This window comes from Columba livia, chromosome 1, assembly GCF_036013475.1.
Source record: "Columba livia isolate bColLiv1 breed racing homer chromosome 1, bColLiv1.pat.W.v2, whole genome shotgun sequence".
Lineage (NCBI taxonomy): Eukaryota > Metazoa > Chordata > Aves > Columbiformes > Columbidae > Columba > Columba livia.
In genome coordinates, this window is record NC_088602.1 from 96042583 (window position 1) to 96186761 (window position 144179).

The 144179-nt window shown below is 42.0% G+C and overlaps 2 protein-coding genes across 10 annotated transcripts; one reads left to right on the forward strand and one right to left on the reverse strand.

Annotated features, from left to right (window-relative positions):
* Positions 1-2435: 2435 nt before the first annotated feature.
* On the reverse strand, positions 2436-24497 carry ZBTB21 (zinc finger and BTB domain containing 21). Of its 6 annotated transcripts, none has more exons than XR_010473661.1 (4): positions 24362-24497; positions 17345-17479; positions 10285-13628; positions 2436-3977 (listed from the first exon to the last, which is right to left on the reverse strand). XR_010473661.1 is itself a non-coding variant. In XM_065068615.1 (3 exons), exon 3 carries the CDS (start codon positions 13613-13615, stop codon positions 10439-10441), a length of 3177 nt encoding a protein of 1058 aa, XP_064924687.1. In that variant the 5' UTR covers positions 13616-13628; positions 17345-17479; positions 24362-24497; the 3' UTR covers positions 5231-10438. The 6 variants fall into 6 exon arrangements, 4 of the variants coding, with proteins under 4 accessions (XP_064924687.1, XP_005514941.2, XP_064924697.1 ...); XR_010473660.1 differs by lacking the exon at positions 2436-3977 and adding an exon at positions 5231-8746; XM_065068615.1 differs by lacking the exon at positions 2436-3977 and having other exon boundaries at positions 5231-13628.
* A 320-nt stretch (positions 24498-24817) lies between these two features.
* On the forward strand, positions 24818-100487 carry UMODL1 (uromodulin like 1). Of its 4 annotated transcripts, XM_065068538.1 has the most exons (24): positions 24818-25558; positions 27678-45350; positions 46239-46449; positions 51375-51617; positions 59198-59359; positions 59764-59870; positions 61824-62016; positions 62960-63100; positions 63917-64036; positions 65795-66049; positions 67461-67573; positions 69846-70065; positions 73619-73756; positions 74312-75037; positions 77938-78050; positions 84286-84496; positions 86015-86152; positions 87763-88217; positions 88873-89015; positions 90115-90351; positions 91189-91348; positions 94375-94459; positions 96734-96941; positions 98511-100487. In XM_065068538.1, the coding sequence occupies exons 3-23, from the start codon at positions 46374-46376 to the stop codon at positions 96919-96921; spliced, it is 4224 nt and encodes a 1407-aa protein (XP_064924610.1). In that variant the 5' UTR covers positions 24818-25558; positions 27678-45350; positions 46239-46373; the 3' UTR covers positions 96922-96941; positions 98511-100487. The 4 variants fall into 4 exon arrangements, with proteins under 4 accessions (XP_064924610.1, XP_064924607.1, XP_064924616.1 ...); XM_065068535.1 differs by having other exon boundaries at positions 24818-45350; XM_065068544.1 differs by lacking the exon at positions 46239-46449 and having other exon boundaries at positions 24818-45350.
* The last annotated feature ends 43692 nt before the right edge of the window (positions 100488-144179 follow it).

A 144179-nucleotide genomic window follows, 5' to 3' on the forward strand; every position in this document is an offset into this window, starting at 1 on the left:
GTGTGCAACAAGCTAGAACGAGGGCCAGGTGGGATGGCCCAAGAAGCCTCCTTGGAAGATGATCGGCATTCTGGCACTAAGGAGGTGCCACTAAGCAAGCTTTCAAAACTAGGAGCTAATGTGAGGACAAGGAGGCTAGCACCGGGCTGGCTCTTGATCTGGAATAACTGCCCCTGCCTCATATCTTCCAGACACCATCCTCTTCTTAGTGGAGTCTTACTCCATACATAAAAAGGCACTGAGATGATGATACCAGTAGACCTTTACTTAGACTAATTACTCTTATTTTTGGTACTTGTGCAAAATCAGGAGATATCTGATCTATCCAAGCACAAATCTCTATTGAAAAAAATATGTGTCCACCATGACCTCACAGTAGAGTATCTTCAATTCATTTATGCCACTTAGTTCTTCTTTGCCTGAATGCCTACATCTCCTAAGTGCTTAAGGAGGCATTCTGCCAGAAGCAGTTTTTCATTAGATTAGAAAACTGCTTTTGTGGCTTTGTTATTAGATATGTTATTAATATATAGGTATGGTCCTAAAAAAAAATCTTGAAAAAACAACCGTTCCCCATAAATATGTGTTCACAAATTGGCCAAGCTTCAAAGCAAATGGATCACAATGTTTTATTTTGACCCAACTTAATTTCAAATTATGTATTCAGATATAAAGCAAAACTGCATAGCCGTGCTTCAATCCTATTAGAACAACCACGGACACAACTTGGTACACCATGGATATTTGTAGTTTCTTTTGTAGCCATTCATGCACCAAAAATACAGCCTAGCAAAGAAAAAAACAAAACCACAAACCCCCTCCAACAAACAAACAAACACCATAATGAGAATGCACACAAATAACATCACCATGGCGTTTGTATTCATCATAGCGCATCAATATTTCACCCATTAATTTTAGAAGTGTCTTATAATTTTGTCATATTATAACTACTTTGCTTTTCTCTGTAGGATTACACTTTTCCAACTCTCCAATATGTGCATAAATAACCTATTTCTAAGTGGTCGCGACTTTGCAAAAGGATCAAAGGCTTAAACCAGACATTTTGTCTGGAATTGCTGATGTTTTATTTACTACTTGTATCTGGCATTGCAATGGAAGAAGGAAAAATATTTTTGAGAGTATCATTTTTTCTATTATGTTGAATCTTCAAAAATATATTTCCTACAGTAAAATACCGGGAGTTATTAGAAACTAAAACATGTCAATCAAGCTGCTTTTATTTTCTTCTTTATTTTCACCTGCTGGAGCCTGCATGTTCTGTCCACTAGAGAGCGCAAGTGTCACCAGAGGTCATGGTGCTGGGATGGAGCGACTGCTGTACTCTAAGCAGTATTGTGAGCGGCCTTCCTCGAGTATGGCACTCCAGACGTGATCGGAGATTTCAGCTACATGAAGGTTAATGCCTCTGGGTTAATTTAGGCTCAGAGCTGTGCCCAAATCATAGAATCATTTAGGCTGGAAGAGACTCTCAGGATCATCGAGTCCAACCATAGCCTAACTCTAGCACTAAACCATATCCTTGAGAACCTAATCTAAACGCCTTTTAGACTTTTAAATGGTTAAGGCTTCCCACATCCAAGACAGAGCTGAAGAATTTCCTGACAAGGAACCACTGGAGACATTCCTTTCCTTCCAAATCCTGGGCTCCAGCCCAGGAGATGCTGACTTCCCAGGGACGTGTGCTTCTCCCATACAGTACACTCATATGCTTCCCAGACACATGCGTGAGGACACTTAGACCAACTGGCTTTGGGACTGTCGGGCATCAGAAAGAAGAAAGGACTTAATAAGTAGTAAAAGAGATCTTCAAGTTTTACAGTGAGAGCAAAAGCATATCAAGCAATGTTGCAGGAAATTAATGGTAAGAGTATGAAAAAAAAAACAAAAGGCTTGTGAAAAATCTTAGCACTCATGCTTTCCTCTAGAAGTACAGTGAAAATGCTCCAACTCAGCTAGACAGCTAAGATCCAAGGGCATGTCCCAGTTTTGTGTTGCATGTCATCTCAGAGCACGCCCCCATGGGTACTGTGCTAATGCTAAAACACTTAAGAATCTGGAGCGTGTGGGTACAGGCTCACTCATGGTTATGCAAACCCTGCCAGATACTTGAAGGAGAACGCAACGTGTTATGGCACGGGCAGAAGGTAAAAAACTTTTGACTGCTCACTCACGAGTTCACATTATGTTCAAGTGTGCTGACTGTATGTAACCGTAATAGGTGTTAAGCTACAACGGATCCTCTTGCATTTCCTTAAACAACTCTCTGTGGTGCAGAAACAATTGGGATGGACTGGCCTCCTCCTTGGCAGTCTCAAGAGGGAGCCAAGGACTCAAGAGTCTGGAGATCTCTTCACTCCCAGCTATCAGTTAGGCAGAAACCATGCCGCTTAAAGAAATACTGGAGAGACAGCTTTTAGACAAAAGTATATTATAACATGCCTTTGACCTAACAGGGAATTTTCTCCAGACTCAGCAATTGCTGTGTAACAGAGCCATATTTAAACACACTCACATGCATTTTTATACACATACATATGTATGTATATATAGGGGTTCACCTTCCGTGTGGTGCTTTCCAGTGTGGCTCTTCAGACAGATGCGATGTTGCAGTCTTTTATTTCTGGCTTCTCCTAGTGCCTGTACACAGCGTTAGAAGCAGATAATAGATAGTAGGATCATCTCCATAAAATGAAGGTTCTACGTGGTTCTTCCCCTCTTGAGCTTTGTAGTAGTACTTGCTAAAGAACTACCCGATTTCAAATCTCATTTTAAATATCAGTGACTCTCCTCCAGACTTATTCAGAGTGACAGTTTGGTATTTTTACAGGTTTTTTTCTCATGCTCTTAAAGAATGCATTTACATGCATTTACATGCCTCAGTCAAATTTCTCCTGAAACAAGTAATCTGGATGCAAGCTAACAAAGCTGAATTTCCTCCTTGTGGCATTTGGCTGCTCAGCTGATTGATGAGTGAAGAAGAGGCAGCAGCCTTGTTAATCACAGCCCTGGGCTATCATGCAGTGAGGAAGTCTTTACCTTTCCCCCTATGGGGGGCAAAAACTGGGTCTTTTGTTACATTAACTGGGCTCCACACAAGGTGCCCTGCAGAGCAAGAGATGTGCATGAAGCCAAGGACTAACCAGCTGAGGAAGGAATAAGTAGGATGTTGGTCAACAGATCTATCTTTACTATTCTATAGGTTTTCCTCTGGTTTTATAGCCCCCTCTTTATAGGACCCAGAGGTGCAGGTGGTGAGGTGGAGAAACTGCAAATATATCTCCACAGGTATAGTTTCCACACCTGGCAAAGCCCTCAGGACATGCAGTTTTCCAAGCCTGTTCCACAAGGACCCAAACTTCTCCCAGTGCAATACTGTAGGGGAAATATTATTAAACAATCTTTTGGGAAGTTTTTCTTCCCTTAAACTCTTTTATAGCCTTTATAGCATAGAGGAATGGATGCAGTTTTTTTCAGCCAAAAAGGGTTAAAAGGTTTCAAACCCCGGGGACTCCTATCTGTTCATTAGGGAAGAAAAGAGAAAGTGGGAACCAAGGAGCTGTATTCTTCACAAATGACACTTTAAAACAGAAGCTGTTGGGGTTTTTTTTCCTTGTTTTTTGGCAGAGCCACAGTGCACTCTCCTCTATATCTTATGTTCTTCTACTGCTGTCGTCCTACTCCCACCTCTTCTTCTGGCTCGTTATCCTTTGTTCGTGCCTGCCGAGCCTGCTAATCTCAGTATGGTCTCTTCCTTCCAGCAGAAGCATCCCTGGATGCTCTGAATCCCAGCAGGTCATGCTGCTTCATCACCACCTCATTTTTAACACCAGTGCATTTCATTGGAGTTGCTGGATGAGAGCCTGAGCCCTAAAATATCAGCTTAAGCTAATGATTACAACCAGGGCTCTGTGACATCATGACATCAAAGAACGGTATCCATCCTGGGTCCTGGACTGACAAGACATGAAGAAATTGTTAAGGATTGTACCAAAAGTGCAGAGGAAATTTAAAACAAATTCTTTGTTAACATAAACTGGCTTCACATACTATGTTCTCTTTCAACTCACGTAAAATTAAATGGAAATAAAAGTTGTGTGTGTTGCTTCATTGCAGTCAAGACCTTGAAAATTTCTATTGCCAGAAGATTTCAGGACTGGAAACAGAAATATTATCCATGTAGGTCTCATGTAAAAATTACCCTGTTAGTGTTTGTGTATTTGAAAGAAGAGTGATAACTGAAAACAACATGTGAGTGGAAAAGTAAGGAACAGTTACTGGATTTGTTTGCTAAGCAACTGTCTTAGAAGTGGATAGCTGGAATAGAATAAAAATAACCATGACAACAGGCATGATGTTAACGGCATTATCACTAACTTTTTACCATTTTGTTTTGCTTTTTGACTTCTATGTCAAATATAGGTTGATATAGGTTGTATGGTCTCTAGAGCAGACATTTTCTGTGAAGCATTTAAGCAGATGTTCAACTGCTCTGAAACAGTAACAGAGAACTGTATGTAGATCTTAACTGGCTGTAGAGAGAGCTGTAGTCTTGCTGGAAATCTTACCCTTCGCACTAAGACCATTGTTTGCTACACAGTCAGTTATGAAACTTCTGGGAGATGATTAACTTGAGACTGTGTCTCCTCTATTAAATGTGAGTGAAACTGGTCAATGGGTTCAACTGAATGCACAGATTAAAAACGGCAAAGGACAGCAAATGTGAAGTCCAAAAAGCCGAGAATATTGGCCTAAGGGTTTTCAAAGACAGGTCTCATCTACTTTGAAGAGAGGAGCCTAGGAAACCCTGTTCTGAAAAGATAGAGAGATCACTTTCTGCGCCATGGGAATCCACACACTATATTCCCATGCAGGGGTTTTGAAGAGGGAAATACACGCAGCAAAACCGCTTTTGATGAGAGCACTGCAAAATACCATAAGCATTCCTGACCGTGTGTTTCCAAACATCTGGTTCAACCCAGTTTTACATGAAAGAGATACTCAGTTGAAGTAACCTTGCTTCCACAAAGTCCCATTTTAATCACTGATTGCACAGGAAGCAGAATTGGGCTCTGCACAGGTTTTTAAGAGATTGTCTAGAGCAGTTGGTTTTCTTGTATTTTACAGTAAAAGGTTCAGTAGGGCACTTACTAAGACAAACAAAAAGCCATTATGTTTGTAATGTAAAAACTCACATCCAACAAATAGATCAAAAGATGCTCTTTTATAAACAAAATTCCCATCCCACAGACACAATGGTATGTACAATAACATCACACTTTGCCAAAAGATTACAGTATAAAACACAATAATTCAAAAGAAACAAAGTGTAAGTTTATTGGACGCCAACATTTCTTAGTCAAGATCTAAGTAAAGAAAACACACAGTAGAAAAAGTTGTACAAAGAAGCAATGGATTTACATTACATTAAAGAAAAAGTTACCGTAAGCTATTAAGTCTCAGTCCTAAAAAAAGTAAAAACCCATCCTGGTGTATTGAACTGATACAGAACGACTATAAAGGTATACAGGATTATAAAACCAGTTTCTTTTATCTTACCTCTATAATCTTTTAAAATGACAAGTGATTTTGTGTAATTAATTGGAAAATTCTATAGCAAATATACTGGATAATTCCAGTTTTTAGGAACTGTAGGAAACTACCCCCTGTACCCAAGCACTAAAATGATCCCATTTTCCTGCTTTTTAAAAAGGGACACTATCAAGAATAAGTCTTAAAATGTGTACTTCATATATATTTTGCATGTCACATCACTAAAGATAGCTTGTTCTGGTTTTACATACATATTTTAATTAAAGATGCTGCTTCAGCAGTGGGAAGCTTGTGTCTTTAAAAGGTAATGTGTATCACTGAGAAACTGAAAAAGGAAAGATGGATTAAGTCCTTTACTCTGGAACAGCGAGAGAAAAAGCAACATGAAAAATAAGCTCAACCCACAGAATTCAGATACATTTTTCAGACATCCTTGCAACAACTAAGGATGTCCTTAATAGGCATTTTCATGCACAAGCAGCTCAAGTGTTACGACTCAATTCCTGTTTTTGAATTCTTTGATTTTATTAGTATAAATTATTCTTAATACAGAGAAGTACATTTACTGAATCCAGCTTTTCTCTTGATAGTGTCCCTTTACGTACAACAGCTATAGTACAGTTTTTCACAAGTCATTTTAAATAAGCAAGAATCAATGACATTAGAAAACACTATCAGGCTGTGTTCAACAACAACAAAAAGATTTTAACACTGATTCATTAACAGCAACTTTGAAAAAATAATAAAACCAAAAACACCTAAGCTTGCTTTGATTTTTATCTAAATCTTCTGGTAGGAAAATGTAAACAATTTTACTGAACAGTATAGGCACATGCCAGATTACAGGCTCATGCCAGATATTTGCACCCTCACTGTTAGTGCCAAGAATTTAGGCATAGTCTGTCCTTATCCCATGTGAGGAACTTCTAGTTTTATCACTGGAAGCTTGGAACAAAAACAGAGTATGTGTAGCTTCAGACCAAACCCACATGTCCTACTTGGGGAAAAAAACCCAAACATTAGACAAAAAAGTCTACTAGATGTCACTAGAAGGCCTGCCTAAATAGGAAATGCAGGAGTAAGTCTCTTACAGCTGTGTTTTGGTTCATGGATAAGGCTACATCTCCATTCCGAAATACACAAGAGAAAGTCTAGTGTCACCCACTGCTTCAGCAGGTTACCTGCTCAGTTAACTGTCACAGGGTGTTTCGCTCCCATTTGCCAAAAAAAGAAATAAAAAAAAAAGGTAGGTACATTATTATTACTGGTTCACATCCTCTGTTTTTGTAAAACTACAGAAATATACTTTAGCTGTATATGCAGTTTTTATGTAGAGGAAAAATAATTTTAACTTTTGGTTCTAGGGCTTAAAAAAAATCTGTATGTATTTTTCTGCCACTGCTCACTTTCAATGTTGATCATGGTCCCACTTTAGCAAAGAACTTAAGCATGTGTTTAAAAAAAATTAAGACTGATTTTAATGGAACTTAACCATAGGTTTAGAAGCTTTGCCAACAGAGTGCCTGAAAGGAAAAAAAGTCCCAAACCAAAATACATTTCATGGCTCAACCCTGCTCCTCTTAAATGCAGCACAAGTTTCCACTGTACTTCCACTGAAGCAGGATAGTTCTCTGAGATTTATCTGACTGATTATAAAAATAGCAAAAAAAAGGAATTAAAGATTCTAATCTATATATTAAAACATCTGCACGTTCCTGACACAAATTTGAAGAAAAAAAGCAAACCACTTTTTATATTTAACAAGACCTCTTAACTTTGTGTCACTTCAGTACACAGCTACAAAATTAAACAAAATATGATGAAGACAGGCTTTTGTATCAATAAATTTGTCTTTTATTTTGGCTGTGGCCAAACTAGACACTCCTCAAAAGACCTTTATTTATAAACAAGCAACTAACATTTTTTCCATAATTTAACTTTTAAAACATATATTAAAGTTATATTAGTGGAAGCATATTTACTCCATATCCTCCAAAATAAACACTTCTATCAAGGGCTTTTTAAGATACTGTATAAAAGCTAATAGAAAATCAGAACTGCTATACAAACATCTCATATTAAACTTCAGGGATCCTGAATTCCTTTACTAAACAAGAAGCAAATTTAAAAAAACAAAACAAAAACACGCAGAACACATTCAAAGTTAAAAACAAAATTTAAAGAAAAAACCCCAAACAAAACAAAACAACTAAAGAAAAACTTAGAAGGAGGCCATTTAGACCAAAAATATTTTATGGATTTTTTATAATACAGAGTATACTAGGAAAAAGATCAAGGTTTCTTCAAAGATGTTGCACAAGCTTTTGATTTAAAGTGTGTGAAATTTATCATCCTATCACATAGCAGAATCCCAGCTGGAAGTTAGATGACTATGATATAGCTGAACTAGTTGCCATCTTCCTTCAGAAAGCACACTGATTTTTAAAAGGCGACATATAAACTTTCAGATTGTTGTGTAGAGGAATCATTGATGAAAACTTAAGAACCATTTTACAAAAACATATTCATATTTTATAGGCACAGATTTTTAAAATGCATTTAAAGGATACTTAGCCAAGCTTTATGTTTTTCTGATTTTGTTAAACCAGATTAAGTGCAAGAATCATTTTATTTTGAAATTGTTTCTGGTAAGAAATAAATTTAGTCTTATTAGGTGGAATAAAAAAAGTCAATAATTAGAAATGTCACTATTAAACAAGTACCTTGTTTTAATTGCAATGTCACCAAAAGAGTTTAACTGATAGTCTAACAAATCAGCATAATCATATTCAGCTACAATTTGCCTGAAAAAGGACCAAAAAGAACAACACGTTACTATTAGAAGTGTTTTGTAAGTATTTTAGATTTTAATCAAAAATGAAACAGAAGAGACCTGAAACTAATACTGTGATTTTTTTGGTTGGTGAAAAAAAAAAGTCAAGGATCCATCCTGAGCCAATTATTTTAAATGTAGCTTATAAGAAAAATAACTTTTAAAAAAATCTGTTGGAAAATATAGTGGCACGCTTGGGCCTTCACTTAAAAAAAATCTACTCCTATGTGTGTCTAAGTAAGGATGCCCATCCTCAGATTCTTAGGAGTTACACTTGTGCTCAATTTTGCTAAATCTTGGTGTCAGCTTGCAATTCTTCTTACTTCTGCTTTTGGGATGCTGAAAAAAAATTCACGGTTACATACAGAATTGAAGCCTCGCTCCTGCTCCCCCAGAATCTGGTGACTAAACTCCTGTTGCTTTCAGCAAACACAGACTGGGCTCTGACTACGCGGTGCGGAATGCGATCCCCTGTCCCAACCCGCACGGGCTAACGTTGGTCAAGGTAAGAAATACTTCTTGCATCACTTAACATCCACTTGATTCCATCACCACTCCATTAAGTTTAAATTCTAGCAGAAGAGTTTTTCACTCTTTACCACCTGTTTCTGGGTAAATATTTCTTCTACTTACAGAATGATTTTGGACCCTTACTATAGCTGCTGGTAAATACCTATGATCCTACTTACACTAAATGCTCCAGTTGTGACTTGAGGTAAAATAATGGAACAACACAGAATATCTGCAGCCCATTATTACCACGATTTTCAACAAATGAGAAAATTTCAACACAGTATCACATATGATAGAAAGCAGCAGAAAGAAATATTCTATACATTGTATTCATAAAATGCAGTGATTGTAGTGTGATGTTTTTTTCCTCTGCTTTGATCTGGATATGTATGCTTAATACAAATTTCAAATACATACTTCTTCATTTATACAGTTGTCTATATAAATATTTACATTTTTAGTTTTTGTTAAAACATATTTCTGTACTTATGGCCAAACTTATTACTGTGTGTAGGAACACACCTCATCTTCTGTCCCTCAATGAGCTCTCTTTTTTTGATTTAGTAGTTATACATTCCTTTGTAGTTAGAATTACAAACAGTTGTACAAATAGTGGAAACAAAATTATGAAACCTGTCTGACATCCATTCAGTCTTAGTTCCTATTATAAACAGTACCATTTCCATCATGATGGCTGTTAATACAACAACTTCAGCTACCAAAGTATCTACAGTAAATTAGTCTTTGGGACATTATATAAAGCAAAGTACCCCCTTCCCCAGTTTTCATTAGAAACTTATAATTAAATGGCTGAAAGCAGGCTTGCTGCTCCTTTTTATATAAAATCTTAGTAACAATATTGCTGACTTTAAATTCAATTCTAATTTGCACAAGTTCCATATAACAACAAAACAATTCTATATTCCCTTAAAATATCAAACATTCTTATCCAATAACATCATGATTACTCAAACTTGAGGTTTATTTGTTATTGCTAAAGGCTTCTAAGACCTAAGTCAATACAGCAAGACACTCCATCCACCTCCTTCCTAACTGCAAGTGCATGGCAAGTATTTATATGGAGCTTGTGTGTTGGTTTATTTAAAAAAAAAATTAAGTTGGTTACAGTATTTCACTACTACAAACACACAATTAGAATCCAAATTGTTGTTGCTCTTTAATATATAACTTTATATATAACACACACGCACACACCAACATCACAGGATGAAGATCCATGCATACAATCCAGATGTGATCATATTTCAGTGTTAAATGAAATAAAAATTACTCTGTTACTTTTAGATCCCAGACCACAGTATTTTAAATTACTCCGCTACTACCTACTAACCAAGTTAGTTTACCTTAATCTTCAAATCCAAGCAGCATCACAAATTCCAAATTTGACGTTGTTGCCGTCACCATTTTGATCCTCTTAGATTTCTAGCTTGTATGGCATAACTCTGAGATCCTCAAAACAGCCTCCACTGAACCAGCTTTTTAAGGTATCTGTTAAAGCTAATTGTGTGTCTGTTCATGGCTCCATAGACTAAAAGCCGTCTTGAAAGTCCTATGACAGAGTTTACACATGTATTGTCTTTTGAACGTGATTGCCGAGAGTGGTGGAGCATGATAGAAGAGTGTATCTGACTCCTGCGGTACAAATAATTTTTCAGTAGTAGTGGAGCTTTCAGATAAGCCTGTCGGACTATCAGGCTCCAAAGGCTGGATTTTGGGGAGGGGCGGGGGTGGAGGTAAGGGTGGTGGTGATGGGGAATTAGCTGCTGGACATATCTCAGGCTCCTTATTTGCAGACTCCTCTGCCGCCTGCGACATATGAGACTGGAAGTGACTCCACAGTCGGAAATTGGTTCGGAAGGCCTTGTTACACACATGACAAATAAAAGGCTTCACAGAGCACAAGAGCTCTTGGTGACGCTCCAGCTGTTTACGTACAGTGAAAATCTTCCCACACTTTTCGCAAGGCCACAAACCAGCATCTTTGTTGGAGACGACTTCCTTAGGTTCTCTGCTAGCTTCAGTGACCTCATCCTCTATATCATCTGCAGGCTCTTCTTTGATCTTAATTTTAAACTGCTTCGACACACTTAAGTCTTCAGGTAGGCAAGAGGAATCTTCCGAATCAAAATTTATTTGTTCTGACGAATCACTGAATACACCATCTTCCTTTGCAGCAACAAAATTATTCATTTTATTGGATTCTGATGGAGGAGGCAATCTTGATGAACTAGTCACTTCTCCATTGTGATCCAGGATAGGTAAAGAAAAGTTCTCTGATGGAGCCATTGTGTTTTGATTGTGAACTTCAACTTGATGACGCCAAATACTAAAGGATGATTTAAAGGTACGCATACACTCAAGACAAGTAAGCTTCTTGTATTCACACTTGCTTTCATGCTCATGCCTCAACTCTGGGGAAGTAAATCTAAGGCTGCAGTAAGGACAGAGAGTAGCGTTTCTACAGAGTTGCTCATGATTTCCCTGTTCAATAAGTGAAGAGAGCTTTGCATTGCAGAGACGGCACTGATAAACCTCTTTGTTTTCTATCGGACTTTCCATATGAATATGATCTTTCTGCTTAGGACCCTTATTTCCTCCAACTGGTTTCTCCCCTGGGTGCATTTTTATGTGTTGTTTAAATTGTGAGAGGAAACGATAAGCCTTCCCGCAGTAGGTACAAATGTAGGCTCCTTTGGTTCTAGATCTTAAATTCCTTTTGATGACCTGTTGTGCTTGTGAAGCCGTCTGTCCCTGAAAACCTTGTTTACCACGTCTTAGTTTAACGATTAGAGCTTTTTTAATTTCTCTCTCTCTCACTATATCGATCAGTTTTCTTTGAAATTTTTCATCCAAAACAGCGTGCGAACTGGAAGCTGGTGAGGGATTCTTCACAATTCCATGTTGTGTCTGGCAGTGTGTCCACACTTTGAAATTTGTGTGAAATCTCTTGTGGCATATGTCACAAGCATAGGGCTTCTCTGGATTATGATACATGTTAACATGACGATGAAGACCTGCTGTTGATCTGAAAATTTTAAGGCAGTGTTTACATTTAAATTTTTTATTTGGTCTTGCTTCTTCCATCTCACTGTATTCATCCTTACTGACATCAGAATCAGGAAAATCAGCATCAAGGTGCGTAGGGCTTGAGCCTTCCTCAAAATTGTCTTCTGACCCAGGAGAACCTTGCTCGTCCACCTTCAGTTTCTTAAACGGTAGTCTTCTATCAGCTTGAAATCTCCTTTTTGCTGGAAGTCTACTTGATTCCTTAGGATCATCCTCAGTTTTAAAAGGAAAGTCTTTATTTGTCGATGCTGAAGCATCACCCACTGTAACTCTTATTATTTCAGCAGGATCTGAAAGTGGACTGCTGGGTTCAGTTTTTATTCGCACCTCTGTGAGAGGGGAAGCAACCTCTCTGTCAGTTGACTGAGAGGCACTGAAAGACCTAAGGCGATGTGGGTGTATTAGCTGTGGTTTTTCATCTAAGACTAACTTCTCTGTTGACTCTTTCAAGGATGACTTTTGAGATACAACATTGAATGGCTTCTGGGAATCATTAGTTCCCGGTGAGGAGGACGATGATACCTGTGATGGTTTTAGGTCAACAGAAGTTGAGTAAATAGGAACCTGGCTGTCCATAGACAGCGACCTTCGAAGGAGACTTTTTACAAGTGGCCCACTTCTGTCAATACTTTGGTTTTCTGGACCAGATCCACTAGATGGGATTACTAGCCCTAACTTGGAGTAGTATAGCAAATTCCTGTCTTCACCTTGACCAGTTGCTTTTCCTGCCTCTCGCAACAAAAATGTAGATTCTGATGCACCACGGAGAGACAAGACTGGTGGACGCAGTCTTTTTAGCGACATCTCGGCAGCCTTTCCTCGTAGAAGTTGACCACTGCTTCCTGGTTCATCATTTGCAAGTTCTTTCTCTGCTAAAGGCATTTGGGGCAGTACTGTGTTCCTTTTCACTAAACCACCTCTGCTGTGATCCTCCACAGTTCCAGAAGTTTCATGAACCTTGGTATAGCTCACAGGGCTTTCTTTCAGCCACCTCCTTTCAGTCAGTGATAAACTGTGAAGGGTTTCAGTTGGTTTTGCTACTTGTGGTCTACTGCTAGTTTTGACAGCAACAGAGGGGGAAGGTTTAGAACTATGGCTTAAATCATGTTGCGTCTGATTTATACTTTTCGCTTGTGCTTCAACTCTGTTCTGACAGACAATGACGCTTCTCTTCTGAGAACTACTTTCATCTTCATCTTGATATAGTATTTTCTTAATAGGGCAAGCTGGAAAAGGAGCTTGAGGACTCTTAGAAACAATGTTTGTAAGAAAGGATATTCCAAGACTGTAACCCAGTTCTTGCACAGCTGCAAGACTGCCTTTCTCAATGAACAAGGATGAAGAATAAATGTAGTTTAACACATTATCAAAAGCATCTGGCTCACAAAAGTCAAGTTGAAACACCGACTGAGACTCATTCTCCTTATTCGTGAACAGAGTCTGGAAGTATTCACTGCTGGCAGCCAGAATGTTTTTATGAGCTCGAAATTTCTGATCTCCTACTATAAGAACAACATCACACAGCTGTCCCTTTAGACGCTCCTCATTCAGTGCACTTAGAAGTGAAATGGCGTGTGCTGGATTTATGTAATGCAAGAGCCCCTCCATGATTCTGGTGTTTCTGAAAAAGAACAACAACAACAAGTTGCAGGTTGTGTTACATGAACTATTGTTAGAGATAAAGTAAACACACCTAATCCCTCTGTACTTCATGGACTGGCTAAACTACCATCAACAGTGCTGAAGAAAACAGCTTGTTTGAAGGAAAAGTATGGGAACTAAAACAACACTGTCAGCTCCAACAGGTGCACAGGCTCAAGAAGAACCAGCTCCAGTCTCCACTTTCAAACACACTGTTAATTGCTGATCTTACACCAAGAATATTACACCTAACTAACTGGGAGTGAGGGCTGTGTTCTCTTCCTGCAATATACCTGCCCATGTGAAGGAACTGCTCAGTTATTTCACTCTTGATCATCTTTTTCTCATCTTTAGCTTTATGAAGATCTATCTTGACAACTACATTGATAAACTCTTGAATCAGGTATCTAAAACCTAGTTATGCCAAGTCACCTTTCTGAGGCTAAGCAATCCTGACAGTCTCCTGCACACTAAACAAATTAACAGAGGTTTGTTGTCATTTTACATAGAATGATGGAATGGGCATTAATACTGGGAACAGAGAAGGAAGCAGAATTATTGTCTGTAATCTAGATTAATTCACCATGTTTGTTTATGCTTAATAACTGTTGTTAATATATACTCTAGCTATCAAATATGTGTCACTTATAACTGCGCTGATAGGGTCTGTTTTCTTGGAAATGTCACAATTATAATTGAAGTATCTCCCCCATTCTTTTGTTCTAGATTTAAAGCAACCAGAGAACCAAATTCTCAGTTTTATTCAGTAGCACAAGAGCACTTTATGCCCACAATGTATATACTTCAGGAACAGTTACTCTCAGATGCATCCAAGAGTACAACAGGCACAAATTAAACTGTAGTGCAGAAACCTCCATGTTCCATATGCTCCAAAACACAGCCCACTCTATATGGTGGTGTGAACTGAAATTTATGTATCTGTGCACGCACACACAGAGAGAAACCAGAAATGTCCGATTTTTTTTCTTTTTTTTTTTTTTTTTTTTTTTTTTTCCCCCGTTCCAGAAACACTCTTATGATTCTGTTCAAGTTAACCTGTAATAATTTGACACTACCTTCTTCCATAGTGGTAGTAAAACAAGTCAATGACATGTCCATTAAGAGCAATTATCTTTTTTACAGATGATTTGGGAAACTATTCTTTAGTTTATAATTTATAAATGATGTATGCTACTACAACAAAAAGGTTTCACTATTTATCAGCTTATGAGTAAAACAAAAATGTTATCAAAGTAAAAAACAATATTAAGATGCCATAACTTCATGATTAATAAATGAAGTGGTAAATCTTACAACTAATGGATATAAATAAGTGATCAAAGTCTAAATTGGTATTATTGAGAAATGACTTAAAGGGTCCCGCATACAGCATCTAAAGGCACTGATCGTATGTTAGGACTGAGCTACCACTCCTGCATCTAAAACTACCAAATGAGTTAATAGTGTCACAGCAATAGCAAAAGCAGAATTCCACTTCCTCACCAGATCTGTCTTTACAGAGTGTTTCAGTGTCGTTTCACAAACACCAAGTTATCCTTAATTCACCTCATAGTTATAATGTACAATCCCCCCCACACCTCCATCTAAAAAGAGCAGAGCAGTCAAGCTTCTATGAATTTGAGAAACCAATCTGGTTTGGTTTGCTTTCTATGCTTTGCTTAAAAGTACTGTCTGGGGCAGGGGGTTGCACTACCTGTCTCCTTTGTGGATGCCACTGCAATTTAAAGTGGTGGAGTCTGGCCCTAATCCAGTCTCGTGGTCTGAGCACCCATTAACACTTGGAGTGCTATCAGAACAAGTGTTGCAGGAATGCATCTTTTCCTTCAGCTTCATCTGAAAGACACTGGGTTTGCAAACTCAAGTGATTCATCTGGAATGCAAGCTGCAGCATGATATATGGAGGTAACAGATCAACAGTGTTCTTATAAAGGAAACTTGAACTCAAACAGTATTGTAGAGACACTCAATAGTAGCTGCTGCAGAAGCCATACTTCATAGACACAGTGGGACAGGAGTATATTTGTCAAGTGTTATGAAATATTTTCAAATCTTTCATTTTAATCTGCTTTACCCAGGTCTTGCGTTTTGTGTAAGACACTCACAGAATAAACACCACATAATTACTACGTGTCCCTTTGTTCACTGTAACAAAATAATGCTACTGATAGAGATAGGTGTAAAATCTACGTGCTTAAAGCAGAATCCAATAGTCACCCATCCTTCTTTCCACATTCTCCTTTTTTTATTGATGGAATGCCTTCAATTTATTACGCTAAACAAGTCAGAGCTAAGCATCTCACTACAATCCCCCCTTTCATTCTCAGAGTACAGTCTCCTCTATGCAGTGAAGGAGGCAGAGCAATTTGGTGCAATATGTAACTGTCACTTTAACAGTAACCAAAGCTGTGACATACACAAATGGCAAGGGACCAAATTAATCCTGAAAAGGCAGCTTTAATCCCGGTATTTCCTAATTCCAGTGCCTGACTTCTATCTTAATAGTCTTTAAACACAACAGTCAGAAATAAAATAAGCTATGATACTTTAAGAAACAAAACCAGAACTGGTCTGCAGAACTATTTAAAGACATTTACACAGATCATTTGAAAGCCTGAAATACTTAAATGTTAAAAAACCCCAAAGATAACCAAAGTAAATGTACAATGTATTAAATTTCACTACATTAATACTTTTTAGTAACAAAGTTGATCAAAGACATTTCTGCTCTCTTTTGTTCATCTTCCTGCAGGTCATTCCTCCTTCAGCTTGTGCCAGTACAAATATTTTCAGGCCTGTATTACACAGCAGATCAGATAATAAATAAAAACCAAATAATACTTCTTTTGAAATGCTGGTTGATTTTTATATTAAGCCGTAATCTCAATCTCAATCTATTCCATTGGCATAACTGAAGAGGCGGCAAACAGTGGCAGCAGAGTAGCTCTAAGAAGGCAAGAACTCCTTACAGCATTTTTTTATCAAAGCCAATGCTTGGCTGACTGCGCTCAGCCCTGACAAAAAAGGTGTGCCTAGCTACTGCATAGATAACAAAGCTATGGCAGTCTCTTGCAGCACTAGATTTGATTCCAGGTGTCTGAGGACTCATACTGCTTCAGCTGAAGAATATTTTGCCATTAACTACCTAAACTCTTTCCTCCAGATAGCCTGCTTCTACTCTCTCCAATTATTTTTTCCAGCTGTCTTCATGAGTGACTGGAAAAAAAGCTCTTTTTTCTTCCATGATGTTCAGGTTATATCAAGAAAACAGTAGGAGCATAAAGAAAATCTCCCATTGGCTGTGTTCAGGTGTCACATGCTACTGCACCTGCTGGACCTCAGGTGGAACGGTGACAACAAGACTCCAGACCCAGGAAGGGCAAGTGCAGCAGGAACACCTACAGCCTTCCTTCAGGAGGCCAAGAAGAGATTTTAGTGTCAATCTTCAACAGCCCTCTATTAATCTCAGCAAACTAGATTTCAGAAACTTAAGTACCATATTTGGTACAAGATTTATTTTTTGAACAAGGATAGAAAAAGACACATCTACTATTTCAAAATTACTTTCTGCAATAATTTATTTTAAAAAATTTCTACTCAGGAAAGCTCTTTGCAAGGAAAGGATGAAAAAGCTTAATCTTTGGCCCAGCAGTTTACTGATCCTCAACAGCTACCTACCTTTGAAGTGGTAGTTTCCCTTCCTTTCCTCTGTCTGTTACTCTCACATCTTCTCCTCCCAGCCCAGTGGGACCCTCCTCTTCTTTTCACCAGCTCTGCTGCTCATTTGACCTCCCAATAAGTTGATTCAGGTCCCTAAAATGAAGCAGGGAACAAACAAAATTATTCCAGCTTTTTATATCTGCTTGCTATTTTACAGGTTGGGAGCTTAAGCAGCTCACTGAGAGGTCATATGAGCATCAAAATTTCAGCAAGAGAAGCCATGAAACTACCCATTCTTTGTCAGCAAGTTGTTCAGTTAGCTTTGTCCATCTGAAACTTCACCTTCAGAAACAACGAAGTCACCAACGCTGAAACTTTACAAAGACACAGCTGTCAGCTAAAGCTATGTTAATAGCACGTTGGGGGTGGCAGTGGGAAAGACCATGTTCTTGAAACACTTAATGAGATGCAGTGTTGCAGCAAGGAGGCGCCAGGGCTGTGAGAAACTGCAGTTAGATGCAGAAAATACAAGGAAGTATGAAGCAACACACACACACAGAGCAGGCAACAAGAGAGACTGAATAGCGATTTCAACAGGGAAAAAACATCCATAAGAAGTGTGGTGGTAGCAAACCCACTGGAAAAAAACAAACAAACAAACAAAAACAGAGAAACATGTATTATAATACTCAGCCAAGAAATACAAGTGACCTCCTGGGGCATCCCCAGGTAAATGCAGGAATGTTGCACTCAGTTGTGAGTCCTTTGCAGAGGATTTGATGGCTCTGATAATTCATGTGATGTTTCAGACACACCGGGGAAAAAAGTCCCATTATTCATCAAGAGTTCAGATGCAAAACAAACCTATGCTGCTTAAGCTTCTATTCAATGATCCTACATTGGATTTTAGTATTTGAGTTAGATAACAGCTTATCAAATGCCTCTTCTCCCATCAATAGCCTTTGCAACATACTCTCCTACAGTCCATATATATTTACACACACACATCCCTACGCAACCCCAAAAGCTATACGTCAAAGTTCCAAAACTGCAGAGCAAAATTGTTTGCACTTATGTAATCTTTTTCTAATCAAATATTTAAGTAATCTTTTGCTGCAAGTTCAGGGATTCTGTCTTCCTGGATTTAACAAAACACAATTTCAAACGCTATTGCTGTTTTCTATTGCAGACAATATTGTGAACTTTCTCCACAAAGACAAATGTTTTTCATTTCCAGTAGAAAAGCAGCAAGGAGTCACTGGTATGAGGGCAGGCATAAAATTAAATAATGTATTTGCTAGTGTGTGACGGATGTATTAATTTCCAACTATTTATCCTCCACACATACAGATGCAGAAATTTAGGAAGAGGAAAATAAGTAATTCTATAATATTGCTCAATCTCTCTATTTTGCTCTCCACAAGAGACAAATAATTAGCAGTTATCCTGATACAGACTAGAAATTCTCTATGAAATTAGCAGCTACTTTTCACATTCAGATCATGTCCATAGTTTTACGAATTGACATTCAAAATACCTCCTTCTCAACTTGCAGCAAACTACAAAATGTCAGAGTAATACCACAAAGCTCCACTTGTCCTTCTCATTCTTGTTTACAAACAAGCAGCAGCTAAGGGTGCAATCTCATCTTCCCCTCAGTCCAATCTAACCAGGGATTGCCCCTGCAAGGAGAAGCCCATGTCTCCCCCCCAGCAGACAAGCTTGCTACCAGATCACTACAAGTGAACCAGCTGACCATGGGACTGCAGAACTACTGGGCTAAGGGAGAGGGCAGGAACGTGCACTGGCTGAGAGCTTTTCTAATTCTTCTTGAAAGAGTTTGTGAAGATTAGAGCAAATCAAGCACAATTTCAGAAAATATCTGTCCTGACCTCAATGGCTCAATTGAAAGGTGTGTAACTCATCATCCATATTGCTGTAAACTAAATCAAGAGACTAAAATTTTTAAAAATCCCTTTCCCTAAGGAGTTCTTCAGTTTTCACTCTCTTGAGTTTTCTAACATTGCCATTAAACTCTCTGATCAGACAGGAGCCAAAGGCTCAATGGCCATACAACTTAAACACCTAAAAAACGCTCATCCCCAGAAATATTCTTATGATTTTTTGAAAGAGATGCATGTAATTGAGAACTTGAAGAAGTAGAGACACACATCAAATGTGTATACTTGTATTCTTTCAACAGGTTTCCTTCATTACTCTATTGGTAATGCTGAGATATACTTAGCAAATTGAATAATATTCAGTCATGCTTTACTACATGAGCCACTCTTTCTTCGTTTAACTGGCCCAATTCACAATAAAATCTTGTCTACCTACTGCTTTTAATTTTGCTGGTATAGTGAAAATGACAAACCCTTCTTGTGGGTATATTTCTGTCAATATAAAGATGCTTTTGACAGGCATATTTTGGACAGGAAGAGAAGCCAATTATACCCAAATAAGGTACTTTTTTCAACTTTTTACTTCATCAACAGAACTGTGTGTACACTAAGGTTTCTATTAAAAAACAAGTGTTGGGGGAAAAAGTAATGCACTTAATTTGAAACATGCAGAACTAACATAAAAGCAGAGCCTAAAAAACTGCTAAGTGAGAAACTTATGATTCAGGGAACACAGACATCTCCCACCCCCTGAAAGTATCCAAAGAAAACTCCATTCCGCCATCATTAACTATGGGCAGGACACTGGGAAGGTAACAGGATACTGTAAAAGGGAAAAGACAATAGCAATATTACATGAGTTTTACGTAAGAGATCTACAAGGTCACGAATAGCACATGGAAGATTTTCAGTTTACTCAAACTCTATGTGCATTTGTAAGTAGACGGTATCTCATATACTTAAAAAAAAAATCCTCCTCTACAAAGAAGAACAGTATGTATTTTGTCATTATTACTCAAAAGTATGTATGAGAAAGGTGCTGATCCTATTCTTACTGAACTTCTGGGGAATCTGGCCTCAACAGCAGCAGGATTGTACCCAGAGTTATCTCCTGGCACAAATCAAATTACTCTTGGTTGTGACAAGTAGGTTAAGTTGTGGTAGTGATCAGAAATCATGGTAATTCTGCTGATTTTCCATCCATGTTTATTAATTTCCTTGAAAAGAATTTTTGTGAGGCATATTTCCTGTACCAAGTAGACTATTTTTGAAAAATTCCATGAAGATACTCACAAATGTATTCAGACCAGAATGCCAAACAGTTCACCCCAAAGCAGCACTAGTTTTTTAGCTCGTGGGCCCCACCAGGACTACTGGTACCCTCCTAGTTCCAGTGCATTGTGGTGTCAGGCTTGGTGCTGCCCTATGCACAGCTACACAGTGCTGGAGGGAAACCAGTGAGTCAGAGGGAATGGGGGGGCAAGGAGGTGGCAGGGACACTCGCCATCCCCAGTATGAGAACTGCCCTTAAGCTAACCGCAACTTATCAAAGAGATTACTGAGAATGAATTGCAACCTAAAGATTACTCACACTGTTAAGGGCTGATGTAGGATAAACCATGGATAAGGAAATTAATGCTCTAATACAAAAAAGGAAAAAAAAATTTCTTCCTTTCCTAGAGAATGCAATTTAATCACATACGAATTACTACAAAAGGACAGGTTTCATAACATTTTTTTTTAAATTATTTGGCCAAAGGACTTTTCATGCCTTTTCATCACAGATTGTATAGAAAGATTTTATTTTGCTCAACAAAGTTGTCGTGTTTCACTAAATCTCAGAAACAAACTCCCTCCGACAATCAGGACTAGGTGATTTTAAAACTTTCTGATTTTTAATGGGCTGTAAGATTGCCAAGCTGATGGTGGTAGTGGTGGAGGTAGATTGAGTTTAGGAAGGTAGAGGAGTTGCTCAACACTTTTTTTTTTGGTTCATAAAATATACCTGAACTATTCTAGAAAAACATAATACATAAATTAGCCAATAAGCAAAGACAGATTTTTTTTTTTTTTTAATTTCACTGCTAATTGAAAGAAAATATAAGGGAATTGATATCTTAAGTATTGTCATTAAGGGAAAAATGGGAAAATAGATTACAGTGCAGAGACTAATATTAAATCTACACCATAAAAATTTGGAGAAAGCAACTCCCTCTACACAGAATACCTATTTTAGAGCAGGGCATCTTGCAGTCTTTCCACTTGCAACAAATTATTTTGCTGCCTCTAAAGATTTTTTTTTTTTCCCTTCCAAGGATCTCAGATCATCAAATGTAGCAGAGATCATTATGAAACAGCTCCCTTGCTCAAAAGTTGAGAATTTGTTTTAACAAGAGCTGGAAACAGCTGCAACTGTAGTGTGTGACTCACAGCATAGTACCTCCTGGTGCAGTACAAACCATATGGTGGTAACAGCCAAACTTCCTCTCTCCAGCTCCTCCTTCCTCTACACTCTAAGTATATACTTGTTTATAAACCATAGTTTTCACTATTTTGCAGATAAAACAACTTTCAAAACCTTGAAAACTGTAACTGGAAATTACTTGGGTTTTTTTATGGTAACTGCTTCACAGCTCCTGAAGTTCAAAAATTCAACAACTTCAATACACTAGGAAAGCTCACAGCATTCTGTAAAGTTGTCCTTTCAAACCCAAATGCTGGCATGCCTCTAATTTTAAGGAAAGCATAGTCAGCCATTACTATGAAGATGATCAATGGAATCATACACAATTCCCGGTGTATCAGTATTCTCTAGCATCGCACACACAAAAAGCATGAGCTCACAAAACCCAGTCTCTTAGTGATATCAAGCTTCCAGTGATCTGGAGAATTCTCAGCCTGAGAAGCGTGTTGTATTTGAGTCAGCTGACAGAGGATCATCCTGTCAGCTGGAACCTACACAGTAGGAAAAGGAACCACAAATGTTCACATTTATCATACTTGTGACTTGAGTATCACTAAACGTACAGCTCAAAGAGGACTTTGCAGACTTCTCACAAGCTATTTCCTCTTTTTATATTAAGAGTGCTAATACATACTAAAGGCTAAATTACCTTAAGCGTTAAAGAAATGCTCAGCTCATTATGACTTTAACCCTGTTTTGGATCACAAGGCAATGTTGAAGTTGGTGGAGGAGCAAGAGTACCAGTGAGAGCAAGAGATGTGGTCACCCGCTCTCAGTTCCGATCCCCAGGGGTGATCTTGGCTCCAGCAGGCTCAGGGGAGCTCACGTCTGGAGAAATCCCTGATAAATCCTGGTCTAGCACACATCACTGTAGCTGAAAACTCCACAGGTTGCAATCTGTGACATCTCCCTGCTGACAATGTGCAAATGACAGTTCTTTAGATGGTCGCAATCCAATCAGGTTGTATGGATTTTCTACAGGCAAAACAAATGTTCTTATGAGATTACAGCTGTATAGCATGAGGCTAACAAAATTTCTGAGAGAAAGGGATGTCAGATGCCCTTCCACCCAAGAGATGGCCACATAATTTGTTTTTTGCAAACAAAGTTTAGAAAAACAGTTGCTCAAGTTAGCTCAAAACTTCCCCTCAAGAACATCAGCATAACCCTGGTGGAAAATTTTAGTCAAAGCAGTTGGTTTGTCAGTCTGAGCAAAGTCAGAACAGAACACTATAATTGGCAGTGTTCAAGCAATACAAACATAAAGCAGTACTAGATTTACCTGTAATACATACTTGCTACTCCCGATTTAATATCAAAATCCTTGTTGCACAAAAATACATTTAGAAACCATATTTTCGTTTAAGCATTTATCTAAGGATAAAAATATTAACTACAGGATCTTCACTGTATTCACAGAAAGTTTTGTAATTATATAATTCACCACAATCTCTTCTTATACCTACAGCCTACTTCTTACTTCCACTTTGAGTCCAACGACAAAAAAAAAAACGGAATAGCCTTTATAGCCATGTAATTATTAAGAGTTTACTCAGTACACAATGAAATTCTGCAATGTCTCCTGTCTCATAACTCCTTTAGATTAAGTTTCCCTGCTGTCTGATATTTCACATGAGCTGCATCCAATCTGGGTGTATGACAGTTCGGGCTTTAAAAAGTGTTAAAAGTTCTCTCCGACAGCTGTGATCGGGTAAAATACCTTCCACTGCTTCATAGCACATGGCTGCTACACAGCACAGAGAATTTTTCCACTTGACTACGAGATGCACTTTTTCCTATTCATTAATAAAGTGGCCAAAGAGCCCTTGGACTAGTAAAACTACACTTTAATACCTGCACGTCGCAGGAACCTCGCTGGATTGCTTTCCGCCTTGAAATTTGCAAGCTAGTGTGGCTCTCCAAGACAGACGAGTTGGGGACACCTACGACAATGAGGCACAGCCCTCCCGGATCCTCTGACATGTTTTACATTTCAGATCAGAACCGGCAGCCGCCCGTGGTGACTCGTGAGCGGCAGCCTCCCCGGACGGGGGAACCGCCACCGCCACCACCCAGGCGCCCCGTCCCTCCCGCGGCCGTTGCGGGGTAACCGCCTCCTGAGGCAGCGCTGCCGTCCCACCGGGCACCCCACTGCGCTGCCCGGCTCCGCTACCCACGCGGCCGCCGCTCCCTCCCCACCTCCCCGCCCGGCAACGCCGCCGCTCCGCATGCGCCGTGCGGGGGAGCACCGCCAGGCGCTGCCGCCGCTCCGGCCGCCGCGCAGGCGCAGTTCCGCGGGATTCCGACCCGGGGGGGAGGAAGGGGGCGAGGCACAGGCAGATGACGGACAGCCGAGGCAGCGTGCTGGCGCGGGGCATGCGCAGAAGGGCAGCCCGGCGGGTCTATGTGGCGGGCGTGTGCCGGCGCAACGGCACCGGCCGTTTCCTCAGGGCCGAGGGAGCATGCGCGGAGGAGGTGGGAGCGGAGTTTCGTAACGGGCGCATGCGCAGTGCGCTGCTCGGGGACCGCAGCCCCGCTCGGTGGGGGAAGAGGGAAAAAAAAAAAAAAACCACCTCAGAGTTACGTCAGGAAAAGACGCCTTTGTGCACCGCGAGACCCACACGGCGCGGGCAGCCCCCGGAGCGGGCGCGAGACGCGGCCGTTACTCACCCTCTCCGCCGCCAGCCGCGCCCCCCCCTGCTGCCCCCCTCGGCGCCTCCTTTCACGGTTCGCCCGCGCGCGCTGCTGCCACCGCCGTGATTCCATCCATCTTGAATTTGACGTCATCCCACACCAGGGATGAGGTCATCGAAGGGAACGCTCGTCACGTGCGCAGCCCTCCGATTGGCCGGCTGGGGAGCGGGGGGCGAGGCGCTGGCGCGGCGGGGAGGGTGGCGGTTTAGGGGACGGTTACGGGGGATCCCCCACCCGCCGCCCTTCCCCCGCAGGTAGCGCGGCCGCCGGGAGCCCTCACGCGCTCGGGCCGCCGCGTGGCGGGGACGGCGCCGAACGCCGGAGTTCCCCGGCACGTCCCCCGCTGCCGCCCTCGCCCGCCGCCCGCCAGCGGTTTGGGAGGGAAACTGAGGCAGCCGCGGGAGCGGGGGGTGGTCACGGAGGGGCAGGTCCTTGGCTTTCCCCCGCGCCGCGCACTCCCAACGTGGTGGGGCCGGTGACACTGGCAGTAGGATTTGGTAGGGTGCTGCCGTGGTAATCCGCACCCCCTCACTGCGTCCCCCTGCGTATTGGGGGACACCTCTGCGGGCAGTGTTAATTTTCAGGTCTCCTAATTAAACACACTGGGGAGGGGGCAGCGGTGTGTGTGTTTTGTTCTGCTTTGGTTGGTTGGTTTTTCGTTTGTTTTGGTTTTTTATTCTTATTTTCTTTTTGTTTGGTGCTTGTTTGTTGCTTTGTTTTTAATTCTAATCCATATTTTTCTAAAATGTATGGGGGAAGTTCCAGTGCAGTTTGCGAAGAAGCTCGATTTCTAGTGGCATGCATGTGGTGTCCTCGCAAGCTAGTCCACCCACAGTTTTGGCAGGGAGGCACATGCTTGGGACCTGGTGTATTTTGGCTGAGACCCTTTGTAACTACTGTACTTGCTCATCTTGATGTGATTTGAAAAATTACAAGGGACATTACCATTGCTTTAGGCTTGCTTCTCACTGAATTTATCCACTTTGAATTAAATACTTGAATAGGGTTTTATGTGTCGAAATACAAGTATTAAAATAGAATTACAAGATTTCTCTTGTTTTTGTTGAAAGCTAATCTGGCCCATTATCTTTTCATTTAGGACATCTCGAATTCTAGAGATTAGCATCTGATCCACATACACGTTTACACGCAGTTTGCTTCTAGATATTCTGCGTAAGTCACTCTGAAGCACCTACTAGAATCTCTGTAATGTGTTTAGTGCTGCGTTTAAATCTTTTTGCCAAGGGTTTGTTGAAAATGGGCTAACCCCTTGTGAGAAACATGGCAATGTATTTCACTGAGTCCAGCTCTTCTGTCTCCTCCAGATGTATTTTTCTCATTGCTGGCTCTTTTGGTGGTTTTGTAAACTTGCTAAGCTGCCCGTAAAAGGAGTAGGGATTTTTATTCACGAACTTGTGCCACTGCCGCTTCTGTCCTGACATGAGTATGGCTGTGTGATGAGCCAGCACGAAAACCAACCAAGCTGCTTGGTTTCATCTGGTAGAGTTCCCTGGTCAGGTTTGTTGTCCTGGTATGCAGACAACTGCTCTGCCACAATAGGGTCTGCTGTGGTAAGGGAGCAAACACCGTGAAGTGTTTGTGAAACCAACCTGAGCTTGGAAATCTAGCAAGGCCCTGCTAACCTTTTTTGTATGTACTCAGTTATTTCTTAACCAAGTAGAAACAAACTGGTCTCGCATAATTGTTTTCTGATCCACACTTCTCCAAAAGGGCCTGCATCACAGATGGAGAACCTCCGTGCTGGAATTACCCTCCTGAAAAAATTGCGTCCTTTAATGTGTACAGGTGTACAAGTGTGCCTGTCTTACTGTGCAGGCATTTGTTATTAGTATTTTTAATTTGTCAGTTTCCCCAGTGAAAGTGCAGCCATTCCAATGCAGTCTGTGTAGTGGCTTGTATAATACTGGCACCAGAGAGCAGTTATTCTCTGTAGTTCTCACCTTAGCAGATGATTTGAGAAAATTTTGAACGTAATTCTCAAAGATTCTGTGGTTTAAAGGAACATAAGTGTCAATCTGACTGTATTTCGTGATTGAGTCTGATTGACTTGGTGTTCTTAAAGTTGTATGAGTGCCTTAATTCCCCCAAAATCAGATTTTTCTTGATTCTAATATAATCTGGGCAAAGAATTTATGCTGTAGAATTATTTGGGGTTTAAGTTGTCTTTAAGTAGGTTAGTTTTGTCAAATATACCATTCACAATTATTTGAATACTTTCTCATTCTTCAATAATAACTTATTTATGAATATTTATTTCAAACATTCCTTATTTAAAATGCTTCGGTGCAGCGCTTAGTTTGATATTTTTTTCATCTAGATGTGTGTGGTTGCAGCTGTTACTACCAGATGCATGTTTGTTGAGTACAAGGTTTGCTTTCCATTCAGAGTATCCAATAGCTGCTGAGATTAACTTTTGAACTTACTTGCCAACAAGCCTAATCACTGCAATTTTCTTAAAAACCGAACCCTGGCAAAACATAGAATGTAAAGCAAACTGTTTTAAAAATACAGATGATTATGACTTTGGACTTTGTGAGAAAATGTACGCATAAAAACTTAAAACACTTGCATTGGTTTTGTAAGTATGAGAAGATACTATTTTTTGTAATGCAGATATTGCAGTGTAGGGCCAAGTTGTGTACTCTGAATAGTTTAGGTTTTTTAATGCTAACATTTATTTCATTTTCAATATAAAAATATTTGGAATAAAGTCACATCCTGGACCTAGGCCGTCTTCTAGATCTGAAGTGTCAGCCCTTTTTTATATAGAGACCCCTAAAATTTTTTCAGTGAAGGCTCGGACCTTGTGTGATTAATGTAAAACTAATGATATCAGGTTGTTTTATTTTAGAGAGCCTTAGAAGTATCTCAGATACCCTTACACACTCCTATATAAGCAGCTGAGAGTTTTGCAGAGAAGAGCTTGGTTTGGGGGAAGGAGAGAGGTTAAAGAAAGAAGAATGCACCTCTGAAGGAATGTCATGCGGTCTAATTTTTCTTTGTTTTGGTGGGGGAACCTTCACTAGGTGTAGATGCTAACATTGTTTAATCTTGGTAAATTTTCTCTGAGTTGTGTCTGTATAGAGAGTTCCCTCTGTACTTTGATAGCTTTAGCAATATATGCTGCTGCCGCATCCCCTCCTCCTAGGCCACGTGACTTTTCTGACTTTTGAGGTTCTTCCGTAGCTGCTGTAATAGCAGAAATGCAATACCAAGGGTCAGAATGTTATGTCTTTCTTGTTTCTCACCAAAAACTCTGGACATATTGCAGAGGAAGATAAATAATCTCCAAGAAACAGCCTCCTCTCTTGGTTGGCCCTGAAAAGCTTATCAGTGGAGCAAATGCTGGTGCTGCAGGACGTGCTGTGGCTGCTACCCTGTTCCTTCAGATACCGGCTGCTATCCCAGGACTTCTGAGAAGTGAAGCGCTGTTACTTGTGATCACAGAAAACACTTGAATGAACCAGTTCCTTTGAGCTGCTGTTGAACGCAGCAAATGCTTCTGGAAACAGAAGAGGTCTAGCTTTATCGATTCCAAATATTCTGCCAAAACATAGGCGACTCAATGGCTTGCAAAGATAGACACAATTTTCTAACTAGTGTCCCATTGCTGACAGCTGTGTGTGGAAAAGGCTGCTTGCATTTTTTGTTTGTTTATTCCACTATGTTGTTATGAAACCTCCTGTAACAAATGCTAGCAGGTAAAAAGAAATTTTACTTATTCTAGTTAAAACCTGTCACTTATCTTGTCACGGAAGTACAGATATGTATCAGTATTCAGAGAGAAAACCAGGCAGTAAGAGACACAATGAGTATATTACAAAAATCACAGTGTGTTTGTAACTAGTGTGATGTAAGGTGCACAGATAAGACTCCTTGTGAAGACTTACATTTCCTACCAGGAAAATAACTATAATACAGTATAATGTAAAACCGTCGTCATTCCTGGTATTGCAGTTTGTGAGTGCCAAGTCTTGAGTTTTTTTAGCTGTCACCCTCATTCTTCTGCAAATTGCATAATCTAATCTAGTTAATATTTTCCACTCAGAATCCACATGCCAAACAGCTTGGACAGTTTCAGGTAAACACTAGCAGACAACAACAAGCCAGATAGCAATATTATCCTAGAAAACTGCTAAGTAGTAGAAAACACATACCTACTTAAAAAAGGTGATAGTTCCACAGGTCTGACAATGATTCAGAGAAAAAAAAATTGATACAAGTATTGAAGTATGCATTCTCCTAAGTGGGCAGATGGTCATGGTACTATGATTGTTGTTTAAAAGAGTAATGTATCTTAATTTGCAACTAGTAAGCCAAACATAGGTGTTTTATCAACAAAACATGTTGATAAAAAGCCGCAGGAGCAACTGAAATACAAAATTTGTCACAGTGCAGCAGGTAGGGCATAATTTCATGTTACCAGTTTTCACAGCTCTGATTAACTTCAGCTGGAGTTCAGTGCCTGAGTCTTCTAAAAATAAAATCCTGAGTATTCTGATTGCAGTGGAAGTGTGTAAGACAATATTGAAAAGTGGCTTTGATTTCCTAGTTACAAGTGTGCACATCCTGGCTCCTTATTTTAGACAAACTGTATGTAAAGAAATTCTGTCAAAAAGCAAATGGAAAGACAGATGATATGGCAAACATATTCTATAATTCTGTTCGTACGCCAACTCCAAGCAAGGAAAAGCAAAGAAAAATGAAGTGTCTTGCGCATGTTATGAAAAAACAAAGGCTCAGGCTTTTGTTGATGTTTAGCAAAGTTTATTTGCAGGAAGAATAAGTGGAATGATAGTGTGAAGTTTTGCTTTAGTACAATAATTATGTTTGTCGTCCTTTTTTTCCTCTAAATGTGGCTTTAGGGATCAAGTTTCCTGGCAGAAACACTGTTACTGTAGCGTCAGTTCTCTAGAAGGTTTATATAAGTGAATCAGAGAGAACAACAAAGAGCTATTAGTGCTATGGTATATTTAAAAAGTCAGCTTGATGCTTTAATTCCTCAGTATCAATCAGACAGTTTGACCTCAAACAACAGTCTTCTGGGCTTAGAGATTACGCAGAGATGGATAGCAATTTTCAGAGTTGCAGCAAGTGCATTTGTGTTTGTGCATTGCTAAGATGCTGGAAAATGTGGTGTGTGTTGAATAGATTATTTTTCTTTTAAGATGATTTTATCCAAATGTTAGCAGTGATTTGGGGTAAGTTCTCATCAAGTAAAAAATGTGAAAGTTGCGAAGTAAAGTAGGTTTACTGAATAGTAAAGCAATAAACTTGCTGAAAAATTGCATCTACATTTCTTTGTTCCATCAAATAGTGCTATAAATGTTATTTCTAGATGGTATTTTTTGGTTTCTGTAGCCAAAAAGCTATTTTTTTGTGTGTGCATGTACTATACTTGAGGGTGCTGTTGTGTCACTAAGGTATTTCATGTGTGATGTTAACCTACTGGTCGTTAGACTATAAAATGCGTATTCTGAGGAGAGTTTGCAATTTATAAAAACGTCAAACTTATTCTCATGCCTTTGTGTGCACTATAAAGACATGACCACAATTTCAGATGAAGAACTGAAACTTGCTTTCAGGCCATGAATATAGAAATACTTCCCTGTAATAACTATAGGTCAACTTTTGCAGGTCTATGACCTGTGCACTCTTACTGATGTCATCTCCATTTTGATGTATTCGTTAATAAGTAGAAAGTTCAAATGGCATGGCAGAAATAACCAAGATACTGAATTATTGATGTGTTTATATTCACGCTACTGGATGAATTTATTATTGTCTATTCTGTGCTGTCCAATTATGTTCTTTGCACAATGAGTTCAGACCCAAAGCAGAATGAGGATGTTGCTTTACAGTTCTGAAGTACAGGCACAGTGCTCTGAAAGAGGCCATTTCACCTGGCTGTTTGATGCTCTTCCCCCCAGTTCCCTATGGCAGTTTGTTATATATGAGCCAATTATATGTGAACAGCAGAGAAGCTGATCGCCTCTCCAGTATGAGCATCTTGCTTGGGGCCTATACAGGCTGTAATGTGTTATATTCCAGGCATTCGGTAGGTACGTGTGTTTACACAGCGTTATGTCTACGTGTCATTTTGGATGCTGAATGTGAAGAGGCACAACTTGGTCACGCCATTACACAATTGGCTTCCCCTCCGTCATTTCTCTCTCCAGCGTCATTCTCTTAGTTATGTTGGTAGGGATCATAGCTCTGGACTGCACATGACCAGCAAAACTGGAATACTTACTGGAGATCCACAGGGTAAGTGTTTCTGGTTGAAGACAACTCCAGTGGTAAAATCACACATGAGCTGCACTGCTTTGCTTGCCAGGCTCCTCACAGTACGGTGACTTCTTACAGCATCTCCGTTGGTGTTGTCGTGGGACTTCTTGGGGAGAAAAAACAAACAAACAAAACCCACAAACAAACAAACTCCATGAAAAATCCCCAACCCAGCACTTTAAAAAGAGGGTTTTTTTAATGGCAAACTACCCAGAGTTTTAGTCCAAGTTTGAAGACCCAAGGGAGGTCCCTACACAGCTAGCTAGGCAGGAGGTCTCTCACCAAGAATCCTCACTTGGCATCAGGTTTAGAAAAGGCTGGGGTCAGTGAGGTGCAAATGATAGCAAGGGAGACCTTGGGCAATGTGCCTCGGTTCTCCAGTCCAAGCTGGGGTTGTGTGGTGGTGCAAATGCGTGTGGACTGCACGTGTCTCACTGCACAGTATCTAAGTGCCAATTTTGCTGAAACTGTGGACTTTCACCTTGCAATTAATGTCCTTTTGGGCAGGCGGCAGTGAAGCTGTAGCATTATAATGCATGTGACATTCATTGCCACAAGACACTAGTGTCAGATACTTTTTTGCACAAATTTTGAAGCTAAACAGAATTATAGCAAAATACATGCTGACAAACCTGTCTTTAAACTGTTTTTTTATTTTTGTACTTTGTGGTGTTTGTATGTCTGAAGCACTATTGTTTGTAGTGCGTGAATGAGAAGACATTTCGCTAGATATCATATCTGATGGCTCAGGACTAGAGAAATCTTAGTCTGACATTGGTCCCTAGGTTGAAACTGGCTTTAAGGTTATGCAGATATATTTTGACACTGGATGAGAAGATGGTGGCACTTATCAGATGGCTAATTAAAGCACAGAAAAAGAGTGAGAGTCTCAGAGTGGTGTGGAAGGACCTAGTTATTGCATTTCAGTGCACGACTGTTCTTTCTCCTCTTAAGATCTCCTCCTACTTCCAAATTAGCACAAAGTAGTATTAAACTTGTCTTTAGATACAAAAGGGAAGTTGCTTGTTGGAGAGAACCTGGTGAAAATTCAATTTTCCCTTTCTATGTGAAAAATTGAGGTAGTCAAAGTGGGAGAAAGCAGGGGTGCCATGCTGTCAGGAGGGCGCGTGGGGGAATTGCTGCTGGAACCTGACACACTCACAGAGTAGGTTAGTTCAGTGTTTTCCAGGGTAGGGGACAGGAAAGGTTTGAATGATTTAGAGCTAGTCTTAAACCCTGACATATGTGGTTGAGGAATCTGATGCCTGCAGTCTTGTCAATGGACTCTGGAGTTAGTGAAGGGGCATATTTTTTCCCCATGAATCTGCAGAAACGTGGGATGTGGAACAGAAATTCTGTCCTCTCCTTTCTGTCAGGCTGCTCAGCTGCCTGGATATGTGTTTTTTCCCCCTCTAGCTGACATTTTTTTGTTTAAATTAGGGTTGTAAAAGTCCAGGCAATATCTGCAGGCTCTCTGCATTGGAAACTTCTCTATTGCTTCAGAACTACTGCAGACCTACTTTGCAATGAGAGTTACTTTGTGGTCTGGTTTTCTTTGTTAGTTCAACACTGATCTGGAAGAGAGAAAGTGAGAGGAGATTCTATAATTCATGACATACTTGACATCCATTGATCTTTAGATTATTTTGTATCCTTAACTGACGATGTCACCCTTGGAGACTGGTTGCCATCTGTGGTACTTTGGGTGTTGCCTGGCTTTTGGGTATGAGAGCTGCAGGAGGGCGGACCTGTCCATTTCAAACTATAGCTTGTCATAGGTGAGTTCTCTGCTGCACCTGGATAGCTATAGTAACCAATACTGTCTTGTAGTTTTTGTTGGCCAAACGTTTTTGAAAGATTATATCTGTAATTATTTTGCTGTTGAAGCTAAAATGACACACTTTCTTATATGTTTCAGCATTCCCTCTATTTTAGGTCAAATGGTTCATCTCTGCATTTCTGCTTCTACATTTCCATTGCTTCAATTTAGACTTTTAGAGGCATTACAGTCTGTGTGGAATTGGCAAATGCTTTTTCTAACAACGTACTCCTTCCTGTCTGCCTCCCTCCCTTTCCCCTCCTCACCTTCCTCAGTCCTGGGTGGTTTCTTTCTTCTTATCTTTACTACACTACAGCTTTTCAGGGAGTGAGCTGGAGGGTTTCACTCACTCTGCTGCTAAAATGTGACTTATTTTCTTTAGCCATGCGTTAGCTCAGAGGAAAGTCCTCATGACTTTTCATGCTGTTTTAAGGTACACCCAGGTGTCTGCAACAACCCTTGCAGGCAAAGCATGTTGGGAGATGTCCTGGACCAGCATGTTTGCTGAGTATTTCAGATACTACGTCAGCAGTTATTGCTACTCATTTTTAGCAGCAGGTCCCAGCACACAGAGGGTGACGTGGTTGCTTTAATTCTTGCTCTGACCTTTTCCCACTAAGGTGTGCCCTCAGCCACCAGAAACAACCCTCCACCTCAGTGTGTACCAACACAAGGACAGCAGTTGTTTCTGTGTACAGTGATTAGAAACTGGGATCAACCTAATTCCGCCTCCATATGTCTGTTTGGTGCAGCTGGTGTGTATGGAGAGGCTGTTGCAAGTGTTGTAGTTAACTATAGCTTAACAGATTACCCCTTGCCACCTAAGCTGAAAAATCTGGTTGGAAATGTGTTTTTAGCCAGTGGTGAAGAAAATATAATTCCATTAGGAATTATGAACGTCAAAGTGTTTAATATTTTAAAGTGCCATCTATGATTCCACTTTGTTAGTAGATTTATGTTAAAAGATGATGTATGCATTTAAATTTTAAAAGAAGCATTTGAAAATGAAGTCATTTGTCATTACTACTGACACAGAACTCTCTGTTTGGGATTTTTAAATTCTGAAGTTAAAGAGGACTATTATGATCATGTAATACACCTCTGCATGTGAATAGTCCATAAAGGCCTTCATTAACCCTGCACTGAATTGACAGCTTCGGATAGAGTTTTACCTTTTTTTTTGCTTGCTTGAAAGGCTTGAACCTTTCAAAATCATCTCCTCTCCAATTAAAAGAATATAGGAAAGCAAGGAGCATTTCCTCCAAAGAAAAAAGGTAATTATAGCAAAAAACCTGACAGGCTTCCAGGACTGGAAGCTGTAACTTCAAGAAAGAGGCAGGGTTATTTTAACAGTGAAGATTATTAATCACTGGAAAAATTTGCTGAGGGTTATGGTGGCTTCCTTGTCATCAAGACCAGGTTCCTATCTGGAGGTTGTGCCACTGCATGTGCATGTCCCACAGGTATGGCGGTGTGTCAGAAGCCTGTGGAAAAGCTTCAGCGGGGAACTGGCCCTCGCAGGTCTTCTTGAAGCTCTGAGTAGCACATCCTGGAAGGTAATGTTGAGTGGGCATAGCCATACTATTAATTCCTGCTAAACTGCATACTGATTGTTATCACTTGATAGCTACAGATTTTAGCGAATTAAAGAGATTTGATTGTGTTTTGTTTTGTTTTTTTAATCTGCTGAAGTTTCTGGACATCTGTTTAGCTTCAAGTATAGGCTCATTGGAAAAAAACCCAGGCAAAACTTTGCATTGTGTCACTAAGGGATGACCTAAAAATAATAAATTCAGGGCATTCTCTCAGGATATAGCAATCGTCTCCTGTTGCCTGGCAATATCTTCACCGCTGAATACAGAGCTGGGAGTTTATTTTATGATGCTGTGCAGAAAAATGTGTTTACAGTTTTCCACTGTGATTCCCCCAAGAGGAAGAACCCATGGCTCATACAGAGAGAGCAAACGTTAATGACACCTTCAATTCATCTTGGCAAATTTATGACCCAAGTTTCTGTTCCTCTTTCTATATTTCCATAAATACATACTGAAAGATACCCTTATGTTTTCTCAAATGCATTCCACTTATTTTTAGTGGGAATTAACCTGAACTTATTCTAAATAGCTTATTATAGCATAATTTAAATTTTAGTTTATTCTTGAGTACTCTTTTAAATAATCCTGTCTTCACAAGGTATGCAAAGTTCTTTTCCCATTTCTTCAAGGACTACAAGTCTTTCTAAGATATATCTAGATGACATTTTATTACCCATACAGTATGTGTGATTTCGTTTAAAGGGAACCTTGTACACCCACAATGATCTGTTCTTGACAGAAGAATATGAAAACCCCAGTTCCATCATAGATTTCAGGCAAGTAAGCTGCTGCATGCTCCCCTGAACAACAGTATTTACCATCACTCATAGGACTGGGACATTTTTGTGATTGTATTAGTCTCCCAGCAGTAAGAAGGACAAGTGAAATGTCTTTGTTCTCCTGGAACATACTGATATGAGGAGGGCAAAAACCTTCATGTTTTCTTGGGCTGGGATAATTTTTTTTTTTGTGACCTGGAATACACCCAGCATATGCCTTCAATCTGCATTTTTTGGAGACTACATTAACACTTGAAATAGACCTGTATGAACTGACCCCATGAAGAAGATAATGAAATAAATCACGCAGAGCCATTCTGATAACAGCCACGGTGGACCTATTACGCATTTAGAAAACAAATGCATGCGAAAATTAACAGTTTCAAATAGTTTGAGTTTCTTCTCACCATTGGTATTTTAACATTTGGTCAATCCCTCTGATAACAGTAAATCCCCAAATCTCCTTTTATGGTAAATTCTGTTAGAGCGGGTCCTGCTGTTGATGGGAGAGCTAATCAAAATTAGGCTTAGCTGGTGATGAGCTCAACTGAGCGAGTGAGATTTTGTTCTTGTTTTTCTTTTGTTTACATGGTAACTGTCTCTTTCCTTTTCCCTTACAAATAAATGTCATGTAACATGGATGAGATGTGCAGCCTTTTATTTGCCAGAAGGAGTTGCTAATAATTGAATCACTCGAACACTAAAATTTGGAGGCAAGACTTTTCAACGGAAAAAATATTAATATGCTACAGGATGAACTTTGTGGCATGTCTATACCACCCCGTCACACGTACCTCCTAAAAACAATGAATTATTTTGTTCTTAAAGGAAAGAAGACGAAGGTGTCCAAATAATGAGAATTCATTGCTCGAGTCACAGATTTTTTTTCACTATCTCAATGGTTTTAAACATAACCTCAGCAGCAGTTTCTTTTCATAGTACAGTAAAATACTTCAGACATCAAACTGATCCTAAGTTACTCCATCTAATACTTTTGGAAGAGAACATATTTTTAACTGATCCTTGAACACGCAAAACCAAAATACGTTTCATTTGTTTTCATACAGCTAATTGCACAATGTGATTTAGCTCGCATGCAGAGAGCTGAAAAGAATAAACAAGTTAATAAGGTGCTATGGGACTTGCCTTTATGGTGCGCATGTAAAGACTTGTTAAGGACAGAGGCTTAAACTAAACTGATAGATAAAAGCTTCTAGAGGGTGTTTGCAACATCCAGCTCAAGCGTCCAGTGCACAGGGAGCCATTTCCCTCCTCACCAATTGCACACAGTTGCAGGAGACTGTAATGCAAACCACTGTTCCTTTTTTTCATCCTTTGTCTCATCTACCTGTGCCAGAACCCATCCTTCCTTTTCACAGTTGCTTTCTGTATAAATTGTGGCGCTTAAAGAGTGTAACAGTCGTGGTTGAAAAATGGGTTTTGTAAGATCAAGTTTCAACAGACTGGTATAGTTCCATCATTTTGAATTTGGATATTAACACTGTTGAATCAATAGAATTCCCCTTGAAATGGTTGTATTTTTGCATGTGTGTATATACATGTATGTATGTATGCATGCATGTACCTGTAGGTTTCTGTTTATATATACATGTGCGTATGTTTGTGTGTGAGTATAAGCATATATGTATATAAAATCATAGGGTCATTTTGGTTGGAAGAGACCTTCAGGATCGAGTCCAACCAAAATACATATATATAATGGCAGAGACATGATAAGAAAAAACCCTGAGCAAAACATTAATCTGCATTTACTATCCAGACTGATAGAATGTAAAAAGGGAAAGACAGAAGAGGACCTAAAAGCAAATTAGATTAAAAAGACCTTTGTACTTGGATAGTCATCAGTGCTGTTTGTAGGAATGCAGAAAATATTTTCTAAGTGGATATTGACTTATGTGCATAACCCTTGCCCTTTTGGGAAAGCAGCCCTCCAAAATTTATTTTTAGACAACTCTAGATTGAAATTCAGCCCATTTAATTAGGGACTGGGTAGTTGCATAATGTGGGCACATGACAGTTAAAAATTCAGATGTTTGCTTTAAAAAAAGAAGCCAGACCTTCCATTTTTGTATTTGGCACAGCAAAAGGAAAGGTAATACCACTGTTGTTGGAATTTGCCTTTAGCTCCTTTTAATCATATCTCTCTTGTAGAGTGTTTCAGCAGCATTCTAAAGGCAAAAATGTTCTGACTGTTCCTCCTTTCTGTGCCCCAAGGACCAGAGAATTACACGGACCCCATTTTTCCAGGTCTATCTCACCCTTGTGCCATATGAAACCCCAGGCAGTTTGCTGAGGATTTGGCTGCTTTCTGTCATTCACTGCAGCTCTTCAGAGTGCAAAACTGCCTCAGCCATGCCATTTTTGACATGGAAATATTGCTTTGGTTGTGGACCACGTTATAATTTTTTCTTACTGGACCCTTGTTATCATACAGATATACTTGTTACCATGAGGATACTTCTCTGTGTCCTTCCACAGCATGAGGTTTCTATGTTGCTGGTAAGGAAACATACTTGCCACATCTTAGTGGAAGCATCAAATTCTAGCACTGATGTCAGTGTATTCAGTAGTTTTAAGAATATGATAGAAAATTAATGATAAAAATTAATTACAATGATGAAAAGTGATGGAATATGTGTGCTGATATTTATAGTTGGCATTTGAATGGTAAACGAATGTTAATCGTGACAACAATCATGTTCTCATCATCCTTCAGTGATAGCATTGTCATTATTATAGCCATGAAGTGAAGGCCCTGTCATTTTCAGCAGCAGATAACAAAGAAAATGCTCCTTGCTCCAGAACACTTGCAGTCCAAATATCATAAAGGACAGGGTTATGTGCCTCCTTAACCAAAGCCAGATGTTTGATTTCAAGGAGGGAATTAAAATCTATTTTCACTAGGGAATTTTTCTCATGGAGAAGGTCAGCATGGGAGAAAAGCACGCAGGAAGTTTCCCTACTGGCGTTTGTGCTAATTAAGGGTACAGAACAGATTCAGTAAATAACCCACTGTTTTCACAAGGCAATAAACATTTTGAAAAGCATCTTTAAATACCAAGCCTCAATATCTGGCAAAATGTGTTTGTTTTGTTTTTTTTTTTTTTAGTTAAATAGAGTGAGATAATTTCAGCTGGGGTTTTTGTGGTCTGAAAACTGGAAGGAGAGAAAAATCAAGAAAATTATTTTTCTTCTATTTTACAGTGCATGACCACATATCTCTCTTCACCCGAGAATGCCAAAACCTGGTGTGAAGTCTCTTTGTGCTCCAAACATCAGACTTCCGTGCCAGACATCTCTCCTTTTCCTGATGAGGTTTGCAGAAGTGGTGATCGATTTTTGCTTTTATGGATCACCAAGCCAGTGATGCAATATAACCTTTATTCCAAACCAAGCATTTAGATTTCTAGCCCCCTGTTCAGCACTGTGGTATTGTAGAGAAACTGCCAATGTTTGTGGCAGCAGTGAATGCTGTTAGGAGGTAGGAATTTCTTTTTTCTTGATTACCTGGCAAAGCAGGTTGTGCTATCTCACTGAGGCAGGGACTGCGTGTAGGAGAGGGTGCAGAAAGAATAGCAGTTTTCCTGGCATCAAAAGTGGAAATATGAGTGCTGAGAAACTCTGCTGAGATGGAGCACTGTTCTTCCCCAGTATAATGTAGAACTCACACTCTGAGAATGGAGGCTTCCTTCTGGCTGCACAGTACTGGAAAGTGCCCCCCTTGTGAGAGTCCCATGGGCTAATATTAGAATTCCACTCTTCCATTACTTAATTCACAGGTACTGATGGAATAGATCATGCAAGCGTGCTGGAAAACACTGTGCAAGCTGGAGCTTTGCTCTCCTTTGAGCAAAATCTTGAACTCAACAGATGCTTCAGATGGCAGAAGTCACTTGATAGGTGAAACCATCGTGAATGTGTATGTGTGGAAATGCAGAGTCAGAGCAGGATGGTAATAGCCTCCTGCTGAGTAATTCAGAGGGTGGTTTAGCCCTGTAATGCCTTCTGGGCAAGTATGGTTGTTTGTTCAGACTTGGCTTGGTTCTGACAGACACCTGGTGCAGGGGTTCTTGCAAGTTGTTTGTACTCTTTATTTGGGGGAAGGTTATGAGCAAGGGTGTGGAAAACCTATAGATGCCTTGATTTTCGTCACACTGGCATTTTAGTATCCATCTCAAACCAGAAGTAATTTCAAAACAACAGTAACACTTCACAGCAGGCCAGGATTTTCTTAGGAAAAAAAAAAAAAAGAAGAAGAAAAAAGGAAAGCATTTCCTCACTGTGTGAAGTGAGATCTCTGAAACAACCGGTGAGTTTTCTGCTTGTTCAGACTCCCTCAGAGGCACAGATTTGGGTTCATAACTTGTCTGGTCAGTACATTTTGGCAGACAGATTGAAAAATTTTATTCTTTTTCTTGCAGCCCAAACTTCCTTTTACCCCAAACTTCCACTCCATATTGGTTTTGATCATTTGGTGTTTTAGTCATTTGGTGGTTTTCCACCCACTTGAAAAGCTCCCTGCCTCCTTTGTACTTAGTAATACAGTGCTTGTCTGGGATGATCACAATTACAGGTATTAACAGGATGAAAAGAAGCAGCAATACACCTCCCCAAAACAACTTACTGCGTTCCTTCTTCTAAACAAATCTGTTCAAGTGTTTGTACCTTCTAACCAGGTCAAAATGTGCTGTTTTTTTTGCAAACCTCTCCTGAAGTATTCACACAGCAAAAGTGGGGTGCCATCACTCACCCTGTCTGTATAGTAGCTTCTTCCAGTCCAGTTTTTCTGCTTTGAAAAGTTCCTCTCCCTTCGTGAGCTTCTCTGCTTTTAACTGAGTTGTCTCAGGAGCACATGGAAGCAATTTTCCTTTAGGTCCCTTGAAGTGAGGAGCTTCCTATAAACATTCAAATCTAATGCATCAATAAAAGATCTTACACAAATTGTGAAACATTTTCTAGAGTTTGGGCCATAAATTACCTTCTTCAAACATTTAGAAAAATCTCCCATCAGAAATGTGTATTTGGGTCTGTCTGTATGTCTCTGTATCTGCTGAAAGTAAGGGTGAAATCTTATTTTGACCAACAGTGAAAAGCAGATTGTGTATTTTGGTTGGTTGATTTTGCACTTCAAATCTGCTTAAGAGAGGCAGGTTTTGCATGTGTGTGCAAGAGGTGGATTCACTAGGGGAATTCCCAGTTGCATGCACAGTCCTCTGTCCTTCCTATCCATATCCTGGCTGCATGTTGGATGGGTTTAGGTGGGCTAAGAAGTGGGAAGTCATCCTTCTTCCAAGAGGAGCAGCACATGCCTTCAGTCAAAAATGGGTTAGAGCCAGTGGCGCTGGCACAAACCTGTGAAGCCTGGCCCCATCTGTGGGCTTGTCACTGGTGTCTGCAGGATGTTGTATGTCTTGAGTCCCGTGGCACCAGGTCAACAAGGAGGTGTGAGGTGGGTGTTGGTGCTCTGTTCCGGGTCTTTTGTGGCAGGGAGCCAGTGGTCCAGCCAGTGAGGAGGGTCTCTGGTCCCATCACCAAGTGCTGATACAGGTCAGACATGATGCTCTTTGCTGAATGGGACCTTCAGGTGGACTTGGCCCATGCACCCCATGCGGGGGTTGCTGAGCAGGAGACCCTCTGACTTTTCATCCAAGTAGGCCTTCATAAACAAAGGGCAATACCCACCGCCCAGACTGCTTTCTTTCAAGAATGCCTGGTTTCAGAGTTAAAAACAAGAAGCATGCTTACAAAATGTCTTAGATGGGATTTACTTCCCTGCAGCACTGCTAAATCACGTATGAGGTGTGATCATCAGTCTCATCTGGTACCAAACTCGGTTTTGGGATGGGGACCAGGCCATCAAAGCGCTGGAGCAAACAAGAGCTTCTCTGTGCTGAGATTGCACAACCGGTGCTCAGTCAGAGGAGCAAGGCCAGGCAAGGGTTCAGCATGACCTCCGCCTGACTCATATTTTTTCCTTCTGTTACCAATAAGAACTTTTTCCTCATGAGTCACTTTAAAACAGTTCATGCATGTTCAGGGAAAAAACAAAACGCGAAGATTTTCCTGAGGAACAGCTCTTAGGGCTGTAAGTGAATAGTTTTTTACTGTCATTTGTGTATATCCCTTCAACTTCAATGTGTTTTTTGCTGAAACATATCAGCAAAATAAGCAAGTGTTACTATTCTACTCTTTGGATATGCATCTCAAGATCATGGAAAAAAGGACCCCCTTCAAAAAATTGGCCATCCTAGTAGAGGCCCAGCATAATCTGGCAAAACAGTGCTTTTTCTGTTCTACTTTTTTCTCAGGTAATATAAGCAGAAGTGTATTTATAGTATTGTAGCTGTGGCTTTCATGAGGTCTGAAATACTAGGCTTTCTTCCCCTACCATGACTTCATTGCAGTGGCAGATTTGACCTGTGTGACTTGCTTGTGGCTGCACAAGGAGTCCCTGGCAGGAGCAGGGAAGTCCCTAGAATCATGGACTAGCATTTTAACTCTGACAGCTGAATAGCTGAAGTTTCTGAGAAGTTCAGTTCTCTGTAGGGAGTAGACATTAAGGTGTCCGTTATATGTATTTAGTTTTCAGAAGCTGGAATAAGTTTGTATCCTGATGGCAGAAGTTAGTTATTTTGTTTTGTCTTCGGCTGCAAAAATATTACTTCTGGCTAAGTCAGTGTTATGGTTTAACCTGAGCTAGCAATATAACCATGATAGCTACTCCCTCACTCCCCCTGCCCCCCAAGTAGAGGAGAGAATTGAAAGGGAAGGGTGAAACTGGGATTGAGATGAACACAGTTTAATAAAACAACAGAATACTAATACACTACTAGTAACCATATATATATAAAATAGAAATAGAATATAAAATAAAAGATAATCAAAGCAGTTCCTCACAAACTCTGTCCACACTGAGCATCCAGTCCCAGGAAGCAACACCTGGTCCCAAAGCCAATGCCGGAGAGAGAAGAGGGAAAAAGGCAGAAAGGCCCAGAGGCCTCTGCAAAATGGCAGGATGGAAAAAAAAAAAAAAAAAGAAAGCCAAAATAATGAAAGTCCCAAACAGAACTCCCCTCAACTGTCCTGGCTTCAACAAATAGAGAGAGGAGAGAACATGAGAGAGAGTGGAAAGTCCCGACTCTCCTTAAAAATGAAGCGTGACACTAATGGGATGGAATACTCTCATTGATCAGTCTGGATGTCAGTCAAGCTCTGCCCCATCCATGTCCCCCTTCCTCGCTGCCTCACACCTGTGGGCAGAGCTCAGAGTGTCCTTGGCTCTCAGACCAGAGCAATTAAAAACATTAACTCTGTCCTGGGGTGTTCTTGTTCTTAAACTAAGTCCAAATAATGACCATGCTAGCTACGGAAAAGAAAGGTTTCTAACTACATTAAGAAAATAAACTCATTTTCAGTCAAACCAGCACAGTCAGCCTGTTCCTCTCTTCTAAAACCTTTTGGCCTTGCTGATCGATTTAAGCCAGTTTTGACAGATCATCTTCAGGCTCAAAGACAATTAAGTTTCTACAGGCTTTGCAAAGATCAGGAGTGGAAAAGAGAAAAAAATTGTAGCAATGCCTCACTAAGGTATTGAGCTTGAGCTCAGGCCTTACTAAACATCTGAAATGTCATAGCAGGGGCAGTTTTTAAGACTCCCCTGATGGTGAGACAAAATTCCCTGGGAGTCACAGCCATCAGGAAATGCTGTTGTGGAGCAGAAGTCAGGTGGAAATCAGGTCTCATCTGGACTTCTTGTCACCTTCTTTGGCAGCTTGCAGCATAGTTTTGCCTTTGTGTTCCTGACTCAGACCAGTTTATTTCCACTGTGAGATCTGTAGGACTGGTGGCACCTCCATCCATTTGCAGTCTTCTGAGGCCACAGTCTGGGATTTCTCAGACTGACAAGCTGTAATCGGATTGAAATGGTGAGTCTGGAAGAAAGACCGGGGATAAATTTACTGACAGCTTATTCTGAGAAGTCAGGGTAAATGATTTAAAGGTTCTCGAGCTTTGGGTCCTGTACATCTACGGGAAGGTGTGCTGCCTTCTGGAGCACAGACCAGATTCTGTTAGACTCCCATGGAGCCCAAGGGCACAGTCTTGTTTCCTGCATGCAGACCAGTCTGTCTTGAAACATCATGACCATTTTGGGCATCTGAAATAGTACTTCACAGACAAAATATCGCAAAGCAATTAGAAATGTTCCAGCAACTGACCTTTCTGTGTCAAACTCCTAGCCTAAAGAAAATTGGGATCCTTTAAGTGACTAATTAAATCAAAAGTGAATCTGTCTAAAGAAATAAATGCCTAAAAATTATGATGAGAAAGCCTGTTGTCAGCTACAATAACCCAGTTACTGATAGTACAGTCTAGGAGAGTCAAATCTGATCTCTAAAAATCTGTTTCTGAATGCTGTAAAAGTATTCATTAATCAGCTTTGACATGGCTTTTATTGGCACAGCTCTTTTTGTAAGTTGCATACTTTAGATCAATTCAGACATTACGAATGTAACTGCAGAAAATATAAACAACAGAGCCAGGAGAACTGATCAGCTCCAGATGACTGGGGCAGGAGGACTGTGAGGAGCTTCTTCCAGACTGCACTCCAGCTCACTACCAGCACCACACAGCCAGCACTTCTGTTCCACAAAACATCTCTTTCTCCCTTCCTCTCCATTGACCTTCCCCACCACCAAAGCAAAAGCCAGTTTTGCACTGGGGTCCTAAGACAGCAGCACCTGGTTGAAAGGAACAGGGGAAAAGAGACCCAAACTTTTTCTATTAAATACACCAATGGTTATTAGAAATACAATTTTGTGTAATTAGCCGTGCACACGCAGGTGGTCAGTTTTCCAAAACAATCGATGCATCTATTTAGTTTCCCTGCAGAATCTGTATTGACTTGTGCTGAGTAAGCACAACTCATTACAGCAACTGCTGGAATATGAAGAAAGAGCACATGCTACTGCCTGCAATGCATCATCTTAAACTTACTGCAGTTAACACAGTGCAAGAATATGTCTGAAAGATGTGAAAATGGTTGTACAGGACATAGGGTGCATACTTAATTGTCTGGGTGGCCTCTGCCAGTCTCTGCATTGCTAAAAAGCTAAGTTGCTCTGTGCCAAATGCTTGCAACAGTGAAGAAATAATGCAAATATGAACCAGAACCCCAAAGAATTTGGAAATTACAAGGTAAATCCTGAAATACATGACTTTTGTATCTGTTTCTTATTTCAATTAAACGCCAACTGATTTACTTACAGTTTTGATTGAAAGGGGGAGTCCTGCGTATTCTGTATTTAGGAACCATTTCGTTCTCTACTACAATAAAGTTGCAACTCACTGTTGGTTACCTCACCCTGAACATAAGCCTGCTCCAGCTGCCAGCCATAAGACTGAGCTGTAAAATATGCAAAGTTTTATCCATATTTTTTAACAGTCCTAAAGATGAGCTTGTATACTTAAGTCTTTTAGAACAGGGTTGTTAGTCCTTTACTCCAATTTGGAGGATTGTACTTCAGTCATTGAAGTCCTCAGTGGTGAAGATGATGACATTTGTTTTATAGCTAACTTTGGAAAGCAGCAGCTGTTTAAGACATACGGCAACCCTATCCAGCAATATAGGGTTGTAAACAAGAGACCCCAAATGCAATCCAATTCAGCTGCCAGTCTGGAATTACCTACATCTGACTTTGGCCAGGACATACAATTCTTCAGAGGTACCAAGTCATTTTTAAGGGCTAAAGATCTTTCTTGTGAGTGCTAGCTGGAAAACTTAAATCAAGATATTTTTTCCAGAAAATTTAGATTGTTTAAAAAAAAAATAATAGACCATGCAAATTGAACTTCACTGACTCAAGTCCCCTTTTTTCTTTTTTTTATTTTTCCCCCTTTTATAGTTTTTTTTTTGTCTTCCCCTACCCCCCGCCTCCCCCCTTTTTTTTTTTTCCTTCTTTTTTATTTTAAAAAAATTATTAGTGGGGTTTTTAAGTCAGATGGCATCCTCTGTACAACCTACAGTCAGGGTATCCCTGTTGCCTCTCTGTGCCGATGTGGGATGTAAAAGGTGCAAGGGGGGGATACAGCCTGAGTAGGCCTCCTAGAGCGTGCAGGAGAAGAGGTGCTGATGTACGCATTCTCCTTAGACATAGCAGAAATGTTTCCAAAACAATTTTGTTGTTGTTGCTTTTGAAATCCTCTCCTCTACCCATTTCCACATTTTTTGCAAAAACATTTTTCAGTTGAAGTCTGGGCAAGCGTTATTTTTTTTTTTCCCCTGATGAGTTTGCTGTTTTATTTTCCAAGCCAGAAGAACAGCTCACAAGTGCCTCAACACTACATGGAGCTACATGGCTTTGTGCTTTGCCAGAGGGTCTGAACCATCCAGCAACTCCCCTGTTGGCCCCACATATTCTCCAGGGCACCAGCTCTCTTACCTTGTGAGTACTAACATGATGTTTGCCCAACTGTGTTTTACAGAAGCAATATTCTGAATGTACACAGATGGGAGGGTTTGTGGTTCCACCTCCCTTACATCTGGCTCTTTCATCCATATGAAACAGTCTACAATAATGCTGCATGTATTTAAGTGCTGCTCTGAACACATTGCCTCAGCTCCAAGAACTGTACCTGGGATTTTTGATAATTCAGTGTCAGCTTCTCATAAAATAACATATTGTGTTTACTCCTTTTCTTTGCATGAGCCAAGTCATATTTTACTGAAGTTATTGTCATGCATTGTAAGGCTGCAGGCACATCTATCTTGTGAACATGCCTTCATGATTTACACAATGAAAAGAAAGGGATTTCGTTTTCTCAAATCTCCTGATTTATGCCCTGCCTAATAAGGTTTCTGTTTGCCTGGCATTGCTCTCGCTTATTTGATGCTGAAATTGCAGTGAAATGAGCATGAGAGCATCTAGTGAAACAGCTTAAATTTGGGAAAAACCGTTGACATAGACATTTGCTTTTGCTCTTAGTTTTTTTCTTTTTTTTTTTTCCCGAAGTACAGAATTAAAGATTTGAAAGATAATTATGTCCTGATGTGTGGACAAAAATGAAGTTAAAGATGCATAGATGCATATACCTAACATTTGAGGTATGTAAATCTGGCTCCTGGCTGTCAGATATTCAAGGTGCAAGAGGGAATGAGCACTCAGAAGGGTAAATGTGGACTAAATCATCAATTTTGAAACACCTTTTTCTCAAAATGTGTGTGGGGGTGGGGTGCCAGCTGAGCAGGCAGAAGAGGCAGATTCTCTGGGGAGAGTGTGAAGGAGAGAGAACTGGCAAAATTCCCACTGGAGCCTCTTTGTTTCTGTTGTCAGTAGTTATCACCCACCTGCAAAAGGTAAAAGAACGAAGCACCTTTTTCCCTAATCCAAAAGCTACATGTAAGGACGACTGAGCTCTACCACCTTGGAAACAAAACGATTAAGGGCTTATTCTGGAGGGGTGATACAATGACCAGGTTCGCTCTTATTTCTGTTCTCGTCTTCTGGGCAGCCACACAGCAGGGAAGGGGAAATGAAATTACAGGTGAGTGATGCAAACTGCGGTCAGAAGACCACAACTGTTATGCAGGACAGCTAAGCTTGGGAGTGGGATATCTCTTTATTTGAAATAAACTGGCCAAGGTGGCCAAGCTGAAGAACTAGTAACATCTCAGTCACCATTGAAGAATCCTCTGTTGATAATTAAACAAAATCTAACCAAGCCAAAATACAACCTTTGTTCCCAACCCTTCATCCCCAGGCATAAGCCTTGTAATTTAATTTGTGCCAGGAATGAGTGAGTAGGATTCCTGTTTGGTGTTCAGTATTGTGCACTTTTTTTTTTTGAAAATTGTCTTTAAAATAAACTTTTGGAGAAAATTACGTAGTAATGTACCTGGCAAATTCTTAGAGATGCATAAAATGAGGCCGTAGAATACGTTTGACTTTCATCTATGGTACGGGCTGTAATTTGGAAAAACCTAACCCAATTTCTAGGTTGTAACTGCTAAATTAAATCCTAATTTGCTCTTAATTTCTGCTTTGATTTATCTACATGAGAAAATAACATAATTTTTTGGTTGCTTTTTGCTGCAATTTTACTTCAGTGGTTTTGCAAGTCTCAGTAAAAATACAAACCATATTTTTTAAAGCCTTACAGATTTTCCTGTTATTCTGTCAAAGTCATATTTTAAAAAGAGGCTACTATAGATGGGGGTCAGCAGAACCCCTATTCTACTGCCATTTAAAGTCAATAGTGCTGACTTCAAAAAGGATTTGGAATACCCAGAAAAATCTAGCTCTTAATCCGTTTTTCCTCATGTTTTGGAGCCTTTGCCTTTTAAAGCTGAGTTCCAATCTGCCCTCTGTGAACCTGTTCCAACAGATGACTTTTAATGTTATGTCATGACAAGAAAGGGGCTTGGTTTTGCTCTCGTTCTCTATCAAGAAAACATTTTGCAGATTCCAGATCACGGTGGCTTTTCTGGCACTTGAGCAGTGAAGTTTCCAGAATTGCAGCTACGTCTGTGGCATAAATGCTATCGAGCATTTTTTATTGATGATTTTTTTGATCATGCTCTCAGATCTGATCTGGGTTTGACCTTGAATTCTAAGCAACCTGCTCCTAATGCAGCCTTCTCTTCCAGCCTTTCCTCTCAGTATTTATTTCTATTAATAAAGTATTTGCTTTAATTGCTTTTGCTCTTGCTTAACATAATCAAATCTACACTTTCCCTGACAGTGCTGAAAGCTAGTGGTTGCTAAGATAAAAACCTGAAGACCAGAGATTATAGGCGTAACGTAGCCCTACTAATGTCAGGCGAGTGCCTTCCCCTGCTTTGCTATTGACTTCAGCTTTGTGTTGCTGGAAACAACAGCCAGTGCATTTTAATTCCATTCAGTAGTGCCATAATCCCATAGATGGGGGTGATGAGAACAGAAAGCCAATTTGCTAAAGAGCCCAAATTGATCTAAGCCACATAGCTCAGCAGGAAACTGCTGTCAGCAAATAATTGAACTCCGTGAGTGTCAAAGCTTGTTTTAAACTGTATGGAAGTGATGGATAATGGTAGTAATGATGGTGCCACACCTTTCCGTGTCACCTTCAGGCTGACCTCCTCCAGCGAGGGTATCTTTTTGTGCCACCACAGCCATATCTCAAACCTTCTCTTTTGGCTTTGGCAGCCTCATTCTATGCCTAGTATCAATGTTTAAGTATGAAATATGATTTCATATCTGCTCTGACAGCTGTAGCTTCTAATTATAAACTGTGTCTAATTCTATACAGTTTTATTCTCAGTTCCATACCTGTATTTATGTTGCACATTGCTGTAGAGCCTAAGCCAGCTCAGCTGACTCTGGAATTTTTAGCTTTCCAATGTTATGTCCTCGCTGCGGCTGCAGCTCTGCACGGACAACACGAATCTTCAGTGCTCTCCTTACTCGGTTGTTCTCTTCCAGTGCCTGCTTTGCTCAAGCCGTGTTGATATGTGAGCTCTGGAGAAATGGAGGGATCATAGTGATGAGAAGCTAGGCTGAACTTTTCTTCCTTATCTGCCCTACCCCCCCTAATATCATCTTATACTGTAACAGAATGATTCCTTAGTGTAATAGTTTATTTTTCTTGTTTCCATAGGGAAAAAGTTGTCCTGCTGCTCTCAGGTTCCCTGATCACCAACAGGTGTTTGTGCACTTTCTCTAGATAAAGGCTTGATCCAAAATGAGTTAGGTACTCTTTCCATTCCACATGGGGTATTTAGCCATTCAGGTCCCAAACTAATGAAAGTGAGGAAAAAAAGCCAAAACCTGGAGCATGGTGTGGTTTATTTGGTTGTTGTTTGGTTGGTTTTGGTTTTTCATGCTTACATGCCTAGAAGCATTGCTGGGGCAGGTATTCTCAGAGCACTCCTAACATGTGGCAAGGGAATGCTTTACAAAATGCATTGACAGCTACCTGTTTCTTGTAAGGCACTTGGTGCCTTATGTGAAGCGGTAACTGATCAAATGCATTGGTTAAAAAGCAGCTCTTGATCTCTGATTTCTGCTCCAGAACCCACATTTGTTCCCTTTTCTCCTTTCCCCTCCCCTGATCCTAAATCTAACCAGGGGAGGGAGGCCACCTTACTTGCTCTGTCCCACCTAACCTTCAGTTCCCTCCTGCACAGCGACCTACATGCCATGGCTGGGTACAGGCTTTCTTGATCCTGGTCAGACCTGTATGCCAGCCGTTGGGGTTCTCTCCTGGGTCAGGCAGGGTATGGGTTTCAGCCCCTTGGCTTGACACAGGCTGGGGGTCTTGCTTCCTGCCCCTCACGACCATCTCCTTTCACTCTCTTCTTAAGGAAAAAGAACAGCCCTAGTGCTTTCTAGCGATGTGATAGACCTTCAGCTGCAGTGTCTGGAGGTAGCTTCAGGGACTGGCCACAGAGATGCCCAGCTTGTGGCTGGGGAGGAGGATGAAGCAGGGAGTGGGATCTCCAGATATGCTATGCTTCTTGATATTTTCCTGCTGCGTTGCCCTAAGCAGCAGCATGAGTCCCCCTGGAGCCTGCTGGGAGGTCTCTTGCTCTCACACGCACCCTTTGCAGCACGTCCCAGTGTCAAACTCTGCCTTTTGCCGCAGGATGAAGGCACAGATGGCTTAGGCAGAGCAGGGGTGGACTCTCAGGGGCCCGATGCTCTCCCTGAGTCTGGTCAGACATGAGTTATTCATAGCTAAGAGGGAAGGCTGGAGGTGGCCCATGGTCAGTCCCAGCTATCCTCACCTTCCATCTCCTCTTCCAAAGTGCCCTTATCCACAGGGAGGTATCTGTGCCTCCACTAGGGAGCTGCATCAAACAAGTCCATTTGTCTTTATGGCCTTTGGAATGTCTAAGGTGGGGAGTGTCTTTGAGACTGTTCTTATTCAAGCAGACTCAAGGATCAGGGCTGGTAGGAAGACCTTCTGGGTGAGTTTGTTCAATCAACTTGAGGGATGTATTGTGGCCTGTGGTATCTATTCCATGCTTTCTTCTGGACTGTCTATGCATTTCCAAAGGATCATCCTGTTCAAAACTTTTTTTTGCCAGTCCTATTCAATTGCACATATAGTTTTTGTTTAGCTGGAGAGCTAAGCATGCTGAAAGCACGTTATTCCTAAGAACCTGAAAATTTTTCTTGAATATTTTTTTACCTGTTTCTTCTTTTCAGGCATGAGATAAGCTGTACAAATAAGATAAGCTGCAAATATTTTAATTGTGTGCTTGTTGTATGTACTATGTTAGATGCAGTCTGTTGACTGGCCCTTGGTCCCCTCAGAGCTCTCAGAAGTAACAATCCTGCCACACTTGAATCCCTTCAGCTATTTCATATCTATCCTTATTAAAGTTTCTTTTGCTTTGTCTAAAGGATGATACAGGCATTTTAATTCTGTCCCATTTGTTTCCCAAATTGGACATAGGGTGACTCAGCCCCTCTGGCTTCTATTGCATCTCATTAAGAGACAGTCTGATGTCTGTGACATGATAATTGCTAAACTCCATCTGTTTTTGTTCCTGTTCTTGTTGTTTGGGTTTCTTTGTGGTGTCTTTTTTTATTCCTTTTTTTTTCTTTTCTTTTTTTTTTTTTTTCCTCTCTGCTCCTGCTCAAGTATTTCAGTTTTAAGTAATGCATGTAACAACTTTGCTTCTCATCATGAGTGGTTTCAGAACTCCAGAAACTGATTCCCATTCCCAGACCTGGGTGAAATTATGTAGTTATTGAACTTGTTCCTGACTTCTTTTATATTGAAGTCAATAAACCATAGCAGCTCTCAAAGGGACTGGTCTAGTACGATCTGCTACAAATGCAGACAGACAACATAGGAGCGCCAGGAATACCTTTTGTGTCAGATACCTGAAAGTCCTTCCCAGTGATGCATGTGTGCCCAGTTTTAGCCCAGGGTGATGTCGGAAGGATGTCTTATTCCAGACATCTACTGTGACTCATCTGCCCATGAGTTACTCACCCTTCATTCCCATTATAGTCAATGGAGAAAGACGAACACTTTGGCAGTGTAAACCTGGAGTGAACATTTAAAGTACTTGGATGAGTCTGCCCTGGAAGTGCCTATTCTACTCTGCTATTAATTTCTGTTAATATATATTAATCTCATTTATACTTACTTGAGTTAAATTGCCCTTTTTCTGCTTTGCACCTGAAGGCACTGAGAGCTCATTGAATTTTCTGCCAATCTGCATCCTTTTATGATTCAAGTGATGCCTATGACAAGCAGTCACTATTAATTCTTTCTTTTGTCCATTTTCTGAAGTGAGGGTCTTCCTAACATCTTCTTAGAAAGCATTCATCTGTATTGGTTCTGTCACTGATATCTCATAACAGTATTTTTAACTAGATACTGCAGGGAACCTATGTGTGCTCTGGAGTGACAAGTTAGTGCTGATCCTTCTCTTTCCTGTTTGTTTGTTTGTTTGTTTGTTTTTCCGTCCCTAGAAAAGGGCCTCTCTTTGCTAGGTTACCATCTGTGCAACTATAGTCTGACCCAAAATGTGTTTAAAACGGTTGCCTACCAAAAGTCCTATGAGAAAAGCACTTCCTGTGGAGGATGGATACCATGGATGATGTGTCCCCGAACGTACTATAAAACACAGTATCATACTGTTCAAGTCCCTGAAACCATCACGCTTACAGATTGCTGTGAAGGATATGAGCAAGTTGGACTCTACTGCTCTTTAGGTAAGTTTTAGATTAATAGTTGAAATAAATATCTGGTGGAAGAGGATTTACTTAAACTGAGACATTTAAAGATTTAATTCAGTTCTGGGCAATAGGTTCCTTTTCACTGATATCACTAAGTTTGCAAAAAGCTACAGGAAACTTGGTCCAACATGGGAAGGAGTAGACATGAAAGACCATTTCTTCTGATTCTTGCTCTTTGCCACCCATAGTCACAAATTCACTGAACTTTCAGGTAAGCATGAAGAAGACACCTGCTGGTTACCCCTACAAAACAGGCCTCTGAGCAACCTGATCTAGTTGAAGATGTTCCTGCTCATTGCAGGAGGGTTTGACTAGATGGCCTTTGAAGGTCCCGTCCAACCCAAACTACTCTATGATTCTGTTATTACTTGTCCTGATTCAGGCCAATATCTGTGGCCAACTGCAAGAACTCATGTAGCCTTGCCTGGTGCTGTGTGTGCTCTGAGTGTGCTTGCATTTACAGTAGGAGCTTCATTGGTGAAAGTAGTTCAGGATGGACTAGGTTAACAACTTCTTTCAGTTCGAGCAGGGTCAGTTCCCAGGATGCAAACCCAGTTTTAGTGTTAATTTAGAACAACCTGTGGCCTCAGGACAAGTTGGTACCCATTGCTTTCTGATCAAAACTACATTGGGGCCCATTTTCTCAGAGCTTCCTTGGTTACCTAGGGCTGTGTTGGAGAAATGGAAACTAGTGAAACTTTTGATGGATCTGATCTAACTTCTCAGTTTTATCAAGATTCTACTTGGGAAGAAGTTTCCTTTTGGTCCCTTCCAACCTGGTATCCTATGATTCTATGACTTTATAATCTTTGACTCAAGATAGAAGCTTTTTTCCTATCCCACATAAGGGCTACCAGTTGACAACAAGAAATTGCTAATTTTTAGCAGAACTCAATTCATAGGCGGAAGGGATTCCTTGGAAAAAAGGAGCTTTATTTCCTTTTTTTTTTTTTTTTAAATGGATAAAGCCATGTGATTTTAAGCTGAATGTGCCTCTTAGATTAAGTAGGCCAGCACTGAACTGTTCTAGTGTCCAGGAAAGTTCTGCAGGACATGATTTTGTCTCCTATTTTCATTATGACATTGCATTTTCTCAGTTTCCTCTTTTCAAGTTATTGCTCTGGCAATTTACAAAGTCTCAACACTGTAACAAAAGATTGAAAAAGAAAGGTCCTATTGCAGCCCTGGCCCTTGCTTTGGGTCATAAGACTTGGGTGACTCAGTTCTATGGGAATGTCCCTGAACCTGCTCCTACATCCGATTGTATAACATAACATGAGAGGGTATGAGCCATATGTCTTGTAATGGGATCTATAAAGAACAATGTGTTCATCCTACTTTGAAGTTGCAACAGAGCATTGGAAAATGAACCTCCAAACAATTTTTGTGAAGTATTTTCTCAGCAGTTACTAATAAAATATTTTGTCTAGCAGGAAAATTCCTTTGATAGAAAGATGGGAACACAGAAGTGGTCATTGCGATTTTCTTGTTCGTAAAATGGCTTGCTAGAGAAGAGGAATGAAAGCATAATTAGATACACATCATCCCTCATTTATTGTATCTTGTTTGGCTCTGTGGCTGTTGTGGAATGTCAGCCAGAGCAAAATTTGACCTGCAGGTTATGGTATATCCAGGCAGTCTCCTCACACTGGCAATGAACCCGCTGTTGATTATATGTATTTTCCAAACAGCAGTTCCATGCTGGGGTAAAACTCCAGCAGATCTAATTAGTGTTGAATAATCACTTCAGAAGGGTCTTTCTGATATACGTGCGTGCGCACACATATGTGCACGTATGTATCAAATGACAAGACAGAGAAGCAATCATAGCAAATTGCTTTTTAATTCTGTAGTACAAGGAAATAGGTGTATCAGGTAAATGCTGAAGTCACTAGCTAGTTATGGTTGCCTGTGTTTGCTCAAGAAACTCTATGAGTGGTCACGATTCTCAAGGTATTTCTGAACCTCTGAAAATCGAAACTGTTTTCTTGGGTGGAAAAGAAGGCATCCTGGTAACACTTTAAATATTTTTCCCCCAGTATAATTCTATGCCTGATAAAAGCATCTCTAGGGATATTTTAGGCTTGAGGGCTGTTGATGAGTTTATTTCACCTAACATTAACAAATTTGTAAATCACTAGTAAAGCTTAGCTGGAGAATTTCTACTCTGCCCTTGCCACATTGTTGATGGGCTCCCTGGGCAGGCTTGTCCATGAAATACTGTGGTCACCTTGACTCTTTTTCCTGTCAAAGTTAATTTTGGAATATTATAAGCCATAAAAGGATTTGTATGGCTTCTAGGTGAATTCTGTGTTTACATTATTCTGGTATCTTTGCTTTTCAGGGCATTAGTCATGAATTCTATGAATGGTAATGCACTGTCTAGACACAGTCTTAAATAAATGATGAAAAGAGAAAGTGGAACTGCTGAAATTACTGCACAGCATGCTGTTGAGCTACCGTTATTTTCTTCTTGATGTTATCCATTCTGGCATGCTCTCCATCCTGCCAGGAGCCGAAAGGTCTCTGTGACCTTTCACGGTTACCTGCTCCTAGCCACTCCCCACCTTTTCTTCTTAGAAGGAAAGCTTTACCCCTGTCTGGGATATGGCAGGCCTGCTTTTCTTTTTTCTTTACTGTTGGGGAAAAAAGTCTAGATCATTAGTCCAGTTACTCTCTCTAGTTGCCCATCAATCCATTAAGATAGTATAATATTACACGTGCACACACAAACTACTTTTTTAAAATTAAAAATTGGAAAGTTAAGTATCTTAAAGTTAGGAATTGCTAGAATTAATTCTAAAGATTGAATTAAATGAAACCAGTCCTTGTTTCCTCTCTTTGTGCTTGTGCATGCATATTAGTAAACTCGATCTGTTACCTGATCTGGCATTGCCTTGCCGCAGGGCCACATTTCCCTGTGGGGCTCAGGGACAATGGAGACCCTCTAAGTAGCTTCCCAGCGGCACATCATCCTGGCTTCCCCGCTCTTTGTGTGGCGCAGTGCTCTGCCGAGCCTCTCTCTGAATGGAGAATTATTTGTCGCCTCTTAAGGTGAATCCTGGGGCGACTCACAGACAGCAATTTGTCTTCACCAAATCTGTGGGAAGGGAGGAAGGTTCTCTGCCTTACACAGTTGGGCAAGTGAGCTGCAGAGAGACTGAGATCAAACCATTTTGTGTGCCCACTCTCACACACCTAGGGTGCAGTTTTGCATTTTTAAAAAGTTATTTTAATGTTGATTTTCAGAGCTCTTAGAGCCACTTGCAACTTGCACAAAACCTTGTGTCCTCAGTGGTGACTGTGAGCAGTCCCTTAATTGCTAAGCAGGTCCCAGGGCTGCAGGTCAGGTTCCCGCAAAACCCATGGCTCTGAAAGGTTGTTATGAGTTTGTTGTACAGAACTTTCTCGCATATTGCTGAAATTTATTTCAGGCAAAGACAGGGTCCAATTCTCCAGGCTAGTTACCAGCTGCTTGTATGTTTACTTCTCCCAGTGGCTGGTTTGCTGCCCACATTCCACCTTACCGCATAAGAGGAAACCAGAGACCTTCCTTGTCTGCCATCCAACCCTGCTAGATCTCCAGCCAGGGAGCAAAAGAGTGCATCAACATGTAACGAAGGCTGGTTTTTAAGCACACATATACAAAAATACCTTGAAATAAGAAGGCCCAGACAACTTTAATCCTGGAGTTTCTTAACTGGAGGGTATTTAATTTGCAGTGTTAAGATCACACATCAGAGTATGCTCTGTGTGTGTAACTTCCCAAAGTTTTCAGAGAAACAACTGTAAAGTTAAAAACCTTTCATTTTAGGTGCCCAGGTAGCTCCTCAGCAGGGCTGGGGCCTTTCAGAGCCTGCATGCAGGTGTTTGCGTGCTGGATCTAACCAGCACTCCAGTGGGGAGTGGTGGCATGGATGTCCCCCCCTGCTTGGACTGTCACCAGAGAGCCATGGGACAGTGGTGTCACCAGCAGCATGCAGGCCGCATTGCAGCATCTCTCCAGGATGGGAAGGGGGGAACCTCACCCAGCAGCAGATGTCTCTGGTTGTCCTGCGGTTTGGGTCCCAGAAATGGGATTAAGAGTGTCAGAGGGTATGTCCCTGAGTATCCTCCACGGTGTCTTCTTATGAGTCTCCTGTCTGGGAATTGTCTTGTCCCTTTTTGAACCCACTGAAGCAGTCAATCTCCACACCTTCCTGTGCTGACAAATTGCAGAAGTTAATTCCCCTTTGGCTAAATAAGTGCATGCTTTTACCCGTTTTATTACTGTGGGGTCTGATGAATACCAGCTCTGCTTTCAACTTAACCCTCTGCTTTTGGGATATTGTAAACCTTGATCACATCCCCCTCAGCTTTCTTCTCTCTGCAGCAAAAAGCCCTAGCCTTTTTAGTACTCTGTCCTTGCAGGCTGTCTTCTCCATTCAGATACTCACTCCATGCCTTTCCTAGCTGCATTAATCCAATGGGGAACAGGGGTATCTGGAATCTCATCTGAGCTGTCTCTTCACCAATTGCTGGTGTGAGCGCTGATGGGCAGAGCATGGCTACATCATGGTGCTGCCCACAGAATGAACCCATTGGAGATGGCAGTGGCTAAATTTTATTAAGCTTATTCGGAGCATGCAGACTGTTCTTGTGCTCTGAAAACCTTGTTCTCCTATGATCTAAAAGCGTGTCCTTGGGGAATTTCAGGCCATGGCTCCTGAATATGTTCTAATGAATGATATGGCTTTTAATAGGGAAGGTTGTTAAATATTTGTCAGATGCTGAACCGTCACATTGTGATGCTGCCTTCCATCCTTATTAACTCCCCGACAAGCAATTGGGATGGAAAACATCCATCTGAGCAGATAAAGGCCAGAATGCTCAAAGACCCTGAAAACAGGATCATATGATGACAGCTGCCAGTCTACCTTTGTAATGGGTTTTGCCAGGAGCTCTTTCTATAATCTCATAGATTTGTCTCCACCTTCTGATGCCCTAGATGAATGCAGAGTTTTGGTCCCTGGTTATGCTGCACCCTCTGGATGAAACCTGACCTCTCCAGGTGGAAGGAGAGAGAGGAAGCAGTTTATGGCTGAGCTAATGGTGTCCCTCAGTGTCTGTCTCCGGGGAGGTCTTGCCACCCTATGGTCACAGCAGACTCAGCAGCTGTCACGTGGACAGGCTGGTAACTGAGCTTTTGTTGCTAAGTGTTGGGTGCTGTATTGTTGCTTCAGTACATTTATGCAAATAATGGTGGAGAAAAGCCTATACTTTATCCAACTGACGGGAGGAGCTGGCTGGCTTGCTCTCCAGTACTGGCAGTGCTGCTTGGTAGGTGGCTGTCCCCAAGACGATTGAATTGGAGAGCTCAAATTGCATGTTGAAAGTGCATCTGGTACAATTAGGCAGAAATGTGATGTGAATCCATCTCTGTTTCCGCTGATCCAAAAATGATGACCTTTTGATTTTAGATAAATGGCTACTGTGGCACTCAGCCAGGATTCAATAGTGTTTTCTGAGATTGCATGTGACTCATTAAATCTTTTACAGCACAGTTAAATGTGCCAAAAAAAGACCCAGGTGGAAAAAAAGCTGCTTTGAACCTTAAACCTGCTTGAACTACACTTGAATTTCAGAGCTGGAGGGGTTTACCTGTTTGAGTCCAGCTTACCAAGATCCACCTGGTTTGAATAGTAAGGAGCACTGGTGACATACGAACACAGGGAAATCCCTTGGTGCTCGTGTCTGTGCCTGGTGCGAGAGGCTGGGATGGAACAATTGCACGAGACTAGGAAAGTGTGAGAGACTCATCTAAGGGCAACTGAGGCCATATCACACCTTATTGTGGTGTTAGACTAGATATCAGGAAAAGGCTTTCTAGCAGTAGGACCCATTTGGGGTAATGGCCCATAGTGCCAGCCCCAGAGCCAGAAGCGGAAGTTCCTGGTCCATGCTGGGAAACAGAACAGGACTACTAGGTCTTTCTGGACCCAGAAGTACTCAAATAAGATTGCACAGGATTGATTTTTTTTTTTTTTTTCACTCCCTCCCACTGCAAACCTAGGACTATGACTCAAAATGAACTTTGGAGGCAGAGTTGGTCCTGGGGAAGACTAAGGAGGGTAGGGGCCCTTGGTTTGCAGGCAGGAAGGGGCCCACACTAGGTTGCATTAGATAGCAGGACAAATCCTGCTTCCTGTAGGGTAGTCAGCTGTTCATTGGGATTTTGGGCAGGGGTAGTTTCCTAATTTGCTGTCCAGAGCTCTTGTTGGTCTAATAGCAACTCTACTTGAAAGATGCTCACAGGCCTATTGAGGCTTGTGCTTATTGACTGTGTGCACACAATGCACACACATGGTGTATCAAATACAATCTGAAAGAGTGTGGGAAAGTGCTGTCCCATGTATTCTGCATGCAGATCTTTGAAATTACACCTGCAAGTAACCTGCATGCTGCTGAGAGGTCTCATCTCAGTGCACTGTTCTCCATCTTCTGGGTGTTGGCAGGTTTTTCAGCAGAGGTATGGACCCCTGTCATTAAGCTATGCTTACATTCCTTAATACCTTTCAGAGACCCTTGACAAACGTAATTTGGGCCCCTCAAAAGACAGAGACCATTGTCTTAAATCCACTGGTCTTAGTAGGCTATTGCTTCATTCGAATAAGACTGCATGTCTAGTAGATGACTTTAGTTGCCCGATCAAGAGTTTGTAGGACCAAAAATCTGTAGGCATGAAATGAATAAAAAAGAGAAATCTTTTAGGTTGATTGGAAAGACTTGAGCTGAGCATTACGTGGAGCTATGCTTGAGGGCGTGGGTGAAAGCAATGTTTGTAGAGCTTAGAAATATTTTCTCTTTTCCTCCAGAGAAGAATATGAGCTGGCATTGAGCCAGGGCTGCTGTCTGCCCTTGTCTTGGGAAGCAGTAACCTTCTGCCTTAGGCAGGGCTGCCAAGCGTGGGCTACCAACCCCCCCAGATGGCTAGCTGGCTGATACGGAGTATGTGCTGCCAGGCTGCAGAGCAGGGCCTCCATTCTCATGTCCTGGCCTTCTCTGTAACCCACTGAACTGTACCCAAGAACAGCATCTTGTCTTCTCTCTCACGTAGCATTTTCAATTATTATAACTAAAGGTTAACTTTGTCACAACAAAAGGTTAAATGAAAACTCCTGATTTCTAGCTTAGACATTACCTTTTTCCTTTGATAACTGGGTATTATTTGGATTAGTCGTAGCTGACATCAGGCACATCTTCTGTTTTACAGTGCTTCAATGTCTCCACATTCAGAAACTATCTATCTATCTATCTATCTATCTGTGATTATTAATGGAAATTTATAAATTCAGAGTTTCTAGAACAGAAATGTAATGAACAAGAGAAAAAACTGAGAACATTTACACTCTTGAAATTAAATAATGGTATTGTAGGCTGCTGTTTTCTCCCCATGAAAACCTCAGAACAGATGCACTTCTAAAATGAGAAGGAGGTGTTTGCTGTAAATTAAATAGCACAATTTTATGGAAACAGTTTTCTATATTTTTGTTCTCAGAAATGTTTTTGTTACTTAGCACTCAATAGATCCAGTATATTTGCCTCAAGACCTGGTATTTGTCCAATGGAGAATATAGAAACATCTGCTTATACTTGCACGTTTGATACTGAATGTCCAGGGCTTAAAAAATGCTGCAACTCATCCAAAGGAGCAGGCTGTGTGGATCCAATGCCAGAAGGTATGTTACTGATAAATTCAAGACCACTTCTAATAGAAATATGCTTAATTTTTCCTTCTGAGGGTGGGAGTGGGCAGGAAAACTGTTACCATAGCTCTTCATAAAACAAATACGAGAATCTGCTTTGGATGAACTCCAGGTTATTCAGTTTCAGTATTGCACCCATATGAGTGCTGAGGCGCAGGTGCTACAGGTCCAGCAAACCTTGCTCAGCTTCTTCGCTTTTGCTGATGCTGCTGCCTGCAGCCTATGGCAAAGGAGGCTTTAGCTGATGGCTGTATGTGGGCCCTTTGCATTTGCAAAGTTAAAGCTTGCTTTGGTTTCTCAGAGCTTTCCTATAGCTCTGTCACTTTCTATAGCATCAGATGTGAGATGACTTTGCTCTTTTGTTTTGTACGCTTTAGGAAGAACATTCTGGTACAATGTGACAGTTCTAGTGAAAATGGATTTTAATGAACTAATCAGAGTGGATTCTCACCTTCTGAATCATTCGCGCCTTTTGCACTCCATGGTATGTACAATCATGAATGCTCCCTTGTGTTGCTTGTTGCATCCACGTTTCTGTTAGTCAGTAAGCACCACTTGCTCCAGCCCAGGAGGGAACTCATGGTCCTCTCTGCTGGGCACAACCTTGCCAGCCAGTTGCTCCCCTTTGTTCAGCTGGATAATTTTTTAGGGCCCTAATTTGTCCGTAATTGGTGAATGCCAGCTTCACCCTCAAAGAACTCAAACAACATTGATTTATCAGCCTCTTTAGGAAATTTTTCAGGTCTCTTGCAAGGGCAGCTTAAAGACATTCTGAAATACAGGATTTCTTTTTCCTGCTTAAGCATAACCTTGCTCCAGGTCTGTCTCTGTTCAGTTTTGGGTCTATGACCGTCTGGGTCTGGATTTCAAGACCTGCAAAGCATGATGTTTTCTGACAAGAGTTTTGAGTTAAACCTTTCAAGAGACAAACCTGATCTATGGCACTGGGAACTACACACCAGGTGGACCCAGCGTCACCAGAAGTCTCGCTGTAAAACTTCAGGAGTATGGCAGGGCACTGTGTCTGGGTCAAGGGCATTCTGTTGTCATTCTTGTCACAGAAGCAGCATTTGGGAAGACAGCAGGGTGTTGCTTTTGCTGTAGGACTGAGGCTCTGACTCATGCATGGATTAGCAGCAGCATTGGCAACAACATGTTTACGGTCACACGACAGCAGCATGGTTGTGCCTCTCCTTGTCCCCAACAAGGCAGGTAGGAAGAGGCAAAGACAACCAAGAAGAACACAGCCCTAGCAGAGGTGTGAGGCATGCTTCCCAAAAGGAGGGTCTGCAGGAAGAACAAAGCTCAGACACAGGTGCTCGCTCTGTCCTTTCAGTGATATTTAGGAAATGGATTGGTGATCTAGGATGAAGACCCTCCAGGCCATAAACTCAAAGCATTTCCCTAGTATATATCACTATTCCATGGAGAACACCAGGCTTGGATGTGGCCTTTGAAAGGTACCCAAAAGGGCAGTTCCCTACTTCCCTTCATTTTTATTTCTACTCCTCCCCAGTTTGCTGCTGGGAGTGGGCTGGTAGCAAAGGAAACCTTTCTCCCATCACTAACTAATGCTGATGGGCAGAAGAATAGAAAGTAGCAGTAGGATGGGGATGTTGCATGAATTTACTTCTTCCTCCTACCTGAACTCACCCTTCTTGTACCCTAAAAAAGTGAGAAACCCTGGTCTTGTTGCTATGTGGTAAGGAATAAAGTTCAGTGATCCAGCAAGAGTTTCATATCTTGGTTTAAAGCAAGCTGTGGCAAAGTCAAACACTCAAAAAAATATAAACTGAAGTTTTGCAGTGAGCTGCTTTCTCAGAGTAATGTCTGCTCCACTGACTCCTAATGCTCAGCTCACCACCATATCCCTTCTCTGATCCCTGACTTGCAGTTGTGATGACTTGGTCAGTCCTGAGGTCTTTCTGTGGCTTTTAGTCCCAGCCTTCTTGCTCATCCTATTGTTTTTCTTCCTTTCCTTTTCTTTCTGTTCCCTTTGCCAGCAGTCATTTTAGTTGCTTAAAGTAAGAAGTGTTGGACAGCTTTATTACAGATGCACTGTAATAGCTTGTCTGAAGCATATTTTGTCTATTGACATTTTGGTGTTTAAGCATTACAAGACAAAGAGCCTTTTTCTGTATCTTCCTGGCCTGCATCCTCCTACGTAAGCATTTGAATCTGACATGCAGCTCCACACCTTGCTGTAAGTACCTTGCTGGCACTACCTTGCTGTAACTCTGTTGTGAAATGTGATGATAAGAAGAGCTCACCTTGCATAAATACAGGCCTACTACGTGTTGCCGCTTTGCTCCGCTTTCTGAATTTGTACTTTCTACGTTCAGATTATGATTATCATTGCATGGGTCATGCCTTATTGGCATACACTTGTGATGATAAATGAATGAGATACTGAAGTGTTTGTCCCCCTATTTTCCAGATTACTGGTGCATTACAGCCCTTGAATGTCTCTGTGCACCATATCCAGAGTAAGCGTGCAGAAATCTACGCTGGGACGGTGGCTTCTCAGGTTCTGATCGGACTACACCAGCCAGCTCCACTAGTGGAGGTTTCCTCTTCCTTGAAAGACATGGTGAAGCATGCATATGAAGTGATTGACACAGAAGTGCAAGGTTAATTATCATAATCCTGTCATGGGGGGGAGATTTTTCAGAGGGTTTCATCCCTCTTCACTTGGAATTTTGTCTGTATGTCTGTCAATTTGCTTCCAAAAATACAGTGTAGTGAATCTCGTAAACTTTGCAAATATGGCCCTAGCCTATCCATTATAGGATGGAGAGTTGTAGTTAGCTAATAATTATTTTGGAGTTAGTAGTTTGGAGAGGAATACTCCCACTTCCTTAATTAAATTTATTTTCTCCTCATAGTATAGCCCATCTTTATATGAGAAAGTAAAAGTGTTGAAATTTATGGAAAAATCATTAGTTGTATTAAACAGGCTCTTAAAAGAAGCATTTTGGGGGGGAAGCAGATATACTCTGCTTTCATGTGTTACTTCCAGTAGCTTGCATGAAACGAAGAGTGTTCGTAGTCTGTTAATTAGTATAGCATATTGTTGCCTACTTTTAAAATGTAAATATTTTAAAGGTAAATATTTATATATATTTGGTTTAGATTATTTTAACCTACTTATTACTGTGTAGTAATCCAAACATTTTCACTTCTGAAATGTGTCCTGTTAAGCACTGTTGTCATCGCTTCCATGTTTACTTTTGAAAACTCGGTCCAACTTTCAGTGAAATCTCCTTCCCCCTGCTGCTGATATCTCTTAGGTCTGGATGACAGCCTGGATCTGTAAGCAAGAGCTGCCACTAACTGTCCTCTTATTCTAAAGAAATGGGGTAAAAAAGTGACAGGGTTATAACTGAACAGGAAGTAGTTTCAGGGAAGGGCACCTTTCTGATTTCATTGCACCTATATACACCCAGAATAGCTTCAGCAGAATTACTGGAGATTTACACTGTATTTTTCATATTGAGAGCCTGCCCTACACATATTGCAGATCAATCTTGACACTGCTATCAATGCCTGTGCAAGGTGTGTTCTTCTTCTTAGATGTCAACGAATGTTCCTATGCTGAATTCAATGCTTGTCCCGAGAAAAGCGCTTGTGTAAATGTGGAGGGTTATTACAGCTGTGACCTTCAACATGAACATGCAGATGTCAACCCTCACCAGCTGAGCACAAGAAAGGAAGGTAAGAATGTAGATCTCACCTTGGGAAATACTGAGAATGCTTCTGCAGAACTTTGTGGTCTGTTGCAGAAGTTACCTACCTACCTGCAAGGCAAAGATTTCTGGAGCATGCAGAGCCCCTTCTCCTCCCATGGGAGGAGGTGCCACATAAACCAGTTGATAGCTGTTTCTGATTGAAATGAAGTGTATTTATTTCACAGTACCTGGCTGCTTCTCCAGGCTGTCCCTCAGCTGTCCCCACTCACCTGCCAAACGCTCTAGATTCAGACCCTGACTGCTTCTCAGAGCAAGTCACTTGGTGTCAGTACACCTCCCCAGCCTCCTGGGGAAGTCAGTAATGATTAGTGATGCTATTTGTACACCAAGTTTCCTTCCCATTTGGACTGCGTGACTGCAGACAGGACTCAGTGGTTGTCTAATCCCACCCTGAGCGGCTGCACTGTCACTGAGTGTTCTGCTGGAGGCAGCTGGAGTTTTGCAGTGGGTGAAATAATTCTTTGTGGTACCAGTTCAGCAAAATATAGAGGCATGTACTTACAGCCCACAGACATCTATGAGCCTACTAATAGGCTTAAAGATAATGAGATAACTACTTGCAGATTCAATATTTTAGTTAGAAAAAGATTTTACAATTCTTTAATCTCAAAAATTAAGATAGTGTATCACTTTATGCTTTTGTGATATCATAATACATTTATTTTCATTTCTATTTATATTACTTCTATTGATGCTCTTCAGCTGTAAGAAACATGAATGGTATTTTGAATTTGCTTTATTAGAAATACTTTAACTCCTTGATAATACTATTTTTCCCTAGGCATGGCAGCATCTACTCCCAGTTTGGAGTTGGATCTCATTAACACTAGCAATAGCTCTCAGTCTACAAGTAATTCAAGTCTCTTGTCCACGACTAATCAATCTACAGATGCTGTGTGCTGTAAGTAACCTGCAATTTGAATGAATATTGCCTTGCTTTTAATTCAGCCACTCTTTGATCCGTTTTTCCTGAGGCTGATTGAGTCACAGGAAGGTGTTCACAGAAGCTGGTAATAGTTTCGGAGTGAGTCTCCACCTATGGAAATGAAAAGAGAGAGGATCCCTCAATGGGACATTCAGATCAGGGGCTGTTGTGCAGTGACCACTGGAGAAGCCCCACAGTTATTCGTATAGCTGCTAAAGGGAATTGGCCTCCTGGAAGTGGAGGTGACCACGCTGGCTTCTTGAGCCACTTGTGCCTTGTGAACCACTCAAGTGCAGGATCACAGGGCATGTACTGGATAATCCTCCAGTGCCAGAAGCATGTCAGCAAGTGCTGTGTGAGGCCGCTGTCACTCACTTGTCCTGGACCCAGCTCACTATATGGCCCAGGCTTGTCCTGGAACTAGGTATAGGAGGAACTGCTACTGACACCAGGAGCTCCTTCTGGTCATAGCCACTGGGATGTGAGCCTCTTGCTTTTGAGTCTCTGAAGATGTCGGTAGGGGACATGAATCAGGGATATTGGCTGCAGCTACCCTACGCTGCTGACAAGCTTTGTGAATACTCTCCCTGCTGTACATGATGGTTGTCTGAGGGACTATAATGGGAACAAACCCCAGTAGGTTTGTCTTTATATGGGTGACTTCAGCTCTTTCAGGCGAGAGTTATCACAATCCTTTTAATGACATTTTCGTCTTGTGGGAGGAAGTAGCTTTAAGTAGTCCTTTGCCTAGGTCAGAGAGACAGGCTGGATATTCTTGATCATCATCCACAATTTCTGATCCAAACTGAAGCTAGAGAAATCAAACTGAAGTCCTTCTAGAGCAGGGGCAATGTCTTCGGAGGCTTTTGGCAACCATATGATTGAGAGGCTTGGAAATAATTGTTCCTATTGAAATAATTCAAGAAAACAACCCTTTTCCTCAGGCTAACCATTAGCATGAAAGAACTGAAGTTGTGGTGGCAGCATGATGTGATCTCTTGGTTAGTGTGGCGGATGATATTCATCTCACCTGACCCCAGCTGTCTACAGGAGAGGTGTCTAGTCTGTGCTCACTACCCAGGTGCTCTCTCTAGTTACTGGGGACAGACAGACTCTGCTGGAGGGCAATTCGTCCTACCCAATTTAGACATCTCTTCCTCCTTCAAGGAGAGGAATAACCTCTGAAGGGTCCTGTCTTTTCCCATCGACATGAAAATGACTGCGCTGCACTAGAGTGGCATAAATAGGTGAAATGCTGCCCTCCACTCTGCCCTCAGCCTGTAAAAGCTGAGGTCCCTGGGGTTTTTCCAGGCACAAATCAAGGTAGCCTTTGCCTGAAGAGGTGCATTTTGATGATCAAAGTGACAAGAGACACAGCAGGTGTCAACATGTGTAGAAAACACAGATTCACTATTCCAAACTTATTTCTGATGTTTGAACCTGTAGCTCACTGGCTGATTATTAGTGTTACTAGAGATTCAACACAAATAGGCATAGTAAAAGGAAATGAAAAGAGCAAGCACCCAAATAATCACTCTAACGGGATGGTTCATGGATGAGGGTACCTGGTGCTGTGAGAAGGGCAGAATCTGTCCTGATGCATTGTAAAAAGGAGATTCCTCTATTGATTATCAAAGTGCTTGTCTGTAGTGGATATAGAATAATAAAATGCTTTAAAGATGAAATGTTGCTTTTTTTTTTTTTCTGTGATGACTCTTCCTGGGACTGCAATAGATCCCTCTACAGTTAGAAACTACCAAATCTTCAGCATTACCAGCAACAGTTTTGAAATGTCTTGGCATGTCAGTTCTACTCTGAACCATACTTTCCAAGTCCAAGTGTTCAGGGACAAAGACATTGTACAAAACCTGAAGACAGAGGAAATGAAAATGGATGTGTTTGGACTGGAAGCAGGTGTGATGTATTCAGTGTGGATCAGCTATGAAACCTGTGGAAAAACCATAATCGTCCGTCAAAATGTTAAAACAGGTAAACAGCCACTTAAAAAAAATATATATATTTTCTCCCTCTCTCTCCCTCCCCACCTCTTTCTTCCCCCACTCGCAGTTCATCAGTGATCCATTTGGTTACCCCTGAACGCCATTTCCCACCTTGTTCAGCGCCCTTTTTCTCTTCTACACCAGCATTTATACAATCTGGACTATCAGGCAGCAGAGCTCTGGCCTTAGTTGATCAAGTGGTGCTGGAGTCAGGCTATTACAGATATCAGGCTAAACTAGGATACTTTGTTGTTGTTGTTGTTTGTGCCTGGCACTGCATTCTGCTGCTGCCCATCTCCCATCAGGCCCCATTACTCCTGGTTGATGGCTGTGGCCACTGAGAAATACAGTCAACTGGTTTGTCAAGGGCTCAGCTGAGCTAACAAGGCTGCTCAGAATAAGGCCAGATTCCGCTGAATATTTGGGAGTGACCAGGATTAAAGGGAATAACAAGGACCATGTAAAAAAGCTGGCAGAATATCTGGATAATTTTGTTCAATTTGCTAGTGATGCTAGCTCCCTGAGACTCTAATGTCTTGTTGATCAAACATAATTTTGCTTTTCCTTTATTCTTACATTATTTTCTAAAAAAAAGAAAACTCTCCACATTTTCTTCAAAAAGCAGGCCGTGTATTATTTAATACAGACCAGAGTGAGAATGCTGTTTATGTTTGTCCATAAGAGCCTTCCCTTTGATCAGATGAGGGATGTGTCTAGTTTGTGTCAGAAGAAAGTTATTCCCTTTGTAGAAGGAAAGTAGGATGTCTAGTGGTTACGGAAACAGGGGACTGAACTTCAGAGTGAGAAGCTGGAGCACTTGAGCAAAATAAAAGTTTTCCAAGGATCAATCCAAAGAGTAACAGCCTCGGATTGTTTATACAGTTCAAAGTGGTTAAGAGATTCCTTGGCTCTTGGTTTTGGCTCACATGCTCAGTGTGTTATCTGTCAAGGCTTACCAGACAGAGAAGTGGCATGCACTGGTTTTTGTTATTATTTTCAGTTTAAGAATATATTTATTACCCATGCTACCAACATCAGGAAAAAAACATATAGTTCTGACAGGTGGACCAGAGATCAGCTCATAGGTAATTCAATCCTGGATGTAACTTAAATGCAGAGTTATGTAAGGTCAGATCCACAAGTATATGTGTATACCCAGTTCTCATGCAGTTCTAATTAAGCACCTAAATATTTTTATGTAAGTGCATAAATGATGTAAGTGCATCTCCTCAATGTATAGGAAGCTTTGAGCAGAATATTTGCTTCATTTTCTTGGTTTAATAGCAAACTTTCTCAACCTTCTACCTCCCTTCTCTCTCCATCATCTGTGCACATCAGTGTTGACTGAATACTTTCCCCTTCTGCTTTGTCGCTGTCTGGTTTATTATTGTGTCCTACAGAGGCCAAGATATTTGGTGTTACTATGAGGATTCTCAACTACAACTTCACTGATGATTTCCGTAACACCAGCAGCTCAGCATATGAAGAATTTTCAAGGCTGTTGCTTACAGAGGTAATGCTAAAATATCTGTGGGTAATTTTTTTTTTAATTTAGAATTTATTTCATGTAATAGAGGATTTTGTGCCTGGCTGAAATATCCCTTGAAAATTATCATACTGTTTCCTGTGACCTTTCTTTGTAATTAAAACAAAATTCAACTGACTAAGCAGATCAAGCCCTTGGCCTTATTAGCAATAGAGCCAATGAGCATTTTCCCCTACAAAAGGGCAAAGGAATTAAAGATGCAGGCATGCAACAGGCACGCCTTTCCTTGGATCTTTAGTTTGGCAATAAACTCACACTAAATTGACCTGAGGTTTTTTAATGGATTATTGAAAGTACATTGCTGGTATTCATTTCAGCACTGCTTTCTCAATATATGTCCAACTGCTCTCAAAGCTCTTTCTTTTTTAAGGAATAGTGAGCGGTTCAAGTTTTCTTCTCCAGACCCATTCTTTGCATGCACATATGTAGCCATTGTCCATGCTCAGGTGTAATCAGCCATAAACAAAAATTGAGTCATGAAGTCTGTTACCAGCTCTTATCTTCTCCAATACAGGAGATATTTCAGATAGAGTGATCTCTTATAGGTTTTTGTACACAACAGGGCCCAAAGAGAGGAACTTGGATTTCCATCCAAAACTACACTTTCCTAAAACAAAGGGTCCCTCATAAACATATGTGAATATAAATCTGAGGAAAAAAAAACCCTAAACAATAATTGAGCTATACTTGCAAAGGCAGTGCAGAAGAGGCATCTGCTCATGAGAAATTGCAGGTTCAACTTCCTGACATGTTTTTAAGTCCCATACCTGCAAATGTTTGCTTTTGTTGTGCAGGAGGATTTTTGTGAGTGAGTCTCCTCTGAGACTAATGCAGACCTAATTGTCATCATGGGGTTGGGAAGGAAAAAGAGTGTTGCCCGGCTATGTTGCTTCTGCCTTCTTGGGTGTTTGGAAGCAGAATATTTCATCTCACTTCCTCTCTCCTCCCTTTTTTTTTTCCTCCCTGCCCTGATGTGAACTTAGACCAATTAAACAGCTTGTTTGTAGGAATTTTTTTGAGCAAACTCTGGCTGAATGGGAACAAAGGTGTGTTGATTTATGGCTCTGCATTTCGTACTCAAAGGCATGCTTTGAGGTGAATGTAGGAACAAAAGGTTCAACATGCCTTCTAGAGGAGTGAGGTGATACTGCCAACTCCTGCACAGCTCAAATATCATCAGCAGTATGGCAGCTTTAATGTTCAGAGTAGCAGCATTTGTTCAACTGATGTGTCTCCTTAGCAGATTAGTGATCAACCATGGTATAATTGCAATATTGCCTTGAAGTTGGTCTGTCTCAAACACTTTTTTTTGAGGTTATCCAACCCCGTTTTTCTTGTTTCTCATCCTGAGGTTTGTGGATTCAGCTGCAGGCTGAGCTTGGACTGTTGAATTTAAAATAATCACTGGCAGCTAGAGCTATGCCCATACTGGTAAATGAAACATTTCCCAAATAATTCTCTGGCACTGACACCAATTGGCACAAACCAGCTTGCATTCATGCAGTTGGGTCTTCCAGAGTATGGTGGTCACATTCAGATTGACTGGTCTGGCCTCTGGCTGATGCTAAGTGTCAAACTCTGCATAGGGAACTGCTAGCTGGCAGCAGCCAAAAATCAGCCAGAATCTGCTCCAGCAACAGTAGAGACAACTAAGTTCCAGTGCCTGGGAGCACAGAGGTGAATATACAGGAGGTTTGGGATGAAAAGCTTATGTGACATACAGAGTTGACAGCAAGAGTCTGATGCACACAAACTTACCAGGCAGTTCCACTGTGAGACAGGCAAACAGAGACAGAAGGAATTCTGTTCCCTTGAGCCAAAATGAAGTTTGGTTTGTAAGACCAGTGGTCAGATGGGTACCATTTTCGAGGGTACCTATGTGCACCAAAGAGACTCACACATCTCTGTGCCTCAGTAATCTCTGAAAAGTAAGATTTTTGAAACGCTTTGAAACTTTTCTTTTTACAACATTTTTTATGTTGTACCTATCATAGAATCACAGAATCATAGAATCGTTTAGATTGGAAAAGACCTTTTAGCTCATCAAGTCCGGCCATTAACTTAACACCACTAAACCATGTCCCTAAGCACCACATCTACATGCTTTTGAAATACCACTTCCCTGGGCTAACTGTCCCATACTATATAAATCTTTAAAATGCTACCACCGTAGTCCAGTTTTAAAAGGAGCTTTTTCTGTTGGGTTCCTGATTGTCAATGCTTCTCTCCTTTTGCTCAGATTGAAAATTCATTTCCACCCAGCATTTCTTCTTTATACGTATCTGGGAAACTCAAAGTGCAGATTGAATCCTTGGAAGCCGGAAGCATCATTGTGAGGCTCAGAATCATTGTGGAGGATCCTGAGTTTCCAGCTGATGTCTCCACATTTGCCCCAGTGATTTCTTACCTACATAATGGCTCTGTGCTTTCGGTGGATCAGCAAAACACTAAAATAGAAGGTAAATTTTTAAACTTGTATTTGTTTCCAAAAAGTGGAACAGGTCTTGTATTTTGATAATGCACATTATCACCAGTGCTCTTCAAGAAAAGTACTTTATAGAGAGACAAAGTATGTGGTTTATTGAAGGAAAAACCATGACATGACAACTCCTCCACGGGCTTTTATTCGTAAGCCCAGAAGGAGACAGAAGAAGGAATGTTGGCCATCCCCAGATACCTGCAGGCACTTCTTCACTGTGTTTAAGAAGGAGTGGAACCCTTGGTTTCCCTATTAATTTTCCACCATCTTCTCTTTGTGAGCAGTTGGAAGTTTGTCTTATCTTTCTCACACTGAATTGTAGATAGGATTAATGTGGAATATTTGTAGCCTTTAGATATATATGCCCTCTAGACAGTTTTGTGCTTCAAGGCTGCAGGGATGTATGTGGGTTTAGGGAAAGTAACATCTTCACGATAGAAATCCAGCCAGAGAAATTCCCAAATGTCCTCTCAGTGAATAGGACTAAAGAAACATGCTTGGAATTTATGTTAAACTAGGCATTTGTTTGTCTTCAGTAATCACCATTTTTATCTTCAAAGGGTTGAGTTCTGGCTTCAGGTTTCCCAGCTGGCAGAGCCAGCCAGACTTCAGAGAGTTGCCAAAGCCAACGAGATTGGGTTATTCTTCTCCCCCCGCTCCCCCGTGTACTGAGCCCTTAAAGCTTGTTTACCGTGATCAGGAAAAGTTCCCTTTGGAGTTGCAGAAAATATGGGTGTTAAGACAAACAGGACAGATTAAACAGAGAGACAAATTGCACTTGAAGCCTACAGATACCAGAGTGGTAGCTGATATTGAATTGCAAGATGCTGATGTGTGCCAAAATACTTTACAACCATTATTGATCCTGGGACCGAAAGAGTGGGGGGGAAGGAGGCAATAGCTCAGGACTGTTACTGTAATTGCAGAAAGGCACATGGCTTCCAGTAGCACCACTCTCAGCCAGGAGCACAGCCAGCTCCTCCACTCCTCCTCAGGGGGGAGAGAAAACAGGTCTATGTCTGAGCTCTGCCTAAAGAAGCATTTGTTTGACATGAGTTTCCTAAAGTCAAATGTGGAAAATAAGGCAAAGGAGTGCAGCACATGAAGGAAAGATTTATATAGTAGGTTGTATTGCTTCCCAATCCTTGAGAGCCCTTGGATGTGCCCAGTAAGCCTGCACAGCTCCTCTTGCACCAGTGGAGCAATGCCACCTGGATCCTCTGTGGAGCATGACCACCAAAAGGCTGTGTGCTTGGTTTAGTGACAGTGGCAGAGGATTCAACTTTGAAACAACAAGAAGTCAGAAGCAATGGCACAACTGAAGGGAGTAGAGCAATTGCATCTCTCCTTGAGGACTCATAAATTATTAAGTTTGTGATGAATAGCAACACCAAAATGTTTGTCTGTTGAGTGAGGCAAAGTTAGAAAAGAGAAGGGGTTGTGTGATGAGTCAGGTCCAAGATCCATCTAGCACAATATCACGTCCCTAGTAGTAGCCAGGAGACAATTCTGGGAGAAGTGTAAGAATACAGCAAGTGTGGATGATGCCTCACTAATACTCTCTTAGCTACTAACTGTTTTCAGCTCCGGGATTCCCTGAATCCAAAGTGATTTCTTTGGGTTTCTCCTCCATTAATTTTCAAGTTGAGCTTAGGACTGCAGGTTCCCTGTGAAGTTGTGCAAATCTTGAACATCTTCAACATCATTAGGTGAGGAGTTTCAGATTTTTACCCATTGCATGTACCTCTTACAGGTATAATGGATAATCAGAGTGAAAACAACGGTGTTTTATTTTTATAGTTCTTGGAGCAGGATTGTTGGTTGAGTTGTGTGTATAGGGAAGGCATTTGCCAAATGTGAAAGGCCAAAGAGATGCCAAGGGTGCTGAAAGAGAGCACAGAGCACACCTTGGCTGAGATGTAATGGTTATCATACAAAAAAGTGTGGCGCGTGTGTGTGTATGTGCATGAGTGCATGTACTAGCACCAGTGAGCACAGAAAAGAACATAAATGTTTTGGCCTGATGCATGATTGAATGTGGCCATCAGAGGTGAAGGAATTTGCTTGAAAAGCTGTGCTAAGTGATGAGAAAGGAAACCCTCAGAGACAATGGAGCCAGTGAATGTAAGTTATCTGGCAATTAGCAGGAGAGCATCTCTCAGATGGTGCTTGAAGCCATCAAGAGTCACAATTACCTCACAGCAGAATAAGGCATTAGTGAGAACACATTCATTGCCGGTGCTTTGATCAATCCCACATACTTCTGTATTCCCTTTAAGTGGCTTAGTCTGTAACGTAATAGGCAGATGCTGACCATAGCCACATGAAATTGTCTAATGGAAACAATCATGGACACAACAATTATCTAATCAGAAAGAAAGAGAAAACAATGGCTATATGAGCTGGAATGAAATAAAAGGGGAAGGATGCCTGCAAGCAGAAAGATGAATGCATGTATGTGCACGCACGCACCAGCTCTGCGCTTTCTGTTTCTAGAATGGCACTTTCCTTTCTTTCAGATAAATAATCACAGTGATTAATCTCTGCAAACTTTCAGAACAAACACTTATGATCATACATTGTTCAAAATGATCTCCTAGCCTATGATCAGAATTGTTTTTCCCAAGACTCAGTTTTCAGCCTGGTTTTCTGCCCTCCCTCTCTTGTGGCCCTGAGGCAGTGAAGGTATATGCACAAGGGAGTGCACACAGGGAGGGTTCTTATGGGATTCTCTGAGATTGTTCGCGTCCAAAACATGAACTCGAACTTTGTGTATTTGCTGGAACAGGGTGCGAATAACGTAAGACTCCAGATCTAAGTCCCTCAAAAGTGAAGGAACTCGGCAATAAAATAGCTCCATAACATGAAAGAAGCATCTCTAACTGATTCAGAGCAGCTGAAATTGGACTATGTCTAAAGGAACACCTTTGGAGCATATTCATGCCCTGATGAACCAGAAAGAAGGTCACAGTTTTATAGTATTACCTGTGAGAAGAAATCTTTTATAAAAAGAGTTTTTCCCTTCAGCACTTCCTCTGTTAAGAACTGAAGAGAGCTTGTCGTGGGAGCTACTTGTATTTACTTTTTGTTTGAAGCAGAAAATTATTTGGATTAAATCTATTCTATCTAGTGGTAGCTTGTGGTAACAGATCTATTAATTACCTGATGTATCTGTAAGTACTGTATGCATAACTAGGTATAATGTATGCTTTTGATATAGCTCTAGTACAAATCTACAATATTTTTTCACTTCAAACAAATGTTTACTTCAAAAAAAAAAAAGAAAAAAGTCTTTACCTGGAGAAAATATTTTTCAGAGTACAAGGACAAAGGTTGATTTTTATGTGAGAGAATAATAATGCAGATAGATAGTGTTCTGCGTCACTCAGAGTTGGCTGTCAGGTAAACAACGGGAAAGGAAGATTACATTCATAAATTCAAAAACTGAAGAAAGAACTACTTTATGATTATTTCTATCTTAACGCAGCCAGAAGGGAGGCTGTCTGACCAATGTTCTGGTTCTGGTCTTACAGACTGGGATGAATGTGCTTCTCACACTGAGAACGACTGCTCTGCATTTGCAGAGTGTATCAATTTGATGGGCTCATACCTCTGCAGGTGCAAGACAACTATGGATACCAATCCATCCCGACCTGGAAGAAACTGTGAAGGTGAGCAAAAGACTGGCATGTAGTTTCTCTTTGCCATGAAAGGTTTGAATAAGTTGTGCTTTCCTATGTCTGCTTTTATTGTAACTGTTTGTATGGCACACAATGTGTATGTAGATGCACCTTTGCGGTATCTGGCTGAAGGAGTACATACAGTTTGTTTCTGAATATGAACCCTATATATGTCTTCAGATGAAACCTCTCTGAGATCCTTCATGATTAACCTAATAACTGAATGCTGAGCAACATGAGGAGTGCTTTTTCCTCTTTTGGCATGTCTGCAGCTTATTTTCTCCCACTGTAGTGATCCATGCCCTCTCATACAGAAGAGGAGACCCAGGAATCAAATCTGCTTCTTTCTAGGCACAAATCAGATTCAGCACTGTAAAAATCGAGTATGCTACAAGGTGTTAATGAGATATCCAAGATCTGTTTCTGTAATAATATTACACATGGTTGAGTGGTCTTGACCCCATTTTCAGGTCAGACCTGGCATGCTCTGATGCCTTCTCTGTCCAGTGTGAGGTCCCATTTCAATGTGCATTTGTTGTGTTGCAGGTGAGATTGTGGACCCTCTCACTGAAACGATGGCTCCTGAAGTAGCAAACAGCACACACTTTGCTCCTGAAGAAGTAAGCTCTGCAGGCCCTGCTTCCCCTGCCACCACCGAGATGGTGGCTGCTGTAGGCTCCGAGATGAGCATTGCCCTACACCTCCCTAATGCACTGCCCCCGGGTGACGAGCAAGCACCCCATGGTCATTCTCCCACCAGCACTCCTTGGAGAAAAGGCCTGGTACCACACATGGGCTATGGCAGGAGCAACAGCCCCACAGCCACAGGGATCACCAACAGTGAGAAACTGGCTAGGAGTGCAGAGCAGCGGGTGGACATAAGTCCATCTCAGCCAAGCTCCATGGCAGAAGCTTACCCCTGTGCACCGCAGCGAGTGACCGCTCTCACAAATGTGCCCACGGGCACAACCGGGCAAGAGCAACTCAATTTGCCTTTGCTGGAGTTTTCAGATCAGACAACCTCTGCTACTACCAACAGTCAGACAGCTTTTGGTGTGCTTCAAACCAGCTCTCAAGATGGTCCTGGTACAGCTCTGCCTGCCATGGGGGAGGCTGCTCTTCCCACCCTCAACACCACTCTTGGAGCACATGTGGAGATGGGAAGAGAAGACAGCTCTTGGTCTGAGGAATACTCTGGAGCCCTGGGGTCATCAGCCTTGCCAGGCACCTCTCCAGCTCCCAGCCTGATGCCAAGCCCAGTCATGAACACCAGTGAGTGTGCGTTTGGTGTGGATCGGCACATGTGGCAATTTGGCTGCATAAAACCTCACTCAGAGTCAGGAAAGATGCAGAGTTAGAATCAGTGGTCTGGGATGGAGGTGTCTGAAACTAGTTTTTCTATGTCAAAGTTATTTTCTTGCAGGGATCGGCATTTTTTTCTAAATCAGCATGTCAAAATAATTTCTATTTCTGCTAATTTGGCAGTTAGTTTTATCAATGTTACATTTCTTCATCTCAAAGCAGATGAAGCAAATCATATAGTGTGTTGAGCATGGCTCAGGAAAATGTAGAATCATAGAATCATAGGATAGTTTGGGTTGGAAGGGACCTTCAAAGGACATCTAGTCCAACCCCCCTGCCATGAGCAGGGACATCTTCAACTAGATCAGGTTGCTCAGAGCCCCGTCCAGCCTGGCCTGGAATGTCTCCAGGGATGGGGCATCTACCACCTCTCTGGGCAACCTGGGCCAGTATTTTACTGCCCTCATGGTAAAAAATTTCTTCTTCATGTCTGGCCTGAATCTCCCCACCTTTAGTTTGAAACCGTTACCCCTTGTCCTGTCACAACAGGACCTGCTATGAAGTCTGTCCCCATCTTTCTTATAGGCCTCTTTTAAGTACTGAAAGGCTGCAATAAGGTCTCTGCAGAGCCTTCTCTTCTCCAGGCTGAACAACCCCAACTCTCTCAGCTTGTCCTTATAGCAGATGTGTTCCATCCCTCTGGTTGTTTTTGTAACCCCTGTCCTTTCCCACACATTTTGTTTTCTCCTGGATGCTCTGGCTCCAGGGTACTGCAGCAGCAACCACCCATAAAGTTACCTGAGAGACCCAGGAAGGCAAACAACTTGCCTTCCTATTCACCTTAGTGAAGGATGGATTAAACAGAACCCCACATATCCCCTGTGGGACAGGAGCTGCATGGAAACCTGTGAGCAACTTTTTCAGAGGTGGTAATTGAGAGTAACTAGACTGGCAGGGAGAGATTAGTCTGTTTAGGTTTGGGCAGATGTGCTGCAGCTAATTAAGCTATTTTTCTGTTGATTGGATCTGAATCATTTTTTGAGATTAGAGTCAGATCTGGTCTTTAAATTACAGTTCTGTTTGGGATAGAAGTGTCGCCATCTTTGTCCATCACTATTTTTTTTTCCTTTAGTGTGTTCATTAGTGATACATATTTCAGGGTTTTTTTTCTGCTTACGTTTATTCTTTCTCTCATGTCCTCCATATCTCTCTGATCCCAAACCACACTCCTCTCTGCTATTTTCTCTTCCCCTCCTCTACAGCCTCCTGTTCCTAAGGGTCTCCACTGGTCCAGCCCCACTTCTGCTTCTCCTTCATTCCTTCCTCCCTGGAAAACCTCTTTTTCAGCCACCAGCTCTGCTGCTTCTCCAGCCTCTCTTGTACCACCAGTCCTGCTCACCAGTGCCACAGTGTCTACTTCTCCGCTCCTGCTAAGCTCTGGGCAGCCGTGTTGATGCCTCTGCTCTGCTTCTGTCTTCTCTCTTCTTCGTGTTGTATCCTTCTCTCTGCCTGGCGTTGGTGAGACATGGGAAGAGAGCTGCTTTGGGACCTTGGTGGCCACATTGAGGAATCAAATAATTTTGGACTGAACAACATGTTGACATTGAAAAGCTCCAGCTGCTGCTTTGCTTTCTGTTCCCCCTGCCCCCTTTCAATGTAAGGAAGCATAAAAAAATGTGAGGGGTTTTTTTGTTTGTTTGTTTTGTTTTTTTAATGAAAACAAAAAATGTTCTCTAAAATAAAAATCAAAATAGCTAATTTTAACTGACAAAAACAAAGGTCATTTTCTTCCAGACAGAAAACAAGTTAAAGAATTCTAGACAAACGAGTTTATAAAAACTTGTTTTGTTTTCTTGATGAATCAAATATTCAGCCAAATGTTTTTGCTGGGAAAGGAGCCTGTAAAGGGATTATTCCTTGGGAACAAGAGGAAGAGCCACCAGAGTGGTATCTCACCAGCCTGGGACAGGAAACTTACAGGGCAAAAATCCATGTTTGGTGAAGCTGAATATAGAGCTCCTCCTTGTGGCAACACCTCTGACCTGGAAGGTCAACCTCAACCAACTCTTCATAGCCTGTCACGTCTTCTAAATACCGACTATTCTAATTCTAAAATTGTTCAGAATATTTTCTTCTCTCACCACCTGATAACTGAATTTAGTTTATCTCCTAAAGACCTATGTTCACATGACAGGATGAGCCATAGCAAAAAGAAAGCCCCAAACCTTTGATCTGACCAATGGTGGTGTGGGTTCCTTTGGGATCAGAAGTATGCTGGGATGAAGAAAGCCCGCTTAGGTGGCTTGCTTTAAGCAGACATCACTTTCTCCTCCCCCCTGCAAAACTTTTCTTGATGACTACTTCTTTTTCTCTAGTACCTGTCCCAGCTCAAAAGATTGTTGTCCCCAGCGTCACTAGAACCAACTTTGATATAATGTGGTCCACAGAGTTTGTGCAGAGCCTTGCTTTTCAGTTCTTGGTGCTTGATAAAAAGCAGCTAATATGGGCAACCAGAATTCAGTATAGGAGTCTGACAGTCTCAGAGCTGGAACCTGGTGCCTTATATACTGCTGAAATTGAGACAGACGTGTGTGGGGAGGAAAGCAGTCTCTCACAGACAGAGCTGACAGATGTAAGACCTACAGGACGTCTGTACCATTTTTGAGAGGCATCCAGGGGCCAGATGGGGCAGACAAAGGTGCTGGATGCCAGTGTTTAGGCATCTGGGTTTTTGGCTACATTGCAGCCTTCTGTTGTTACAAGTTGATGCATAACCCATGTGGCCAGGCGTGCCAGTGACTGTCACACACTTGTCCATGAGCTCTAGTCCATGGAACATGCATATAAGTTGTCTTTTTCTTACTTTGCAGCTGTCCAGAAACTTAGTGGCATGGTGCGGATAACAAACGTGAAATACTCTCCAGGCTTTAGCAATACAAGTAGTGAGGAATACCAAACCTTTGTACAGCTCTTTGTTGATGAAGTAAGTGGCTAAGAAGGATGTGACCTGTTATCAATGTCAGTGAAACCATGTGTGCCATCTTTTTCCCATGAAGGCTGTATGCCACATCTGCCTTCCCTGACACATCTGTAAGGTCTGAGTTCCCCGACCGTCTGAGACTGCAGGATGAGCATGCAACTGTGTTTAAGAATGGGATCAGGATTTGGGAATTCCTTGGTTCTTCCATTTCTTCTGCTTCTCAAACCCAGTTATGCTGACTTACTGATTTCCTCCAGGGGTGTGGTTAAAAATTAATGGATATTTGCCAAGTGCTCTGATATCCTTGCCCTACACAGTGGTATATTAATGAGCTATGTAAGTGTTATTACCCTTTGTCATAGTAACTTAAGGCTGACATTTCTGGAAAAGGAGTGGTTTCTTGTTAAGTTCCCTTTGCCCAAACTTCTAATTAGAACGCGGGATATCAAAGTGCACTTCTAATTAGAGCGCGGGATATCAAAGTGCACTGTGATATCAGCTGCACCTTTAACGCTCTTGTAATTCCCAGACATTGCTTATGACAGTATCAGTCTCCTAATTTCTTAGTGAATTTATCAGAAGTCTGTTCCTGCTGGTGTTTAATCAAACACACCTCTGCTTGGAAAAAGCTCTGGTTGTGCTGAGCTGCTTTATTGCCTTCCTTATCTCCCTTTATCTGTCTGTGTTTTTAGAAGCCTTGGTAACTGTGATTATAAATCCACCTCTGACAATCATATGAATTTTCAAATCCTGCAGAAGCCTCCCCAGTCTCTCACTGTGCACAGAGTTACGACCTGTCCCTGCAGTGCAGTTGTCTGCAGTGGGTGACAGCAGCGAGTTTTCGGGCTGAGGCCAGGCCAGCAATGGGTTAGAGATACCTGCAAGGAGGGAAAAGCACCATGCGCTTAACTGTGCATGATGTTTTCTTGGATATCAAAGAGGTTTCCTACTGGTCATTACTGGTTTGCACCTTTCTGGATGTGTTGGCGGAGCACAGCTTTCCCTGCGTTGTTTTGACCCCAAGCTGTCACATCAGAAAAACAGTCACAAAATCAGAATGACGTGATTAGCAAAGTGAAAAGGGAGCAATTCTCCACTGACCTCACTCTCATTCAGCATCACTCTCTGCCCAAGGCTATTTTGGAATGGCATAGTATTTAAATGGGCTAAAATGAACATATTTTCTTCATGGGCTATTCAGTCAGATATATTAATCCAGAAAGTCATTGATACAAATATATTTTGGTGTCAGTTTTACCTATTTCTGAAAGTTTCAGGCAGAGAATGATCACTTGTGATTATGAGGAACTAGCTCTTTTTTCCAGCTCATCGGTTTTATGGATCAGCTGGCGAGATGTGTTAGTGTTGATTCCATCTATCTCTGAGCCACTGTATGTGGGCTATAGTATTGTAGCTACTGTAAATGGCAAAATATGTTGCGAATGTTTTATTAAAAATGTTGTGTTTCTAGATGCCAAGAAAAAGGAAGTTTAGGAAAAAAAAAGATCTGCATATTTTCTTTTCAGGTTATAAGGGTGAGAAATAAGTGAGGAAAGTTTAATGGTCTTTAAAAGCACTATCAGGTTCCAGTGAAATAAACTTTGCCAGAGGTTTTTGTTTTGTTTTGTTTGTTTATTTGGGTTTTTGTTTGTTTTGGTTTGGTTTGCTTTTTTTAAAGCTCTTTGGAGTCACCATCTACCATTCAGAGCATTTATAAATCCTAATGTGTATGATGTTCTTTAGCTTAGAGCCACCAAAATGTGGTTAAATTGGCAGCACAGGAAATGGAAATACTGTCCTTTAGATAACGTGTAGATGAGAATGAGGTAAAAACTTGATGTGACAACTTGCACTGTCATTGTCTAGGCTAATTTCACCATCCTCCTTGTAACGCAACTAAAAAATGACACAGCTAAGGGAAAGAGAGTATTTTAGTCTTCCTGGGTTTTGCTGAGCTTGTCTTTTGCAACAGCCAAGAAGAATATAGTGACATCTAGGGTTTATCCTCAGAAAAATGAATCAGGAAAACAGAAGGTTTGAATTGAAAATGTATTCACTGAGGTGCATTTAATTCCTGAGTGGGACAGGTTGTTTTGAATTCAGATACCTTAAACACCAATTGACAAAAAGTGTAAACCTAATATATGATGTTGTCTTATCAGGGTGACCCCTTCATTTGGAAGTGACATAGACTTTGTTTGACATAGCTTAACACACTTAAAATGACTGCAGTTAAAGCTATCTGAATGTGGAATGAGTGTTGATACAGGGATTAAGGCAGTTTCATTATTTCAGTGCGATTTCACCCTTTTGTTAACTTGAGTTTATTCCAAATATTCGTCATCCTTACAGTTGCTGGTGATGGTGTTTAGGCAGATGTGTGCTCTAGTACCTTCTCTCTGAAGGTGCAGCCAAAGCATGGGCAGTGGGGAGAGTTTTTTTTCTGAGTGCAAAACAAGCTTAATGCATGGTTCTGTTCAAATTAATGTACGTTTCACTTACTTATTTCCAGTTCCCAGACTGCCAGTGCATTCCCTGTTCTGCCAGCCGTGCAGGCTTCTGGGCAAGTACCCATGATAACTCCAAAGAGTTGCTGACATTTTGTCTGGAACCTATGGATGGGTTGTCCCAGAAAACCCACCAAATATGCCATAGCCACCCATAGGGTGAGCCTGGCTGCCTGAACCTGCAACTATCCTTTTGCTCGAAAAACCTATTGGCCTTTCCTATCCCAATAAATGAGTTTTAATGTGGCTTCCATCTAACTCTGAACTTGAACTTTATCTATCTCCTGTTTTTCTTGCCCAAGCCAGGGATGTTCCCTTCCCTTGATCCTGGTGTTAATTTTGCTCTTGTTCTCCCCCTTTCTTGTGACCATTTTTCTGGCGTATCGATTTCTCCTGGTCTGATATTGCTAGTGTTTCCTTTGTATGCTATAGAAATTGTAGATACAACGATGGATCCCAGGATAATTTATTTGTTCAGTAAGAAAAGCTCATACTCAAGGGTATTATATATTGAATAGCTCCTTCTAAAAAGTTTGCTCTTGTTTTTCCTTTTTTTTTTTTTTTTTCCCCCTAGCCTCACTTCATCAACCATTATTTTGATAACCTAGGGTGTGGTACCTGTTGTGAAATCATATAGCCTTCTGGATAAAGGGGTTTGTAGTGTCACCTAGTGGCTAAATACCAATACTGTGAATGTCCCCTTGACAATTCTTAAGCTCTGAGTCCTGCTTTGTGATTAAAAATACGAATGAGGACAGAAACAAAAGAAAGAAAGAAACAAACAAAAACAGACAAAAAAATTTACCAAGGCTTGGGTAAAAAGAAATATTGATAAAGTAAAATCTTCAGGACAGATAAGAAGGGAATACGGGGATGGACTAAGATGATGTCACAGGCATATGTATTTAATATCCAGAAGTTTAGATAAAAACTATGAAAGATGAAAACTTAGGGCTGACCTCCAGCTTTTCAGTACATGTTTGTGAAACAGCAGAAAGAGAGAGGAGAATGGTCCCAGAAGCTCCCCAGCTTGGTGAAAGGGAGATTTGGGGGCTGACAAGGACAGCCTATGGTCTGCCCAGGCTTCCACAGGGCAATTAGCTCTTTCCATCATCCTGGCTCTCCCTGCCTGCCCCTCGGGACACTGCAAGGTCTGCAGTGGCTGCAGGTCCGTGGGAGCCCTTTCCAGTTGCATGTGGGGGGTCAGCTCCGTACGTATTACCTTTCCACCAAGCACATGCAACACACATCAGCTCTGAGAATGCAGAAAAGGGCTGCAGCACACCTGCAAATCTGGGCCTGTCTGCAGGGCTGGATAATACATAGCAGGCAAGTAAGTCAGGACTGGATAACACAGAGCAGGCAGGTAAGTCAGGCTTGGCACATAGGTGTGCAAGAGCTGTGGTCATCTGGGAGAATCCAGCATAAAGTGCATGAGCTCTGTGCATGCATGCAAGAGAAATGAGGCTCCTTCTGCTGTTGGCTCCCATTGCTAACCCTTGCTTTGCCTCTTCCTTGGGCTTTCCCTTGTGGAAGTCACTGCCTGCACCCCTGGGCTTTACACTTCTGACATAAGTTCTGCTTTAAACCCATGGCTGAGATCCAGACCTGCTGTTCCAGATATTTCCTGCAGAAAATGTGTAGAGGAGGGGGTTGGAGGTGACCACAATGTAGCCCCTGCCAGTCCCCTTATTTCTCTGGGAAGCTGAGCTAGGGAAGGAAGGGAGTGAGGTACTCTATAGATTGGGCTTAAAATGTTGATGCAGTACTTAGGGACATGGTTAAATGGTGGACTTGGCAGTGTGAGGTTAACTGCTGGACTTGAAGCTATGTGTATCCCAGGCTCAGGAGGTTTGGCAGGGATGACATGGCATTTGTACTTTGTGTGCTGCTGGGAGACACATGTGAAAGATACTAAGAAACACAGAGCATCTGTGAGCATCTCCTGGAGAAAGGGAGAATAGAAAATACACAATCCTAATGAGAAAATTTGTGACATTGATGGATGGCATCACTCAGCCTGTGCTTGCTCTTCCATCTGGTCTTCGGGTATGCACTCTGCCTGCATTGTGGTTAGATGTTGGGGCAAGACCTGACATACAAATCCATGTGTGTATGTGTGCCCTGCTTTCCCTTGGGACATGCAGGTAGGCAGGAGTCCAGTGCAGTGTTATCAGGCCCCTTTTCTGGGCAACTAGAGGAAAAGGACTGATAAGAGAGCACTTGTGAATGTTTACCAGTTTCTCTTTGTGGTGAGTTTCTTAGAAACAGGCTTGTATTTCTGTGTATAATGTTTTCTCAACGTGTTCTTTAAAGCTGAATTAATGCCTTATGTCTTGTCTGGGGTGGTCCTGTGAGATGATCCCATCTGACCTGTATCTGCTCCTCCTATGGCTGGTGCTAGGCCTGGAGATAAAGGAAAAAAATGCTGAAAATGCAAAAGCTGTTGGACATCCCCCGGGGCCCCTGTGTATGCCTAGATACCTTGCCCTCCTCCTGTGGGAGGAGAAGACACTCCCATGGGCAGCTGCCCTCCAGAGGTAGCACCCAGCCTTGGAGGGTGGAATGGGAAAAGGTTGCACATACAGCTCCAGCCTGTTTATCTCTTCCAGAGGGGTTAGTTCCCTCATCTGAGCTGGATCGCAGAGAGGTGGAGCAGCGCACCTGATGCAAAGGCTCACGCAGGGCTGTATTTTCCCATCCCACAGAACGCAGAGCATCCTGCTCTCCCATGTGGTAAAGGATGCTGCTTCTGGGGTTATTATGAATAAAGCTCCGTGTGCCTTGAAAAAGGTGGTATTTTCTTTCTTAGTCTGCTGTTGAAGTCGAAGGCCACTGTGTACAGAATATGAATGTTTATTTTACTGGTTTCTGTAGACTGCCCTAAGTTCAGCTGTGATTTGGTGCTGCAATACTTTGAGGGTGGCTCTTCCCATTCAGAATAGTGCAGAGCCATTTCCTAGCTCTGCCCTTGGACTCTCAGGGAGGACAGTGAGTTGGGGTTGCGGGCCCCAATGACAGAATTTGCAGAAATAATATGATACTCCTCAGGGAAGACTTTAACGCAACATTCGTGAAATCAGATTGAGGACTGACTTGATTGGAGGTTGAGCTGTGTCGCAGTGCTGATGGCATGAAACACCCTTCTTTTTCCTTTGTCCTGGCCTGGGCATTTAAAGAGAGGCAGGTTTACACTCAGTGATAACCAGGAGAATTTTTCTTATTTACTTCGCTCTGATGATAAATCATCTGTGAAGAAAGTCTTGCAGGTGGTCTGCCCTAAGCTATAATGTACCTGAGCTAAGGGAGCCCTCCGAGATATATAAGAGCTGTGGAGTGTCAGGAGGTATCTCCGCTTCCATTGGCATCTCCTCCTCATATTGGGTTGCCCACTTTCCCCAGAAGCATTTTGAGAGGCAAAACATGAGAGCTTCCTGTCATTCTACTCCCTTCCTTGCTGATACCAGAGGCAAGAACCTGTGCCAAATGACAGAGGAGATATCTTAATTGCTTTAATATTGCTTAATTGTTTAATATTCACAGTTAAATATATGTCATATCCCTCAGCTGCTGTAGAAATGTTATAAAGCAAAAAGTCAATTTTCTGTTGCTTCACTGCAGAGTATGAGTCACAAATGTAATGCATAGTGTTCTCTTCTGGGCAGGGTAGAAAGCCTAAAATGTGGTTGCCTCTATCTCTCCGTCTTCACATGCCTTTTGTTTTACTCCAGGTACATAGATCTCTGCCCCCTGCTGTTCTTCAGCAGATGGATGCTGGTCTGATTCAGGTGTTGATAACAGGTATTACTAATGGGAGCACAGTGGTAAGTTTCAATTTACTGATTGCAGAAGATGTGGATATCGACTACATCATCACCGCTTTTCGTGATGCCTTTGAACAGAGCTATTTCACAGTTGACAAGAGCAGTCTCTCCATAAATGGTAAGGAACAGCTTGTATTCCAACAATTCTTCAGAACTAGGAGATGATAAAACCTATTACTAATCTGTATTTTTTGAGGTGAAAGTGTTTGCAAAACAGATGTAGGAAAAGCCATTCTCTCACATTATATCGCTCATGCTTATCTGTCCAATAAGCTTTCTTAGAGAACATCAAAAGATGAAATAAGAAGTGAGGTATGCCTGATCTAAAAGGACAAAAACAGCTGATCTTTTTGTCTATAGATAGCATTAATTTTATATAGAAGAAGATATGAAGATGTTAGAAGCAGTGCTCACAAACTGAGTGTTTTATAAACTACCAGTGGAAACAGCTCCCTGTACAGACACAATGATCTGTGTTTAAAATAATTTTGAAACACGTGACCCTCTGCTATTTGCTAATAATTTTGCATGAGATAGAAACCCCAATAAACAAATACATGAACACGTGAATTCTGCCCTGGGAGTACATGTTTTCCTCACACACCTGTGGGTTGGAAGTTCAAACGAAAGTCCACACCTTACCAGGACGTGCACAATGACTCCTTGTACAACTTCTTTTCTTTTATATGTAATTTAAGCCTGTAACAAGAAACATTAGCATCCTGACTAACTGCTGTTGAATTCTGTTTCACAAGTTGATGTGTCATCTCTGGAAAAAAAAGCAAATTCTATATCCTTAACATGATATGTTTGTCCAAAGAGCATTGTTATAAGCTATCAGTTAGAATCTCATGCAAAATTACTTCATAAGAATCTATTTGGTCTGCCCTGTACATTCTCTTTGCCTGTTACCGTTACAGCTGTGAATTTGGAAAGTTATGTATCCCCTTAATTAGTAAGATCACAACTATCTCCATGTAGTGCTTTGAAGTGTGCCTGACCTCCTCGAACTTGTGCTAAAACAAATGTTTTTTTTCAGGGACAGGGCCCCATAGAACAGCTGGTTAGCACTGCTTTCCAAGTCCTACCTATGGTGTTACGTCATTCTTTGCCTAGTTACAATTAGACCTTCAGAAGTGAAAGGGAAGTAAGGCATATTTTTCCTTTTAAAAGTGAAAATTTTGGCCAGGTAAAAATTAAGAAAGCATCGAGACTGCAACTTGGACCAGTCATATAAACCTCCTGCTTCACTCATCCTGGGCATTTACTAACCATCTCCTCAGGAGTGTGGAATGGGGGAGGCAACTGAGGAAACCTGTGGGGTCGGAAGCCTCCCCTTGGGCTGTTGATCAATTTAGGAGGATAGGAGCTCTGCAGCAGGCTGTCTGCATTTCAGTGAGTATCTGCTGAGCATCATTGGTAGCACAGTTCCTGGAGGGTTTTGTCAGTGCCGTTTAGGCTGTGCTTCCCACCTGTTCTAGACCCAGCAGCTCCCTGACACGTACAATAGAGCGTCATACCTAAGAGGCGCAACGCCACCATGATATCATTGTATGACTTTGCTCCAGATTCAGAAACATCACATTTTCATTTCTACACTCTCCACCTTTGCCTTTTGCTTAAATATACCCAACAGATTATGATGAGTGCAAAAGCGAAGAAGATGACTGCTCCCCAGATGCATCGTGCCATAACACGCTTGGGTTTTACCAGTGCAGCTGCAACGAAGGATTTGCTGATGTGCATCCAGAAAGACCTGGAAGAAGCTGTGAAGGCAAAACAAAATATTTTATTATCTAATGTCTAACAATGCTTAGTGATCTGTTCTTTGTTGGATCAGGGTCACACTTGCCACAAGTCTTCAAATTTTGCCAGAGCTTAATTTGGTTCACTGTTTCCAGCTGGAACCCAATGGGAAAACTCTTGCAGTGGACTTCAAGTATTTCTGACTGTAGTACTCTGTCACAGAGTTTACTGTGTTAGTATTTAGTGCTTTATAAGGTTCTTTTAACAGTTCTGTTTTCTCATATTTGCCATTAAAATTAGACAGCATTGTCAAGATTGTTGGATATTTTCATCAGCAGTAACAGAGGGGACAGCAGAGATCATAGATGAGGTAACAGAAAGAACTAGGTACATGGTTTGACCTCTGTATGGCAGCAGGGATGAAATGTTGATACTACAAACTACTTTCTTGTATGAGTCAGTTAATCTAGCTTCTCTGTTTTCTTAAATCATTTGTTAAATGACGTATGATGGGTCTTTAAGCTCCTAAATTCTTTTAGACTTCTTCAGTAATTTGTTTTTGTAACCACAGTGAAAAGCTACTTTTTGGCTGAAGTCACAGGCATTTGTCAACTGCTTAGCTTTGTTTAACGAAGATATTTAGCATTATGGTAACGAGCTTTTGGGAAATGCAGCCCTGAAAGAGCTCAGACTTTTGTTTTTCTTCCTCTTACATTTGTATCAGCAACTTTTTAATTTGGGGCATTTCTGAAAGCTGGGAAGTTCCAGAAGGGTATCTGTATGTACAGATTTTATATGTTGCTTGAGAAATAGATGCCATTTGTATGTACAACCCCTTAAAATTATTTAAGAGAATTTTTGTGCAATGAGACACATCTTTTTTGTTTCACTGCAAATGGATTTTATCGTCTTGGTGCTCCCTAAGTCAGTGGTGGATAAACACTTAGCTTGCTTCTAGAAGCAGAGAGCCATGGGATAACCCCATAGCCTGCGATGGATGTCAGGTGTTTGACATATGCATTGATCTCAACCTTTGCTTCCCCTTTTTTCCTGCTTCTTTTCTTCCTGAAACCATTAAAATTGCTACTAACATATTTCTTAACTTCCCACTGTATCTCTCAGGACACTTATATGCAATGTGAGCCTGCTACACAAGGTTTGCCCTGTACTTCCCACAAAATGGGTTTTCAAAAGCGTCTGGGATCATATCCTTTGGGTATCAAATGGCCACAAATGGGACCAAGTTTTTGAACAAACTCTGCTCTCCACATCCAGAAGTCTGCAGTGTCCTACAGTACTAGGCAAAAAAATATGAACACTTGCTGAGAAACCTACAGATGGGGATCTCTTGCAAGCACTGATCTTCCAAAAGCTATATATATGTGTTTTACTTGAGCACGCTAATTATTGCAGCTCTCAAGAAATACTGGACTTCAGCTTTACTCACAGGCACTTCAGGTATCTCTAGCGCTCTTTCTTTAAAAGAAAAGCCACAGCTTTGGCAGTAAGTGGAGGGGGTTAAAAAACGAAAAGCTAGTTTCCTGCCAGTGAGTTTCCTCCTAAGGTTTTGCACTTAGCTTATAAAATCCATTTGAATCTGTAAATTACAACAGTACATTTATTTTTGGCACTTTTCAGCATTTCCTATCAGCCAGGAAGCAACACAGATTGATAAGAAACCTCTACTCAACACAGTTTTACCTGCAACATCTTTGCAAACTTCAACTCATGTTTCCTCCCTTGCTTCACTGGACTTCACTGCTGACCACAGAGCTCTGGAGGGCATAATGTTCTCCACTGTGATGCTGCCTCCTCTTACCATGGATCCTGTGTCAAATCCTGACGTTTCTCCTCAAGTGTCTCCTGTCCACCTCGTTAAACCTGCCCAGGAAATTTCAATTCAAGACGCAGTGAGAGTGTTCTGTGAAAATGAGAAGATTGTCCTTGTCATCCAGAAGAGATTCTTACAGCAGGAATCTATCCCAGAAACCTCCCTGTACCTGGGGGAGCCTCACTGCAATGTGAGCTTCAGCAATGGCTCTCACGTTGCACTGCAGACGAACTGGAGTGACTGTGGCACTGAAGTTGAGACTGTAAGTCCCCTGAGCCGGTGAATTTGAAGAAGCTCCAAAGCATTTTTTGTTGGTCTTGGGGTGGGGCGAGGAGGGTGGCAATGGCATATCCTTATCTAGGAGTACAGTCTATTAGTTGCTGAAATGCTGGACAAAAAATTTTCTTTGGAGAAAAAAAATCTCTTCCTGTGAGCAGAAAGTTACCTTGCTGTTTGGGCAGGAGGGAAAACAAGAAAGAGAAGGGAAATCTTTGGGGTTTCTCCAAACTGAGAGTCACTTCATATGTCCCTCTGGGCTTCCTCTGCAGCTGTCAGAAGCTTGTATTTTCTTAAAAGAAATTTAATTATCATATTTAGGCAAATACACCAATTGCTACCACTGATGAGGACAGAGAGTGATGACTGTCTCCTTGGATCCCAAACCAAAGGCTATGCTCAGGCCATGCCAAAGTACAGAAATTCCCTTGTGGAGCAGACTGAGGAAGAGGAGGAAGGCTGGTGGATTTTCATTGTCTTGTTGTACTGCAAATAAGATACTAGAGATTAAATATGTTTGATTTTTGCAGCCAGGAGAATGGAGAATTCCTGATCACTTGAAGCTGCTAAACCTGTAGCTCTGTTATATCCCTAGATAAACTGATGTTCACAAGTTGTGCTTTCTTCTTTCTGTGTTCCAGAACACGACTGATACCATAGTGAAAACTGTCCTTTGGAATGAGATTTCTGCTCAAGGAGTAATCCACCATTTAAAGGTTGCCAGTCTCATTCACTGTGTCTTTCAAAATGAACTCTTGACTTCCTTTGGGTACATCGCAGAGGGGTAAGTAACAACTCTCCCTGCTTTTGAACCCTGCTGTGTGGCTGAGTGCTGCAGCATTGCAGAAATCCTTGGGGACCTCAGCTGTATCCAGCAATAGGACTTGCTTGCCATCCTGCAAGTCCTGAGCTCAGATGGTCGCTGCTATGTGCTTCTCTTCTGCTCCATGTAACGTGTCAATGGATCCAACAGCCAACAAGCTTGGCCATTGCCTGGCTAAAACAAAGATGAAACTAAACTTTTGGGATCTACTGATACAGGTTCAGGAGCAAGAATTCCTGACTTGTCTTTGCTTTCCTGGGCAATCACATGTGGCAATAACAGTATTTTCCTACTTTTGGAGCATGTGTCTTTTCAACTGATGTAGGCATGCAGACTGCTAAGTTAGTGCTGAGGATGGCAATTTTCAACACCCACAAATCCTTATTTGATCAACTTGGGAAAAAAAGAGAAGTAATGCAAATACTTTATGGAAGGCCCCATCTTCAAGGAAGATGGAATCAAATCCATTATTCACAGAAAGTCAAACCCATGCTCACAGAAAAGGTGCTCTGCTAGTCAATGTTGTCCCTTCATACAAGTCCACCTCCTCTCTCTTGCCTATTACCATGCTTAAGCGATCATCACCAAATCTACTGTCTGTTTCCTAACCCTCCAGACATTGTATTTTCTTTTCTATCCCCCCTGCAAAGTCTTTGTCAGGCCCCTTCTCTCTGACTTCTTTAATTTCCTCATGTTCCTCAATTACTGTTCAATTTGTCCCTTCTTAATTTTTTGACACTTCTCCACAAAGCTTTTACTCTCCTTATTTTGAACTTAAAGAACTTAAAGACAGCTCCTCTCAAATATCTCTCTCGGCTATGTTTGTATTGCCAAGACCTTCCACCCTTCAGATTTTCCCACTTATGTTTTCCTGCTTCCTACCTTTCCAATTAAAAGCTTGATGCATTTTCACCCTTTTCTCTTAAACAGTGTCCTAACATCCAGGACGGCAGTTAACTCTTGACTGCTTAAATCTGCAAGAGGTGGAGAAAGAGACACTGATTGATAAAAACACGTTATCAAATTTGTGGTTTTTAAAGGAGGTTAATTGTTATTTCAGACTTTACACCACCTTTGAGGATTTGCATGGATCTGGACACTTCAGAACAGAAATGCAGCTGTTTTTTGGAAATTCCCCAATACCAAAAAATTTCAGTGTCTCTGCCAGTGACGATGTACTGATTGAAGTGGGGATCCAGAGAGCGGACAGCAAGCTTAAGGTGGTCCTCACTGACTGCTGGGCAACTCCAACTAATAATTCAGTGGATCCCCTTTCATTTGCTTTTATCAGTAACAGGTACAGAAATGACACTTGCAAATAGCGTGTGCCATACATTAGATCTTCCAGGGGCGGTGATTACTATTGTGATATATTTTAAATGACTTTTGTGTGTGTTCCCATAATTTGTATGAATTATCCCTTACTGTTCTTACTGGTCACACCTTCTTTGAATGAGGAAGGTAGGTATGAAAAGAAAATATTTACAAAGAGTAATGTGGTAGCTGTTTGAGTTTGGTTGTCTTCCCCATAGTTTCTTGAAGGAATTGTACTTCTGACCCAAAGAAATAGGTAGTTTTGGCAGTCAATAGTGAAAGAGTATTTGAAAAGTGTTTGCTTTACCTATTTCTCTGTGATTCAGCTTTACCAAAAGCTCATAGGCTCCACACATAGCCCATTCTTATGTGTCATGACTCACACACAATATTAATGCAGCCTCTGGTAAAAGAGGAGGTTTATGCCTGTCTGGATTCTTCATTCTACTCCCATGTTGTGTTATATTCCTTGGCCTCACCTGCCATTTTAAAATACAGCATAGTCCTTTCGCTCAGTAATAAAAGGTATTCCTTTTAATATGATGTTCTTTCAATTTGTGTTTGGTGAAGCCAAGTTTAAACTCTTATTTCCACCACTCTTTTCCTTCTTTTCCCACCCTCTAACCACTTCTTGAATCTCCTATTCTATTTGGTTACTGTGAGAATAAAGCAGCAAATTGCCCCTTGTCACCCCTGCACTGCTGGACAGTTGCTTCATGGAGGGTCTGTCTGTGGCTTTCTAAAGGAGCCTTACAGCCTGAGTTATGTGCTATAACCTTCCATAGCCCTCACTGCTATGTTTTATTCTCTTTCTTTTCAGCTGTCCCATCCCAAATACATATACCACACTGCTAGAGAACGGGAATTCAAGCAAAGCACAGTTTAAGATGAAAGTTTTTTCCTTTGTCAACAATTCTGTCGTTTACTTACACTGCAAAATTCGTATTTGTATGGAGAAACCAGGAAGTACCTGCAGGACAGTAAGTGTTTTACTCCACTATGCTATTTTTCTCCAGCCTGCCATATGTAGTCCTGCTATGGAATTGAAGGAGTAATGTTTCCAGACAGGGTTTAAAGTAGTTCTTGAAGTTTACCTTCATTCTCTGCTGAGAGCAGGGGAAGAGCTACAATCATATGGATGTGTCCATTTTTTTTCCTGTGCCTCATCCTTTTATTTGAAAGCATGAAGCTTGCACAGAAATGGGGACATCAAAGTTGGGGAACCTGAGAAATGAACTTTTTGCCCCTGCCTAGTAGTGGCCAGAAGACAATTAATAGATGTTACAATGAGACAGGCTGTTCAGAAACGTGTTAGCTCAGATGGATGTGTTACAAAAAAGTGAGAACCCATATTGTCACTGTCAGCAGAAAAGTCTGAGTAAACTTATTTGCCATGCTTTTATGTCCTTTTTTTTTTTTTTTTTTATCCCTAGAGATCTGCTTATCCAGTTGAGAGTTTAGGTGCCAGGAAAGGAAGCTCAGTGGCATTAAGTTTCCAGGGCTGTGACTCTAATAGAGTTTATTATGGCTTTCTAAAACCCTATTGCTTTTAAAGCAATTAACCAAGCAATGTTCTGGTAACAACTTGAGTTTCTAATTGTCTGTGCTCCAAAGCATTGCTTTGTTTCTTTTTACTTCTAAATAAGTGATACACACTGCTTCATCTAAAATGTGTTGCTGCCATAGAAATAAGAAATAAACAGGTTTTGCTGATGTGTTTTTTTTCCCCTTTATAACAGACATACAGGAATTCTCTTGTCCCTCTTCCAGCTTTCCTGGCTCTTTTTCTATCAAGGATGTTTTCATTAGCAGTTTGGTGTTCCTCCATTGTTTAACACTTTCCTCTAGCTCTAAATAACTCAGTTTAAGCCCATTATAGAGCAAATGATCTCTTCCTAAAAGATTAAAAATGGCTAGCAGAGGATACTTATTTCCTTTCTTAAAGTATAAAGCTTCCTCCAGATGAAAAAAAAAAAATAGGGACAGGAAACACGACTGGCAGATGGAAAGGTGTCTCCAGCTTTCACAGCTGAATTTGTGTGTTAAAAACCAGTGTTTCAGCCAGCCTCCCATGGAGGAGGTGGTGGCCTCCCAAAGTTCACTGTGTGTCCTGAACAGCTGTGGAAGGACGTGGTGGTAGGTGCAAGATGGGGAAATAAGAAGGATGGACAGGACAGGAACTGTGTGGGCTGGTATGGATGCTGTCAGGAATCAAACAGTTGCTTTCCTGGGAGCTGTTTGGTTTGCTATTAGAGCAGGGTTTAGCTGTATTGATTAGAGTTTAGGAATATGGTTAACTAAAGGACTGGCTTTGGTCTGAGTTATGGGGGGCTGTGATGGGGTAATTCTGCTAGCCCCAGATGAGGTTTGACTGACATTGACATCTACAGTAAACAAGACACAGCAGAGTTAGTCAGTGAAGCCCTCTTATTTCATATATTTTATATTATTCATATATATAAATATATATATAAGTTATATTGCTCTTTCTCCTATACAAAATATACCCCCTATCAAAAGTTAGTGAATCCAGTATCTTAGATGAACACGTTATGCAGAGAAGACAAGTATTAGGCACATCTACAAAGGATGTCAATGGCTTTTACAAAGAAGAGAGATGGTGCTGCAGGAGGTGCGAAGATCAAGGAAAATTGGAACAAAAGCAGAATATGTTTGAAAATAACATGAGATGGCTGGGAGAGTAACCAGGGTCTGGGATCTGATCATCTGATCTATCTGCTACTCTGGAGAATACTGACTTGCTTCAGGGCAGATTTGCTTCAGCTCTTTGCCCACAACATTGAGATTGACATCGTGTATTATTTCTTCTTACCCAGCATTTTCATTCCATGTTTTCTTGGCAGAAAAGAGTAAGGTGCTCTGAAGTTTGGAGTGAAAAAAAAAAATAGGCTAGGGAATAACGTAGTAAGAAATGAGTAAAAAACATGACTTTGAATGAGAAAACGAGTGACATACCACTACCATACTTATGTTTGGTGGAATGTGACTGCTCCACAGCCATGTGGAAACAAAAAATCATTGACATGAAGGGAACAGCAGTGTAACTATATTCTCTAATGGACCCACCTAACTGGGACAGCTGTTTGAGGGTAGGCCAAAGATGCAGCTATAATACATGGGTATTATTCTGTGGGCTGACCCAGCTAAAGACACTGTTGCTGACAGTGGATTGTAGAGGCTTTTCTGTGTAACCAGGCTGGCAACACTGGTGAGATATTCTTGTGTAGACAAGCTGGTGAGACACCTTTGCATTTTCCTGCTTTCTCTTGCCTATTGTAGTACTGCAGCTTCTCTGGTTTTATGTTCACTTCCAGGAGAGCACAGTATCTTTTGAATAACCTCAACAGGATACAGTTCCCATCAGAGACCTTTAGGTTGCAATTTAAAACAGAAAGGTAGCAAACAAATTGAACGGTGCTACAGAAGAAGTGTACAGACGTGTGCTGTATATTCTGCAAGTGCTGCTCACTTGTAATACATAATCCCCAGCAGGGCTTTCTAACTAGTAGTTCCTGGATTAGTAGCTCCGAGGTCACTGAAGAGTTATGTGTTGCTTCAAAATGACATGCAGCTTGGCAGGGGCTGAAAGTTGCTGCTGCTTTTGCTGGTGCTGGTTGTAGTACCTGCTGTGCCTGCTGCGGACAGCAGAAACATCCAAAACTGTTTTCAAACCTCTGGCTTATAGAACTGGTGAGAAGATTATTCTCCTACAGTTTCCTCTAAAAAACCCAGAAACTTAATGAAAAGAAAGATTGTGTGTGTGAAATGTGCGTTCACAGCAGTGTTTTCCAGTGTGACTAATTACAGATTTTATATTTATGTTTCCCTAATGTCGCTTCTTTTGAACTTCCATTTGGTGCTCGTTTCAGTTTAACAAAGCGTAACATTAAGAAACAAAAACCCCAATTCACATACTCAGCAGAAGGCTTTGTATTTTTAATTAGTAAGCCATATTACTTGTTGGAGTTTGAATTGATTGTTGCAGAGATGCCATGCAGCTCGATCCATGAGGACTGGTGAAACCATCGCTATGCACAGAACATCCTGGGGCCCCCTGTGTAAATCGGCTGGTGAGTTATGATATGAATAGAGGCTTACAAAAAGGGGACACAGAGTAATCACCATTTTAAGATTTTTTTTTTAAGATTTTCCTGACAAAGGAAACTGAAGACTTGTGATACAAGGTTTTCGTACCCCTCTGCATATTTTTCTGAGGAGTGTTCTTACTGAAGCTGTGTGGAAGTGTGGAAAAGCAGGTGCCCTCCTGAGTGAAGTGACTGTCAGATTGTCAAGGCAATGTAGAAAGGGAGGGGATTCAGTGCTTTGTGTAGCTATTTGCACAGGGTGGCAAGTGCAACAGCCACAAAATCAGACGGTTACTGCAATTGTAAAGTATCAAAGCAGCTTGAATCTTTTAGTCCGCAATCAGTTTTTCAAGTGTTTACACTGTTGTTAGACCACAATTATATTGAACTCTGAAGTCCAAAATCAGAGGAGGTAAGAGATTGCATTTCCTTGGACTTCCTGGTGTTGACCTTATTAGTACCCTGAGGAAAGGTGGCAGAGCACAGCTGATGCACAGCACACTGGTTAACTTGGTGGAGTGGTACAGTGCAAGTTAATAGAGAATAAACACCAGCACTGTGTGCAAGCAAGGTCTAATTTTTTATGCAACTGCCTCTTCTGCTTTTACCCCTGCTGATGTTTACAAGGGCAGCTATGGCCTCTAACATCTTCAGTCATTTGGCCTCCTCAAGCCATTTGCATTCATACCTTATTAGTGCAAAACAGTCATTGGGAGTATTTGTACACACCAGCATAAGAGTTTTAATACTAGGCTACTGTGAATAGACAGAAGTCACCACCTTTCATCCTGCTGGTTGCCTCTTTTGCCAGTCACTGTTCCAGACTGTGAAGATAAGTTAATGATGGACTGTTAGTTGGTTCATGGTATTTTTTTCTCCTCTGCTCTGATGGTCACAATATTCTTTTGGACCTAGAAACTGTCTTTGACTTAGCATATTGTATTTTTCTCCCATTATATGCAAGTGCTAGTCTGTTAGAATAGGCCACAGGCCTTCAGTGTTCATTTCTGAATTAGTTTTGTGTTTTGTTTTGGTGTTGGCCCTGGATGTTACATGGCTTCGATATTGCATACCTCTATGGCTGCCAACGGTGCCCTTTAGCCAAAGATCTTGTCACTAATTACAGGCAGGTATGCATTAGTGTTTGCCTTCTGTGCATCTCAGGTGCTGCACAAGTACTTGGATAAATAAGTGCTGTCCTGAAAATTTATGCAGACAAATAGATGTTTTTGTAGTGCATCAAGCATTTGCAGGAATGATTTAGAACTGTGCAAGAGTACATGTGCAAACGAGAACAGAGGCATAATGTTAAAGGGGGAGGAGGTTCTGCTTGCAGACTTGGACAAGTACATGAAAGTGTACTTGGAAAAGTACATGGAAGTGTACTTGGACAAGTACACTACACATGCACCAGGCAAACACGTTCTGTCAATGGTCAGTGGAGCCGAGGGAGACAGTTGGCAACAAGGGGCTTGTCTGTTGCCCACACGTAGGCATTTAGTGTTCAGGACCCATGGTGCCCCATTCTTTCCTTCCCCTCATTGTCCAGGTGCTATTCCAAAAGACCAACGTTCTCCTGCAGGTCCTGTGCCATGTCTGCCAGACCTGTGCAGACACTGTAAATGCCCTCAGGCTTCTCAGGTGGCACTAGATGCCAGTGCTCTGACTACAGAGTTGAGTCTATGGTGACCGCCTCAGTGTGACTCACCTGCCCCCACTAACTGCACCAGCAAGGTCTCTGCTGACTGGAGTGGGAGCTTAGAGACCCAGCACACATGGAGAATCCTTCCCTAAAGACTTTGTGTTTAGATAAGTGTTACATATGAGATAAAAGCAAAATAAATGGCTTCTAATAATCATAGATGAATGGGGGCAGGATTAAGATGGGGGAATACTTCACCTCTAGGGCCATTCTGAAAGTAAGGGAGCATTTCAAAAAGTCACCAGTGTTTATCCTTTAATTCTTATTTTAACAGGAAAATGCAGAGTCAAAGTCCAGAGCCACATCACCCTCGTGTATGCAGGGACTCTACACTTGTATGTAAGAAGGGAACTTGGATTGTGGATCACAGACCTTTCCATGAGAATGGCCCTCCACAAAAGGCTGATCAGCTTCTGTATCACAGTTTCACATCTCTGTGCTTCAACATGCACATTGGCTAATTTGTAGGCAGGGTTGGTTTCTTACCCCGGGAAAAGATTTAGAAATTTCAAAGCTTTTTTCTTTCACCTTTCTTTTTTTTTTTTTTTTTTTTTTAGTATCTGATTTGAAGAGAGAGAAGGAGACTGGCATGGGAGTTGGATACATCATCTTCATTGCCTTTGCTGTGTGTGGTTTTGTGCTGGGAGTTGTGAGCCTTCTCATTTTCCAGTACCAGCGAAAGACAAGAAGATACAACTTCAGAATCAAGTCTGACAACTTCAGCTACCAAGTGTTCTACAATTAGTGATCTCCACGTTACCAGATGTAAGTACTCAATTGGGATCAGTTACTTTTTTTAGCTGATTAGCTCTTCCTGAAATGCTTAAATACTTGCAGATGGACATTGTCTGTTTAAGGGTATTCGAACCTCCTGTCCTGTTCACTGTGGGTGAAGGTCATAAATCTAAGAATGAAATTCCAGCTATTCTTGCCTGTTTTCAAATGCTGCAGACTACAGAAGAAGAAGACAGCCTTCTTTTTCTCATATTCCTTTGTGGCTTTGGCCTCAGTTAGTGTTAATATAATTAGTATAATTAGATTAGTATAATAAAGGAGAGAAACTTAACCTCTCTCTATATAAATCTGTTTCAGAAGATAATTTGTTTCAGAAGTTATCCCTTTCTGCAGAAGCCTGGGTTTAATTTTCTCTTGGGAGGTGGTGTGTTTTTCAGGAAAATAGTAGGATGTTAGACATAAACAGCTTTAAATATTGATAATGCGTAAGCAGTGCTTACAAGTGCCTGCAGACAGTCTGAAAAGACAGCTCCGAGGAGTGTGAGTCGCTACAACATGTTCTGCATCTGCAACTTGAGAATTTAATACTCTTCCAGAATGCCATTGGATTCAACACTTTTTCTGTAAAATTAGTGTGTTCTAGCTGCTCACCACCATTTTTATGTTTGTCCCTTTAAGAGGAGGAGAGATGGGTGAGAAAGCTGGCTTGCTGAAAAAGAATACCTAACATTGCTTCACAGCTTAAGGATGTTTACTTCAGATCTGATCCAATTCTGTTTATGGGAACAGGCTCATTTGACATTGTTACCGGAGTTAGTAACTCTTTCCTGATGGAGTCCTCCCACATGACAATGCAGCTACCATGACCACAGTAAATTCACTAGATTTCTCATTATGTTATTTGCAGATAATGTATTTGCTTCACTAAGTACCATAATTCTTAACGTATATCACAGAGAAGAGACAGGGAAGACTGCATCCCATCTGTCCGCTTGTAAAGTCTTGACTAGTTACTATTAGCTGTATCTCCCCTAGTCTTACATGATAGAGACCACCCTCTGTAGTCTTCTATGGGCAGCCCCTGAGAGATCACTGTAGGTGAGGGTGATGCTCTGATCGCTTCCCCAGCAATGGGGAGGGTTGCCTGTCAACACCCCAAAGTGAAGGTACTTGGGACTCCTTGGTACATCTCCAGCAGCTGCACGGTTCCATCCGTGGTGCAGGTCCCACGAGGGAGCCATCACACAGTGTGAAGGGCATATCTAGGTCCATTATATCAAAACCTATATAAGAAGCCTTTGAGTCTTTCTGCAGAGAGAAGAATGGCCTGTCTTCATTCATCATTCTGCTCTCATGAGTGATCACGGGTGATTGCAATATTTGAAAGTAAAGGGAATTCTGGAGTTCTGCAATGTGGTCATAGCATAAAGGATATTGTTGGGCTCAAAATGCTTATACATAATCAGCATGTTCAAGTCTCAGCTAATGGCTCCTTTTAGATGCTGGAAGTACTCAACTCTTTCCTGTGTATTTACTTTCTTTGGAATGTAGTTGATTATCTTTCTCGATCATGATTAGTTTGTCCTTTATTTTTTCTAGTTGGATCATGTCTCATCTCATGGCGAACTGAAGCTTGTCTTCACTCAGAATTTGGTTTTCATTACCCTTCAGAATGGTGATCATGACTGGTTGCAATACTGAGTCTTCAAATTAATGTCACATAAAAAAGGCTTCAAAGGCTTCTGTAAAGACTGTTTTTTTTTTTTTTTAATTTGCTCTTTCCCTACTGTCCTAAGAACTATTTGTAACTGCAGTTCCAGGTTGAAGTGAATTTTGGCAGTTTTTTTCTGTGGATAAAATAGAAGGGAAAAAAAAGAAAGACTTCATGGTTCTTTATTCAAGTTTCAACATTTAGCTCTCCCACTGTGCCGAGTTGCTATGTGCCCATCTTAGCATCACTTGTGCCACTACTATTGACAAGCTACGTGTTTCTAGAAATACTCCAGGAAGTAAATCAGCAAACCCCTCGAGAGATCTCCTTTTCAGTTTGTAATTCCCTGTTTACTTAAGGTGAGGTTGAAACTTTGAGCTGCAGCAATGTTGAAGACCTATTTGTGCAACGCCCTAAGTATACAGAAGCTGGAGGACAAGTATTGGATTTGTCACCAAATAAATAAAAGGCACTGTGAATCTGTGATTTAACCTGCTTAGAGTGTTATTCACATGAGTTTTGAGATTTGATGGTAAATTCTTTAATCGACAAGGACTCAGTGGAGAGACAAAAAAAAAATGGCAAAAAGAAATTATTTTTGCTACTGGTAGCCCACGTTTTTTCCAGATAAGTCAATTAGTACCTATGTATTCTGTTTAATTAGACTACAATGATTGTGCAGTCAGGCCACGGAGTGTGCTGCTGACCGAAGCGAGAGCACTCCAATTGCAACAGAGTAGTTATAAATTTGAGCTGAATTTTGCCTGGCTGCAAGACCCTACCGTTAATGCAGCAGCGAAGGTTTAGCTTACAAGCTCTATTGGATACAACAACAGTCTGTTCAACTGGGTAAACTGGAACAAAAATATTTTCTGCACAATAAGCATCTCCTGCAGGACTCTTTCTTCACTCTCCTGCCCCAAACTTCCACCTCAGTGAGTGTGTTAAAAGACAGGAGGGTGATGTGATAACTTGTTGCCAGCAACTCTTGGTTCTGATTGCTGTGTGCACTCCTCCTTGAATGGCGACAGAGTCTGCTGTATCTGCGTCACATGTAATTCAGTAATTTACAGTCAATAAGCTGATTACTCTTTAAACTTAGTGGACACCATTATAAATAACTCTTCAGTGAAAATTTGTCTTTAAGTTGAACTTACAAATGCTCTCAGTAGCCATAGCATTTAGGTACTAATTTTTTTTGGTACAGAATAACATTGAAAAGCTGCTTCTTTATCCCCTAGTCCCATCTCTATTAGGAATAAGATTACTAGGTAAAGAACTTCTACATTTTGCAAAAGGTCATACTGATTGATCTTTTAAATATGTAAATACATTTCAAATAATCCTTTGTATTCTGGTTTTTCTTCAAGTGAGTCTATAAGGAGTAAAAATCTTTGACTTTTCCTTGCTGAAATATCGGTTGCCAGATCCTAATATAAAAAAGATCCATTTGGTTGCAATTTATTAGTAAAACTGCAAATTATCTTTGCAATCTTAGAGTCTGATGAACATAAGCATTAGCTTTTTATTCTGTAGAAGTCTCTTAACTTTGGCTCAGTGTGCTCTCAAGTATATGTGTTTGTCTTCTGCATACACTGAAAAGATAAGCTATTTTACTATAAATATTTTCCTAGTTTTTAGTACTCACAATCCTTAGCTACTTGAAAGTGACAGGACTAGAGATATGCCTGTTGATTTCAGTGGAGCTATACCATTTACAAAAGCCGAGCACTAGTATTCAGGATGAAATGCAAAACGGCAGCTTGTATTTAATACCTTGCATGCTTAGCAGAAACTGCTGTTGGGATTATCTGAGTCTGTTTAGCAGAGTTTTGGTGTCCTAATAAAAGCATTCTTGTAACTTATTGTTGACGTTTGTGCTGTTATATTTTCATTCTATGATTTAGTCACAGGCATTAAGATGTGCATTGTGTGGATGTGGCAGCTTCTGAAGAACTGTTCAAGTATTAGTATAATGTTCAAACATCACTCAAAACACAGTACTTGACTTTATCCAAACACCAATGGACTGCAATTACCAACAACTATGTATGTACACTTACTATGTACACTTACTAAGGATCTCTTTCCTCAACATTACAAAGGGCAAACATATTTTTAGTTTCATGCTTTGTGGCAAAGGCAACCAAAAGAGTATTTAACATTCCCAGTCCAATTGCAACAATCTGGTGATGCGATCTGAAACTAGTGTCACAGGGGCCTCCATGGGCGTTTGATTTGTACAGTTCTGACAGCTGCTCCAGCTGTTCGTGCTGAGGCACAGAACAGATTGTTCGGTTGAAGTATCACAGAATCACAAAATGGTTGGGATTGGAAGGGATCTTTAAAGATCATTTAGTCCAACCCCCCAGCCAAGGGCAGGGACACCTTCCACTAGATAAGGTTGCTCAAAGCCCCACCCAACCTGGCCTTAAACACTTCCAATGATGAGGTATCCACAACTTCTCTGGGCAGCCTGGTTCAGTGGTTCACCACTCTGATTGTACAAAATTTCTACCTTATAGGCAAGCTAAATCAATCCTCTTTCAGTTTAAAACCATTGTGCCTTGTCCTGTCACTACAGGCTTTGGTAAAAAGTCTCTCTCCCTATTCCTTATAAGCTCCTTTACATATTGAAAGGTTGTAATAATGTATTTCCAGAGCCTTCTGTTCTCCAGGCTGAACAATCCCAACTCTCTCAGCCTGTCCTCACAGCAGAGGTGTTCCAGCCCTCTGATCATTTTTGTGGCCTCCTCTGGCCCCTCTCCAACAGGTCCATGTCTTTCCTGCACTGAGGGCTTCAGAGCTGGAGGCAGGACGCCAGGCTGGGTCTCACCAGAGCAGAGTAGATGGACAGAATCACCTCCCGCAACCTGCTGGCCACGCTTCTTTCAATGCAGCCCAGGATACAACTGGCTTTCTAGGCTGCAAGCACTAGTTGCCAGCTCATATCCAATTTTTTATCTGGGATAAAAAATATTTTTTATCTGGGATAAAAAATATCCCCAATAATAAGTATCCCCGAGTCCTTCTTGTCAGGGCTTCTCTCAATCCCTTTGTCTCCCAGTCTGTACTGATACTGGGGATTGTCCCAACCCAGGTGCAGGACCTTTCACTTGCCCTTATTTGGAATTCATGATGTTCGCATGGACCCACTGCTCAAGCCTGTCAAGGTTCCTTCTGATGGCAACACTTCCCTCCAGTGAATCAACTGCACCACTCAGCTTGGTGCCATCTGCAAACTTGCTGAGGGAGCCATCAGTCCCTCTACCTATACCACTGGTGAAGTAATTTAATGGTATTTGTCCCAGTACTGACCCTTGGGAGACACTATTTGTTACTGGCTTACACTCAGACATTAAGCCACTGACTGTAACTCGTTGGACACAGCCATCCAGCCAATTCCTTATCCTTTTGACAGTCCACCTGTCAAACCCGTATCTCACCAGTTTAGTAGCAAGAATATTGTGAGGGACTGTATCAAAGACCTTACAAAAGTCCAGGTAGATGCTATCTATGGCTCTTCACTTGTCCACTGCTGGACCCACCCTATTATAGTCATGATTTGCCCTGGGTGAAGCCATGTTGCCTGTCTTTAATCACCTCCCTGTCTTCCCTGTGTTTTGGCATATCTTTGAGGCAGATGTGTTCCATGATCTGACTGGGCCCAGAGGTGAGCCTGACAGGTCCGTAGTTCCTAGGCTCATTCCTTTTGCCCTTTTAGAAAATGGGTGTGATGTTTCTATCTCTCCAGTCACTGGGGATTTCACCTGATTGTCATGACTTTTCAAATATGATGGAGAGTGGCATGGCAAGTACATCAGCCAATTCCCTCATGACCTTGGGATTCATCTTGTTGGGTCCTATGGACTTATGTATTTTCAGGTTCTACAAGTGGTCTTGAACCTGATCTTTGCTTTTGATGGGAGGGACTATTTTGCCCCAGTCCCTGCCTTGAGGTTCAGAAGCTTGAGAGATGTGGAAAGACAGGTTACCACTGAAAACCGCGGCAAAATAGCCTCCTCCACGATGGCTGTCACAAGTTCTCCTGCCTTATTTATCATAAGGGTACTTTTTCTTCAGTCTTCCTTTTCTGGCCAATGTACCTGTGGAAGCCCCTCTTATTCTTTGCATCCCTTGTCAAATTCAGCTCCAACTGTGTCTTAGCTTTCCAGATCCTATGCTTCCACATCCAAGCAGCATCCCAGGGTATATGTCCATGTTTCCACTGCCTGTGCATTTCCTTCTTATACTTCAGTCCGACCACGAGGTCCTCACTCAGACATGCTGGTCTCTTGCCTTTCTTTCTTGATTTCTTACATATGGGGATCGAGAGCTCTTTTGCTCTAAGAAATGTGTCCTTGAAGAGCCGCCAGCTCTGTTTAGCTACTTTATCACTGAAGGCAGTTTCCCAGCGGGTTCCATCCACTTATTCCTTAAACACCTGGAAGTTTGCTCTCCTGCAAAGTTTGCACTGTCCTGACTCTACTCTTCACCTGGCCCATCTGCCTCAAGATTGTGAATTCCATCAGGGCATGACTGCTGAAACCTAGGCTGCTGCCATTCTTGACATCTTTATCTAGTTGACCCATATTTATAAGCAACAGGTCTAATAAAGCTTCTCCTTTGGTTGGGCTGTTGTTGCGGTTGAGATGGACAAATGACAGAGACCAAGTTCTTCCAGGATGAAAGTAGTAGATGTCATTTATAGCCACAAGTGCAGTTTTATACAGTTTGACCAATTCATGTGTCTCTTCACTATTGGTTACAAGTTACAGCAGTAACATCTCATTGGCTATTTTTGCTATCATCAATGTTACTCTTTTACTCCCTTCTCTCTCATGGGTACATCCTTAACATCTCCGGATACTCCTTTACTCCCATCTTTCTCATGGGTAGGCCTTAATATCTTCAAGGCTAATTTCTGTTGCCATGCCCTCTGTCAGGGAATCCAAGGACCCACCATAGTCCCCCACACTTCCCCCTTTTTGTGCTAAAAAAATTGCCTTCATTGTCTGCTGCAGGGTTCTTTGCAGCAGAGAAGTAATGCATGGCAACATTAGTAACACAACCACAACAATCATCAAAACAATCAGTCCCATTTTCACTACTGATAACAACCACTCTGAAAGCCCCCAATCACTACACAATTTATTTAACCAATTCCATCAAAATCTTCACACCCATATCCTTGAGTTAATACCAAGCAGTCTATTGCAGCTCTAGTCTGCATTGTAGCATGTCTTACAGAATCTACATCTAACAAAAGTCCACTTAAAGCCTTATAAGTTCTGTTAGTTTGCTTAGCTAGATAGCATCCTAATTTTTCTAAAGTATTTAAAGCTTTAGCTGTGCCAACACCAGATAGAAGAAATCATAGTATTCTTAACCCTGATCCCCAAAAATCTACATTATCATTACATTTTGACTCATATACATACAAAAAGTATTTTTCCCGTCTCGCTCTTCTGTGATCTAGTATCATAGATACTTTGGGCGTTAAGAGAGTTAACCATCCCAATATACACGGTCCTTCAACAGTGTTAGAAGAAATTCCAGGCCAGGCTCTATCTCCACAAATCAAGAATACACCATACAGGAGGTTTTGGGGTTGCTGTCCCATGTTATCAATGACACCCCTTGGGTTCTTCTGCGAGGCATTATACCATCAAGTTTCATTTCTATAGTCACCAAGGGTAGCAATCTGTTAGCAATCTCATCATAGTGTCCCACAATAGCCACAGGTTGTTTCTATGTTGTAGCTACAAACAGACAAATCTGCAAGTCCAATCAAATGCAGTCAGCCTGTAAGGTTGTCATAAATTTATTCATCAAAGTTTCTAACTCCATTTTGGCTGTCATATTTATTGGATATTATTTTCCCTTACCAAATCGAAGTCCTGTTTCAATTCTATCAGTGTAGTGTTCATTTTATCAAAACATTGGCTGTTAATACTAGTGGAAATACAGCATTTGAAATTTCATTGGAGATTCCTTACTTGAAGCAAGCAGATCTGCACCATCCAAGCAGCTTCTTGTAGGACATGCAGCTAAACAGAATTCTCAGAAAACGTTATTTGAGCTTACAATTTACTTAACAAATCTTGACCCAAGAGAGGTATAGGGCTTTCTGGCAAATACAAGAATTCATATGGTAAAACTGTGTTCCAAATTTGGCGTTCCATTGGTCTCAAAAAATGGCCTTTCTTTCATTCTCTCCCATGACCTCAAAAACTAGCACGGTGAATTTACTAAGAAGTCTCTTACAACTAGTTAACACAGAATAAGTCTATTAAAAATTTTTTTTTGTTTAATTTCCCAGCTTCATTAGAACTATGAATCCACTGGTGATGCCTTTAAATTTCACCCTCAGACTCCTTCATGCAGTATTACAGTTCTCTAGCAGTAACATTGCTGGGAGGGGGTGTGTGGGGAGGAATAAAACCTCCCTCTCGTCCCCATCTGAGATGGCAGGATCTCCAGCCCAGCATGAAAACAAATCAGTTCAAACTCCACATCAAACCAACCTGGCTCCACTCCACACCCAAATTAGTACCAGTCTGATCCAGAGAAGCACTGCACACTCTGACTCCCCAAAGCTGACCATTGTGAAAAGACCAACCTCAGCAAGGAGGTAAAATGATGAGCTCTTTCCCCAGATATGCCAGAATCTAAGAAACAAGACCGAAGCAAAAAGAAACAGCACCAACAACCCCTGATTCAAAGCTGAGAAGCAACACAGTGCCACAACAAGGATGGATGACAACACTTCAGGAAAAAAAGACAGAGTGGGGGGAATAAAGCCCCCCTGTCTCCACTTAACAGTGGGCAAACAGATTTTTCCCTTTTTTTTTTTTCTTTCTCTTGTTGCTGCAGTTTAGATGTAGCCAAGGCCACGCAGGTGGCATAATTGCTGGTACAAAGTGGGAGGCTCTGGCAAACTCCTCAGTTACAATGAGCTGAGTTTATCTTGTAGCTTGACACAGGCCTGAAATTTGTATTCAAACTGTACAACACAGGCCTGGGATATTTTACTTTTTTGTTTTCCCATTTCATTCCAACCATAATACACTTTATATGCAATTCCAAGTAGCTCAGCAATAGTTATATTCCTTAGCTCCATTTACCTTTTGCAATTTACAGATGTCAAAACCCAGCATATTAAACATAAATCCATTATTCCATTTTCCTAGATCCAAATCAGTTCGTATTCTAGCAACTTTTAAATACAACCTCATACAATACCAAGTATCATAGCATTTAGGGTTTGTTTTGTTTCTGTGGGTTCTTTTTTTTGTGTTTGGTTTGTTTGTTTGTTTGTTTTTTTCAATGTGAATCAGAATTTAACAATTTAAATTCTTTTCTGGTCTCAAAATTAGCAAATTAACTTACGGTACCATACTTCACCCAATTTTTTCCAAAGTTCTGCAGAACAACATTAATTGCAATACAGCACTATAACCCAGAATTCCACATTTGAGCCACATCTGAGTACAATATCATTTCAAGTTTTCTTTTATCAGAATATTTCCCCCAAAGTTACTCTAATGTATAAGGATGCATCCTAAGGGGGAGCAAGGTGGTATTTTAGCAGTGGAACAGGTTCCCATTTTGTAATTATCTCCCCAAACAAAATTCTTTTGGTACCAAATATATATATATCTGCAAACTAAAATACTGAGCTCAGATATGAAAACCAAATACCAAGTTCAAATATGCAGATGGATCACAGTTACACTTATTCAAGCCAATATTTCAATTTTTGCATTGCCTCTTTGAACCTCTTACTGCTCAGCCAGGTAGAGGCACCGCCGAGTCTCCCTGACAAAACAGGTCAGTGCGCGCTGGAGCCCAATTGGCACCTGCCCCCCTGCCGCCATTGCAAGCTGGACTAGGCAAGGTTTTTATTAGTGTCTCATCTGGTGCGCTACAACTGTTATCCCCAAAAACAGGGTCCTTTAATTGGTGTGCATACACAAGAGCCTAATTTAGTACATCGAGATGAGACACAGCCTATCACAGAGTTGCGCAAGTCTGAATGCCAGAATAAAGCTAGCATGCTAGAATGGAAAATAACAGCTACTACACACAAGATTTTACCATCATATTCATGCAGTAAAGAACTAAATTACTCATGATTTTCTGTATTATCACAAAATGCACATTTTGAGTCCATGGATTCTCATGATTGAACAGTCTGTGAACTCACCATACCACACAACGAAGACCTACTAAAACTGCAACATGCTTAAACAGATACCCACAAAGAAAACAGGTTAATAAGGAAAGCATCTTGCAAACTGCAGCAAGTTTTCTATGACCTGTGTGTTATCAGCTAATTCTCAGCTTGTTGAAGTTCAAACTGTTCCACCTGTAAAACTGTCTGTAATGATCTAATGATCTCTTGTAGAGATTTATTTTGTCCTGCCTTCTCGCAGTAAAAACAGCATTAATTGCAACAAAGGATTGGTCTCTTCTCCCAGGCAGTTAGCAATAGGACAAGGGGGCATGGGCTTAAACTCTGCCAGGGGAAATTTAGGCTGGATATTAGAAAGAAATTCTTTACAGAGAGAGTGGTCAGGCATTGGAATGGCCTGCCCAAGGAGGTGATGGACTCGTCGTCCCTGGAAGTTTTTAAACTGAGATTGAACATGGCACTTAGTACCATGATCTAGTAAACGGACTAGAGTTGGACCAAGGGTTGGACTCAATGATCTCTGAGGTCTTTTCCTACCACGTTGATTCTCTGATTCTGTGATTATACTTCAAAGTTCTATCCTCCGGCCACTTTTCCCATTCATCTAACTTACACAGCAGCCACCATTGATCATAATATTTCACAAGATCTTCCTTCCTCGTATTTCCAAGTGCTTTCCTATGTTTTAAAACACCTCCCAATACCAATTACTTAGGAACATGATTGAAAACAGTCATTTCCGACCCCATCTCGTAAGTAAAACCACGGGAAGAAGGAGGGAGGGTGGGGAAGCACAGGGCTGCTTGCAGAGCAAGTGGGAAAAGTGGGGAGAAGATTTTACGGTGTACTTATACCACAAAGAAACAATTCTAACAACAACCAGTAAAACAATTAACTCACATTCCTGACAAACTGCTTGATTTTCAGAGAGGCAATACACAGAAGCACGTAATATGTACTGTAAAACTCGCAGATAACACATTGATAGCAAACGTTAGCATTTTCTACTGCTAATTTCAACACTAGTGCTTCCTTAGTTTCTAAGTTTTCAACCTGCTTATTGATGGCCTCTTGAAGATGGTCAATAAATTGCATGTAATTCTCATTGGGACCCGGATTAATAGTTGCAAATGATTTGGCTGCTTTGTCAGTTTCAGGCACCTTTATCATAGCTTGATATGCAAGGTCTGTTGACTGCCTCAGGATTTCACAAACTAATAGCGCCTGTAACTGTGGTGTGCCAATTAGTGTCTCTTCCAAGAGTTGGGGGATACCCACCCCTTTCAACGAATCCCCATCATTCCGTCCTAAATCATCTATAGCTGTTACATTGCATAGGTCTAATTTTGCTTGAGTCTTTCATGGTTTTTATCTGATCTTGGGGTAACACGTACACATACTCCTTTTCCTTTTAACTTTTCAAGAAAATGCTGCAGACCTTCACCCTCATCCGAGTCATCAGATAATGCAGACTTGAGCGGTGCTGGAGAATCATTAGCAACAGAGGGGTTTGGAACAGTGCCTTTCTTTCTTTTTTTTTTTTCTTTTCAAATCTAGTCCAGAGAAGCCACCCCTCTCCACTGTCTCTGCATGCTCCCGTTGCTCTTTTAATCCTCTCAAAGTCTCTAGCAACAAGTGCCATGATGTTAACAGTTCAGTTGTTTCTTTGGATCTTTCAGTAGTGCTTTGCCCCATAGTAACATCCTTCGTAAAGTCAATTCCAGAAGGCTAATACCCTGCTTCTTCCAATTTCCATGTAGATAATATAATACCCTCTTCTTTAGATAAGTTCCACCTCCCCTGTTCCCAGTAGCTCACCAACTCTTAGAGTGGTGTCTTTTCAAGGATCCAGAACTGTCAGCTGCACCGGGCTCCGTCTCCACAGCTTGTCTTCGGCTGTCACAGCTTCACCACTGTCTCTTCTTCATGCGAGATCATTTTCAGGCAGGATCACGTCGGGGTCACCATATGTCGCGGTTGAGACGAACAAACGACATAGACCAAGTTCTTCCAGGATGAAAGTAGTAGATGTCATTTATTGCCACAAGTGCATTTTTATACAGTTTTACTAATTCATGTGTCTCTTCACTATTGATTAAAAGTTACAGCAGTAACATCTCATTGGCTATTTTGCTATCATCAATGTTACTCTTTTACTCCCTTCTCTCTCATGGGTACATCCTTAACATCTCCGGATACTCCTTTACTCCCATCTTTCTCATGGGTAGGCCTTAATATCTTCAAGGCTAATTTCTGTTGCCATGCCCTCTGTCAGGGAATCCAAGGACTCACCATAGTCCCCCACAGGCTGTCTATCACCTGGATTAAGAAACCTCGGTGCACTCCAAGAGTCTCCTGGATTGCTTACAGCTTGCTGTGCTGCTTTTCCAGCAGATGTCAGGGTTATTGAAGTCTCCCAGCAGGACCAGAGCCTGTGAGTATGCAGTAAGAACACTTTGTCAACAGACTCACCTAAACTGGGTGGCCTGTATTAAACACCAACCACGAGGTTCTTTTTGTTGGCTTGGTCCCTATTTTCTACTCATAAACTCTCAACCTGTTCATCGCTGTTTTTTGAAGGCAACTCTATCAACTCTATGCAGACAATATTTTTTTTTTGTTTTACACAGAGGGCAACCCTCTGTGTGTTGGGTCCATCCTGAACATTTTATAGCCATTGATTGTAGTGCTCCAGTCATGCGATTTGTTCCACCACATTTCTATGATAGTGATTAGATCACAGCTTGCTAGCTGCACAGTGATTTTCAGCACCTCCTGTTTGTTACCCATCCTGTGTGCATTAGTATAGAGGCATGTAAGTTGGGCTATAGATTGTGTCACCTTTTTAGATCAACACACCCTAATTCCTTTGAGGAATTTCGCAGGTGTTTCCTGTGAATGAGGAAATGTATGAGGTGCAACAGGATTCCTCTGTCCCTGCTGTTGCACCTCATTTGCTACTCAGACAAGATTTGTTGGCTTTGGAAAGCTTGTTTTGGACTGCTGTGGTCAGTTCCCCACATCAGTGATCAGGCAATTTCTCCAAAAGAGTAGCTTTGAGGCCAAGGAGAAATCTTCTAGAGGAGTAGCACTGACCATCTCCTCTTTCCATTCTGGTGTTGCCACCCTTTTGTTTTATTAATGAAGCTCTGGCTCTAGATAATTGAGACAATGGCTGAAAAATGTGTAGAAATAAAATCAGAAGGTTTGGTTTTGACCTCTTACTTTATTTCCTAAAAAGTGTTTTAGACCGGTGGTATGGGTACCTAATGTAACTACTGTTTGTAAGAACAGCACACTGCTGACACCTGATGTAAAACACTGAACGTTTTTCCTTTCTCTCTTACTATAATGCTGCCAAACTTTGGCCCCAGCAGGGCTGGGAAAAAGCTGAGATAATTGGAAAATTTCCTTTTCCATTAAAGTTTAAAGGAACTGACTCTTTAATGCCTGTTTGGAAAGTTTTCTTCTAAGCTGCGGAAGGAAGCAAGTTAAGGGAACTGCAAATGTTTAACTGCAATTGATCTAAAAACATGATGTTGTCTACAATCTGGTAGAAAGCCCAGAGCACAGTGCCTCCTCACAGCTTCTTTAATTGGCTCCATAACATCTGCTCTGCCCAGGGGTCTGTCCTCCAGGGCTTGTGGCAAACCTACCACTGAGTAGTATCCTCTCTGTAGAGGTACTACCTTTCTTCAAGACCCCTCTCTGATTTTTGCTGATTTCTCTTCTATCATTGCTCTCTCCTGATCATAGCAGGCCCACTGCAGGCAATATTTCAGTCAGGAGTTTTCAGTGAGTCGCCGCCAGTTTCTTCAACTCATCTCCCCCTGGCTGTGTAGACAGTTATCACCTTGTGCTAAGGACACTCTTGGGTACATAGTCTGGATGTGACACTGTCTGCCAGGGGGTGACACAGACTTCTCAATACAGCACCTTTCCACATGCAGCAAATTCCCCTGAAAGTGTTCTCTGCCTCTCGTCCTCTTCTTCACCAAAACAGAGATTTTTCCTCCGAAGTCCACAAAAAGAATAATTTCAGATACTTGACACAGACACAATGACTTGTACACTAAAAATAAACATAAACCAACCATAAAACAGGAATAGAGAAAAAGCCAGAATATTTGGAGATGACAAGGAAAAAAGCAGTAATAGACCAAAACAATTAAGTTAAAATACTGTATGGAAGTGTCAGTAATACGTCACAGGTGTAATGCTTGCAATGGGTGCCAGAATGTCCATTCACACTATTAACTTTAAATCAGCTGGTGCTCAGCCCTACCTCTAATGAAGGCTATAAAAGTCTTGGGATGATGAGGATAAATGTGCATTGCTGCCAAGAAGCTGGATTTCTTGAAATAATAACTTTAAGGAATGAAAAAAAATAGTAGTTTTATCAACCTACCTTTGTGTGTGTTTGGCTGTGTCTTAGACTACATTCAGTATGTTTAGGAATAGTGTAGTTATACAGTGCAGATAAATTGATTTGATCCCACTGAAAAAAGGCCATAGGTAGGCGCTGGATAGAGACTCGAACTCTTGTGGGTTACTCTGAGCAGTATTTATTGTAGAAGATTCACAGGAACAGCAGCGTTGGGTCACCTCTTCAGAGAGTGACAATCATACAGCGGTATAACTAGTCATTATATAGGGTTCTAACAGGTATTATGCAACTAAACAAAATTTATCACTGTCTATCACTGTCGATATCTATCACTGTCGATATCCTCAGGTTCCTTCCATTCCAGTGGTCTGCGGGTTCCACTTCTTCTTTCTTGGCAAGTACTGAACGACAGGTCATCGGGTCGCAGGGCTAGCTTCTTTTGAAGTTCCACCTGTCTCATTTTTTATCCATAGTTCACCAGTCTAACACAGAAATCAGCAACCCTAAGAATAGCATTTATCAATGTCTTAACTAAGGGTACAAAGCAAGCATAAGGTAACCACGCTCGTGGTTCTGGGTAAAGACTATACAGGGGACAAGCTGAGACTTTCAGCCTTAGCAGCACAGCTTATAACACTGATATAGGCCTAAAATCCTAATTTCCTATTTTCCTACAACACCCACTTTTCTCTCTTTTTCTCTCCCTGGAAATACTTTCAAGGAAAGTATTAGTAGAAGTGTTTTTTTCCTGTGCAAAGTTTCTCACATGTAGATATATTTGATATCTTCTGGAAAATGTGAAGTATTTGTAGGCACAGATGAAGTAATAAACCTTTATTTGAGTCATGTTTTTTTCCTTTTCCCACTTCACTATGGAAGTAATCAATTTCAAAAGAAAGGTGGCGTTTTTCTTCCGTGATCTTTCTGCTTAATCCTGTAAAGAACACAGTCTCTCAAAGTTGCTTTTCTTCGACTATTTTGTGTCTGCTCTTGCTACGAAGAGTAACAAGAGACAGTAGTAGGTTGGAACCTAAGGATAATGAGAAAGTATGTCCCAGGTGGTTTATTGATGGTGCACTGAATAGTTGGCAGTTTGCTACATTGAACATTTTATTCTTTCCTCACCTGGATGAAGCCTTTGCAAAAATTCAGAGGAAAAACAGGAAAGCTTGATATAAATATTGAGGAATGTTGGGGAACACCAAGTATGGTGGTGTTATGGAGCTACTTTCACTGATATTTGAAAGTACATGGTGTAGTAGGTTATGGGATAGCCGTATTCTCAACAGGCTGACACAAATCCATCTCAAAGCACCCTGAAACCTTACTTGCTCCAGAATCATGAAGGTGACTCTGAATTCCATGAAGAGACTGCCTTTCTGATAGAGACATTCAGGTTAAATTTTCATTCAGCAAAATTTTCATTCATTCATCTTTCCAGCAAACAATATTACTAAAAACTTGAGAATGTGCTGGCAGCTAATAACTCTGTTGACAGTGTGGGTTCTTCATGGCGTGTATTCAGTAATACTTAAACTCTTCAGATCCACTCAGGAAACATCTGGCTTTGTCTCTTGTACTGCCTAGAGCTTTGATACGAAATGCTGGCCACAAACAACACTCCCATTTATTAGGTGCCCTTGGCATGTGGTAATTTAAAAGAATGAAGAAAGTGCTTCACATCAATATTTGGAACAGATATAGTTATTACTAGTCCATGGAGATAGAAGGGTCTTGTGTTTGTTCTAGTGCCAGCCTTGAGAAACTAATTAATGAGTGTTATATATTAATACCTTTCTTAAGCTTAGTCCAGCATATTCAATTGTGTACTGTATCATACCTGCTCAAAGAAAATGTAACATTGTCCACTGAGTTACTCAGCAAGGAATGTGAAAATATGGCTCAAATGGAATTTGGAATGGGAGGTTTACTAAATCTAACTTTAATTTTTACAGAACAGCTTTTGCAGAGCACAGACTAAACTGAATGCCACAACTCTTGTCTATGTCCAGAAGGCACAAGTCAGGAGTAATAGTGGAACAAGATGCTATTGGCTTCTGGAGGTATTTTCTTTATGTCCCAGAAAGATTTTCAGCTGGTATGTTGTTTGAGGCTACATTTTGAAGTCCGTTTGAAAATCAGCTGACTTATTCTCAGGAGATACTAGATACTGCTGCCAATTTCCCGAGTTTCTCAGCATTTATTTGACTACTTGTTTTACTGCTTTTCATTTGTTGGGCTACAGCTGTGGCATCTTAAACAGGAGGAAGATACCTCTGTTGTCTTACAGGTGTATGAGAAGTGCAAGTTTAGTCTCTCCACTGAAATGACATCTAATTCTCACCTGACTTCCAAGAAAGCCAAAGTCAGAATGCCAGGATGTCCAGGCTGTGGTCCTTATCCAGTATCCTGGATGTCCTACATCCTGGACTTCTCTTATGAGGCAGTACTACCAAAGATAACGCACTGCCCCTCTTCTGAACTCCTTAATACAGACCATTGGAGCCTGCATGGTCTCCCTGGGATAATATATGTTTAGTAACTTCCAGGTTTGTTATATCTAGCATTTCCTCCAAAATTTGTTTCTTAGACTGATATTGATATTTTCATGGAGTAAAGCTATACATATCAGAAGAGGGTGTGCACCCTCAGTAAGTTTGCAGACGACACCAACTTGGGTGGGAGGGTTGATCTGCTTGAGGCTTTATAGAAGGCTTTACAGAGGGATCTGGAAAGGCTGAGGCCAATTGTATGAGGTTCAACGAAGCAAAGTGCCGTGTCCTGCACTTGGGTCACAACAGCTCCATGCAATGCTACACACGTGGCTAGAGAACTGCCTGGCAGAAAAAGACCGTTGGTCTTGGAAGTGTTGGTCAACAGCTGGCTAAACATGAGCCAGCAGTGTGCCCAGCATCCTGTCTTGTATCAGCAATAATGTGGCCAGCAGGACTAGAGAAGTGATTGTCCCCCTGTACTCAGCACTGGTGAGATCGCATCTTGAATCCTGTGTTCAGTTTTGGGCCCCTCACTGAAAGAAAGACATTGAGGTGCTGGAGAGAGTTCAGAGGAGGCAATGAAGCTGGTGAGGGGTCTGGAGCACAAGTCTGATGAGGAGTGGCTGGGGGAGCTGGGGCTGTTTAACCTGGAGAAAAGGAGGCTGAGGGGAGACCTTATCACTCTCTACTACTACCTGAAAGGAGTTTGTAGCGTGGACGGTGTTGGTCTCCCAGGTAAAAAGCAATAGGACAAGAGGAAATGGCCTCAAGTGGCACCAGGGGAGGTTTAGATTGAATCTTGTTTGGGGAGATAATTACAAAATGGGAACCGGTTCCACTGCTAAAATTCCACCTTGCTCCCCCTTAGGATGCATCCTTATACATTGGAGTAATTGCTTATATTGTTAGAAAAGCATTTAAATTGTTAAAATGCTATGATAGCTGTGAATTTGGAAGAGGTTGTATTTAAAAACTGCTAGAATATTAACTGATTTGGATCTAGGAAAATAGACTAATGGATTTATGTTTATTATACTGGTTTATACTGTTTTTTGACATCTCTAAATTGTAAAAGGTAAATGAAGCTAAGGAATGTAACTGTTTCTGAGCTACTTGAAATTGCATATAAAGTGTAGTTGGAATGAAATGGGTAAACAAAAGAGCAAAATATCCCAGGCCTGTGTGCAGCTCATTGTAACTGAGAAGTTTCCCAGAGCCTCCTGCTTCGTACCAGCCATTATGCCAGCTGCGTGACCTTGGTTATATCTAAAACTGCAGCAGGAAGAGAAAGAAAAAACAACTGGAAAAACCTGGCTGCCTGCTTTTAAAGCAGTGAAAGGGGGGTTCTCTCTCCCCCCCACTGCAGCGATGTAATACTGAATGGAGCAGTCCGAGGGTGAAGCTTAAAGGCATCCTTAGCAGACCCATAGTTCTAATGAAACTAGAAAATTAAACCAAAAATTTGTTAATAGACTTATTCTGTGGTAATTAGTTGTAAGTGACTTCTTAGTAAATTCACCATGCTAGTTTTTGAGGTCATGGGAGAGAATGAAAGAAAGGCCGTTTTTTGAGACCAATAGAATGCCAAATTTGGAACAAAGTTTTAATACATGAATTCTTATAGTTGTTAGAAACTCCTATACCTCTCTTAGGTTAAGATTTGTTAAGTAAATTGTAAGCTCAAATAACGTTTTCTGAGAATTCTGTTTAGTTGCATGGCCTACAAGAAGCTGCTTGGATGGCGCAGATCTGCTTGCTGCAAGTGAGAAATCTCCAAGGAAATTTCAAATGCTGTATTTCCACTAGTATTAACAGCCAATGTTTCGATAAAGCAAATACTACACTGATTGATCTGAAACAGGACTTCGATCTGGTAAGGGAAAACAATATCCAATAAATGTGACAGCAAAAATGGAGTTGGAAACTTTGATGAATAAATTTATGACAACTTTACAGGCTGACTGCATTTGACTGGACTTGCAGATTTGTCTATTTATAGCTACAACATAGAAACAACCTGTGGCTATTGTGGAACAGTATGATGAGATTGCTAGCAGACTGATATACTGCTTGTTACTCTGATCAAGAAAAGCAGGGAATGAATTTAAGTTTCAATAGGCCATGATCCTTTTGTCATATATGTACCATTTGTGAAATTTAATTCTGATTTTTTTATTTTATTTTTAATCTATGTCTTTGTAAATTGCACTATCTGGTTTTCTTAACAGCACAGCTTTTGGCATGCATAAATGTAAAATGTAAATTGCTGCAGAACCTGCAAGTCTTTCACATCAGGTCATAGGCCATACTTGTATTTGGTCTGATCCTACATACTTGCAAAGTTTTTGTCGATGGATCTGGGAAGTCTCATAAAGCTGTAGTGGTTTGGTGTGAAGATAACAATTGGCATCATTCTGTAAAAATTATTGAAGGTTCAACCCAACTAGCAGAACTTGGCACAGCTTTACATTACTTTGAGCTTTTTAAGTAGGAACCTCTAAATTTCTTTTGTGATTCTGAGTACGTAGTCAAGGTCCAACACACGTATCTGATTCTGAACTGTGTTTTTTGTTTTGGTTTTGTTCTTTTTTTAAACAAAAAGGGGGAAGAAGTAGGGAAAACACCACAAAACCAATTGTCAAAAGCATTGTATGTGATGAAATACTTTGCAAGTGTGACCCAAAACCATGCTAAATCAGAAAGAACCTACATTAATTATGGCCAAATCACTAGTTAATGGTCAGTGGAAAAGGCCATATCAATTGATAACCCGGGGGAGAGGTTATGCTTGTGTCTTTACAGATCAAGGGCCGCAATGGTTGCTGGCACGAAATGTGAAACCTGTGTTATCTTTCTGACAATGATTGTTGCAGCTGCTGTGTTTTGGATGCCCGTACAGACAAAGACTAACATGTGCAGTACTTTAGCCAACATGACTGACCAGGACTCCATATGCCTAGCTATGGCATCTCCGGAAAACCTGTTCCACACATGCTTGGTTGGCATCCCCCTTGATGACTACAGCAGCATCACACAATTGTTTCAAAATAGTGGTCGGTGCAAAGGCATTGCATCAAACTGTAATAATACTAACATGGCACCTTGGATTAATTGCCTCCTGGAAACAGACATTGAACCACAGGAACTGGAATTGCTGGCATCTATGCCCATGGACACTTGTATCAACCTGGTTTGTGAAAAGTGTCAGAACAACATACGAGAACATGAATGGATAAACTGCAAAATATTAATGCTACCCTTGGTGACTATAGAAATGAAACTCAATGGTGTAATGCCTCGCAGAAGAATCCAAGGGGTGTCATTGATAATGTGGGAGAGCGACCCCAAAACCTCCTGTATGGTGTATTCTTGATCTGTGGAGATAGAGCCTGACCAGGAATTCCTTCTAATGCTGTTGAAGGACTGTGTATTTTGGAACTATTAAATCTCTTAACGCCCAATGTATCTATGATAATAGATCACAAAAGAGCAAGACGAGAAAAACACTTTTTGTGTGTGTATGAGTCAAAATGTGATGATAATGTAGTTTTTGGGGATCAAGGTTAAGGGTTTTAGGATCTCTTGTATCTGGTGTTGGCACAGCTAAAAGCTTTAAATATTTTAGAAAAATTAGGATACTGGCTAGTTAAGCAAACTAACAGAACTTAAAAGGCTTGAAGTGGACTTTTTCTAGATGTAGATTCTGTAAGACATGCCACATGGCAGAGTAGGGTTGCGATAGATTTTTTGTTATTAGCTCAAGGACATGGGTGTGAAGATTTTGATGGGATTTGTTAAATAAATTGCTTAGTGGTTGAGGGTTTTTAGGATGGTTGTTATGAGTAGTGAAAACAGGACTGATCGTTTTGATGATTGTTGTGGTTGTGTTACTAATGTTGCCATGCATGATTTCTCTGCTGCAAAGGGCCCTGCAGCGGACAATGAGGGCAGCATTTTTAGCACAAATAAAAAAAGGGGGAATTGTGGGAAACTGCAGCGGGTCTGTGGAATCCTTGACAGAAAATATGAGACTAGAGATCAGCCTTGAGATATTAAGTTTTGCCCTTGAGAAGGATGGGAGTAAAGGAGTATCCGGAGAGAGGAGAGATGTACCCGTGAGACAGAAAGGGATAGAAGAATAACATGGATGATAGAAAAATTAACCAATGAGATGTTAGTGCTGTAACTTGTAACCAATAGTGAAAAGACACATGAACTGGTAGAATTGTATAAAAATGCACTTGTAGCAATAAATGGCGTCCATTACTTTCATCTTGAAAGAACTTGGTCCATGTCGCTTGTCCGTCTCAACCGCGACAGATTGGATATTAGGGAAAATCTCCTTCACAGGAAGGGTTGTCAGGCATTGGAACAGGCTGCCCAGGGAAGTCGTTGTCACTATCCCTGGAGGTGTTTAAAAGACCCATATATGAGGTTCTTAAGGACATGGTTTAGAGATGCACTTGACAGTGTTAGGTTAGCAATGGTCTTGATGATCTTAAAGACTTTTTCCAACCAAAATGATTATATGATTCTATGATTGTAACATTTAATACTAAGCAAAGAAGACCTTTGTTGGATAAGTCACTTGGTTTGTTCAGCCTGGAGAAGGCTACAGGGAGACCTCATCATAGTATTTGTTGATATCCTGTTTGTCACAGCTTCCTCACAAGGGGAGGAGGAGGGGCAGGAGCGAAACTCTTCTCTTTGGTAATCAATGACAGGAAGACATACCAGGGGAGGTTTAGGCTGGACATGAGGAAAAGGTTCTTCCCCCAGAGGGTGGTGGAGCACTGGAACAGGCTCCCCAGGGAGGTGTCATGACCCCAAGCCCAACGTGTTCAAGAAGAGACTGGACAATGCCCTCAGACACATGGTGTGAACTGTGGGGTTGTCCTGTGCAGGAACAGGAGTTGGACTTGGTGATCCTTGTGGGTCCTTTCCAACTCAGGACATTCTATGATTCTATGAAGTTGATATTCCCATTTCTAACCAAGTCACTTTTTGCTTTACAGTTAATGACCAAGGCTGAGTATGGAAGAATTCTTGTACTTGTGAGAAAACTGTGCACCTACTAAAAGTTCTGTCTGGTAGATACATACATACCCTTTCTAATAAGACACTCTCTGTTCTGCCTTTGTATAGCCTGGAAAAATGGGATGCACTCTTAACGAGATGTTTGATAATTTTCCTAAAAGACATGGAAGAAAACTGTCAAAACCAGTGGCAATTACCTCTAAAGCCTGCTAGGTAATTGCTGACAGGGAGACTGTGAGTGTTCTCACAACCTTTACAGTAACTCAGATCCCAGGAAATGTCTAGTCCTTACGTATGTAGTCCTGTATTACTGAGCAGGTGCTAGATATAGATGCTAAGAATACCACAGGTTACCACATTCTTTACAGGTTTTTTTTTTTTTTTTTTTTTTTTTCTGTTGTGAACATGTCTAATATTTCCAATGCAAACTACTTACATTTTCTGGCAGATTTTAAAGCTTAGTGACTTGGGATGTCTTGGCAGGGTGCAATTTATTACTGCATAATATATCGTATTCTTTTGTACCACAGATATCTGTAAATTCTCAGTGTGTGGTTTTAGCTGTCAAAGGGATTTGCAGAGCCATGCACAAGAAACTCACTATCGATAATCTAGGTGTGATACAGAGGTCACACACAAAGCAAAAGAGCTTTTTCCCTATCTGCCTGATCTGTAACTACCTTTTAGGTCTGTGATGGTAGCACTGACCTCAGGAAAGAATTTTCTCATTCCTCCACACCCTTCCCAGCCTCTCCCTTTAAAACAGCAACAGATGTAATAATTTAGTTGTTTGCAGTTCGTTGCTGCTTGCTGTGTACTGTCATCTGGTAAGTACACAAAACCTACTATGACTTTCTCTTTTTTTGTCCTGTGGCAAAAGACACATTCTATACAATGGTATACAGATCAAAAGCCATATCACTTCTTTACAGAACTGGATATTGAGTCATTTCTATGCTTCTTCAAATGGAAATAGCTTCCGTAATGTAGATCCTGATCTATAGCTTTAAGTCATACAGATATTAATAACTCTTTTCTTACTGCAGCCAGTGTCACAATTAGGGCATTTGGGGTCACATGGGTTGAAATCCAAGTGCAAATGCAGCCCTCTAGCACACAGTATGACCGCTGGTAGAAGAGAAGGCACAAATTTTGGAGGACAAGGGTAGTGTGAACCTTCCTTCCTGTAGCTTTGACTCTGCTGTGCTCTTGAATGTATTTCCTGCTCACCTGCTCATGACCTCTCTGGAAAGCATCCCATGGCCCAAAGAAGGTCCGAGGCCTGATACATGTATGCAATATTTTAGCTCTTCCAGTTACTGCATTCACAAATGTGGATGAGCATGTATTTGCACATTCCCATATTTATGTGCAATAACACATCTATTTGTCACTGATCTTTAGAGGTGACAAAATGACTCATTTTATAGATCCGCTTCCCTGTTGATAACAGCGCAAAGATGTTAACTGTCTACTCATATTGTAACAGGGAGTTTCCCCTGTTTAGGAGAACAAGCCAAGGTGAACTACGAGTGAGCCAACATGAAGATTAGGTGTGTTGTTAGTTCTGTCCTACAGCTGTTATTTTTTATCCAATTTTGATCTGCTAGACAGTGAATAGAAACTTTCTTAATTAAAATTGGAATGCATTTATAGTTCTACTTTTGAAGTATCTTACCACATGATTGCACAACTACTGAAAACAGCTGTTTCATTCCCGATTCAAAGCTCTCCCCTTTCCTCTCTTCCCCCTCTTCTCTTGGGGTGGACAGACTCCTCTACCTTTTCAGCCAACAGTAGTTTGGCTGAATATACTTTGAAAAAATAGGATACTGATCTTCTGGCAAGGCTGGAGTGTAGTGGGTAAATTCAGTACACCAGCCAAATGAACCCATCCATGGTGGCTACAGTTTGGGTGGTAAATCTCACCAGAACCCTCCATGGTTTTGTTCTCTCATCTGCAGAGAGAAGCTTGGAGAAGTGGAGATTTTACTTACCTAGAGAAAGTGGGAAAAGCTTTGTGCCATTAAGGAAGTTTGGGAATCTCACTAATATGAGTAAAATCTCAGATTTCATGGCATGAGAGTGGGTCCTTTCTGTGATCCTATGAGAAGCTCTCTTTGAATGAATAGCTTAGCAGAGAGAAGACCAACCTAAGAAATAAAATATGCTTCTCCAGTCAGAAAATGAACCTCCAACCCCACACCACCTCCCTCTATTCCTGGTTTGGCAGCAATGTTAATAACATTTAATTCCAAGTGACATGAGTCAAACCTGCTTTGAGTAGGTGCTGCTTCCCAGTGCTAGTACATGGGAAACAAGCAAAACCAGAAGCTGGTCTATAGATATAGACAGCTAATTGTCCTGTAGAGACTAAATTTTTATGCAAACAGGAACACAAATTGTCATGAACTAAGCAGTACCAGTGTGGATTTAGCTATCCATTTTAACACACCAAACAAAACAGACAGTTTCTGAACAAATAAAGAAGAAATATCACAGAATTACAGAATGTGTACCTATTTATAAGTTCAATTTATGCATAAAGTGATTGATCCAGAAAAAGAGATAATTTTTTGCTGGGTCATACCTAATCTTTATGCTGTTGACGTCTCTTCTCACAGGCTCTTTTTGTGAGCAGGCATGACTTTCACAGTGGTGTTGGTCACAGGCGAATATGCAGGAAGGAAGAGTGAGTGGATTTCACAAAATCATGTCAAGTTGGAGAGTAATGGTGTCTGGGAATGAGTAGAGGCCATATAACCATTTGACAGTCTTAGGGAAGACACCCACTAAGGCTCTCTGCCTTCTGTAAGCATAAAAATGCCCCTTTTCTGTACACTAGAATTGTCATCTTCCTTTGTATTGGAGTAGTGAAAGGAAAAGCCCCCTCTCCAGGATACACTCAGACTAGAGCTAGTGAGCTAAATGAGAAAGGGCAGAAGCTTTTCCAGCTTAAGGCACCTTTAGGTTCATCTAACCACACTTGCACTGTAGACTAACCAAGTACATCTCTCTTGATTGAAAAAAAGGGACACCTTGAGTTCATATCCTTTGTCAGTACAAGAACAAAACACAGACCAGGCCAGTGTCTGCCAGTATGACAGGATAACACAGCTTCCACCTCCCTTTCCCTGCCTGAAGCGCTTAAACCAAAGCACTGGCTACAGAGCTGTGTCCAAAGCAGTCTGGGACATTGTGCGTATGCATTATACACTTACTGGCAGGCTGTTGAGAGGATTCTCTTGTGTCTGTTGCCCAGGGACATTGTCAAGCCCCTAAATGTCATGTGTACAGCCTTTTAACTGTCTTGGTAAAACTTTACTGGGCTTGCTTCAGTCTCACAATGTATGTTTTGCACCGGGGAGTTCCAAAACTGAACACAAGACTTCTACTGTAGCCTCACAACTTCCAATTAAAGGAAACAGTTACTTGTCTTGAGCTATCCAGTCTGTACATTCCTAGGCTGGATACAAAAATGCTGTGAGAGAAATTGTCAAAAACCTTGCTAAGGCCCAGGTTACTGACATCTGCCTTCCTCTCCCTGTACACAGAGACAGACATTTCTTCACAGAAGGCATTCAGGCTGGTCAGGCACAGATTGTGATCAGTAAATCCATGCGGGCTGCTCAACACTTTATTTTCCTCCATATGCCTGGAAGAAGAGATTTCCAGGAAGACTTGCTCCATAAACTTCCCTGGGAAGGGACTGAAACACAGCTGACCAACCTGAAGTTCTCTGGATGCTCTTTCTTGCTGTTTCTTGAAGAGGAGCCTCACATTTGTATTTTTAAATGTTGGCACTTCAAAGCTGCTTATTGCAGACTGCCCGAATTCCTCCTTCACCTGTCTTTTTCATGTAACTAATTGGATGAATAAGTGTAAGAATAGCACACTGCAATCCACTACTCCCAAAGGAGTATTATATTAATATTATGGAAGGTAGAGGCACAGTGTAGGTGCAGAATATCAGGTAACTCCTCTCCCAAAGAACCTACATCTAAAAGACTGGTGATGCATTAGGGCAGGGAGAAGGCAAAGAGATAAAATATTGATGAAGCTGATCCAGGACACTGAAGTTGGACCTGGAATGAGCATTTAGCAAAGGCGTGTACAAAACCATAGCATACTCCACTGCAATTGTGACTCCTTCAGTGTCTCAACTGAGGTTTCTACTCACTAAGAGAGGTTGCTACACAGGTCTGACATCCCTAAGGCAACTGCTGAAGTTTGTGTGTATGTCAGCCCAGACCACAATATGTCTAGCATGCAGACTTCTGTTCCAGAGAGTTGCAGATCTCATTCCTAAACACTTGGTCTGCTGACCCTCTTTGCCAGCCTGTCCTTGTGGCAGCCTGCTGTGCTGCCAGCTTAAGCCTAGAGATTGTTTTGCACTGCTTACCAGGAGATCTGCTGGTTCTGGGAACTGATCTGCCTACCCGTCCCCTGCAACCAGCTGTGACAGTGACTCAAAAGCACAACTTTCTGTGTTCATGTGTCGCAACGAGGAGAAGGTGTTTTACAGAGCAACACTTTGGAGAAGGAAAGGATGCTTTTAAGTGTATGAACATCAGAGTACAAATCAAAGTGCTTGTAATGTGACTGGAGCAAAGACAAATTTTAGCACTCGGGAATAGCTTCATGGTTTTGTCCTAGTTCAGTGCTGTGATAACGGTCTAGCCTGGTGACTGGTTTCTAGTAACACTTGAAGGGAAGAGACAGGGAATGAATATGTCTTGCTCACTATAATTTTCTAGAGAACACACATCTTCTGAACATGCCAGTGGGGCATATTTTGTCCCTAGTTGAGATCTACCCTCTTGTGCTTGGAAGAGTTGCACTGTTTCTTCCCAAAGAAGCTGGGCATGTTTTTTTTCCCCAAAGTTCTTTTCAGGTAATGTAGTCTTGGTCCTCTCCTTCCTCCCTCAGGTGTACGTTGTGTCAACGAAGTGCACTCAGCCACAACAGGCCACCATAGTAACGGATGGTGGGAAAAGCCTTCAATAATCCTGCTGTCAAGCTGTGCCATGAGACCCTTACACATCCCAGCTTGAGAAGCAAGCAGAAAAGAATGTGTTGAAGAAAAAACAATCACAGATCTGCAATGATATGATCAGAGCTGGCATCTACATTTTTTCCTCCTTATATGAATGCAGGTTCTGATCTTTGTAGGTTAATTTTATATATTTGACACTAACTTGCAGGAAGTGTTGCTTATTTGGACAGTCATAGTGAAAATTTGAGCCAGGCTTATAAAAATACTTTCACACAGCCAACAAGTCCTGCAGTTAACTAAGAAACCTAGAAATAAATATACTTCAAGACTACTTGTATTATTGTACTTATTTAAATATCTCACTGTGTACTTTTCTTTTACACTTCTATATAAATCTTTCCCCATAAATTTTTTTCACATGCTGTTTGAGTCACTAACAGGATAGGTGGAGGCTAGAAGGCGGTTTCCACCACACTATTAGCACTGCAAAGTGATGTGAACACTCAGGATTATACAATGAAGGAGAAACTCTTTCCTTGGCTTGTCTCCCCATTCCCTTCCACTTCACCCACCAGTGTAATTTTCCCCATGCCTGTCACTTAGTAGAGCTGAACAGAAAGAGCTGTCAGCAGTTTGTTGTAAAACTAACTCAGAATAATCTGGTTTGTGCAGCTAGTTTTCAGTTCTGTAGTCTGCGTTCACAGTTCCCTTAGTGTCTTCAGCAGTAACTGGAAGAAAAAGTTGATAGAAATGCTGAAGAAATTTTTTACTAATTTGTGTTACAGTAGGTCAAAGAGGCCAGATTGTCTGTGGAGTCACTGTGTTTGTTGCTGACACTTTGCAGGACATGGCCATCTCTTCTCCAAAGATGTTTCAGTGAAAAAGTGACAGTGGAAGAAATAAATATTATATGAACTACCCAGATGCGGATCTAAAGAAGATTTATGTTTATTTTTATGCCATACAATAATAGGTTTCCCATAAAGTAATACACGTCACATCACAAAAAAGGAAGTTACTTATCAACAGCTACTGTTCTTTGTGGTTTATATTTCATATGTGAACATATTTATATATTTCCTATGTACTCGTATAGTGTAAAGACACATATGCCATATGCCAGAAAGACCTTAGCACTGAGGTTTTTTCATTTCAGCAACCTCTGGGCCCAACTCCCATTATGTTCCAAACAAAGGTGTATACACCACCATCTACCCAATCTGTTTTACACACTGTAGTTTCTGTTCACCTGCAGAAATTTGTTGATCAGAGAGACAGACGGTGGAGAACAAATGTGTATATGGACAATGCATCTTGAAGAATTCTAGTTACCAGTAGCTTTTCTTTCCTTTCTTGAGGGAGCATTTATGATTCATTCATACTACAGGTACAGTGCTCCCTTTTTATTCTATCTGTAGAGGAGGGCTTTATCTCAGAGTCCTTAGGGAAAGGCAATTGTGAAAAGTTTCTATCAAATATTAAGTCACACTTATATAGCTCTGACATGATGATGCACTACTTGGTAAAGTGAACTAAAAGTCTAAGCGTCTGTACTACACTTATACGTGGTTGTGAGCTTCTATAGATAGGCCACAGAAGCATCCTGACTTCTTCTGCAATGTGTCATGGTTGCTGATTATTGATCCATCTTAGTGATTTCATATCAACCGAGTCTATCATCCAGTTTCACAGTCTTAATACAGAAATTAGTATCAGCACAGACACAAACAGCCACGAAGATCCTCCAGTGCGTTTCTGTTGTGTGACCAAAGGACGGTGCTCTTCTAACATCCAGAGCCTACAGCAATGCCTTGGCTCTGGATGCACAAACCAGTGAACTATCTGGCTCAGGTGCAACTTTTGGAACTCGAAGGAGATCCTCAAGGAAATCTTGTCTTGAAAGATGACTGTTAGAGGGATCCGCCATCAATATCTGGATTTTCCCTACTTTCCTTGCTGGAGAAATAAATGCCCAAAAAGCTGCTTTATGAAGACAAAACCAAACCAACCACAACAGCAACAACAAGAAATTGAAGAGTGGCTAAGTGTTCTCTGAAAGCTAGGAGCTCTCATTTTAATCCAGCCTTACTATTACCCTTTGCTGACAGTGAACCAATGTCAGACATTTCAGTGATCAGTCTTCCTGCACAGGGGCAGAGCCCACATACTATTAGCTTTGTTATGGTATCATCCATTGTAATCTGACAATGAGAGTCTAGGGAATTGTCCCTACCCGTATCTGATCAGAAAAAAATGTGGGGTCTTGAGTGAAATTTGTATATCAGGCAATGCCCAACAAAGAATTCCTCTGTCCACTCTTCATGCAACAGATGCCCGTAGGGCCAAGGTTCATACCAGGACTAACAGGAATGTCAGCTTTATCTTACATAAAATGCTTGAGAGAAACAGGTTCTAGCGCACACTATAACACAATTTCTACGTTGTCAGTCATTTAATGAAATGTCAAAAACTTGAATTCATTCAGTGGAATGGCTGGTTTCACACCATGACTGTAACACATAAATCATCAGGAAGTGTTATGGCTTTCTTCTCAAAACCAAACAGGGGATTATCTTAATATTGGAATACAGTACTATTCCTTCTGTTCACCTAACACATAGTGAGAATTTTTACCCACAGCCCTCCCCAACTTGCATTTCTATTTTAGAAGTAAACAAACAGGATACATAGTCTGATGTCATTTAATCACTTACATTTATTTAGCTTTTAAGCTTTATTCAGAGAAATAGAAAGTTTCCCAAGTGTTGGAAATTTCAACATACCAGACCTCCACCTCTTGTAATACCAATTGCTCTGCCACACTCATTCACCTGAAAGCTATCCTTGGCAGAAATGGATAGATTTCTAGCATCTAAGCAGTGGTATTCCTAGTCTTTAGGAACTCTTTTGTGTAAGTACTTAGAGCTAGATAACTAAACAGATTCTCAGTTAATGAAATAAGGGTGATGAAGCTTAGAGAAACCCTTGGGGCAGACGCGTTATGAAATGTAGCCAAACCATGTTTGTAAAACATTCTGAAAATCTCAAATGGCAGGTGCTATAGAGGTGCAAACTTTAAAGTTGTATTTCACTATCCTTAGTCAAATGACTTTGCCAATGTCAGAACTGGCTTGGAGGGCTTGAATTTAGCTCTGCTAATTTTTAATATTTTTAATTATTTTAATATTCTTCTATTTGCTAGAGATTACAGATACTCTTGTAATCCTGTGTACTCTATGCTTGAAATATTTTCCTGATTCAGCTCGGTGTTGTCAAGCTGTAATCCAGCAATACCTGCTTGATTGTAAGCATGTGCTTATGGTCTTTCCTCCTTATAAACATTCCAGTGTCCTGCTGAGCTGTGATCCTCACTATCAGCAATGAGTTGCCATGCAGGTTATCTAGATCACTGAAGTGGATATGGCATTACCGGTAAACTGGTACAACTTTTCGAAGTCACAGCAATAACAGTGAACACAGGGCATTCAGTATTTTTGCTAAATTACCAGTTACTTCAAGAAAGCAGCAAAATGTGTAAATACTTAAGGGATTCAAGAGGAGGTCTGTAGCTATAACTACATTCAAAAATACAATCTGAAGACAAGTTTCAGGTATTGTGTCTGAAATTTGGATCACACTTTCTTAGGTTTCATTCATTTGCAAGGCTCATTCAGATATTTGATTTTTTTTTTTTTTTTAATTAATTGATGCTTTAGAGATGGATCATTAGCTAGATTTGTTTAGAACAAGACCTATTTACTGCATCAACTGTTTCTGGGAATATCCTTGCTAGACAAAGATGCTGGTTTATTATATATGTATTTTGAAAGCTATGGACAGGTAAGGCTGGTGGAGGAGAAGGTCTCTGAAGTCAGAAGGTAGACTAGAAATGTATTTAATTAATATCCCCCTGGAGAGCAAATCAGACTGAATTAAAGAAAGTGAGGAAAGAAAGACACAAAGAAATAACAGCACAGAAAAAATCTTAGTCATTGATCTCCCGCTGGAGTCTACAGAGAAAGGTAATAACAAGCCTTCCATTATATTCAATCCTGAAACAGAACAAAACAAGAATATGGGTCCCATCAATTCTGGCAGGCCCCAGAAGGGTAATTTGCATTCCAGGTATGACATTGCTGTTGTAGTTTCTGACTTGCCAAATTTTTCCTCCCAAATAATGTTGGAACAGGCATGGAGAGCTGAAGTCTAGCTGCCCTTGCCTTGCAATTATATTAATGTAGAAATGACCTTGATGGCTTTGAGTTGATCCAGAGCAACATCACAGGAAAATCAGAAGTAATTCCTTAAGCTAAATCATTCTTCAAGAACTTACTCAGAGCACTAGAAAATTTGCTGTCCTGCCTGGGATGGTAGGAAGCCAAAGCTGTTTAAGCTGTCTGTACCTTATTCACAGATGTCACTGACTTCTTGCTCCCACAGCTGTGTTACACAGGGTCATTTTTTTTGTGTAGTCCTGGAGTACAAAAAGGGATTGTGCTGCCATGCCAGATACATTAAACAGTCATCACAGGCAATAAATTGTTTTTTTCAAAATCCACAAGGCTTGAGACTGTTATTTCATAGGGAGTAAAAATGCAGCTGGAAGCATTTAATAATCCACATACTCATGTGATTGACTTTGTCACTAATTATAGTAATTGACATTGACATCCTGTTGTGGTGCTCAGGATAGGCAGAGAGGTGGGAGAATCGTGTCATATATTTATATAGATGTTGTGCACACCTTCAGAGTGACGTGCTATAATGCATATAACATTTATATTTGTATAATTACATTAATCTCTTATTATCTCATTTTTGCATATGGTCACTCCTTTGATGATGTTCATTATGTTGTGACTTACCTGACCTATGCCTTCATTTATTTACTATATTTGAAGAGAAAAGAGCACAGACTTTCCCTGGGATGTTTTCTATACAAGGGTCACCTGTCTAGAAAAAAAAGACTGTAGCTGTCTTGTTGTTAGTAAGCAAAAGTAATAATTGTGAAAGAAAAAACTAGTGAAAAAAAAAAAAAAAAATGAACCAACAATCTGTGGGTTCCTCTACAGGCTGGACTAGTGAGAAATGCAGTATCAGTCACTTTACCTGAATGTTTAGCAGGGACCAGCCCCATCCTGGCTGTGGGAACGTTCTCCACATTGTTTTGTAGCAGTGCTAATGCTTTCTAGTGAAAGGTGAGTAGGTATGAAAAAGTGTAACCTAAGATGGAGTAAGGTTTTCCTGCATAGTCATTATCTAAGTTATATAAAAGAAAATGACCAACCTAGAGGAGTCCCTGACAGAAATACTGCTCCATTGAAAGGTTTTTAATTTTTCTTTTCTTTTTTTTTTTTTTTTTGGCTTGAGAACAAAACTGTTGAAAAAAAATCTGTTTATGTGAAAAGAAACTCTAGAAACTCTCACAAAGAAGTGCACTGATTTTGCTGAAATTACCAGGAAGAAGTTATCACAAAACCTCTTTCCAAAATACTGTCAAATGGGTTTTATTTTGCCTCCATAATTTTGCATATTAGACAAGATTGCAGTTTACTACGGTTGGGAAATCAAAGTGTTTAAAGTCAGATAATACTCAAAAAAAGACCATTCAGCTGTACTGCAATCAAAAGCTTCCTTAAGACCAAAATGTTTTCCCAGAGCACTTAATGTTACATGTTCTCTGGAAAGAGGTAAGATTTTGAGTCCTGAGTCAATAAAAGGTGAAAGTTCAAAGTCTTGAAACAAGACAGGCTCTCATGCCTGCTGGCACTTTTGGAAATGCTGAGCCCATAGAATTTTTAAAATTGTGTGGCAGACTTCTATGGATTGAGGCTGGTAAGAGGAGAAAGTGAGTTATAAAATACAGTTCTTAAAAACATAACAAAACTATCTGTAGCAAAAAGGTGCTTATTGAAAGAGTTCTCTGTTCCAATATGCTGTAGGTGAAATAAAATAATTGATCATGGGGGTAGATATAGAGTATTGGAATTCTGATTTTGGACTATATTGGTGGAACAATTAGAACTAGCTCAAAATGTTTCTGCACAGTTGCTGGTTTTGCAGCAGAATTTGTTTCACAGAAGATGCTGAAGCTGCCACATGACATGACAGTCCTGACAATCTAAGACCTGGCAGCTGCCAAGAAAGGCCATCTCACCCTCTTCTCTAGCCATATGCCTTATGTGCCCAGCAGTTGTTTCAATTTCCGTGATTCTGTGGCCTTGTGGAAAGCCAGTTCAGCTGGGAGATGCTACTAAAATTGATCCTTCTGAAAAAGATGAAAAAATGTCGAAAAGAGCTTTCTGATAGATCATCTAACTTGGCCAGCTGCATTATTGTGGCTGCATTATTCAGCCAATGCAAAACCAGACAGCAGAGGAGCATACAGCCCTTTTCAGCAGCAGTTTCAACTTTGCTGTAGCATTGAACCGCATGCTGAATGTCAGCAGTCTCCTCTCTGATTGCTAATATTGCCAGCAAAAAACAACTTCGCCCCAATGTATGGTGAGCCGCAAGCTTAGAATGTATACATGTTCATACAAGTAAGCAGTAGTCTCAGCAGCTACCTTTTCTTCAAAGAACAGCAATTTAAATAGCCCACATAAAGAAAGTAGATCTCAGTTTTGCAGATAGAGAATAGGGCTGTGTGTTCAGGGTCTCCAAAGGTGGTTGTGGCAGACCTGGGAAATGATATCATTTCAGAGAGACCCAGTTTAATGTTTTATCCAAAAGGTGCTTCTGAGGTTCTCTATGATAGCTATGTCTATGCATCTGTATTAAGTTTGACATGATATGTAGAGCTACAACTGTTATGCTACAGAATGCAGACCTTCTTCTACACATGAGAAACATCTCAGTGATTCTAGGAAGTCCTATTTTGGAGAAAAAATAAAATATTTCAGAATTAGGAGAATGAAACATAAAGAGGGAAACAGAGCCATCGGAAGAGGGGTGTCAGTAGCCATATTGACAGCAGTCCAATCTCTCTGTCTACCATCATATTATATGTTAGTTTGTGAGAAAAACATTAGATAACATGCATCAAGCCTCCAAGACAGGACAATCTTCCTTGGAAGTCCCTGCTATAGTTTTGGATGCCTGCTCTATGCAGTAAAGTGATATTGTTGGCAATAATCCCTTGTTGATGGTAGCCTTTTGATTTCTGCCCTGGAACCTGCAGATAATTTCTTAATTCTCACCTGTAGTTTATGATTAACATGGATATTTGTTTGCTGGTAGAGGGCTGTTTGAATGTGTTTCTGAAGCAGACACTGTGTCAACTATGTTGTTTGGTGGAGAACTGGAGTTTCCTGTTTGGAGTAATTTTCTCTCCTTCCTTCTGTCCAAACCCATAGGGACAATTTTTCTACACAGCTTTATGCAGTGCTGTGTTAGAAATTCCCTGATATAACTATAACCAAACTGATGCATCTGCACAGCACAGAAGAAAGTCAAGAGAGATTGCTAGTGAAGTCACAGAAGTAACATAGTGTTGCTAGTATTATAAGACTACCTTTGTTTCAGAACTAATTATCTGTAGTCAAACATTGAGATTAGTTGAGCTTTCCTGATTCTGGTTCTAGAGCCACCTTGGCTGGTCCTGTCTCAGGGGTCTCTCTGTGGGTAAGGTAGACATATTGACATATTCTCCAATGATGGTGTCCTTTTGGCTTTATGCCCTGCCCAAACGCAGAACATACCTTCCCTCTCTGAGAATACATACCTCCTTTCCTGCCCAGGAGGCTTGTCTCTATTTTCTGTCATGCTTATTTCCAGAGTAGAGCATTTGAATAAATCCATGAGATGTCTGTTTGGAAGCCGCAGAGTTTGCAAGTTAGATTGTGAACTCTGGGTATTGATTTGTTTCAGTTGTATTTCTGATTCTTTATCTGTGCTATTTGCTGTTGTCCTGGTATTTGGTACTTCGTTTCTCTTTCATTTGCTCTTTCTAGGATAATGTAATGCAAGCCTGGGAAGAAAAATGTGGGTTTCATCTCATTGGAGCTAGTTAAAGCACACTTATTACCTCTGTGACTCTTTACTCAGCACCATGCCTCATTAGCCCTCCAAAGAAGGGACTACAGTTTGCCAACTTTAAACAGGAATAGCTTCTAGGAAACTCATTTTCTTTCATTGTAAGCCTGGAACTTCTTGTTTGATGACACTTATGTTTTTAAAACCTCGAGCTCCCATTACAACCTCTAGCTTCAGCATTACTAGTTCTTGTGTCTTAAATTTCTGATCATTATAAATGCAGCAGAAAGTATGTCCATGTGAACTTTGAAGTTCTCCAAACCTAGCAGGCAAATAGAGGTACTTCTTGCCCTTGTTTGTTTCCTGTTTGTTTCTCATGCTATTTTTTACAGCCAAGATAATGACTTTGCTTGGCCTCACTGTGCTGAGCTTTGGATATTTAGGTATGGGGAGATGGAAATCAAAAGAGTTCAAGGCTCCTATGAATTGTTTTTCTGTTCGAGGTATTTTTTTGTGTGATTTTGTGGTCAGGGATCCATAATAGTGTCCTAGCCACCTGGGAGTGTATTTCCCCTTCCTTCCATCCATATTGTACTGAGCTCCAAAGTGGCCAAGATGCATGCAATATGCTGCCTTCAGTGGATCTTTGCCTTCACAAAGCATACTTTGGAATTGTCTCAGCATTTACGTAACATGGATGCAGGCTGTGCATAGTGCCCACTGTGACTAATTGTCAAGGAGCAATGACTGATCATTTCAGAAATGGTAGCATGGTTTATGGCCTGAGGGCTCAAAAATGACTTTATTTTCTGTAGTTTCTTTACGCATGAGCAGGAGGACATCAGGTCCAGACATGTCTTTAGTGAAGTATAGGTGAGCCTCAGTGAACAGGATCTTTCTAAAGGTATCTGGAAGTCCTGTGCAGCACAGGGGGAAAATTTCCTTCCTTCTTATCAACTGGATTGTTCAGAGGTCTGCCAGTTAGGAATTTTTTGTCTTAATCATGCTATGAGTAAATAAATGTCCCCAGGCCTCAGTTTGTCCATGTATAAGAGAGGTCTCACAACACATAGCTCACACAGTGTGCTAAAAAGTGAGTAGCTGCTTGCAGTTATCTCAGTAGCCATGTGCACGATATCTATAGTGAGGGAGCTACATGGCTCCCATATTCCATGAAATGCCCCCCCATACACTGATTTCCTATGGGGCTGAGGGATAGGAATACTCCTGTACCTCCCTCAGATTGCTTTCTCACCAAATGCTAAAAGGCAAGGGGGAAATGCAGCTTGTTTCGACTGGGTCTTCAGTGTGGGTGATGTGAGAGCACAGACCCTGTTGGAACATGGTGTGCTGTTTAGGTCTTCGGCCAAGACAAGTTATATTCTTTGAATGCTTAGTGCTAATCTAATCTAATTTCCTTATATCTGATAAACTTTTAACACTCCTCAGCATCACTTTTTCTCTGGGACACTAAAGCCTCACAGCCAATAAGTTCTGAGTGCACATTTAAATGCATAAATTTTGAAGGTTTTGGACTTTTGTGACCAGAAGAAAATGTATATCATATCTGTGCTGTTTGGAATCACACTGAGTTAGAAATGTGTGAATCAGTCACAAATAAGAAAGTTGTTGAAAAAAACTAATTCTCTCTGTAACTGAAAGAGCAAAATGAGAAGGCAGTTCTTCTGGAAGCAGGTTTGGACAAGGAAGAACCTCACTTCTCTTTGTGACTAATGAGAAGGAAAACATAAAATACAAACCTAAGAGACAGTCCCGGTTGATTTCAGATAAAAACAGTGGTTTCCTCTGAATAACACAGCTTTACTTTGTTCAGGTGGCCTAAACTCTCTGAAATGAGATTCACACATTAAGTAACTGAAGAGAAAATTCAGTGACAGGGCACCTCTTATGCAAGTGTAATTGTAAATGATACAGAATGTCATCTGGAAATGTCACTGACCCACATCTAGTATCAGTAATAACAATAACAACAACAACAACAATAATGATAATAATAATAATCTATCCCTCTAGCAAAAAACTCTTGAGTCACTGTAGAAGGCGGGAGGGTTTGAATGGCCGAAATCCATATTGCGGCCGCAGCTATGTGGCCTCACAGACATTCTTATGCATGTGGAAAGTACAGTTCCTACCTAAAAACCCCTTTTTCTTTCACTCCCTATACCCACAGAGCAAAGGCACATTCTCACTAAAAGTACTGATATGTTTTTGGAAGCTCTTGGGTATGTCAGTTTGGTACTACAACATGATAAAAGAAGGTAAAATCAGTATTATCCTCTTCCTCTGAATTGTAATTTCCCCAAGAAATTCCATCTTTGACTAATAAATGGGCAAATGAGAGTCTGGAAGTATTTGGTGATGGCTGGCAGAAGGCAGCATTAGAAAACTGAGTACCTCAAAATGGGTTGTTTATCTCCCAGCTGCTGCTTCTCCCCAATATTTGCCGCTTGTGATTGAAGTTGACTGAGGGGCTTAGATGCACACAAGAATTTTGTTTTTCTCCCCATTGCATTCTTTCACTTAATGAAAGATACTGCCTTTGTCAATTCAGCTGTCTTCTATATTTCTTTCAGTTTCTTTTTTTTTTTTTTTTTTTAAAAAAAAAGCCAAGTCCTTGGTAAACATGGGGTTTTAACAACATGTTCTTAAGCAGATGGAAATTAATATCTTCAGTTTAGTTGTTTCGTTTTTTTTTTTTTTTATTGTAAGGTCCAGAGTCTCTGAGCATACCAAAGGAATACGAAGGTTTTAACAAGTGTACTATATGGCATTTCATCCTGTTATTTCCTTGTGTATATTGATCTATCTCTAGGTGTAACGTGAGTTTCCTCACAAGCTTTGAAAGGTACATGTAAGAAGTAGGTGTTTAGTCAAATCTTGAGTTTATATGTTGGTGAGATGAGTTAAAAGGTACTAAAAAATTTGAGAAGGGTCACCAGTTTGACACTGGTGACTCTTGTATCTTTAAGGCACATGGTAAAACTTGTTCTGCATTTGCCAGAAAGCAACTTTTATGGAAAAATGTATGGCAAGCTGAAGTTAGCTTGCTTCTGAGACATAAACTTTCACAGGTAAAAAAGAGAACCTATGGAATGAAGGCTGCCTAACAGAGAGGCTTATCTGAACCTCAGCTCTGGTGACAGGTAGTGATGAAACAACCAGACACCCCGTTATATTTATTCCTCAGAAAGAAATTTTATGCGTTTTTTTTGCTTGTTTGTTTTGAAGTTAATATGTCATTTGCTATATGTTAGTGAAAATGGGCTTATACTACTAAATCTGAACTTGTTTTGTTCTTTTAGTTCATAAAGAACCTTTTTCATACCAGTTAAGTGTCGTTGTACCAAAAAAAACAAGTGGTGCTTCTTCTAAGGTAGTTAAAACCCAATTTTCTATGGCTGTCATTTCATAGATGATGATCTTGGTTAAGAAAGGTAGGAAGTGGTGTATCCTGCCCTTTCCTTGGTAGGGACAGAAGGCTCTGGTTTGCAAGAGCGTTGGTGCTCGTACATTGTTCACAGATAGGTAGGACCTACAGAGGTCATGGGAGGGGATTAGGTCCAAACACAGTTTGGCAGCATTCCTCTGCAAAAAGTGTGATTGGAAAAAAAAAAAACCTCACTGAAAATGATTTAACAAAGGCTTTTATCAGCATAAACTTCAGGCAGGAAAGGGTATTAAAATATGTCATAATGTAACCATTTAAGCCCCTGATGAGCCCACAAGCACCCAGAGGCCTGGGGTTTCTGTAAAGATTTGCATCTGAAGAGAAGAAAGGAGGGTATGGTGTCTTTGGGTAAAGTTGTGACCCAAAGCAGGTGACCAGCAGTGACTATCTGTATCAACTGATGATAGTTAGAAGGAGCTTACCTGCCAAAGAAAATGTGGATAAACTCAGATAAGAATGTGAAGCCTGGTTTTACAGTATTTTCCACTTAGTTTACAGACATGAAATAGCAGAGATTTACAACCACTCCACCCTCTTTACAGTACTGGAGAACCAAAGGTTGATGTCTGTTTGGTGCATTTTGAGCAACTTGCAATTTCAGTTAAATTAAACCTTGACTCCTAACTAATTAAAAAATCAGGAAAATACAGAAGAAAGAAGTTGTATCATCTGATTAGGGAAAGACTTTTGGACGCAAGGCTCCTCAGTTCTGTACCTTGGTCATGCATTGCCCAGGCCCAAAGTTGTTAAAATATTCCACTCATTGAATCGCATGAACCAAAAAGATGTTCAGGTGTGATGTATTGCTCACTGAATTCTATCTGTCATACCTTTTGACTCACTACCCTTTGCATCACATTCAGACTTGGTTCCATTAGAGAAAAGCAAGCATAATTCAACAGAAAACTTTGGAATGTTTTATAGTACAGGTCAGGTGTGAGAATTTCATTACATTGGCTGTGATCCCACCTGTGTGAGGGATTAGCTGAGGCTGAGACGTAACAATGCAGCCTCACCCCTGTTTAAATTACTGAAGTCTTCAATTTAACGTCAGTTTCACAAATGGAAAGAGTACTGAAAGAGGGTGAAAACTCAACATGGGGACTTGGAATTACCTTTGGCATTTCATTTTCTTGTTCTTTCTGTGTAAGTTAAAATCTATTTGATTATTTACCATTACTATATATTTAGAGGATATCCTTGAGATACATTTGAAATTATAATGGGGGGGGGGGGGGTTGAAAGGCTAAAAATCAATATAAAATACAATAACATCTTATATTTACAAGTGGGGTTTTTTGATTTTTATTTTCTCTTGAATATGTGGTGTTCCAGCAGGTATTTTAGTAGGGACATAAAGCTGTAAGTAGATAAAAGACTGAGAGCAAAGTATTTGGAAAACTCTCATCTAAAAGATTAAATGTGCAGTGTCTGATCAGATTTTATGTCATTTTTTAGCCTTAAGTTTAGTTATGAGACTAATGAATGATCTATTTTGCAAATTTTTCTCCCCTATGAGACTCTTTAGAAAAAGACCCATAAGAAGCATGTATGAGGTTGGACTAGGTTGTATTAGTTATGCTGTGTTCTCTCTGTACTGCAATGATTTTTTTGAAATACCATCTAGAAATTCAGAGGACTATGTTATGCTATTCTTACTGTTTAGTTTCATTTTATTCAATGCAGATGATTCCAAGTTTTTTGAATGATCAGTACTTGCTGTTAATAATCAAAGAGATACAAGCACGGGGTCTTACAATTCAAGATGTACTGGGATGCGGAAAATGCATTAGTCTGTAGGACATATTTTGCAAAATATGTATTGTTACATAACAAGCTTTTATGTATATATCAAATTATATGAAAACACCACTTTGGTTTTACAGGAAAGTAGAGTCAAAAGAAGTGAATTAATGTGGTTCTTATGACTTTGAAAGAGCTACCCCAGTATAACATCTGTGAGAATACTTCAAGTTTTTTTATAGGCAAAACCAAAGACCCAGGATAATAACTCAGTGTTGCCAAGCAGTAATATTAACATGAGACAGAGGACTAAGTCTGTGTTTTTACTGGAAACAAAACCACGCCTCATAACCAAGGTTTAATTGCTCAGCAAGTAAATGAAATAAGCCCAAACTGACGTATTGATTCAGACCTGAAGAAAGATTTGATTTTCCTTTTAAAGAAATTTACAAGAGTATTAAAACTATTATCATATTCATACTTGTGAAATAAAGTAGTTATGACATATTTATAGTTAGAAATACAGGTAAACAAAGGAAAGCAATGAGTTTCCTCCCAATATCATGATGTTTTCAGATATAAAAATAAATATATACACAGAAAAAGCTTTCTCAACTACCTCAATGCCAGTAAAGAGGACATAATTGCATTTCAAAATAAAGAATTTGAAATGATAAAATATAGCAAAAAAAAAAAAAGAAAAGAAAATGATGCTTAAAAAATGCATTCTGGTCCTTGTAAATTTCTTGTGTAAATTCTCTAGATATTTTAGAGACATCGGAGAATCCTGGAATGAAAAAATCATTTAGACTGCAAAAGACATTTAAAATAATCACGTCAAAATATGAACCGAACGATGCCAAGTCATCCAATAAAAAAAGTCCCCAAGTGAATAGTAATTCATACAAAGAAGAAAACAAACAAACAAACAAAACTTTAAAAATATGTGAATGAGAAAAAGAAAGGAATATAACAAAAAAAAGTAAGACTCTAAAAAAAATAAAGAAAAAATTAGAAAAGTAAAAAAGAAAGGTAAAATGTGGTACTGGTAAAAGGAAAATATATGCAAATGAAAAAGAATAAGGAATATGAATTTCATAGAAAATAACAAATATGCAAAAAAATTTATAAATGAAACTAAGAAAAGAAAGGTTAAAAAAAACCCCACACCATGGGAAATGAAATTATCACACAGGAATCAAATAACAGTTGGAAGAGTATTAAAGTAAATCATGTAAATACAGGGCAGGCCATGGCACAGGAGACTATGTAATCCATAGAGGCACACTTGCCTGCACAAACCAGGACCACGACCACTGGCGTGGCCACAGCGACTGGCAGTGCTGCCTCCGTATCTCTCAGCCCCACCTCAGCAGCGACCAGCCGCTCACCCTCTTCTACCTTGGGTTTCTCAGTAGGGACGACCAGCCCGCAGGCGAGCAGCACCAGCCCCACCACGGAGGTGAGCTTGGGCAACAGACCCCGCTCATCCACGACACTTGCGTCCACGGCACTTGAGTCCACTGCTCCTCCTGCCGCTTCTGGCCATACGACCTTGGGGTCGGGCAGCATGGCGCCAGAGCCTACGAGCCCCAACACAGCTTCCAGCACGCCCAGCCCCAGGCCGTGGGTATCCACCTCCAGCACGTCCCCAGACTCAGCTACAAGCCAGGTTAGCCACTCGTCCCCGCTGGCTGGCAGTGCGCACACACAGGCAGCGCAGCTCACCTCCAGCCCCCTCCAACAGGGGCAGGCCACGGCGGAGGCGGAGGTCACTTCGTCTTCCACGGAGAGCCCTTTGCCTGCCCTGAGCACGACCGCTGCAGGTAGCCGTGCCACGAGCCCTGCCGCTGAAGCTCAGACGCCCACCATCAACCACGTGAGAGGCACGACGGCTCAGCCCAACACCAAGACGCCCCTTTCCGTCCCTACCACATCGCTGGCCAACCCCTCTGCCACGGAGGCAGACGGCGGAGCAGGGAGCACTGAGACTGCGCCCACGACGGCCACCCAGCGAGGGAGCTCGAGCGGCCCGTCTGCCGCCACCAGGGTGACCAGCTCCGCCTACCCATCGATGACGCCCAACAACACGGCCACTGGCGTGGCCACAGCGACTGGCAGTGCTGCCTCCGTATCTCTCAGCCCCACCTCAGCAGCGACCAGCCGCTCACCCTCTTCTACCTTGGGTTTCTCAGGAGGAACGCCCAGCCCGCAGGCGAGCAGCACCAGCCCCACCACGGAGGCGGGCTTGGCCAGCCCATCCCACTCATCCACGACACTTGCGTCCACGGCACTTGAGTCCACTGCTCCTCCTGCCGCTTCTGGCCATACGACCTTGGGGTCGGGCAGCATGGCGCCAGAGCCTACGAGCCCCAACACAGCTTCCAGCACGCCCAGCCCCAGGCCGTGGGTATCCACCTCCAGCACGTCCCCAGACTCAGCTACAAGCCAGGTTAGCCACTCGTCCCCGCTGGCTGGCAGTGCGCACACACAGGCAGCGCAGCTCACCTCCAGCCCCCTCCAACAGGGGCAGGCCACGGCGGAGGCGGAGGTCACTTCGTCTTCCACGGAGAGCCCTTTGCCTGCCCTGAGCACGACCGCTGCAGGTAGCCGTGCCACGAGCCCTGCCGCTGAAGCTCAGACGCCCACCATCAACCAGGTGAGCGGCACGACGGCTCAGCCCAACACCAAGACGCCCCTTTCCGTCCCTACCACATCGCTGGCCAACCCCTCTGCCACGGAGACAGACGGCGGAGCAGGGAGCACTGAGACTGCGCCCACGACGGCCACCCAGCGAGGGAGCTCGAGCGGCCCGTCTGCCGCCACCAGGGTGACCAGCTCCGCCTACCCATCGATGACGCCCAACAACACGGCCACTGGCGTGGCCACGGCGACTGGCAGTGCTGCCTCCGTATCTCTCAGCCCCACCTCAGCAGCGACCAGCCGCTCACCCTCTTCTACCTTGGGTTTCTCGGGAGGGACGCCCAGCCCGCAGGCGAGCAGCACCAGCCCCACCACGGAGGCGGGCTTGGCCACCCCATCCCACTCATCCACGACACTTGCGTCCACGGCACTTGAGTCCACTGCTCCTCCTGCCGCTTCTGGCCATACGACCTTGGGGTCGGGCAGCATGGCGCCAGAGCCTACGAGCCCCAACACAGCTTCCAGCACGCCCAGCCCCAGGCTGTGGGTATCCACCTCCAGCACGTCCCCAGACTCAGCTACAAGCCAGGTTAGCCACTCGTCCCCGCTGGCTGGCAGTGCGCACACACAGGCAGCGCAGCTCACCTCCAGCCCCCTCCAACAGGGGCAGGCCACGGCGGAGGCGGAGGTCACTTCGTCTTCCACGGAGAGCCCTTTGCCTGCCCTGAGCACGACCGCTGCAGGTAGCCGTGCCACGAGCCCTGCCGCTGAAGCTCAGACGCCCACCATCAACCACGTGAGCGGCACGACGGCTCAGCCCAACACCAAGACGCCCCTTTCCGTCCCTACCACATCGCTGGCCAACCCCTCTGCCACGGAGACAGACGGCGGAGCAGGGAGCACTGAGACTGCGCCCACGACGGCCACCCAGCGAGGGAGCTCGAGCGGCCCGTCTGCCGCCACCAGGGTGACCAGCTCCGCCTACCCATCGATGACGCCCAACAACACGGCCACTGGCGTGGCCACGGCGACTGGCAGTGCTGCCTCCGTATCTCTCAGCCCCACCTCAGCAGCGACCAGCCGCTCACCCTCTTCTACCTTGGGTTTCTCAGGAGGAACGCCCAGCCCGCAGGCGAGCAGCACCAGCCCCACCACGGAGGCGGGCTTGGCCAGCCCATCCCACTCATCCACGACACTTGCGTCCACGGCACTTGAGTCCACTGCTCCTCCTGCCGCTTCTGGCCATACGACCTTGGGGTCGGGCAGCATGGCGCCAGAGCCTACGAGCCCCAACACAGCTTCCAGCACGCCCAGCCCCAGGCCGTGGGTATCCACCTCCAGCACGTCCCCAGACTCAGCTACAAGCCAGGTTAGCCACTCGTCCCCGCTGGCTGGCAGTGCGCACACACAGGCAGCGCAGCTCACCTCCAGCCCCCTCCAACAGGGGCAGGCCACGGCGGAGGCGGAGGTCACTTCGTCTTCCACGGAGAGCCCTTTGCCTGCCCTGAGCACGACCGCTGCAGGTAGCCGTGCCACGAGCCCTGCCGCTGAAGCTCAGACGCCCACCATCAACCACGTGAACGGCACGACGGCTCAGCCCAACACCAAGACGCCCCTTTCCGTCCCTACCACATCGCTGGCCAACCCCTCTGCCACGGAGACAGACGGCGGAGCAGGGAGCACTGAGACTGCGCCCACGACGGCCACCCAGCGAGGGAGCTCGAGCGGCCCGTCTGCCGCCACCAGGGTGACCAGCTCCGCCTACCCATCGATGACGCCCAACAACACGGCCACTGGCGTGGCCACGGCGACTGGCAGTGCTGCCTCCGTATCTCTCAGCCCCACCTCAGCAGCGACCAGCCGCTCACCCTCTTCTACCTTGGGTTTCTCAGGAGGAACGCCCAGCCCGCAGGCGAGCAGCACCAGCCCCACCACGGAGGCGGGCTTGGCCACCCCATCCCACTCATCCACGACACTTGCGTCCACGGCACTTGAGTCCACTGCTCCTCCTGCCGCTTCTGGCCATACGACCTTGGGGTCGGGCAGCATGGCGCCAGAGCCTACGAGCCCCAACACAGCTTCCAGCACGCCCAGCCCCAGGCCGTGGGTATCCACCTCCAGCACGTCCCCAGACTCAGCTACAAGCCAGGTTAGCCACTCGTCCCCGCTGGCTGGCAGTGCGCACACACAGGCAGCGCAGCTCACCTCCAGCCCCCTCCAACAGGGGCAGGCCACGGCGGAGGCGGAGGTCACTTCGTCTTCCACGGAGAGCCCTTTGCCTGCCCTGAGCACGACCGCTGCAGGTAGCCGTGCCACGAGCCCTGCCGCTGAAGCTCAGACGCCCACCATCAACCACGTGAGCGGCACGACGGCTCAGCCCAACACCAAGACGCCCCTTTCCGTCCCTACCACATCGCTGGCCAACCCCTCTGCCACGGAGACAGACGGCGGAGCAGGGAGCACTGAGACTGCGCCCACGACGGCCACCCAGCGAGGGAGCTCGAGCGGCCCGTCTGCCGCCACCAGGGTGACCAGCTCCGCCTACCCATCGATGACGCCCAACAACACGGCCACTGGCGTGGCCACGGCGACTGGCAGTGCTGCCTCCGTATCTCTCAGCCCCACCTCAGCAGCGACCAGCCGCTCACCCTCTTCTACCTTGGGTTTCTCAGGAGGAACGCCCAGCCCGCAGGCGAGCAGCACCAGCCCCACCACGGAGGCGGGCTTGGCCACCCCATCCCACTCATCCACGACACTTGCGTCCACGGCACTTGAGTCCACTGCTCCTCCTGCCGCTTCTGGCCATACGACCTTGGGGTCGGGCAGCATGGCGCCAGAGCCTACGAGCCCCAACACAGCTTCCAGCACGCCCAGCCCCAGGCCGTGGGTATCCACCTCCAGCACGTCCCCAGACTCAGCTACAAGCCAGGTTAGCCACTCGTCCCCGCTGGCTGGCAGTGCGCACACACAGGCAGCGCAGCTCACCTCCAGCCCCCTCCAACAGGGGCAGGCCACGGCGGAGGCGGAGGTCACTTCGTCTTCCACGGAGAGCCCTTTGCCTGCCCTGAGCACGACCGCTGCAGGTAGCCGTGCCACGAGCCCTGCCGCTGAAGCTCAGACGCCCACCATCAACCACGTGAGCGGCACGACGGCTCAGCCCAACACCAAGACGCCCCTTTCCGTCCCTACCACATCGCTGGCCAACCCCTCTGCCACGGAGACAGACGGCGGAGCAGGGAGCACTGAGACTGCGCCCACGACGGCCACCCAGCGAGGGAGCTCGAGCGGCCCGTCTGCCGCCACCAGGGTGACCAGCTCCGCCTACCCATCGATGACGCCCAACAACACGGCCACTGGCGTGGCCACGGCGACTGGCAGTGCTGCCTCCGTATCTCTCAGCCCCACCTCAGCAGCGACCAGCCGCTCACCCTCTTCTACCTTGGGTTTCTCAGGAGGAACGCCCAGCCCGCAGGCGAGCAGCACCAGCCCCACCACGGAGGCGGGCTTGGCCACCCCATCCCACTCATCCACGACACTTGCGTCCACGGCACTTGAGTCCACTGCTCCTCCTGCCGCTTCTGGCCATACGACCTTGGGGTCGGGCAGCATGGCGCCAGAGCCTACGAGCCCCAACACAGCTTCCAGCACGCCCAGCCCCAGGCCGTGGGTATCCACCTCCAGCACGTCCCCAGACTCAGCTACAAGCCAGGTTAGCCACTCGTCCCCGCTGGCTGGCAGTGCGCACACACAGGCAGCGCAGCTCACCTCCAGCCCCCTCCAACAGGGGCAGGCCACGGCGGAGGCGGAGGTCACTTCGTCTTCCACGGAGAGCCCTTTGCCTGCCCTGAGCACGACCGCTGCAGGTAGCCGTGCCACGAGCCCTGCCGCTGAAGCTCAGACGCCCACCATCAACCACGTGAGCGGCACGACGGCTCAGCCCAACACCAAGACGCCCCTTTCCGTCCCTACCACATCGCTGGCCAACCCCTCTGCCACGGAGACAGACGGCGGAGCAGGGAGCACTGAGACTGCGCCCACGACGGCCACCCAGCGAGGGAGCTCGAGCGGCCCGTCTGCCGCCACCAGGGTGACCAGCTCCGCCTACCCATCGATGACGCCCAACAACACGGCCACTGGCGTGGCCACAGCGACTGGCAGTGCTGCCTCCGTATCTCTCAGCCCCACCTCAGCAGCGACCAGCCGCTCACCCTCTTCTACCTTGGGTTTCTCGGGAGGGACGCCCAGCCCGCAGGCGAGCAGCACCAGCCCCACCACGGAGGCGGGCTTGGCCACCCCATCCCACTCATCCACGACACTTGCGTCCACGGCACTTGAGTCCACTGCTCCTCCTGCCGCTTCTGGCCATACGACCTTGGGGTCGGGCAGCATGGCGCCAGAGCCTACGAGTCCCAACACAGCTTCCAGCACGCCCAGCCCCAGGCCGTGGGTATCCACCTCCAGCACGTCCCCAGACTCAGCTACAAGCCAGGTTAGCCACTCGTCCCCGCTGGCTGGCAGTGCGCACACACAGGCAGCGCAGCTCACCTCCAGCCCCCTCCAACAGGGGCAGGCCACGGCAGAGGCGGAGGTCACTTCGTCTTCCACGGAGAGCCCTT

Excerpts from the sequence above, each read along its gene's own strand:
- ZBTB21 (XM_065068615.1), bottom strand. The coding sequence starts at position 13,615 with ATGGAGGGGCTCTTGCATTACATAAATCCAGCACACGCCATTTCACTT.
- UMODL1 (XM_065068535.1), top strand. The coding sequence starts at position 46,374 with ATGACCAGGTTCGCTCTTATTTCTGTTCTCGTCTTCTGGGCAGCCACA. Across the intron at positions 66,050-67,460 it reads CCGTCAAAATGTTAAAACAG|AGGCCAAGATATTTGGTGTT; the intron begins GTAAACAGCCAC and ends TGTGTCCTACAG. Across the intron at positions 78,051-84,285 it reads TACAGCTCTTTGTTGATGAA|GTACATAGATCTCTGCCCCC; the intron begins GTAAGTGGCTAA and ends GTTTTACTCCAG.